At 38.9% G+C, this 140,656-nt stretch overlaps 1 protein-coding gene and 1 pseudogene across 3 annotated transcripts; one reads left to right on the forward strand and one right to left on the reverse strand.

The window, feature by feature from the left end:
• Nucleotides 1-668: 668 nt before the first annotated feature.
• Nucleotides 669-79,465, reverse strand: SEC63 (SEC63 homolog, protein translocation regulator). 3 transcript variants are annotated; one of them, XM_010600917.3, is made up of 21 exons: nt 79,271-79,463; nt 61,832-61,931; nt 57,836-57,950; nt 56,310-56,422; nt 44,203-44,264; nt 43,521-43,579; nt 38,738-38,788; nt 37,372-37,480; nt 34,330-34,424; nt 34,099-34,231; nt 29,501-29,593; nt 28,586-28,740; nt 23,671-23,818; nt 20,831-20,913; nt 17,559-17,618; nt 17,182-17,352; nt 11,173-11,331; nt 9,371-9,472; nt 5,493-5,591; nt 2,345-2,449; nt 669-1,765 (listed from the first exon to the last, which is right to left on the reverse strand). In XM_010600917.3, the coding sequence occupies exons 1-21, from the start codon at nt 79,392-79,394 to the stop codon at nt 1,622-1,624; spliced, it is 2,280 nt and encodes a 759-aa protein (XP_010599219.2). In that variant the 5' UTR covers nt 79,395-79,463; the 3' UTR covers nt 669-1,621. The 3 variants fall into 3 exon arrangements, with proteins under 3 accessions (XP_010599219.2, XP_064145571.1, XP_064145569.1); XM_064289501.1 differs by lacking the exon at nt 79,271-79,463 and adding an exon at nt 62,347-62,377; XM_064289499.1 differs by lacking the exon at nt 2,345-2,449 and having other exon boundaries at nt 79,271-79,465.
• Nucleotides 48,441-50,354, forward strand: LOC104845693 (TBC1 domain family member 19-like; annotated as a pseudogene).
• Nucleotides 79,466-140,656: the final 61,191 nt, after the last annotated feature.

Consider the following 140,656-nt stretch of genomic DNA (forward strand, 5'->3'; position numbering starts at 1 on the left):
CACACTGACTGGAGCTTCACAGCAAAAACTTGACTCAAACATTAAACCTACCATCTCCTTGTAAAATGAAGCAGATGGAACAGCCTCCTGCTTGCCAAGAAAGGGTTTCACTCACAACTTGAAAAAGAAAAGCAGGTGATCACAAGTTTCCAATGAAAGAACTGCTTTGACCATTTGATAGGAATTATCGCATCCTAAATTTAGAACCCAAAAAAACCACTCATGTTTTGATTTTTTTTTTTTTCAGAGGATTTCTCATGTTTTGGTAATTTTGAATGTAAATTAGCAACCTTTTACTTAAACAAGGTCACAAATTAGTATCCCAATAGTACTATGACCTATGGAGATTTTGATAGGGGTAGATTGTCACGATCAGTCCTATAATATGACATATTTATGCTTCCTTGCTATCTAGTAATAAAAATATTCACCTTGCCTCAATGATTCATCATGTACACATTTCTACTCTTTAGAAACACTATCCTTCCAGGTTGCACTGCAGTTAGGGACTCCCTCCCAATCGCGTGTTTTTCTACGCTATACTGAAATAGCAGTCACCCCAGTGGTAACGTATAATGTTACTAAATTTTTACTTGAAAAATAAAAGAGTGAATTGCCCTATTTATGTCCTTTCTCTGGGAGTAAAAAGACACACACCATTACAAACATAAAATGAATCAAACTTCTATTTTATTGACAGGAGTCCAAAATGAATACAAAAAACACCTCCTTTGCATGTTTTGTTTCATTTCCCTTAAAAGGCTTCTGATAGAGTCAAGTAGATTAAAAGCTAAGAATGTATTTCAGCTTTTATAGTGAATCTTTTTAAAAAGGTTTAATAACATAAGTCACCAACATCAGAGAACATATGGTCCCACGATCACTTTTAGACCAACAGCCTATCAAAAGAATAAAACCTTGCACTGGTCTGCTAAAATAGAGGATTAAAAATGTTTTAAACCATTAAAAAGCCATTTTTATAACCTGTGTGATAACTCTGGCCAATTAAGAAAAGGAAAATACCAAAATGTAGCCCTCTATATTATGTGGAATGTGAGAGAATGCCAACTTATGACCAAGGCAGGTAAAAATAAAAGGTTTAAAGCCATGGATGGAGCTGTTATAAATATTCTTATATCACCACAAAATGTCAATAAATGAATAATAGAGTTTATCAAGAGGTTGAAAACTTGAGCAGATGTTACTTAAAACACAATTTGTGGTGTTTTATCATACCTTACTGTTTGCCAAAACTAAAGCTGAATGAAGAAAAGTTGCTTCTTTGTAAGTTGTTTTTCATGTACCTTTACTTTTACTGGGACCATAAATTGATCAGATGATACATAGCCCACACTTCTGGACAGTTATAACAAAGGATTTATTATCGTTTGCAGAAGAAATAAATGCACCATCCCATACTTGAAAGGCTTTAACAAGCCTTAAGCATTTTTCAGGTTGTACCAAGGCACCGCCACTGCCTAGTTATATTATGCATCCATTTCTAATTTCTAGGAAAGAAACTAATACCTTCCTCAACATCAGTTCTGCACTGCTTCTGGTTTATTACACACTTCCAAAACAGCAAAAATTTGCAAATATTGTGGTCCATTCATAGTACTGCTTAGTCATCATCTTCCTCTTCCTCTTCTTCTTCCTCAAAGCTATCTTCGAAGCCCTCGCTGTCCTCCTGGTCTTCATCCCCCTCTATTGCTGTATCCCACTGTGGATGATTCTCTGGCACAGGCTTGGCCTCATGAACTTCCAACTATAAAGAAGAATTAAATGTAGACATCAGAAGTTTGGGGAGGAATAATGGAAGAAATACCTGGTAAATAAAAGATTTTCTTTGACCACAGCAATTACAAAGACATAGATTTCATGGGTGCAACTCTAATTTAATACATTCATTTGCATCCCAGAAATGTAACAGGTAAATCTACTAACATGTAAATGTAGTTTAATTTCTAACATAGTTTGATATTTTGATTTTACAGAAGTTATGCTATTTAAGACTTTAAGTTTATTATTAAGAGTAGCCCATCAAGTGTGTCATTTATAAACTATTAAATGATCTCTTTTTCCTTCTATTACTCTACGTTTCAAAGCCAGAGATGCTTCCCTACTATAAAATCAAACCAAACCCATTGCCATCGAGTCAATTTTGACTCATATCGACCCTAGAGGACAGAGTAGAACTGACCCATAGAGTTTCTGAGGAGCGGCTGGTGGATTCAAACTACTGACCTTTTGTTTAGGAGTCAAGCTCTTAACTACTGCCCGCCAGGGTATAGTAGGCAGTTATTCAAATAGACAACCATACTTATTCAAGAGTCTCTATTCCTACCTTCAATGGCTTAATCTGATCCAAACCCATATAGGAGTCTGATCTCAGAAACACTGTATACTGGTAATTTCCAGGCTTGCCTGGTGCAGGGAACTTCAATTCTACCTAGAAGATAAAATCAACACTTGATCTGTATTTAAGGAAACCAAAGGAGAAAACAATAGCTCACTCCTAAAATTCTGAGACCAAATTATTTAATAGCTAGGTGTTTACTCAGATGATATAGGGAGTCCTAACAAATGTTACAAAAGTCATAATCACTTCCCCTCCCCCCAAAAATGAAGGTATATAAAAATCTAAATAAATGAAATTATATAATTAATAAAACAGGAGACTTCACAAGGCAGAAGATAATTCTTGCTAAATTTTCTTATTTCCAGGATAAGCCTAATGGCTTAAAAGGTCAAGAAGGTATTTTTATCTCCCATCAAATCACAAACTTCAAATAAAAACAACAACAAACTCTTAGGAGATTTCTCTTGATATAATCCCACTTAGACAAAGGAAGAAAAATGACATTTGGATGGTTCTGGTGATCTGCCTCCAATCTCCAAATTCAGATTTTTTAGCAAAGATTATACATTAATACATGACACTAGAAGAAATCATGGGAAATCTTTTTCTTTTTTTTAACTATAACACAAAACCTAGATGCCATAAAATAAAAGATTATACTAAACTACACTACATAAAATAGACGAGCAAATATTTATATTTATGACTGGTAAAAGCCACCATAATAATAGTAAAATAAATTGGAGAAAAATATATGCAACTTGCATCACAACGGGTTGATTTCCTAACACAAGAAAATTTGTCCCCAAACCAACAAAAATTAACAATGGTTAAGAACAGACAGAAAAGGAAACATGACTCAAACACACGGAAAGATGTTCAGTTTTACTTTTAAGAGAAATGCAAAATTAAAACTCCAGTGAATACAACTAGCACAGTAAAAACTGATTCAGGTAAGGACATATGCTAAAATGAATAGTCAGACTGCTGGAGAATATGATATTCACACAATGCTCAAATATCATCCCACAGACTAGAGAAGAAAAAATATCTTCACAATAGATAAAAAGCCTTAACTAAATGGTCAACCTTAATATCACCAGTGTGGGGCAAACTGATAACATGTAACCCTGATGTGATACACTAAGGAAGACACATCACCTATGCAGTATTATTGCCCATAATATTTAATTAATCATGAGTAACCATTGAGACAAATACAAACTGAAGGATATTCTATAAAACATTTTGCCTGGACTCTTCAAAAATGTCAATGACATGAAAGATTAGAAAAGAAAAAGGCCAAGGATATGTTCTAGACTAAAGAGGCATGACAACCAATTCCAATGTATGACCCTTGACTGGATCCTGAATTAAAAAAAAAAAAAATTAAAACATACAGGGTGGAATATTTGGGGAAATTTGAAGATGGACTACACATTAGATAATAATACACCATTGCTCAATTTTCTGAGTACAATAATTATATTGTGCTTAGGTAGGAGAAGGCCCTTGGATAAGAGATACACGCTCAAGTATTTAGAGGTATAATGTCACAATGTCTACAAGACCTCAAACAGTTCAGGGGGAAAAAAACGTGTGTGTGTGTGTGTACACATACAGAGAGAAAGAGAGATAAAACAAACACGGCAAAATGGTAACAACGGTGAATCTAGGTGAAAGGTATATATGGGTTCATGGTACTGTGCTTCTACGGATTTGAAAAATTTTTAAATAAAAGCTTACACTGAGGAAGCATTTTCCACCTTCCTGATCAGCAATGACATTCAAATGTCTGACAACACACTGAAAGGCTACAGCATACTTAGACATTCATTCCCTCTATGGAGAAACACCTAGCAATATCTATTCAGAACTACAAATGTACATAGCCTCTGACCTACCAATTCTACCTCTGTGAATTTATCCTACAGGTTATGTTTGCACATGCACAAATGACAAGCATGGTTACTCCCTGCAGCAAAAGACCAGGAACAACTTGCCAGTCCACTAAATAGGGGAGCGCTAAATAAACAATAGTACACCCAAACAAGAGAATAACACGCAGCTGTAAAAGCAAATACGGAAGTTTTTTACATACTAACATGGAACAAATTCTGAGTTATATTATTGAGATAAAAAGTTAAGGTGCAGAACAGAGTATATGCTATGTTTTGTGTAAAACTGGGAAAAATACACATATGTAGTTGCTTGCTATCTGTATATAATATAATATGTAGAATACATAAAAGTTTGACAACATTTATGGTCTCCAGGAAGGGGAATGGGTGACTGGGAGACAATGTACAAGATTTCTCACTGTATGCACTTTTCCATCTTCTGAAATGTTAAACAAGGTGAATGTATTACCTATTCAAAAATATCTGACTTTTAAATAAAATGAAATTACTCTGTCAAAGAAATATTCTTAAGTGTCAAATAAATAAACAACACTAAACTTCTTCACATTTACCACTTGATTATAAAGGAAAAAAGCATACACAACAACTTCTGTGATTAAAAATAAACATCACATAGCTATCTTGAAATTCAAAAGCCTTGGTTTTGTCCAGAGTGCAAGCAGACAGAACCATCTCCGTAGAAATGATTACACATTAAAAAAAAAAAAAATCAAGAAGAAAAACAAAAAACAGAGAGCAATTCCCAAGGGTGAAATACATTCATCACAATGCTACATTAATGATGTCAATAGTGGACAATGCTGTGCAACCAAAAATTCCACTGAAAAGAATCTGAATCACCAGGTCTTAGATCTTTTTCTAAGACAAACAGTATAAAACCTAGCACTAATCCAATGAGGAGAAAAATCAACTGTTTGCAAATTATCATTAAATTCTACAGAAGAAAAAGTACATGTTCGTAGGCACTAACAAGTGAAAACTCCCCCAAATACATGGAGAAGAAGTTTTTTAAAAGCTGACCAAGTCGCCTACCTTTGACAAATCAATACTTTATAAATTTCCAATGAACACCCCCTCACAACTCAGAGAACAGTTACAAAATATCCTAACAAATAAAATGCAAAAAACCAAATATGGGAAAGATTTTACGAAGCATCATGATGGTGAAATGTACATGTTTAAAAACAGAAATAATATTGTTGAATAATTACCTCTTCAGTATCTTTTAGTGTACACACATGATATGGCATAGATATCAATGTCTGTTCCTTCCTGTCTGCGATATAAAGCCACCACCATTCTTGTTTTTCCTGGGAAGAAAAAAAAAAAAGCATAAATAATCAGAACTGTGAAGCACAGTTCTGGCTTACCTAACTCTAAGGATACTACAAGCATTGCTTAGTGCTATACGCCTAGCACTGACCTGATACAAAACAGGTGTTCAAAAAATACTCACAGAATGAATAAATCATTCTTAACTATCTGTAGATCTGCTCCTCAAAAGAACTCTGTATAAACAATTTTAGGGGTTTCGATGGCCCCTTAAAGCCTATCGATGGGCTTCCATATTAAAAACCCCTGATTTACCTTAATTAAGTGGTAACATAGTCTAAAAAGGAAAAACACATAAACTATTAAAATATCATCCAGTAAATCTTAGTAATGTTACCTAGTAATATGCAAAGCCAGAAAATAGGTGTGGAAGAAACCTGAGCAGACAAATCAGAAACCAATACATTAAAACATTTTACTCATAAAAGAACATCTTAGATTCTAACAGCCTATTCATACCTTTCATGGCACATGATATTAATAACCTTGGCATTTCCAGTTTTAGTTCACAAAAAATTAGAAACAGAAAAGGAATTGAGCACAAGAACTGCCACCAGAATAGAGAATGACAACAGGGAGGAAAGAGAACAAAGAAAAAAATTACAGAAATAAAATAATAGATTTTAAAAAATATTTAGAAGGCCAAGCCATCTGGAAGCACCAAACCTCAGTGTGCTCACAGTCCACTGCTGGATTACAGCATGTGCCAGTAACCATTCAGTCATTCTCTGTTTAAGAATGAGGTGGGCAAGGTATCTTTCCAAAATGGCTTAAAGAAAAATATTTTGGAGCTAAAAATAAAATGTATTCTAAATACTCATTTAACTAAACAATACTATTCTAAATTCTCAATTATCTAAAGTAAGGTTAAATTTTTTTTTTAACTGAAAACAGTTCCATAGGGACAATACGTTTTAAACCGAAATCACTGTAGTTTCTATTTTATTTTAACCATCAGAGGTTAAAATTTCGTTTATTATCTAATAATGCTACACCAAATGCAACCAAAAGCTCTTCTGTTTAAACACCTTACACTACAAAGCACTGCGACATCAATAAGCCTTATAAATAAATCATAAGTGTGGGATGATATGAATGTGAGCAGCACCGAACAAGAAAATTAAATTCTGTTTAAGTCTTAGATTTACCCAAGAGTTAAGACTATCATAGTGGGTATATTTGTATATATATGTTTGTTTATGTGTGTATTTGAGCACACACACAAGTGTGTAAAAACATACTGGACTCAGAATGGAGTATTAATACCTGGGCTTTAGAGCAATAGTTGGCAAACTTTTTCTGTAAAGGGCCGGAGAATAGTTTTAGTCTTTGCAGGTCATAGAGTCTCTGTATCAACTAGTCAACTCTGTCATCACAGCACAAAAAATAGTAAGTGTTCTGCCAACACCTGTTTAAGAGTCACACAGACCTGGGTTATTTAGTCTCTCTAAGCGTCGGTGGTTCCCTCCTCCGTTAAATAATGAATGCCTACTTCAGGCTGTGTTGTGAAAATGAAATAATACAGGTAAAATACACATTAGAATGCCTAACACATATAAGTACAATAAATGATAGCTGTGATTATTAGTGAAATGAGAGACATTATTATTAAAGTGATTCTGACATTTCATTGTCAAAAACATCATTACCAAAACACGTATGTAATAATATAAACATCACAGGGATATGTTCAAGAATGCACATTTTTTCTTTCCCTCCCAATTGGAGAATGCCTTTCTCCCCCAAGCAGTTTGAGTAAAATGAGATTCATTCAAGAAACACTTGCTAAGATCCTAGTGAATACCAACAATGGCACTGCACTTGTGCCTAGGCTCTCTGACGCACGTGTTGAGAGACAAAGAGATGTTCTACCATGAGTTATATGCACTTTAAAACAATGTTTTATAACATTCCCAACAATTCTTCACATACTAAATATAATAAATGATTTTTAATAACATGTAAGTTAATTATTAATATAAAACTTTAATTTAGGTGGGTAGCTCGGTAGTTAGGTAGGTACATGGAAAGTGTTATGGACTGAATTGTGTCCCCAAAACATATGCTGAAGTCCTAACTTCAAGTACCTGTGAATGTGACACCATTTGGAAATAAGGTTTTTCTTGTTATGTTAAGGAGGTCATGAATGGGTCTGAAACCTAATTCACTCTAAGTAGTAGTGTCTTATAAAAGGGGAAAACAGACATGGAAAGACACACACAAGGAAGACACCATGTGAAGATGCAGGCAGATGAACCTATGAACCCAGGAACACCAAGAACTGCCAGTAGCTACCAGAAGCTAAAAGACACAAGGACTTCCCCTGCAGCCAACACCCTGAATTCAGACTTCTAGTCACTTGAGCTATGAGAAAATAAATTTCTGTTCTTTAAAGTCACCACGTGCGGTATTTTATTATGGTGGCCCTAGGAAATTAAGAAAGGAAGACAGAGCGGTCACGTTAGGAAGTGCCTAAATAAATTTTGTCTGAGAGAGAGTACTTTGAGATGTTCACCAAACCATGCAGATGTAGATTACATTAGAAAAAGGCAATTTCACTTTCAAAATATTCTAAGGGAGTGAATACGTCCTTCACTTAGGAACTAAGCATGGTCCCAAATGAAACTGTTACATGGATACAAATTATGCAGCTTATAGTATTGCGTGTCACTTTTTAAACCAATCTCTCAGTAGAATTTATTCACTTGATTTCAGGAGGCTTAATGTTGGCAGACTACCTCTGCAACAGGCAGAACGCCCCTTAACAAGCGGGCTGAAGTTCAGAACGCCCCAGCCTTAAGCTGGGATCCTGGGCAGATTTCTCTCCATGTCAAAATTGTCTGTGCAGAGATTTATTTATTTATCATTTATTATTAGGAAAGCCAAATTATTTAGCAATTTGCCATAAGCAGTCCCCAGCAACTCTGGATTGACATTCTAGAATAGAAAGCAAACTTATACATGAAATCATCTGCCAAACATGAGTGGTGTGCAGAAGGTCTATGACAAAGCCGTGAAGCAGTCTGGAAGCAGTTTCCCTAAATAAAGGTAACCAGCTCTTCGCCTATGCTCCACAGACTCATCCTCAAAAGCGAAATGTCAAGGGAACCCCAAACTAGTCTGAAAGACAAACAACACAGTCTATCAAAAGATCAAAAGTTGGGCAGGCCATGACCACAAAGTAAACAAAGATAAGGGAACAAATGGCACTGTAATGATCTGTCCTGAGCTTGGAGATCAGCCACGCTCTTCATTCTTACTGAATGTTGTTCAGGCTGAGAACACAGCTGGTTCCACAGCCATGTGCTCACCCGTTTCCATGGACTGGGTCAATTACCAGAGTCAGAGCAGGCCTACTGGCTCCAGGTGCCAGTATAGGACCCTTTGAGAAAACTCATGGAGAAAATTTAAGAATTTCTTTCATCGTATTTAAAAATTGGTAGGGGAGAGAGATTCACAGGTCAAGCAGGCAAAGACAAAATATGCATTTGTCTGATGACGACTGCCTGAACTTGTAATGGGAAGTCATCATTAAGTACAACCCCCAGTAATCTGGGCACAGAAGATACAAACACAGGAAGCCACAGAAATACTTAAAAATTAACAATCCCACATTGTAATGTATCTTTTAAAAATGAGACCTGTCAAGAATAGACCACATTTAGTGTACTTAAGCTAGTTCACACCACAGAGAGCTAGAGGGCAAACAGAAATATCCAAGAACATGAACGGAAGAAGGATAGCACTAGGAACTCACCTCAGGAAAGTAAAGACTATAAACAGGATGCGTTATCTTTGATTTGGTTTCCAGCAGAGCTCTCTCCTTTCGCTGAATACTCTGTTGTAATTCTTGCCATTCCTAGTAAAGAAAAAATTAAAATATCTGAAATCAAGTATGTTTACTGTCACTCTGAGGAGTTCTCATCTTCCTCTAGGTATTACTCCTGACAATGCCAGTTAAGGTTAGAATGAGTTCAGTCCCACAAATCTGACCATTTCCCTGCTCAAAACTTATAATCACTGTTTTTATAAATCAGTCTAGCCCCTTTAGCATGAACTACTCAGCCATTTATGATCTGACCCTGGCCTGCTTCCCCAGTCTTTTGTTACTGCTTTCCTCCTTGCACCTTTTATCCTAGTCATTTCAAACTACTTACACTTCTCTGAACTCACCAAGTTGTTTCACTTCTAAACCCTGTTTGGAAATTCTGTTTTTCCGCCTGGCAAATTCCTACTCATTATTCTTTCAGGAATAACGTCTGAACATGTGTACAGCCTGCTATAAATGTCACTCTACCTGAGGACTGAGGTGATCACTCTCTACTCTGTGCTATCACTGTACCTTGTGTAAATGTAGACAATCTATTACGTACTATAATGTTTATCTGTAAGTCTGTCTTCCCCACCAGCCTACAAATCATTCCGGGGCAGGAACTGTTTCACGGTGCTTGCCATGTGACAGATAATGAATAAATTATTTGCTGTATTATTGGTCACCTGTTAAACCTCTTAAACCCTATGAGTCACCCTCTACTAATCCTAATATACACAAACAAGAATATGTTAACATGTTCCCAAATGTGAGGCTGTGGAAGTAATTTCTCCACAGGTTTTAATTTCCTGGCAATCAATTTAATGCCTGAAGTAAAAAAAAAAAAAAAAAGCCAAGTCCTAGCAACTGCTAAAAACAAAGCCTTATTTATTTATTAATTACCACTGCCAAGGATGGGTGCAATATTTCTTTACACTTTATTTCTTCTATCCTTTGCCCTTTACGTTTTCTTTTTGGCCTCTCCTTTCGCCTCAGAGGTTATTCAGGGGACCCCTCTTTCTCTCCCAAACCACAGGGGTTACTTTTAGATCAATGGCCCAATCAAAAAGAATAATACTGTCAAAGAAATTGCTGATCAGTTTACAGTTCCTTTGCAGTTTAAGCTTCCCTAAGGATCATTATTTGTCTACCAAACACATTCTTCTCCACAGCCCTTCCATAAATCATGTGAAACTTAATGCCATGCAATGAGATTTTTTTTTCTATACTCTATACCCTCTTTTTTTATACCCTCACTCACTATCCTAATAAATTCCTTAGAGACATCCTCTGTCCTTAATATCTTATATATTTCTTGAAACAAAGTGGCATTCTGTAAATATTTGCTTTTCCCTTAACCAACTTGACATAGCATAAACAGTAATGTTTCTTTACCCTAAATGTCACCTGGAACTTGCTACCTATTTCACAACCCACCTTCCCTTATTCATGTTTTCAGAAATATCTCTACATCTTAAAAATCCCTTAGAGATCAAACTGACTACCTCAGATCCAGGTCCTACTCTTTCTATCAATTTAAGATTTAAGAAAATCAGGATTTCTAATCTTTGTTAGAAACAATTTTAATTTATAGCTTTGACTATTATCTCTGAAAAAATTCTTTACAAAGTAATATATTAAGAACTATTGTAAAATACGCTAGTATTGTTTAAGATAAGCCAACAAACAACAAAACCTAGAACAATCATCAGAGTTATAATTCAATTATTTAAACCCTTAAGTCTTACTGCTTCATCATCTTTGTTTTGCTTTTCATCTTGCTCTCTATCAGAGTCTCTGTCACTACCATCATCTTTTTCACTTTGGGAATCTCTATTGGTTTCTTCTTCTTCAGAATCACTGCCTTTGTCGGATACTTCTTCTTCATCTTCCTTTACTACAGCTTCCTAAAAGGAAAAACCAACCATAAAAAGTTCTAAATATCTCAATGCGTACATATCATTCTGAGTCCCTGAAGCTAAGTTACCGTGATTATAACTATACTGGTCCAGGTTACAATTTCACTATTCATACAGAATTTCTTTTAATGATAGGAATTCTCATTTATAAAGATGTGGGAGTCCGACTGAAGACGTTAACATTTGCTTTTTGTCTACTATGATTTTATTCATTCTTCACAGTTTCTAAAACAAAAATATTTTATTTCTATCTGCAAAGCACGCTACCACAATGGCTAAAATGGCTCATCTTTCAAAAACGTCAATTATACAGTACATTTTATCTGTGGAGGGAAAATGAGAAGTTTATTAAAAAAAAATACTGCTTTAAGAGTTTAGTATCATTTTCTAATAACTGACAGGGTATAATACAATAAGGAAATCCAGTGTCTCAGGCAAAATATTCTCCTATCTCAAGAGGAAAAAGAACAGCAAATTAAATGCCAAGGAAGTAAATAATAAACACCAAAAATCAATGACAAAGTAAGTAGATACACAAAAAGGAAGCTGAAACAAAACCAAAAGTTGGTTCTCTGAAAAGATCAAAAAAAAACCTTGGCAAGACTGTTCAAGAGAAAAAGAAAACACAAATTACCAATATTAGGAATAAAAAAGAAGTCATCAATATAGATCTAACATATTAAAAATAAAAGATGTTATGAAAAATTTGATAGAAGAAATGAACAAATTCTCTGAAAACATACGTAAAAATGGTGTGGGGATGGTGTTTGACCTCCTTGAACGTCATAAGGGGGAAGGTGAACCAAGATCAACAGCCCAAGGCTGATTCCCATGAGGCGGAGGTAAGACATGCCTTCTCTCTCTGCCATCTTTACCACTTCAGACACCAACGGTCCCTCCCACAGCACTCTCTACTTCTCTGCTGGGTTCCATTACTCATTATAATGGCCACACAGAACTCACACACCACACTCGCGATTACAGGATTTATTAGGGCTCAAGGCAGATCTTTTTACTAGTTTGGTTTAAACTTTTTAAATCCAACAATATAATTCACCACATTTACAGACACAAGAAAAATAACATGATCAACTTAATAGATGCAGAAAAAGCATTTAATAAAACGCAACACTTGCTCATAAAAAAAATTATCAGCAAAATAAGAATAGAAGGGAAACTTCCTTAATCTGGTAAAATGTTTGCTTTCTCCTTGAGGTCGAAAAGAAGATAAAGATGTCTGGTATCATTACTTACAATCAGCATTATACTGAAGGTTCTAGCCAGTACAGTAAGAAAGAACGGGAGAACAAAAGAACAATTGAATGAACAAAAGAAAGAACATAAAAATTGAGAAGAAAAAAGTAAAGCTGCCTTTATTCACAGAGGGTATGACTGTGTAGGTAGAGAGTATTTTTATAAATATCTACAAATACATAATTAAAATTATAGTATCAATTTATCAGGACTCCTTGTTACAAAGACAATATTTAGAAAGCAACTATAGTTCTATATACCACTAACAAACACTAAAGAATAATTTTTTTTTTTAATTTCTTTTACAATAGCACCAGAAAGCATCAAATACCTAGGAGTAGATTTAATGAAAGCTGTGCCATACAGCTATCACTGGAAATTAAAAAACTCTGCTGAGAAAAATTAAGGAAGATCCAATTAATGAAGATAAGCCTTGATTACGAGTAAAAAGACTCAATACTGTTAACAAGTCAATGTCCCCATATCAAACCATAGATTCAATGCAATACCAATACAAATTCTAGCAGTTTTTGGTGGAAACTGTCAAACTTATTCTAAAATGTGTCTGGAAATACAAACGAACTAAAATAGTAGAGACACTTTTGAAGACATAAAATAAGAGTTGGAGGACTGTTCAACATCAGAAAATCAATCAACAGAATACATCACAGCAACAGAACTAAGGAGAAGAACCACATGATCCTCTCCAAGGATACAGGAAATAATAAAATCCAACACCCTTTCTTGATGAAAACCCAAAAGAAGATTGGAATAGAAGGGAAATTCAGTATGATTTGGGGCATATATGAAAAGCTAACAGCCAACATTACACTTAATGGACAAAGACTGAGAGCTTTCCCCTTGAAATCAGGAACAAGACAACAGGTACCCGCTCTGACCACTTCTATTCAATACTGTATTAGAAGTCCTAGCCAGAGCAATAAGACAAAAAAAAAAGAAATAAAAGGTATCCAGATTGGAAAAGAAGTAGTAAAACTATTTCTATTTGTGGATGATATGATCCTATACATAGAAAATCCCAAAGAGTCCACAAGAAAACTTCCAGAGCTAATAGAGGAATTTAGCGAAGTACAGGACACTAGGTCAACAAACAAAAACCAGTTGGGTTTCTACACACCAGAAATGAGAAATCTGAATGGGAAATTAGGGAAACAATTCCATTAACTTCATCTAAGAGAATAAAATACTCAGGAATATATCTAATCAGGGATGTGAAGGACTTATACAATGAAAACTATAAAGCACTGCTGAAAGAGAGTAAAGGGGACTTAAATAAATGGAAAGATGTTCCATGTTCATGGATTGGAACACTTACTATTGTTAGCATACCAATATTACCCAAAGTGATCTATAGAGTCAACGCAATTCCAATCAAAATTCCAACAGCCTTCTTTACAGAAATAGAAAAACTAAACCTCAACTTTACAGGGAATAGCTAAAGCAATGTTGAAAGAGAGGAACAAACTAGGAGAACTCGCACTTCCTGATTTTAAAACATACAATACAGCTATGGAGCCCTGGCGGTGCAGTGGTTAAGAGCTATGGCTACTAACCAAGAACTGCCTATGGGGCAGTTCTACTCTGTCCTACAGGGTCACTGAGTCGGAACTGACACAATGGCAATGGTTTTTGTTGTTGTTTTTTGGTATATAGCTACAGTAATCAAAACAGGCCATCACTGGTATAACAACAGACACACAGACCAATGGAATAGAACTGAGAGTCCAGAAATAAACTGACACATCTATGGCCAACTGATTTTTGACAAGGGTGTTAAATCCATTCGATGGAGAAAGAAGAGTCTCTTCAATAAATGGTGCTGGGAAAAATGGATTTCCACACACAGAAAGATGATACAGGATTCATGCCTCATACCATATACAATAACAAAATTCAAAATGGATTAAGGAATTAAATGTGAAAACTAAAACCATAAAATTTTTAGAAGAAAAAGCAGGTGCAACTCTTGTCAGGCCTCGCTTTTAATGATGGATTATCTATTATAATAACAGAAGCACAAACAGCAAAAGACAAAATAAATAAATGGAACCTCATAAAAATTAAAAACTTCTGTTCATCAAGATTTCAGAAAAAAAGAAACCATATTATCTGACAAGAATCTAACAACCAATACACATATAAAACTTTGACAACAGCAAAAACACAAATAACCCAATCATAAAATAGGCAAAGAGCTTGAATAGACATTTCATCAAAGAGGATATTCAAATGGCCACCAAACACTTGAAAAGATGCTCTCAGCATCATTAGCCATTAAAAAACCAAAAAAAAAAAAAACCCACCAGGGTTTCCCACCATTAGCCACTAGAGAGATGCAAATCAAAACCACAATGAGATATATTTTACTCCCACTAGGATGGCTAAGACTAAAATAATAATAACAACAAAATAGCAAATGTTGAGGATGTGGGGAAACTGGAACCCTTACCTATTGCTGGTGGGAATGCAAAATGGTACAGCTGTTGTGGAAAACAGTGTGGTGGTTCCTCAAAAAACTAAAAATAGAACTACCATATGATCCAGCAATTCCACTCCTAGGTATATACCCAAAAGAAAGCAGAATCTCAGAGACTTGTAGGTCAATGTTCATTGTGCACTATTCACAATAGCCAAAAGGTAGAAACAACCTAAACGTCCATCAGCAGATGAATGGATAAAATGTGGTACATACATACAATGGAATACTACTCTGCCAGTAGGAGAAATGAAGTCTTGATACACGCTTCATTTATGGATGGAGCTTGAAGATACTATGCTGACTGAAATAAATTAATCACAAAAGGGCAAATATTGTATAATCTCACTTATATAAAAAGATAAGAACAGGCAAATGTATACAGAACAAAGTTTATTAGTGGTTACCAGGAACAGAAAGGGGGGAAAAAGGGGGGCTAACAGTGATGGAAAATTTGCATTAAGGGAGGGTTGCACAGCCCACAGAAGCTGACTGGCAAAAGTTCTGTGACAGATGTATTTACAACAATGACAAAAAAAAAAAAGAATAGCTGTTGAGGCTGCTTATGTACATTCAAATACTTCATGGGATTTGGTTCCTTGGTCTGGAGGTTCAGGGTCACGGTTTCATGGGATACCCCAGGAAATTGTCCTAATAACAAGTTTAGAGATTCTGTTCTACCTCCTAGTTTGTTGCATAGTGCCTGGGGGTCTTAAAAGCTTTCAAGTGGCCATCCAAGGCACAACAATTGATCTCTACTCACCTAGAGCAATAGAGGAAGGAGTATCAGGAATAGGAGGAGAAAATGGAATGTGTGGACAACTGCCTTCATGAACAACTGGCTCCTTTACCAGGAGACCAGAAGAACTGGATGGTGCCTGGCTACCATTATTGAACATCTTGATCAAAGACTCTATAGAAGAATTCTAATCAAAAGTGGGAAAACACAGAACAGAATTTCAAACTCTCAGGGACTCCAGACTTCCTGGAGCCATGAACCCCTGAAACTATTGGCCTGAGATAATCTTTAAAACTTAAACCAAAAATATCCGTGAAGTCATCTTAAAACCAAACAATAGTTTACCTTAATTAGTAAAAAATGTCTGCCTTGAGCATATGCTCTTTTAACAACTATCTATATGGAATCAAACTGATAACAACAACTGGAAAGATTAGATAGGAACCTTAGGGAGTGCTTAATTTATGTTAATGAGGGAGGAACAACTAAGAAAAGGAGACTGAGAATGGTTGCACAACTGGAAAAATGTAAGAAATGTCTCTAAGTGATATATATGGAAGCTGTTGCAATGGTACATGTTTTGCTGTGTATATCCAACAACAAAATTAAAAAAAAAAAGTGTTGGAGGACTTGCTCTAACATATTTCAGTACTTAACATAAAACTAAGTAAGTAACACAGTGTGGCATCCAGGACAATGGCTAAAATAAAAAAGACTGTAAAACCAAGTGTTGGTGAGAATGTGGAGCAAATGGACTCAAACTTTGCTAGCAGGAGCATAAAATGGTACAGTTTTGGAAAACTGGCTCGTTCAATGAAGTTAGCTATCTACCTATCTTATGACCCAGCAATTTCACTGCTAGATATATATCCAAGAAAAATTAATGCATATGTTCACAAAATAACATGTACAAGAGTAATCAAAGCTCCTTTGTTCATAACAGGCAAAAACTAGAAACACAAATGTCTGCCAATCACAAAACAAATAAATTGTGGTATGTTCATAAAATACAATACTACACACATAAAAAAAGGACTACTGCTACACAAAATACAGGTGAATGTGGCAGACATAATGTTCAGCAAAAGCAGGCAGGCATAAAATGATTCCATTTATATTCAGTTTAAGAACAGGCAAAACTAATCTATGGTGATTAGTCAGAATAGCAGTTGAGGGTGGGAAAGGTAGATGGAGTGGTTACGGACTGGGAAGGGACACAATGCAGCAGGGTTTCGTGGGTAAAGCAGACATATGTAAAACTTCAGGAGCTATACACATTAAGACTCGAGTATTTTAGTATATGTATGTTATACCTCAATAAAAATAATAATGATAATAATAAACTTACACTTCCAACGACTCCATTTGCCTGCTTTTGTTTCTGTTGCTTTGACTGTGGTAATGGCACAGGTGTAGGTTTTTTTTTTAAAGGCTTCTTTTTTTTTGATTTAGCAGCTTTCTTCGGTCCTTTACTCTTCTGTTGCCATCCTCCTTTTGCCCTGTTCTTGTTAGCATCACCCTGATGTGAATCACAACAACCATACACACTTACAAGTAATATAAACAGGTTCATCTGGAAGTCATGAATAGTTTTTAGATGGAAATTGTTAAACTGAATGTTTTCATAAACTTAATTACTCCCCTACAGCAACATAAGACAATCAGAGATGTTAATAAAACATTTCTTTCACCAGGAAACACAGGTAAGAAAACTTGAGTTTTTACCCCTTCTTCTGCTGGCTGTTCCTCTGCTGCACAGATGGACTGCTCCTTTTCAAATACTTCCTAAGGGTAGCAAGAAGAAAAACATAAAGTCTGCCTACCTATATTCATCTTTCAGGTAGACAAAGTAGTCTTTCAAAATGTATTACCACTAACTTTTTTTAACAGGCTACAAATGGGAAGAAGGGAAAAAAATGACTTTAAGCAATGACTAACTGATGAATGTGTACAAATCCAGGTAGTTACTATTGGAAGTATCTCACAACTGTCTTGAAATATTTTGAAAAGCAGTCTAATTTACAAATGCAATGATTTCAGATATGTAATTCATTATAAGGTCAAAAATACTTCATGGATTAAAATTTCACGTTTCTTCTCATAGTAATCAGACATGAATATTTTAATATTATGAGAATTACAAATGAACTATATTGTTTCCTAACATTAAAACCTTCATGAGACTAATTACTAGCAGTTTATTCACTACTGTCCATGATACTAATCACTGGATCTGTGGCTAAGTGGAATACCAAGAATGCCCACATATCCTAAAGATACATTCACCCACCATATATAATCAAATTAGAACCAGTAGAAAACCTGGAAATTTAGTATTTAAATCCCAGTGAAGAACCCTAACCATCTGTACTGGAAGATGACACGGGTTCAGTATAATGAACTCCCTGGAATTATTAAAGTTCACAAGTAAAAACAACTATAATTATCAGCCTCTAAACGATGAAAATACTCTAATTCAGATATCAGCAAGCAATGGCCCACCACCTGTATTTAATTGTGGTAAAATACATACTACAAAAAATTTGCCATTTTAACCATTTTTAAGTATACAATTCAGTGACATTAATTACACCCACCATGTTATGTAACCATTATCTCTATTTCCAAAAGTTTTTCATCACCCCAAATGAAAACTCAGTATCCCTTAACAATAACTCCTCATTTCCCCCTCCCCTCAGGTCCTGGTAAACACTAATAAACTTTGGTCTCTGTGCATTTGCCCGTTCTAGATATTTTATATAAGTGGGGTCATACAATATTTGTCCTTTTATTTCTGACTTATTTCACCCAACATAACATTTTCAAGGTTCATCCATGTCATAGCATTTATCAGAACTTCATTTCTCCTTATGGCTGAATAATATTCCATTGTATGGATATACCACATTTTGTTTATCCATTCATCCTTTGATGGACACTTGGGTTGTTTCTGCCTTTTGGCTGTTCTGAATAATGCTGCAATGAACACTGATGTACAAGAATCTGTTTGAGTCCCTGCTTTCAAGTCCTTTGGGTATATACCCAGGAGTGGAACTGATGGGCTATATGTCTACAATTAATTTTATGTTTATGTTTAACTTTTTGAGGAAGTGCCAAACTGCCTTCCACAGCCCACTGCCTGCATTTCAAACAAAGCTTTATAGGAACACAACGATGCCCATTTGCGAGTTGAGTAGTTCCTACAGAACCATATGGCCTGCAAAATTGAAAATATTTACTATCTGAACTTTTACAGAAAAAGTTTGCCAACCCCTCTTCTAATTTTACACTCCTTCTTCATTTATTAGCTGGGAATGTTCTACAAAAATGTTCTAATACTTGGTTACTCTGAGGTACAGTTCATACAAGAATGGCAGGATAAATACTTGATTTTTTCCCTTTCTCCAGGATGGTTTTGCTTTTTCTTTTGCTAAGCACCCAGAAGGGTCAACAGCCCAAAACCTATTTTTATGCTTGGTTCTCAGGCTGGGAATTCCTACAGTACGCTGGAGTATAAACCTGGATTCTAAATCCAATCCTGGCACTGGCTTAGAGTCACCTCTTCTCCCAGGAGGCACTCTTATCCAGTGTCCATGACACAACCGCGTCCTTACCACTTGCTAAAATCAAGTAGGCTTGACATATCCTACTACAAAACGTGCTTTTCCTACTAGAGATTTTAGATACCGTGTTTAAATGCAGCATGTATTTCCTGCAGGTGCTCAGAGACTCCCAAGAGCAGAACAGGCTGAAATTTACCACTAGCTAAATAAACTGAGTTAAAGTACTATATAGTCAATTAATGAGTTGCCATTATACCAGCTGATTTGAGAGGTAATATAAATACGTTAAAACATAAGTAGACAGAAAACATTCATTATCAAACTTGAAAAAAGAGAATGAGAAAAGTACCAGTATATATGAATATATATAGTCAGTAAATATAAGCATGAGAAAGGTATGAAAGGATACACACAAGACTGCAAATTCTGGTCATCTGAGGCTGATGAATGGTTTACTGAGGGAGATGAGCGAGAGAAGTGGTCCATGATAAAAACACTATATGACTCTATGGGTATACATGCATTAAGGTATATAAAAGGATGAGCTTTAAAATATTATCTCAGAGTGGTAGGATTTTAGTTTCTTCCTATACTTTTCTACAAGGAGCCCTGGTGGCACAGTGGTTAAAGTGCTCAGCTGCCAACCAAAAGGTCAGCAGTTTAAACCTACCAGCTGCTCCATGGGAGAAAAATATGAGAGTCTACTTCCATAAAGATTAAAGCCTTGGAAACCCTATGGGCAGTTCTACTCTGTCCTATAGGGTTACTATGAGTCAAAATCAACTCAATGGCAGTGGGTTTTATGCTTTTCTGCATTGCTTGAGTTTTTTTCTAGACAGCATGAATTTTTCCTATAATCAGAAAAAAAGCTATTTTTGTCATAATTCTTAAATTTTTTAAATAAAAAATAAAAGGGATAAATTCTGTAAAAAATTAAAGGGTGACAAAATTCTCAATAATAATAATCATTAATTATATGTGAGGAGCCCTGGTGGCACACTGGTTAACAGCTCAGCTGCTAACCAAAATGTCGGCAGTTTGAATCTATCAGCTGCTCCTTGGAAGCCCTGTGAGGCTGTTCTACTCTGTCCTACAGGGTTGCTATGAGTCGGAATCAACTCGAAGGCAACAAGTTTTGGTTTTGATACAGCAACATACAGTTTAAGAACTAAATCCACATTACCTTCTTATTATTATAATTTTTATAGGAAATTAGCAAACCTTCACATAAAGAATCTATTTTCTAGGTTGTGTGTGTATGCATAAACTATGCTTCATAAAAATTAATTTAAATTTCAAAACGGCTAGCAAAATTAGACACTATGTTCTTGCAACAGTTTTGACTTTGAGAAACTACTACTTAAAATGAAAAAATAAATATAAAAACTTGACACATAACTCTTAAAAGCATAAAAATACAAATGTACTACTTACTGCCATTGTTTGCCTTGTCAATTTAACCAACACTGTAACTAGGGATCCTACTGTGATATTGTTGCTATCTTCATCATCCAATACTATAAGATGAAAGGAGAAAAGAACAGAGTAGAAAATAAAAATCAAGTTCTATGTCAATGTATATAGCAAAACTTAATTTACCCAGATCAGTGTGGTGCTTCAGTATCTTAAACATACTATACTATAAACCTACTCAATAAAAAATAATATATCGACTGTCTTCATAAGACTCAGTACATGCTTTTAACAACTGATTTGTTTACTCCTTAAAATAGCTCCACAAAGTATTATTATTTCCACTTTAAAGAAGAAACTGAAGTTTAGAAATGAAGTAAAACATCCAAGGTCACATAACCACTACATTGGCACTACTTTCAAAATAATGGTCTTTTCAAACAAAGTATAATGTGAGTACCACTGTGCCATAGCTCTCTCACAGTGATACAAAACAGGGTTCTGTCACTCTACTATATTGTACAAAGCTTATGTTCACGAGGTTTTGACTTACTTGATTAGTGCCTGACTGTCAGAATAAAGGCTGGCATAGTGGTTAAGAGCTCAGCTGCTAACCAAAAGGTCAGCAGTTTGAATCCTTCAGTTCCTCCTTGGAAACCCTATAGGGTTGCTATGAGTTGGAATTGACTCGACAGCAACCGGTTTAGATTTTCTTTTTGGGTGGGGTCAGAATAATGAAAACTAGTATTCTAAACCACATTAAAGAGACTTTTTTTAGAAAAATAAGAACTTCAATATATTGTCTTTACATTTAAAAAAATTTATTGCAATAAATGGTGCCAAAAACAGTTTTGCAACTATTTCATTTTCTAAAACTACATTTGCCACATACACCCCAAAAAAGGTCTAATAAAAAAGTAATACGTTTTCAAACATATCTCCTATACAAGTGTAGATATTAATTCATATTTTTCCTTAAGATTTTATCCGTAAGAGTTTTTCTCCACTTTGCATACTTGCCTACAGGCTTTTCTAAGTTTATGATGTTTATTTTACACAGGTTTAGACTAGTGTACTCTGTCCTGGACTTCACTAGCGTATCACCATTCGGAAGAGAATGAACTCCAACAACCTGTAACTGTCATCTCTGTTACTGGCTATGAAATGCAGCAGCTGGTCATTAACACAGGGTATGGCATCCCTTCTTCACCTGAAAGTCCCCACTACCTCAAATCAAATCTGGGTTACATATTCATCAACACTGCAAAGCTGTATATGAATAAGCACTTCATGTGAAATAATAGCTATATCACTGTTTACCCACTGTCTAACACTTAAAAGTCAAGAAAAAGTCTACATGAGATTCTCTACAGCCTCTAGCAATGTGGGCAAGGACACCCCCATCTCCAGCACTGTATCATGCAGATGTCCCTTTCCTGATTCTACTAATTCTTCTGCTCCCTCCGTTAACTACACCACTCATGCTACACATTTGGACAGCACTGTAAAAAATGGCAATGTTTCCCAGTTAGACTGAATACTCTTACCAGTACTTCTTATAAGAAAATGTCTTTTGACATTCATTTTTCTAGAGAACACGTACTTTTTACAATCTTTGATTATATCAAAGACTATCTCAAGTCTGAAACCAGGTTTTTATTTGAACAGGTAACTTGTGATTAAATCAGTATAGTCTTAAATGCAACTTTCAGATTGGCATTTATAAAGTTTAAAAACCCATGGACTCAAAAGGAAATCCCATCTCTCCTGCAAGGAAGCCCATGTCTTTCCTGCATGTATCCTACACTCTAACCGCAGCCTAATCGAAACCAGAATCTACTGTTTGCCTTCCTTTCCCAAACACTGCCGTCTTTGAGAATCATTTACCTCTTTTCAATTCCCATTAGAATGCAAGCTCAGGAAGGCAGAGGCTTTGTCCTACTCACTACTGCTTCCTCAGCACCCAGAACACTGCATGCCACAACATCAGTATTTATTAGATGAATAAATAGCACAACGTCTGTGTAATTCATTTAAAGCTTAGCATATGTTCCCTAGTTTATAATCCAATGTTCATGGCCTATTTCCTCAACTGTAAGCCCTTTAAAGACAGAAACCATTCCTAAGGTGTCTCTCTATTCTTGGTATAGAATGTTCTCACAACAGTAATCAAGCAAGTGTATTAGCAGCTCACAACAATGCCAGAATGAACGAATGGAGATGATCACTGATTCTGTCACCATTTTAAGAAACTATCATTCAGCTATCAAAATGGGAACTCACAGAGCAATTATGTAGGGAGAAAAATAATTTCTATTTTTTCTTTCTTTTCTCTATTCCTTATCTCTCAAAGCAGATATAAAGACAGAGATAAGGCAAGAAAAACACATGAAATATATGGCAGGCAACTGAGTAATTTTCAAGGCTTAAATAACATAAATGAGTTGGAGATTTTAGAATCAATCTTAGAACTATGTAATATGTTAAATGCTATTACTTAGAAATTAGTATTTAGTATTCCTAAAGTATTTCATACGAAAAACAGATCTATTTCAAACATCTCATTCTTTCATTACACCTAGAAATCTCTTTCATTCTTTGAAATGTTATAAAATTTCTATAAGTTGTACTACAGAACAAACTTAAGCCCCTGGAAAATAAAAGCAGAATGATATCAGTGTTCTCATAACTATTAAGTACATCATTTTCCATCACAATAAATCTGATAAGTAAAAATCTACTGATTTACAAAGTCTAATTACAAGTTTTGTTATGAAATGTTTTGAGAATCTTGAGGCAAATAAACAAAAATCAATCTATCAAAAGGGAAGCAATGTTCAACAGCGAAATTTCCCACCTACCCTGTGATTTTATGTCCATAGTCACATATGGGAAACTCCCAAGTACAGCCATAACCTCTTCATATTTTTCATCTTCAAGGAAGTGCAGCAGATTGTGACGATCTGATTCTTTTAAACTCACCAAATCCTGGATAGTTTTAATTTTGTACTGAGTTAAAAAAAAAAAAAAAGGAGAAGGAAAATAAACTTCTAATTCATAAAAGGAAAATTATTAGCATGTCGACTAAAACAAAATTTAGCAACTTTTAGAAAAATGTTAAGCTCATATACATTCAAAAGCCAAAAATACAACTGTTGTTGTTGCTGTTAGGTGCCATCAAGTCAGTTCCAAATCGTAGGGACCCTACGTACAACAGAACAAAACACTGCCTGGTCCTGTGCCATCCTCACAATCGCTGCCGTGCTTAAGCCCACTGTTACAGCCACCGAGTCAACCCAGCTCACTGACGGTCTTCCTCTCCTTTGTTGACCCTCTACTTTACCAACCATGATGTCCTTCTCCAGGGACTGATCCCTCCTGACAACATGTCCAAAGTATGTAAGATGCAGTCTCGCCATCCTTGCTTCTAAGGAGCATTCTGGTTGTACTTCTTCCAGGACAGATTTGTTCATTCTTTTGGCAGTCCATGGTATATTCGATATTCTTCGCCAACACCACAATTCAAAAGCATCAATTCTTCTTCGGTCTTCCTTATTCATTGTCCGCTTTCACATGTATATGATGCAATTGAAAATACCATGGCTTGGGTCAGGCACACCTTAGTCTTCAAGGTGACATCCTTGCTCCTCAACACTTTAAAAAGGTCCTTTGCAACAGATTTACCCAAGGCAATGCATCTTTTGATTTCTTGACTGCAGCTTCCATGGCTGTTGATTACGGATCCAAGTGAAATGAAATCCTTGACAACCTCAATCTTTTCCCTGTTTACCACAATGTTGCTTACTGGTCTAGTTGTTAGGATTTTTACTTTCTTTACGTTGTTTTTTTTTTTTTTTAAGCTGAGGTGTAGTCCTTATTGAAGGCTGTAGTCTTGGTCTTCATCAGTAAGTGCTTCAAGTCCTCTTCATTTTCAGCAAGCAAGGTTGTGTCATCTGCATAATGCAGGTTGTTAGTGAGTCTTCCTCCAATCCTGAAGTCCTCTTCTTCTTCATATAGTCTAGCTTCTCAGATTATTTGCTCAGCATACAGATTGAAGGAAACCCTGGTGCCATAGCGGTTAAGTGCTATGGCTGCTAACCAAAAGGTCAGCAGTTTGAATCCACCAGGCGCTCCTTGGAAACTCTATGGGGCAGTTCTACTCTGTCCTATAGGGTCGCTATGACTCAGAATCCACTCGACCGCAGTGGGTTTGGTTTGATTTTGTTTGGTTTTTATACATACTGAATAGGTATGGTGAAAGGATACAACCCTGATGCATACCTTTCCTGACTTTAAACCACACAGTATCCCCTTGTTCTGTGTGAACAACTTGGTCTTGATCTGTGTACAGGTTCCTCATTAACACAATTAAGTGTTCTGGAATTCCCGTTCTTTTATCCTTAATTTCTTATGGTCCACAGAGTTGAATGCTTTTGTATAGTCGGTAAAACACAGGTAAACATCTTTCTGGTATTCTCTGCTTTCAGCCAGGATCCATTTGACATCAGCAATGATATCCCTGGTTCTACGTCCTCTTATGAATCTGGCTTGAATTTCTGGCAGCTCCCTGTCAATATATTGCTGTAGCCACTTTTGATTGATTTTCAGCAAAATTTTGCTTGCACGTGGTATTATTGATATTGTTCAATAATTTCCACATTCAGCAGGATCACCTTACTTGTGAACAGGCATAAATATAGAATATACAACTAGATAGCATTTAACGCCTTTTTCTCCAAACTTAAATACTTTTTTTATTGCAAAGCTAATAAAGACTTATTTTTAAATATTTAAAAAAAATCAGGTTAGAGAAAAAACAACATTCACATAGAATTTTGACCCAAGCAAAAACTACTGTCATTCTGGTATTTATTTCTTTCAATTCTTCTTTAAATATACATAGATTTCCTTGCAATTTCACTACATAACCAAAACCTGTGGCCACTAAATCAATTCCGACTCGTGACCCTATATGACATAGTAAAACTGCCCCATAGGGTTTCCAAGGAGCACCTGGTGGTTTTGAACTGCCGACCTTCAGGTTAGCAGTCGTAGCTCTTCACCATTACGCCATCAGGGTTTCCAATTTTCACTACATAAGCAATTTTTATACTACTTTTCCCATTTATCATTTTCTGTGAAGACATTTTTAGTGACTGCATAGTAGTCAACGGGGTAAAAACATCGTAGTTTAAACATTCCTCCATGGTTCCGCATTTGGTTTCTTTCCAAAGTTACCTTTATGCTGCAGCCACATGAACACCTTTGTACGTACATCTTTTTTTTTTTTTAAGAGTTATTTTCTTAGGATAAATTCCCACAAGAGCTGAGTTAAAGGGTTTGAACACTTATTTACCTCTTGAGAAACAATGCTAACTTGTTTTCCGAAAAACAATCAATCATCAAAACTTTCAACTTCTTACTCCCAGAACTACGTATTTTTACCTAGATCTGCACACTCCTATCCTTTTACTTTCTTACTCCCAAGACAAAATCCAAGGGTCTCGTAGATGGTATATAAGACCCTTCACTGCCTGGACCCTGCCTAGTTGCCCCCCCACCCTATCTCTTCTTAGACTTTATGCTGCAGCCACATGGAACTATCTGCAGTTCCCCAAATATGCTACGTCCTCCTCTCTCCCAAGTGTTAGTTTGGTCCTGTGTGTCAAGAAGGCACATTCTTCTCCTTTGTTGTTCATGCTACTGACTCTCATTTCAAATTTTAAGTACCACTCATTCTGCAAAGATTGAGTTAGTGTTCCATCATTCTTTACTTTGTTTTACTTGGTTTTCTTTTTTGCTTGAACATTTTTTAAGGGTTTTTATTTAGAATAGTGGATAAATTTTAATCAAATGCTTGTGACACTAATAAGATAGTCATATAATTTCCCTTATCTAATCTTTAACACTCTTTATTAACAGTTTTGTTTAAAAACGGAACCATTTTTGCATTCCTGAAGTAAGCCCCAGAGTAGAATTTTCTTCTTAAAACTTACTCCAGTGCTTAATGTTTATATAGCATTTTAGCAACTATATAAAATGTCTTGGCCTAGAGACTGTTTTCTCCATGGTGTTGCCAAAGTTTGAGATATGATTATTTTTGCTTCAAAAAGTAAAGAAATGAAGCCTTTTCTTTTTTTGTGTGTTCTACACTAATTCATGTGTCATAAAAGGAACATGTGAGGGATTCTGTTCTTGATAATTTTTTCATTATCTTCTTGAGTTAGAAATTCTGCCAGTTTTTTAATTCATCATATTGTCATTTGAATACTAATTTTTCTTTTCCTGATCTGTCATTGAGTTTTCCACGATTACAATTGTTTTTTAAATCTCCTACTTCTATTATAATTTTCTAATTGCATTATTTCCTTTCTTGATTACATTTGCCAAACGTTTATCTACTTTAGGTTTTTAAATCTCTTAAGCTAATTAATTCATCTATTTATATCCTAATTCAAATTAATTTCTGCTCTTTATCCTCTAAAAAGTCTATCTTCTATATTTCCTTAGTACTTTTTTTGCTTTACAAAAAACTAGAGTTGAATGCTGAGTTGTTAACCTTCATTTTCAATAATAAAAATCTTTACCTTCATTTTCAATTTTAATAATAAAAATCTTTAAGTATGAATTTACCTCCAAGTACAGTTGCACCCTCAAGGTTTTACTATATAATATTCTCATTGTTATCTTCTAAATATACAATTGTCTATTACTGCAGTTATGTCTACTTTGCCTGAATGGTTACTCAGGAAAATGTTCTTTAATTTCTAGGTGTTTGGTACTAGTTGCTGTATTTTTACACAAATAACACACAGCTTCTATGTTTGTTTGCCAACCATGCCTTCACTCTGCAAGATATTTTTGTAAGTGCGCTAAGCTAATTTAATTGTACAGCAACGTGTAAAAAAAAAAAAAATTGGCATATCAGCACTTACAAAAATACCTGGCAGGAAGAGTGCATGGCTGACAAACGTAGAAGGTGTACATTATTTGTGCAAAATGCATTTAATTTTTAACTTTCACTGGGATTATATAATGAGGCGTGTGAAATTTCTACTTTTGGATTCTGAGATTTTTAATTATGGCCCAACATATGATCAGACTTATAAGGGTACCACCATTACATGAAAGGACAGAAAACACTGATAAAAATTTCTAATTTACATTAATTCTACCTTATCATAATATCAAACCTAATGTCTATCTTCTGTTCACATGGTCTACTGGACATGTTTAAGATCTCCTATTAGAATTACATTTTTATTCAATTTCTTCTTGTATTTCCTCAAGTTTCTCATTTATATACATTTTTGCTACACCTTAAGGTTCATTATCATATCTTCATTATTATTGTATTTTATAAGTTAGAATTATCTGAATCTATTTCTTTATTGAATGCTTCATATTTTTTTTGTTCATACTCAACCAATAAACCTTTACCCTATCTTTAAGCTGAAAATGAAATGACTAGAAATTACAGTTCATTTTTACTTAGTCCATTTATTTTTGGTAATAACATGTAAGGATCAAAGCATTAATTGCTTAAATGCACTGACTCTCAAAATAGTAAAAACACTTACAGTAGTAAAATATTAACAAAACAGCTACATAATCAAGAAAATACTAATGAAAACCACCTGAGAGAGTTTTAAAATGTTTAAGACATTCTAAATCTAAGAAATGCATAGTAACCATTTCTAAAAAAAACTCATTCATGTTATCTTTAAGTAATGTGACAAGCTGCTAAAAATTAACTTTAAAGTAGAAAAAAGATACCTTTTTATGATTAGAAACCCGCCTAAGATTGTCCTCTTCAATGTGAGGGAGCTGCAGAAGGGGAGACTTAAACTGCTGAAGGCCTTGAACGGCCATCTGAGAAAGCTTCATGCAGTTTTCTAGCGATGTCAAAGTTGGAGCACGAAACTCCCTTTCTTAGAAAGAATAGAAAAAAAAGAAAAAACAGGGATGGACTTTTTACATGTTCAAGAGAACAGAATTCACCACAAAAACAAGATTCATACTAACATTCTTAACATCTTGCATTTTAAAATAATGGTGTTGATTTTCCTTTAAAAGTTACTGGATAAGATACTAGAAATACACGAACTTGGCAAAATGCACGTTATCCAGTGCACACTGATTTAATGGAAAAATTATTTGCATCACCTCAATAACAGTAAATTATCAGGCATTATTAGTTTAGAGAATATACTAACACCATGCCGGAACCAACACCATCCATAACAATGAACCACAACTACTACCTCCTTTTTATAAGAGTCTCCTTTTCCATCACTGACAACAAATTCCATTGTTCTTTTTCTTTCACGAAAAAAGCACTATGTGTCAGGTGAATCATCATTACATCAGTAAAAGAATTATTTCAAATTCACTGTTATAAAACAGAATAACCTAACTCCAAAAATATTCAGAGGAAGAAAAAGTGTATTTAAAATCTCTGCTAAGGACATAACAAAAAACATAATTCAAAAACACAGTGAACAGTGGTAAAGACTTTATATAACAGAAAGTACAGCAAAGAAAATAAGTAAAACCATAGGCAATACCAGGAGCTGATAGGATCGATAGGGGGGATTACAGTAAGTACCCAAAAATCTTAAAACTATGAAGTATAATCTGTATGTTCTTACAAGGAGAAGTACAACATAATTAATTACATTTCCTCCTCACCTTCACGGCTCCGAGCCATTATTATTAGTTGGCAGATTACATTCACCATTTCTTGAAGTAGGGCAGGGCACTTTTTAAGCATAAATTGCTGATCTGCAAAACAATCAAAAACCTGAAACAAATCATTCTGCTTTTATACTTAAAGTATCTTTATCAGCTTAACCCAAGACTATAAAATTTACAGATTGAACAGAAGAATTTCTCCTCAGCATCATTATCTCAAAAACCAGCCAGAAAACCCTAGATTAAATTTGAGGTTTCAAAGGCAAATTTTTAATATTATAGTTTTGGGCTTAATAGTTCAATTTCTTATCTTTCTTTGTAAAAGTCTTAGTCTTGCTATATTTGAGAATTTAAGAATTTTCTTCTTGGAAATGCAGAATAGAATTCAAATTCCCATAGAACCCCGAATTCCTGGGGCCATGAAGGCTAATTGAACCCCTGAAACTACTGTCCTGAGATAAACTTTAAACCTTAAGCCAAATATAACTCCCAAAGTTTCCTTAAAACTACACAATAGTTAAGCTTAACTAGTAAAGAATGTCTGCCTTGAGAATCAGGAAAACAATACCATTTATAATAGCCCCTAAAAAAGTAAAATACTTAGGAATAAATCTAACCAGGGATGTTAAAAGACTTATACAAAGAAATCTACAAAACACCACTGCAAGAAACCAAGAGAGACCTACATAAATGGAAAAACATACCATGCTCACAGATAGGTAGACTCAACATCATGAACAAGTCAGTTCTACCTAAAGCCATCTACAAATACGATGCAATCCCAATCCAAATACCAACAGCATTCTTCAAAGAGATGGAAAAACTACTCGTTAACTTTATATGAAAAACAAAGAGGCCCCGGATAAGTAAGGCACTAATGAAGAAGAATAAAGTAGGAGGACTCGCACTACCTGGCCTCGGAACCTACTACACAGCTATGGTAGTCAAAATACCCTGTACTGGTACAATGGAACAAAATTGAGAACCTTGATGTAAATCCATCCACCTATGGTCACCTGATCTTCAAAGAAGACCCAAAGTCCAACAAATGAAGAAAAGACAGTCCTTTTAGCAAGTGGTGCTGGCAAAACTGGATGTCCATTTGTAAAAACATGAAACAGGACCCATACCTCACACCATACACAAAAACTAATTCAAAATGGATCAAAGACGTAAATATAAAACCAAAAACTATAAAGATCATAGAAGAAAAAATAGGGTCAACTCTAGAGGCTCTAACACACGGCATTAACAGGATACATATCATAACTAACAATACACAAACACAAGAAGATAAGCTAGATAACTGGGCTCTTCTAAAAATTAAACAGTTATGCTTATCAAAAGACTTCACCAAAACAGTAAAAAGAGAACCTACAGGCTGGGGAAAAAATTCTGGCTGTGAGAAATCTGAATAAGGCTAATTTCTTAAATCTACAGGAAAATCCAACACCTCTACAACAAAAAGACAATCCAATTAAAACACAGGCAAAAGACCATAAAACAAAACAAGACTCAAGGGGCATACCACCCTAGGGGCAAGAACTTGAAGGCAGGAGGGGACAGGAAAGCGGGTAATAGGGAACCCAAGGTAGAGAAAGGAGAGTGTTGACATGTCATTGGGCTGTTAGCCAATGTCATAAAACAGTATGTGTACTGTTTAATGAGAAACTCGTTTGTTCTGTAAACCTTCATCTGAAGCACGGTTTAAAAAAAAAAAGGACAAAGGGTAAGAACAGACACTTCACCAAAGAAAACATTCAAGTGGCCAACAGATACATGAGGAAATGCTCATGATCACTAGCCATTAGAGAAATGCAAATCAAAACCACAAGATACTATCTCATCGCAACATTACTGGCATGAATCAAAAAAAACAGAGAATAACAAATGTTGGAGAGGCTATGGGGAAACTGAACTCTTATGCACTGTTGGTGGGAATGCAAAATGGTACAACCACTTTGGAAAACGATACGGCGCTTCCTTAGAAAGCTAGAAATAGAAATACCGTATGATCCAGAAATCCCACTTGTAGGAATATATTCTAGAGAAATAAGAGTCGTCATACCAATAGACATATCCACACCCATGTTCACTGCAGCATTGTTCACAATAGCAAAAAGATGGAAACAACCATCAACAGATGAATGGATAAACAAACTGTGGTACAGACACACAATGGAGTATTACGCAATGATAAAAAACAATGATGAATCTGTGAAGCACCTGCTAACATGGGCGAATCTGGAGGGCATTATGCTGAGTGAAATAAGTCAATCACAAAAGGACAAATACCATATAAATCCACTACTATAAAAACTCTCACCAAAAGGTTTATGCACAAAAAGGAACAATCTTTGATGGTTACGAGGGAGAGGAGGGATGGGAGGGAAAAATATTAAATAGACAATAGATAAGTCGTAACTTTGGTGAAGGGTAAGGCAGTACACAATACTGGAGAAGCCAGGACAACCTGTCTAAGGCAAGGTCATAGAAGCTCCAAAGACACATCCAAACTCCCTGAAGGACTGAATTACTGGGCTGAGGACTGTGGGGACCATGGTCTCAGGGAACATCTAGCTCAGCTGGCATAACATATTTATAAAGAAAATGTTCTACATTCTCTTTGGTGAGTAACTTCTGGGGTCTTAAAAGCTTGTGAGCGGCCATCTAAGATATTCCACTGCTCTCATCCCATCTAGAGCGAGGACGAATGAAAAAAACTAAAGGTGGAAGGGAAAGATTAGTCCAAAGGACTAATGGACCACAACTATCACAGCTTCCACAAGACTGAGTCCAGCACAACTAGCTGGTGCCTGGCTACCACCACTGACTGCTCTGACAGGGGTCACAATAGAGCATCCCGGACAGAGCTGGAGAAAAATATAGAAAAAAATTCTAATTCACACACACAAAAAAAACAGACTTACTGGTCTGACTTTGGAGAAATCCCAAGAGTATGGCCCCTGGACAATCTTACAGCTCAGTAATACAATCATTCCTGAGGTTCACCCTTCAGCCAAAGATTATTCAGGCCCATAAAACAAAGCAAGACTAAATGGGCACATAAACCCAGGGACAAGGACAAGAAGGCAGAAAGGGACAGGAAAGCTGGTAATGGGGAACCTAAGCTCAAGAAGGGGAGAGTGTTGACATGTCGTGGGGTTGGCAACCCAATATCACAGAACAATACGTGCATTAACTGTTTAATGAGAAACTAGTTTGCTCTGTAAACCTTCATCTCAAGTACAATAAAAAAAAATAAATTTGGAGGAAAAGAAAAAAAAAAGAATGTTTGCCTTGAGCATTGTGCTCTTTTAAGAATTATCTATATGGGATCAATCTGACAACAATAATTTGAAAGATTTCATAGGAAACTTAGGGGGCAGTTGAGTTTATGTTAGTGGGGGAGGAATAATTTGGAAAAGGAGGGTGAGAATGGTTGCACAACTTGAAGAATGGAATCAATGTCACTGAACTATACAAGTAGAAATTGTTGAATTGGTGTATGTTCTGCTGTACATATTCTCAACAACAACATTTTTTTCTCTTCTTCGGCAGTTATGTTTCTGTAATTATAATGAAGAACAGGTTCAAAGACTAAGATTGAGAATAAGTGTCAATTAAATGCAAAGAGCGAGGGAATAAGAGGGAGAAAAGATTCTTTCATTTATACTGTACAAAAGAGTTAACTATTTTAACAATGTTCACCATACACTGGGTTTGATATCCAACCTAAGAAAATTTATTCCCTGTTTCTACTACAGATTATTGGTAAAAATGGAGATGGTTCCATATCTAAACAAAACATTAGCAACAAAATTACTAGTTAACTTTATAATTCAAAGCAACCTCAACAACAATGCCTAAATAACGCTCCTTCATTCTAACATAAGCATCCTATCCTAGCACCAATTACTGAGCATCACATTGCCTTGCTTTCATAGGCATTTGATTGCATTGTTGGCTTACAAGGGGCTAGGTGGGGTGGGAGATTTCATTCACAAAGAACATTTACTCCTTAAGGATAATAATGTTCTTTTAAAACTATTAAAATAATGCAGGTAAAGAAGAGATGACATTCAAATTGATGACATCCCAGGAAACACTGCTGTCCTACTTCACTGCTTTTCTTTTAGGCAGAATGCATGGCTTCAAATACGTACAAAGCTTTAAATAAAGATTAAACAGATGCTTTGTTGTTAACCACTGTTGGAAGGGGATGGCGGCAGGAGAGGATTGCGGTAACTGTTGTGAAATCATTTTTTTCCCTACTCCAAAAAGCTTACAAAGTCTTTTGAAGAGTCATTAGGAATTCCTGCATAATCTGCAATTAACTAAACATTTCCCACACAGAGCATTCTCTCACCTTGAAAAACTAAATTTTAACATTTGCCAAAACATCTGACTCACTTAGACCTTCAAACTGTGAAGTAATTACGAAGCATATAGATTTCTTTTAAAAAGGTCCTTGAGCAATTAACTACTTGATTGAGAAAAAAAAAAAAAGCGACAAAAACACCGTACCATGAGGTCTAATTAAATCCATTGCTTTGGTCCCATTAAAACCCTGTATACATTAGAATCACAAATACCTTCTTCAAGTGTCTCAGGAATTTTCATTCTAGCAAGATGAGACAGTAAAAGAACTCTGGCCTTCAAGCTGTATGGGCAGGTAAGTGGAGGCTCATTCTTCTTTAAATTAATGCTGCCAATTTCTCTGATTAGCTAGAGTAAATAAAATAATTATTCAAAAATATATACTTCAAAGAGCATTAGCTTTAGTATTTAAATGCTCACCATGGAATTTGGGAGACTGGCCTAACCTGTGGTATTAGAATATTGTCCGTCGGTCTGCTTGTGGCATCTTTATTATACTGAGGATCAAATTCAGAGGCTCCAGCCAAAACCATGAGAAGACCTAAGAAAAAAAGAAATATGGAGGTAAATAAATTTGCTCATCTATTAGTTTCCCCTCCAAAGGTACTTCATTAACCCTAAAGTAAGGCACTTCCCCAATCATGCACAATACTAAAAATCATCTGAATTCCACCACTGACAAGTATTAACTTCTCACATAGAAAACAAATGCCTTACTTTTTAAAATGTGCACAGTATTACCTCAACAGAAAACTGAAGAGAAACATACATCAATTTTAGAGCTCCAAAATAGCTGGATACGTTAAAATAACTTAAACTAGCACCTATTTCTAGACCCAAGTATGTGCTCCACAAAAACTTTCTACAGAACATTAGTATTCTGCGTGATATTAATAAATGAGTTAATATATGCAAAACTTATATGTGATATTAAAAAAAAGAGGCACTGTGGTTAAATAACGCTCCTTGGAGCTCTGGTGGCACAGTGGTTAACAGCTCAGCTGCTAACCAAAAGGTCAGCAGTTCGAATCCACCGGCCACTCCTTGAAAACCCTGTAAGACATTTCTACTCTGTCCTATAGGGTCACAATGAGTCGGGAACTGACCGAACAGCAACAGTTTTTTTTTGGGGGGGTGGGTGGCACAAATAGTTTGTGCTCGACTACAAACCTAAAGGTTGGTGGTTCAATGCACCCAGTGGTGCCACAGAAGAAAGTCCTGGTGATCTGTTTCTGTGAAGACTGCAGCCAAGAAAACCCTACAAGGCAGTTCTACTCTGTGACACCTGGGGTCACCGTGAGTCGGAACCGATGACAATGGGTTTTTCTCTTTAAATGGTTAAATAAGGTTGGGAAACACTGGGTTAACAAATGTTACAGGCTTATGGTCAAACTTTGACTTCTCAGAGCCTTCTGTAAACTAAAACACACCGTAATTTCTAGAAATTTTTTTATCATGGAACCCTGGGGGGTTCTGGAGGAACAACAAAAAAAGGAAACCCAAACCCATTCCCACTGAGTCGGTTCCAACTCGTAGCAACCCTACAAGACAGAGCAGAACTGCCCCACAGGGTTCCCAAGGGGCAGCTGGTGGATCTGCACTGCCAACCTTTTGGTTAACACTATGCCACCAGGGCCCATTATTTGGAGGAATAGTGTTCCTAAAAATACACCACATTTGCAGCCACGTACATTAGCATTACTCTCATTAGCTTTAAGGATCGGCACTATAGTCATCACTCTCACCTTACCGCAGGACAACACATGCAATGGACTCGCTAAAGTCAGGACACCAAAGAGGTTAACGCATTGACCCTGGGGCTTTGTCACTTCCTAGCTAAGTAACCTCTCTCTGTGCCTCAGTTTCTTCTTATGTTCCTACCTCATAGGGTTTTTGTGGGGAATAAATAAGTTAATATATGTAAAAATTTTTAAAAGGTGCCTGACACGTAGAAAGCACAGTGTATGTGTTAGCTATTACTATTAACTGCCAGAAGAACAAACAGCTCTGTCTTGGAAGAATTACAGCCAAAGTGCTCCTGGGAGGCGAGGAGGGCAAGACTTCATCTCATGTACTTTGGACATGTTTATCAGAAGAGACCAGTCCCTGGAGAATAATATCATGCTTGGTAGAGGGTCAGCGAAAAATAAGACCCTCCACAAGATGGACTGATACAGTGGATGCAACAATGAGCTTTAAGCATAATAAGGACGGCACAGTGTTTCGTTCTGTTGTACACAGGGTCGCTTTGAGTCAGAACCAACTCAACAGCACCTAACAACACCACAAACAATTACTATTAATTACCCTCAAACGTTTTCATGTAAACATTTTTTCCTATGCTAGCTACAGAACTGGTGGCAACACTAAAATAACCACAGATATGTAACTAAACCCAACAGCTAAATAATGCTCTTCTGACAAAACTAATTTTGTGAGACCAAGTGCCACCCTCAGAAATCAACCAGAACTCAAATTCACTTTGTAAACAACATGTTAAAAAAGATTATGAACACAAAATATTTTCATAAGGGAATAAGTTTCTATATCGATACTTGAATCCAGCACCATCCTAAAACACGTTATGTATAATAGAGAAAAATATTTGTTTATTCCTCAGAAATATAAGTCTGTTCACACACAGTCATATGATCCTGAGGAAATCTCTTTCTCATTACCAAGAAAATTAGTAAAACTGGTAATAAACAGTATTAAACACCTATTCTTTTTAAGAAGGGAAGGGGGGATGGCCTATGATTTTTGAAAAGCAGTCATTCTGAAAGGTGACACTATACATTCAAAGAGTAAACTAAAATTTTGTTTTACAGGATCAAAGAAAGTATTTAGGAAATTTCTTTTTTATAAGAAATTTTGAAGTAAGACTCTGGGAATGAAATATTCTGATGATTTTCTTTCAACACACCCAATGCTTCTATTTATTTTTACCAAAGTGAAGACAGGATAATGTAGTGGTTTAGTGTTTGGGAGCTAGATTGCTTGGGTTTAACACTGGCTCTGCTACTTATTATGTGCCACTGGGCATGTTACTTAACTTTTCTGTGCCTCAGCTTCCTCATCTATAAAATGTACAGAAAAACAGCACTTACTCATGGGCGCATAGAGAAGATTTTTAAATGAGTTAATATATATGCAATCCCTAGAAGTGTCTGGTACACAAAAAAAATTTTTTTTAAATACAACACATAATAAATATTAGGATTATTACAAAATCAGCAAATATGAAGCTTTACCAAAATTTGATGGTATATAACTGATAATATATAATCGAGTAAATGTTGATAATCAGAAATACAGATCAAGAAATGTGATAAAAGGTTCCAGCACTTTCCTCCAGCTTTAGTTATAAGAACAAAATATCTACAAAACTGTAAAATGAAATTTCCCTGTACAGTTAAGGAATATATATCAACTGCATATAAACGACTCAAATAATCTCACTAAAGTCACAGTTACTTAAGTTTACTTACGTTTCATATCCATATTCCGGGTTTTATAAACAAAGTACGTATAAATCTGCGTTGTGCGTATTAGAATCTGATCTCCACTATAACGTATTGAGCGATACCACCAAGAGCCCTAAACACAAAATAAACAAGAAGTGACAAATGAAAACTAAAATACATTTTAAGTTTGATTCAGAATATGTTTATGGTCAAATTTTCCAATTATTCATAAACCAATAAAACATCTGAGCTTTAAAACAAATGCCACATTGTTACATATTTCAAATGATTTCTTTAGTAAATATTTACATACTGTCTCGAGCCTAAACACCAAAGTTTCAGCTAGAAATTGTCTGAAGACAAAACGAGAATAAGCAACAAGTTGAATCCTGACATATGGCATGTATTCAATAAGTATTTAATAAATAAGTTTAGTAGCAATTTTACAGTTGGCATGATATTTTCATTCACATTATTTCATTCAGTTGGGTCCTCACACAACAATCATATGAAGAAAGCAAGACTGGTTAATTATCAGCCTTGCTATCGGACTCAGAGGAACTAAAGGATCAGAAAGGATACCAGAAGTAAAAGTAATAAATGGTTAAAATCAAGAGATAAACCTCATGGTATCTCCATATTATGGTACCATGCAGCTGTTTAAAAAATGAGGTTGCTCTATATGTAGTACTCCTATTGTTGTTATTAGGTGCCGTCGAGTCGGTTCCAACTCATAGTGACCCTATGCAAAACAGAACAAAACACTGCCCAGTCTGAGCCATCCTTACAATCGTTACGCTTGAGCCCTATATACTAAGCAAAACAAAGTCACAGAACAATATATATAGTATGGTCACCTTAAAGTTAAAAAAAAAAAAAAAGTCATGTGAGGAGAGTAGACATAAATGCATAGAAAAAAAGATCTGAAAGAGAAACAGAAACTTAGTAATTATTTCCGAGAGAGAAACAGAACTGAATAAGGTGGTAAAGGAAGACTTTCTTTTTAAATTCTAAGTACATCTGTATTATCTCAATTATGTGAAAACATATGGATTGGAAGGAGATAACATTTTAACAGATTCAAGTGACTGATATCACACGCAAACAATGGATTATGTTGTTGTGTGCTACAGAGCTCATTCTCATAGCCTCTCTACAGGACAGAGTAGAACTTCTCCATAGGGTTTTGTAGGCTGTAATCTTTACAGAAGCAGATAGCCAAGTCTTTTCTCCATGGAGCAGCGGATGGGTTTGAACCACCAACATGTTGGTCAGTGGCCAAGCACTTTAACATGAATTATATTCTAGTGCAAATTACAATCTTACAGGGAGACTCCAAAACATACCAATTCCCTTTCCAAAACTGTTAATAAAAAGAGCTAGAACTTACCACAACAACTGGAAGGATAACCATAAATGCCAACCCATAAACAAGTAATACCTAGAATTGAAAAGAAGATAAAAAAGGCATGACCTTCGTCAGGTAAATTATAACAACATTCATGAACACTTATTTGCAGGCTAACAATGCAGGAGGCAGTATTAAAAGCATTCCTCATGTATTACCTTGTTTAATCCTTATTCTCATATTCTATGAGGAAGGTACTATCATTATTCACCTTTTGCAGACAGGGAATACATGCAGCTGTTTAAAAAAAGAGGTTGCTCTATATGTAGTACCCCTATTGTTGTTGTTAGGTGCCATCGAGTTGGTTCCAACTCATAGTGACCCTACATACAGATTACACAGCTTGTCCCAGGTCACAAAACTACTAAGTAGTGGAGCCAGGGTTTGAACCCAGGCAGTCCATCCCTAAAATCCATGCTCTTATCCACTACAATAAATTACCTTTTAATTTGTTACTGACACTCTTCTCAAAAACCACAGCAAAACATAGTTTTATAAATTATGTTTTCCTTCCAGTCAGGTCCATATCCATACTGTGCAAGTAGTCAGTACCTTGGAAAAAAATGAGCAGCAGCACTCTTGGCTAAAATGGTTTCTTTGCCTAAATATCAAGGGGCCACTTTATAAGATTCTGTTTGCTAGTCTTATCTGTCTGTTGATTTCAGGGTTTTCTCCTACTACTTGATCCCAACTCTGGTAGCTTACTAACTTTCTCTGTTACTCCCACAGAATAATCCTAAGCATGACAAATATGCTTACGTGCAGCAACGATATACCCCTGAAGATAATAAATTTTAAGCTGCCATAAAATAGGATTGAATAGCCATTTTTAAAACCAACTACAATCTGATTGTGTGGATTTTTTTTTAATTGCCTCAAATATAGCTCCTAGATAATTATTTCCAAGAAAGATGAAGTAGGGAATCATCTATTCTTAAACAACAGGTTAAGATAATTCCTGATGCTTTGGAGCTGCAGCACCTATCCCTGACTGAAGTCTGATATCTGACTGCCTCCTCAAGTACCGTATGGAATATATACCATTTAATTTAGTGTGTATTAAAATTAATTTAGCCTGGGTAAAGATGGAAGCCCCCACGTGTCTATCAGTTTGCCATACTGTGGGGGCTTGGGTGTTGCTGTGATGCTGGAAGCTAAGACTGACTAGGAGGAAGGACCCAGCAGTCTGCTTCTGAAAAGCATTACCAGTGAAAACCTTATGAATAGCAGTGGGACACTGTCTGATACAATGCTGGAAGATGAGCCCCCCAGGTTGGAAGGCACTCAAAAGATGACTGGGGAAGAACTGCTTCCTTAAAGTATAGTCAACCTTAATGACGTGGATGGAGTAAAGCTTTCATGATCTTCATTTGCTGATATGGCACAACTCAAAATGAGAAGAAACACCTGCAAACATCCATGAATAATTGGAACCTGGAATATATATTATTTTTTTTTTTTTATGAATCTAGGAAAATCGGAAATCGTCAAAAATGAAATGGAACGCATAAACATCGATATCCTAGGCATTAGTGAGCTGAAATGGACTGGTATTGGCCATTTGAATTGGAAAATCATATAGTCTACTATGCTGGGAATGACAACTCGAAGAGGAATGGTATTGCATTCCTCGTCAAAAAGAACGTTTCAAGATCTATCCTGAAGTACGATGCTGTCAGTGATAGGAAAATATCCATACGCCCACAAGGAAGACAAGTTAATACGACTATTATTCAAATTTACGCACCAACCACTAGGGCCAAAGATGAAAAAATATAAGATTTTTATCAGCTGCTGCTTTCTGAAATAGATCGAACATGCAATCGAGATGCACTGATAATTACTGGTGATTGGAATGCGAAAGTTGGAAACAAAGAAGAAGGATCAGTAGTTGGAAAATATGGCCTTGGTGATAGAAACAATGCCAGAGATCGAATGATAGAATTTTGCAAGACCAACAACTTCTTCATTGCAAATACATTCTTTCACCAACATAAATGGCAATTATACACATGGACCTCACCAGAGGGAATACACAGAAATCAAACTGACTACATCTGTGGAAAGAGACGATGGAAAAGCTCAATTTCATCAGTCAGAACAAGGCCAGGGGCCAACTGTGGAACAGACCATCAATTGCTCATATACAAGTTCAAGCTGAAACCAAAGAAAATCACAGCAAGCCCACGAGAGCCAAAATATGACCTTCAGTATATCCCACCTGAATTTAGAGACCATTTCAAGAACAGATTTGACGCACTGAACACTGCTGACCGAAGACCAGACGAGTTGTGGAATGACATCAAGGACATCATCCATGAAGAAAGCAAGAGGTCATTGAAAAGACAGGAAAGAAAGAAAAGACCAAGATGGATGTCAAAGGACATTCTGAAACTTGCTCTTGAGCGTTGAGCAGCTAAAGCAAGAGGAAGAATTCATGAAGTAAAAGAACTGAACAGAAGATTTCAAAGGGCCTCTTGAGAAGGCAAAGTAAAGTATTATAATGACATGTGCAAAGAGCTGGAGATGGAAAACCAAAAGGGAAGAACATGCTCGGCGTTTCTCAAGCTGAAAGAACTAAAGAAAAAATTCAAGCCTCGAGTTGCAATAGTGAAGGATTCTATGGGGAAAATATTAAATGACGCAGGAAGCATCAAAAGAAGATGGAAGGAATACACACATTATACCAAAAAGAATTTGTCGATGTTCAACTATTTCAAGAGGTGGCATATGATCAGGAACCAATGGTACTGAAGAAAGAAGTCCAAGCTGCTCTGACGGCATTGGCGAAAAACAAGGCTCCAGGAATTGATGGAATATCAATTGAGATGTTTCAACAAACAGATACAGCGCTGAAGGTGCTCACTCGCCTATGTCAAGAAATATGGAAGACAGCTTCCCAGCCAACTGACTGGAAGAGATCCATATTTATGCCTATTCCCAAGAAAGGTGATCCAACTGAATATGGAAATTATAGAACAATATCATTAATACCACACGCAAGCAAAATTTTGCTGAAGATCATTCAAAAATGACTGCAGCAGTATATTGACAGGGAACTGCCAGAAATTCAAGCTGGTTTCAGAAGAGGACAAGGAACTAGGGATATCACTGCTGATGTCCGATGGATCCTGGCTTAAAGCAGAGAATACCAGAGGATATTTACCTGTGTTTTACTGACTATTCAAAGGCATTCGACTGTGTGGATCATAACAAACTATGGATAACACTGCGAGGAACGGGAATTCCAGAATGCTTAATCGTGCTCACGAGGAACCTGTATGTAGACCAAGAGGCAGTCGTTCAAACACAACAAGGGGATACTGATTGGTTTAAAGTCAGGAAAGGTGTGCGTCAGGGTTGTATTCTTTCACCATACCTATTCAATCTGTATGCCAAGCAAATAACACAAGAAGCTGGACTATATGAAGAAGAACACGGCATCAGGATTGGAGGAAGACTCATTACCAACCTGCATTATGCAGATGACACAGCCTTGCTTGCTGAAAATGAAGAGGACTTGAAGCACTTACTAATGAAGATCAAAGGCCACAGCCTTCAGTATGGACTGCACCTCAACATAAAGAAAACAAAAATCCTCACAACTGGACCAATGAGCACCGTTATGATAAACGGAGAAAAGACTGAAGTTGTCAAGGATTTCATTTTACTTGGATCTACAATCAACAGCCATGGAAGCAGTGGTCAAGAAATCAAAAGATGCATTGCATTGGGTAAATCTATTGCAAAGGACCTTTTTAAAGTGTTGAAGAGCAAGGATGTCACCTTGAAGACTAAGGTGCACCTGACCCACGTCATGGTATTTTCAATCACATCATATGCATGTGAAAGCTGGAAAATGAATAAGGAAGACTGAAGAAGAATTGATGCCTTTGAATTGTGGTGTTGGCGAAGAATATTGAATATACCATGGACTGCCAAAAGAATGAACAAATCTGTCCTGGAAGAAGTACAACCAGAATGCTCCTTAGAAGCAAGGATGGCGAGACTGTATCTTACATACTTTGGACATATTGTCAGGAGCATCAGTCCCTGGAGAAGGACATCATGCTTGGCAGAGTACAGGGTCAGTGGAAAAGAGGAAGACCCTCAATGAGGCAGACTGACACAGTGGCTGCAACAATGAGCCCAAGCATAACAACGATTTTAAGGATGGCTCAGGACCTGGCAGTGTTTCGTTCTGTTGTGCATGGGGTCGCTATGAGTCGGAACCGACTCGACGGCTCCTAACAACAGCAAAAGATGGAAGAAAAGATAATTTGAACTTTCCAAAAAAGCAGTCCTTAGGATAAATGTGGATACTGTTGAAAACCAGTAGTTTCCCAAACCAAGGGAAGGACCAAATTCTGAAGCTACTTCCAAAAGAGAAGAAATCACCACAATTTTAATGCTTTAAAACTACTTTTAGAACATCCTGTCCCAAACCAGCCGCCTAATAATGGGAACCAATTCCTTTCTCCGTTATGTAAAAACTATCTTCAAAGTTCAAGCTAGAAAATAAAACCTTAAAGGCCACTACATTTTCTGAGAAAGCAAGGCAGAATGCAGGTGATTCTTTTTTTTTTTTTTTAATACTCTCATTTATTTTTCAAATTTTCTTCAACTAAACTAGCATGTATTATATTTTAAATACACAGTTAAATTTTAAAACATACCAGTATTTTTTTTGTAATACCAACACATACCATATATAACAAAAATTATATCAGATACATTATAATGTTTCATATTTAAATGCACTCACCAAAATTGAATTTTTCTGGTCAACAATCCAAGCTGGCAAGGCAATTCCAAAGCTTGTGGCTGAAATAGGAGGAAAGTGATAGTTTCTAAAGAAACAGACTTCCAGTTTTACTTATTTATATCCCCAAAATTTGCCCCCCACAAAAAACTTTGAGAAAGATTATCTTAGTATGTGTATCTCCATAAAACAAAAGTTAAGAAACATGACTTATTATCTGAAACTTCAAATTTTTCAAGGTAAAAATAAATCTTAAAAAACCTGAAATTCTTTTGTGTTCTGTTCATATAAACATGATGAATACATGCAAAAATGTTTGAAGTCACAAAAAAAAAAAATAGATTTTTCTCACTCAGTTTTTATCAACTCCTCCTTGGAAACTCTATGGGGCAGTTCTACTCTGTCCTACAGGTCGCTATGAGTCGGAAATTTATCAACTACAAACTAGAAATGACTAATAACGTGGCTACTCTCCTCCCTGAGTCAGCCTTAGTTCTATCTTCCAAACCTGTATATAGGAGGAAATACAAAAATAAAGGCAACTCAATTTACATATCTATTTAACTCCTCATGGTAATAATTTTCCTATTCATAAACTAAGAAAATCAAAATATTCCTTTTAATCTAGTTAACATTTTCATTAACACATATCATATCAACAATATTTAATCATTATTTAACACACCTTGAGGCCCATCTGGATTTCCAAATTCTTCCCAATTTTTTCGAGACTCTTCATCAGTTAAACTAGCATCAAAAGAACAAAGTTTCAAAATTAGAAAGATATATCTGAAAAGAGGGTACTCATACATACAAATTCAACTAACCAAGCAACTCGTTTCTTAAAAGATGTTAATTTCAGGGAACCAAGGAAAGCCTCTCTGATACCACGGAAAAAACAGGGAGGGCGAGGAGGAGAGAGCAGGAAATTCTGCATTACAGAAAATGTTACCTATTGAATCTTAACATAATTTCCCGGTTGGGCCATGGGTTCTCAAGTTTAGCCAGTTCAAGTCAGAAGATGAAACTTTAAAGGCCACTACATTTTCTGAGAAGGCAAGGAGTAGTACAGGTGATTTTAATTTTTTTCTTTATACCCTCATATATTTTACAAATTTTCTTCAATAAGTATGTATTACACTTCAATATTGATAAATATATACATATTTAAATATTAACCTAATAAATAATGGCGGCTTTATCCAAAACACTGACACCACATTCTCAAAGAACAAATGAACACCTGTAAAAAACCACTGCTATGGAACAGGTCATTTGCCTTGTGCTGAGGTCATAATTTCCCCTAAGCAACCATTAACCCAAAAAAAAAAACCTGCTAAAACAACAGCTTCCTAATCCTGGCAATATGAAAGTGACAGTGATTTTTAAACACCTAAGTGTAAACGTAACCCCGGACCTGAGCAATGGTTCAAGGCACAGAATCAGAGTGGTTTTATTTCAGGTCTCAATGTAGATGTTAAAACACATTAGAAGAAAAATTCAATTCCTTCAAAAACTTTACAATGTAGCTAAGGAGACAGGGCAGACATATGTCCTAATCTAATTTTAGCCATTATTTCTATTTCCCAGAACTTAAGCACTTAATATGCAACATATTTTCTATTCAACAAAGCCCCAAGTTGACAAAGGCAATGCAAGAATACCACCTTTATAAAATAGCAAAAAGTACACTGATTAGTTTTCAATGATTTGAAAATATTATTAAACTTATCAATTTAATCATTCATGAGAACAGGTACCTTGACATCTTTAGTCCTTGTTTAGATATTTCACATACACCATTTGACCCAAGGCCACAGTAAAATATAGAAGCCAGTGAGAATAGACAGGTCAACTAAAAACTGGAAATGATGAATAATTACAGTGACTACTTGTCATGGGTTGAATTATGTCCCCCCAAAAATGTACGTATCAATTGGGCTGGGCCACGATTCCCAGTACTGTGTGATTTTCCCGTATGTTGTAAATCCTGCCTCTGTTAATGCGGGAGGGTAGGCAGCAGCTGTGAGGCAGGACTCAATCTACAAGACCGGATTGTGTCTTGAGGCAATCGCTCAAGATATAAAAGGAAAGAAGAAAGCAGAGAGACAGGGAACCTCATACCACCAAGAAAGCAGTGCCAGGAGCAGAGCATGTCCTCTGGACCCAGGGTTCCTGAGCAAAGAAGCTCCTAGTTTGGGGCAAGATTGATGAGAAGGCCGGCAGAGAGAGAAAGCCTTCCCCTGGAACTGACACCTTGAATTTGGACTTTTGACCTACTTTACTGAGGAAATAAATTTCTCTTTGTTAAAGCCATCTACTTGTGCTATTTCTGTTATGGTAGCACTAGATGACTGACACTACTCTTCTAAGTTAAGAGAAGTTAGTAAGAGCTGGTGCTGAGACTTCTTTTTTGGCTAACGGGCTATTTCTCAAAAATTATGCCCTGGTTTCCCGTACAATTGCCTACCCAACCCAAAGCTTTAGCTATTATTTCTATCAATATTCTGTTTTCTAATCTAATTCTTTTTCCCAAAATAATCCTCTGTCCCCTTCTGCCCTTCTGATGATGACAACACAACGAACTGTTCTTTATTCTCTATATAATGGCCTCAGATTTTGTAAAATGAAGCACAGCTCACATCAGAGAAGCAGTATTGATTCTGCAGCATACACATACACATGCCTGCTTACAATCCCATAACTCATTCATTAAATCAGCTTGTACAACTGCTGTGTAACAGGCACCATGCTGGGCACTTAAACGAATCATCAACTTTTTAAAACCCAGTATAAGATGAACAACTGCCTCCTTTGCCATGAAACCAAAAGAACTGGATGGTGCCTGGCTACCATTACTGAACATTTTGATCAAAGATTCAATAAAAGAATCCTGATCAAAACGGGGAAAATGCAGAGCAGAATTTCAAATTCCCAAGGAATCCAGAATTTCTAGAACCATGGAGGCTGGATAATCCCCTGAAACCACGAGATAATCTTTAAACTTTAAGCCAAAAATATCCCTGGATTTCTAAAAAAAACTAGCTTAATTAGTAAAGAATGTCTGCCTTGCACATTATGTCTGACAATAGCAACTCGAAGATTAGATAGGAACCTTAGGAGCAGTGAGTTTATATGAACAGAGGAGGAACAACTCAGAAAAGGAGGGGGAAATATTTGCAGAACTTGAAAAATGTAATCAGTGTCACTGAAATGTATGTGTAGAAACCTGAATTGGTATATCTTTTTACAGTGTATATTCTCAATAAACCCTGGTGGCGTCAGAATTGACTCAACAGCAATGGGTTTAAATGGGTGTATTCTCAATAATAAAAAATAGTGTTTTAAAATTATTTGAAATTAAAAAAAATGTATGTGACTATAGCAAAAAGCATAAAGATGGGATGCAGAGGACTGAAGGTAGAGATATATTATGTTAGAGCATTTTGGTCAATAAGAGCTGATCAACCACATAGTCTATTATGTTCTTCTTGGGATTAGTTGGGTTAGAGTGAGAACCATCTGACTCCTGATTCTCTCACCGGAAAGTATGAGGAAAAGGACCCTACATCTAGTAAGCACTTACTGTATGCACTGACTCTTCAGAATAACCCAATGAGGTGAGTTGATTACTAACCTCATTTTACAGTAATCTCTATCCAAGAGACAGAGAAATAAAGTATTTTATTCAAATAGTCCATCTAGTAACTGGCAGAATTGGGATTCAAACCAGGCCTATTAGATCCCAAAGCCATGTTCTTGTCCACTGGTCCATACTGTTTCTCACAAAACAAGGACTACAGGTCACCTTCAGAAAGTTTGGATCTCAGAGGCCACTGTACTTGGGTCTAGAGATTATATAGGAATACCCTCAAGTGCACTCCCCACCTACAAACATTCCCCTGAATGGAAAGGAAATCTCCCAGTTAAACTCATCCCAGGCCTGCATTTTTCAAGGAAAGACAGCATATCTCACAGCCATTCAATCCCTGACACTCCGCTTTCCTTCACATTTCCACGGTGCCTCTCCTTGAATATTTCCAAGGATCACCCAATAACATTAGAAAACTAAATCACAGGGACAAATTCAGCATCAGGAAAATATATAACACATTCCATTTAAATATTTAAAACATATATAGGGTCGCTATGAGTTGGAATCAACTCAACGGCACTGGGTTTTTTTTTATCCAGTGTTACATTAGGTACTGAAAAGAGAAAGCAAAGACGTACAAAATATGACCTCTGCCAACAAGACTGTACAGTGGCAGTCAAGAGGGCCTTCAGGACCCCTTCAGCTCCAACACTATGGATTTCCAACTACCTGAACTCCTTTGATAAATTTAAAGATTTATTTACAAATTATTAACTTTATGGCGGAGATCTTGAGACTACCAAAGGGTTAAGGGCCCCAGTCAAATGAAAACAGCACATCTCTAAAATTATACTTCCAGAAGATATATAAATAAATGTAATTGACAAAAAAAAAAAGTCAGTATAAGAAAGCAACTGATTTTTTGCTACTTATCAGTGCTTCAGCATAATAACATTCCTAAGACTTAAAGTACCTAAAAGCTATGTGGTTTCATTATAACACATATGTAACAAGCCTGAACAAGATCAATGACACAAAGGTAATTTTTAGAAGTTCAATTACTGCGAAGTTTCTAAATATACTTATATCCCTTAACTTTTGGGGAGTCATACACTTGGCTGCTAACTGAAAGGATGGCAGTTTAAGTCTACTACCCAGAGGCATTTCAGAAGAAAGGCCTAGCAAACTACTTCCAAAAAATCAGTGAGAGTTGCCAGGTAACACCCGCCAGAGAAATCCCAACGTAATAAGGTCCCACAGAAGTGTCACTGGCCCAGAGTGGGACCCAGTAGCCCGTTCTCTCTCTGCTGGAGGCCTGTCCCCACACTTTGGCAGCTAGGGCAAGGGAAATGTTACAGGAAGGTCGGCTCTGTCTCTCATTATTGCTCATATAGTCCAAAAGCCCAAAGACACCAATTTGTACACTCAGCTGCAGTGGCAAGCCTGGCTGTTCTGAGTGGGGGTGCTGATCAGCTACCAGCTACTCCATTCCACTCGGAAATTTAAGTCCCATTTTGTGAGGATTGACTAATACGCCTGGTACATAGTAAGTATTCACACTTGGCACATAGAAAGTATTCAATTAATGACTGAAAGAAGAATGCAAATGATATGGTATGAATATGCCAAGGGAAAACAACTGAGCATTGGAGAAGGCATGAATGGCACTCAAGATCAGTCTTCAGAGACCTGAGATTAAACTTGAATCACTAAAACAAGATCTTAAGGAGTTCTTTAAAATATCAGGTTGGGACAAGAAACTTCAATATGCTGTTTATAGTGAATTGAGTACGTTTCCTTTACCTAGTCATCCTGTTGCCCCTCTCGAACATCTTAAAGAACCTTCGGTATACAGGAGGAAAGCACAGGGAAGTTGGGAAAAAAGAATTCTGAAAAGTTGAAATAGTATGTTCATTGAACTCAGTATTCTACTGGCACAAAAGAGGCCTGTTGGGGAACAGAAAGAACTTTTGAACAAATGGAATGAAATGGAAACTGATAAACCAGATTTAAGCCTTTTCAGACCTGTTTATGCACCTAAGGATTTTCTTGAGGTATTAATTAATCTTTGCAACCCAAATTATGAAAACAGTGATTCTCTTAGTTTCAGGACGCATCTGCATTTAATCCAAGTTCTTCTGAAAGTAAAAGACATTCCTGAATTGAAAGAATTCTTTGTAGAACTCAGCTTAAATACAGGACAACTGGGTCCAGATGATTCTACACAAGTGCCTCCTGAACTTTTTGAAAATGAGCATGTACATATAGGGCAGAAGTTTTAGCAGAACAAGATAGTGCTGCTGCTCAGCAGTGTATCAGACAAGGAAGTCCCATAGCACTGGGAGATGAACTGTGGACTCTCATTTCAAATACTTTCAGTCAGCCTGTGGATATCTTGTACCATGAGCAGCTGAAGACCAATGTGATACAACATGACCTTTTGGTGGACGGTCTAACAAGCAATGATGATTATTATTTTGTATTTGAAGATTACTTATATCAGGTATTACTCTGGTTTTCCTGAGATACATCCATGCTGGATCACTCTGCATACAACAGTGCTTCATCACCGAAATCATACATAAGTGGAAATCTAGGACTAGAAGAATATGCCATCTTTTATCTACCAAATGGTGTAATCCCTTTTCATGGATTTTCAACATGTATTGTGCCACTGTTTTCTATACACGAGCCTTCCGAATTGTATCACATATTCCGTGAGATGTATGCACTTTTTTTTTTCAAACTCCATTCCATCTCTTCTCAGCCTTCTGCTATTGTGTCACTGTGTTTGCTATTTGAAACTCTTCTTCAAACATATCTTCCTCAACTCTTTTATCATCTACGTGGAATTGGGGCTCAACCGCTTCGCGTACCATTTAAATAGATGGTTCGAGCTTTATCTGGGTACTTAGCTACTGATCAACTCTTGTTTCTGCAGGATAGAAATCTTAGGATACAACTCTTTAGAAATTCTTGCTGTCCTGGCAACGGCTGCCTTCCGAGCAGTGAACCTGAGGGAGGTGACATTACTGGCTGCAGCTCAAGCAGTTCTTGCTGACCTTTCTACTTCAAAAGTTATGCCTCTTCTTCAAATTTTTCTGTTTGCTACTGTCACCCCAATCTTCTTCAAGGTCACTGACAACACATCTAGTTTTTCACTAGAAACTAATCATGAGCTATGCAAACTCTGCATAAAACCAAAATTAAACTTGGCATATAAGCCAATAAAGACCAGTTAAAAACAAAAAGAAAAGAAAAACCAACCACTGAAAACCCTACGGAGCGCAGCTCTACTGACACACATGAAGTTGCCGTGAGCCAGAATTCACTCAATGGCTACTGGTTGTGTGTGTGTGTAGTTTTTACATCCTATTAAGAATGTAATGAAATCTACAGACCTTCTATCCTAGAAAAAATGCACATGTACAAACACATATTAATTCTCTATACAATCCCAGAGACCTTAGATTGTAAATCCTGACCTAGAGAATACTTCCCCTAAATTTTATGAGTGACCATGTATACAGTTTGTGTAGAATTAAGTTACATAATCATGTGCAGAAATGCATGAAAACACATGGCTTCTTAAAAACTAAAATACCTTAAATATAATAACTATGCTGCCCACTGGGTATAAAGTAGCCTAAAGATAGGTTTTTACACTGGAAAACCAAGTTCCAATTGTATCCGGAAGAATGAATCAGAGAATTCAACAGTTGGTCTAATCCCTCAAAAATAACCAGACCTCATCTCCCTTATGTTAGAACCTGGTATGAAGAAATAAGAATAACCCAGCTGGTATGCGATCAAACACAAGAAGAGAAAATTTCCTGAATAACCAAAGCCAAATCCTAAAAAACTTTGCAGATCAACACCTACAACCGCATTCCATAAGCTGCTTGAGTTATACTTAGGCTGCTATAGTTATACATAAGATAGCAGTTTCAATTCAATCACTCAAAACTTTTTTTCAGTAATAGACACACCTTTTGATCTAATCTATACTTGTGCAAGTTAGAAGATCTCAAAGCTCTGGATCCCACAATCATTTTAATTCTTCATTTGACTGACAGACCATCATCAACTGTTCAAGATATTTAACATACAAAATATTCTGTATCTTCATCATGTAACTGAGTTTAAAAATCAAAGGTCTTACATTATTCTTCTGCACTTTTTAAAATAGTGACCATACATCATCAAGAATCAGATTCCTAATGTTAGAAAATCATGTATGGGTAAAAGATTCAAAGTACAAGATAGACCAAAGGATTTTAATGTAGCAGAGTAAGGTAAGTTCATTGACACTGCAACTAACCTTTAAGAAACTACCCTTTATTGGAGTTTTGGCACAGGACCAAAGAAGGGTATCCACACCTGTCTGAGGAAGAAAAAAAAATTTTTTTTTTTTTTTTAAATACTCTCCCTTTTCCAGCTACGTGAGGTCAGGTTTTCTCTATATACTTTAATCAAAACAATAAATCACAATGCATTGAACACAGACATTGAAGAGATTTATAAAAATGTAAAACAATGCCACTCTTCTCACTATTTTTTGAAAGTTTATTTCTCATTGAAATATCGTATTTATATTAACATAGAAAAAAAAAATCAGATTCCCAGCAATCTGAGAACAAAACCATGAACTTGAAAATGTTACAATGGTTGAAGACTGAAGGAAAAAGTCTACACCAAAAACACTAAAAGTAAAGCTACTAATTTAATAACTTTGGCTATATGATTTCTAGAAATCTTCAGTTCTTCTTAAACTACCTGAAGGCAGCAATTAAAGCAATGCAATATTCGTATAAAGTCAATAATTGAAGTAGACACACTGAAAAAGGGATGAAAGGAGATACCAACTCAAAGACATCAATCAGCAGGAATCTGCTGTGCAGAAAAAGTAGTACACATTTAAGAAGCACCTGAGAGCATTGCTTTACTACAGAATCATACAGCAATTGATATAGATAACCATCAATCCATAAAAAGGGGGGTAGAAGGGGAGTCCAGTCAATACACTTTACTAAACACAAAAATGAGTAAGACAGGGGAAAAGTTAAAATTCCACTTCTCTGACACCAAACTGTAAAAAAAAAAAAAAAAAAAAAACTGTAAGGATCAATTAAATCCAATCTCAATCTATTATCAATTCTGTTCACTTGTGTTCTGACATCAGCTGTGCATGCAACACCTCTTCCTCTGACCCTAACACCCCAGAGCTAGGTCAGACCTTACAAATTAAACGGCACAGTACTCCAGACTGCCAAGTCTGCCCAAGACCTCAAATGTCAGCCACAAGCTCAGAGTTCCCATAACACCATAACTTCTAACCTGTTGGCTACAAATTTGGGATTTTCTCACTACCCCTTCAGGATGCCAGCCATAAGCTCAGGGGTCCCCAGGCCTCTCACTTCCTAACTGACACAGGTTCAATAATTCACTAGAACAACTCACAGAACTCGAGCATGATACCTATGATTACAGCTTTATTATAAAATTTAGGAAACGAATGAAGACATGAATAGGGCGAGGTCTAGGGAGCATGAGGTTCCAAAAGAGAAACAAGCTACCACCCATGTACATCGCTATCTATCACCAATCCACAGCTTCTGTATCCACAGCCTTTACTGGGGGTGTCATTACATAATTCAAACTCTAGCCCTTCTCCCCAGAGGTTGGTCCATATCAGTAGGCTGATATTATTCAGTGAGTCTTTCTGGCCTGACCAGCCCCCATCTAAGAGTCACTTCATTAACATAAACTGTTAGGTTAGGTGTGATCCGGAGGAAGCCTCATCAGGTACTTGATTACTGGAAAAGTTTCAAGGTTTTAGAGGTTATCTCTCAGGAACTAAGGACAAAGATCAAATTCTTTGGGTAAAGTTAATTTTAAATTCCACAAACAGTATTTCCCAAAGGACTGTCAGTCACATGTCACCTTCACAGTTTGCTACTATTATCTGAGTACCCTACTATTTACTTAATATTTTTAATATTAAGGCGCTTTGGTGGTGCAGTGGTTAAGCACTTGGCTACTAACTCAAAGGTCAGCAGTTCAAACCCACCAGCCACTTCTCAGGAGAAAGATGTGACAGTCTTCTTCTGTAAAGATAACAACCTTGAAAACCCTATGAAGCAGTTCTGCTCTGTCCTACAGGGTCACAATGAATAGGAATTGATTTGACGGCAATGGGTTATTGAGTCATATTTTTTATTGAATTGATATATCTAAATTTAGGTGTTGGCAAAGAATATTGAATATACCACGGACTGCCAGAAGAACAAAACTGTCTCGGAAGAAGTACAGCCAGAATGCTCCTTAGAAGTGAGGATTGCGAGACTTCACCTCACACACTCTGGACGTGTTATGAGGAGGGACCAGTCCCTGGGGAGGCACATCGTGCTTGGTAAAGTAGAGGGTCGGCCAAAAAGAGAAAGACCCTCAACAAGATAGACTGATACAGTGGCTGCCAACAATGGGCTCAAACATAGCAAGAATGGTGAGGATGGCACAAAACCAGGCAGCGTTTCGTTTTGTCATATATAGGGTCGCTATGAGTTGGGACTGCCTTAATGGCACCTAACAGCTACAACATTTTATTCTTTAAATTAGTGTAAGAGCTGTGTGGGAATGTAACTACCATAAGTTCTCTTGTAATATTAACACCCAAGGAATAACTACTTCTTTTAATTTTATATATATGCAATTCCAGAACACTTAATTGTACTCATGAGGAACCTTTACATAGATCAAGAGGCAGTTGTTCGGACAGAACAAGGGGATACCGATTGGTTTAAAGTCAGGAAAGGTGTGCGTCAGGGTTGTATTCTTTCACCATACCTATTCAATCTGTATGCTGAACAAATAATCTGAGACGCTGGACTATATGAAGAACAACAGGGCATCAGGATTGGAGGAAGACTCATTAACAACCTGCATTACGCAGATGACACAACCTTGCTTGCTGCAAGTGAAGAGGACTTGAAGCACTTACTAATGAATACCAAAGGCCACAGCCTTCAGTATGGATTACACCTCAACCTAAAGAAAACAAAAATCCTCACAACTGGACCAATGAGCAACATCATGATAAATGGAGAAAAGATTGATGGTGTCAAGGATTTCATTTTACTTGGATCCACAATCAACAGCCATGGAAGCAACAGTCAAGAAATCAAAAGACACACTGCACCGGGCAAATATGCTGCAAAGGACCTCTTCAAAGTGTTGAAGAACAAAGATGTCACCCTGAAGACTAAGGTGCACCTGACCCAAGCCATGGTATTTTCAATTGCATCATATGCATGTGAAAGCTGGAAAATGAATAAGGAAGACGGAAGAAGAGTTGATGCCTTTGAATTGTGGTATTGGCGAAGAATATTGAATATACCATGGACTGCCAAAAGAACGAACAAATCTGTCTTAGAAGTACAACCAGAATGCTCCTTAAAAGCAAGGATGGCAAGACTGTGTCTTACATACTTTGGACTTGTTGTCAGGAAGGATCAGTCTCTGGAGAAGGACATCATGCTTGGCAGAGTACAGGGTCAGCGGAAAAGAGGAAGACCCTCAACGAGGTGGACTGACACAGTGGCTGCAACAATGAGCTCAAGCATAACAACAATTTTAAGGATGGTGCAGGACCGGGCAGTGTTTCTTTCTGTTGTGCTCAGGGTCGCTATGAGTCGGAACCGACTCGACGGCACCTAACAACAACAACAACGATCACTGACTTACGTTGGGGTTCCATTCTGATGGCTCGGTTCTAAACTTTGTTTTTTTTTTTTAGTTTTCATTATTATTGCCTTTTATTATCAGTATCTTTATAAATCCAATTTATAAAGGGGATCAGCATTAGAACAGTATCAGCAAATTACATGCTGCAACACTGTATGTAGTACATATTACTATCAATAAGATGTACAAAAAAAGAAAAGGATGGTCACGGGTGTGATTCGTCACAACTCAAATACAGCCGGCCTGCTGTATCCGTGGGTTCTGCATCCACAGATTCAACCAACCAGAAATCTAAAATATTCACAAAAAAAAAAGTTCCAAAAAGCAAAGCTTGCCCACCAAGCACACTGAATCCAAGCAAATGGAATGTAGGCATACTCTGCTGTCACCACCCACCATTCCACAGATCCGCAGTTTCTCTCCAGCACTCATTTGTCTGAATGTTGTTCGTCTTGCATCTTGCCACCACTTCCTAAATAATACGGTACTGTATAATGGCTACTTATATAGCATTTACATTGTATTAGGTATTACAAGCAACCTAGAGACGATTTAAAGAATATGGGAGGATGTACATAGGTTTACTAGGTTTACACAAACACTACGCCATTTTTATAAAGGGATTCGCGCATCCTCGGGTTTTAGTATCCATGGGGGTCCTGGAACCAATCCCCCGCGGATACTGAGGGACAACTGTATGTCATAAGTTGGGGACTACCTGTACTCTATTGTTTCCCAAAGTGTGCACAAAATGTTCATTGAAGTTTATAAATGCACAGGTAAATGTCTACGCATATAATGCATGTGTAAAAAATATATGTATCTTGACAATGACACACTGTCTGCATTCTAAGCCCACCTCACCTATGTCTACATTCTAAGCCAATAAGGAAAATATGATTAGCAAGTTCTGAAAAGATTCCTGAAGAAAAAGTTTCTGAGCACTTAAATAGGAGGCCTTAAAAATTCACAGCATCTCAACTAGTAATTAGCAAGTAACCAGGAATAATCCAGCATAAAGAAACTCTAAAAAGAAAAAGACGCCAAAAATGAAATTTATCTTTAAAGAATTTAAATGCGACAAGCTACAGTGCAAAACAAGAGAGATGGACCTAGTCTAACAAAAAGCCTAGAAAAAGGAAAATAAGGTATAAGTATACCCCCTTCTTTCAGGATGCTTAGAAAATGGTTCAATTAACATATCACTTACTACTTAACTGAGTTCACATGGCAAAAGCACTTCCATGAGTGCCAACTCTCTACGTTACTTAAAATTAAGGTTTAACTAAATTATCACTGCAGGGCTGCCAGGTAGTTCCGTTAATGATAGACTCAACGTATGAAGTCAGTATTTAATTAAAGTGTGTAACAACTACTTTGGTTATTATTTTATTTAAAACAGAAAATTATCTTCACCACCCATAGAGATATGTAATGGCTTCTATCATACTTACGCTGCATAAGCTTTTGCTATCCTCATGAACATGACTTCATCGCCTCCTTTATCTGGATGATATTTAAGTGACAACAAACGATACTGTTTCTTAATTTCTGCTACTGTTGCCCCCTAAAAGGAAAAGCTTTGTGTTAATAAAAATAAGCACAATGCTATAAAGAAATAACACATTTTATTCTGAAATGAAAACATGAACTACTCGAAAAATATTTTAAGAAATGAAAAGTTCCATCTCATACATTTTGTCTCATAAATTTCATCCCTCATATTTTAAATACATTTTTAAGTAAAAATATATTTTGTCCAGTTTATCTGTTTTATTGAGCACTTACTATGTGCCATACAGCATGCTAGGCACTGAGGATTTGCCAGTGAAGCCACATAATGCCACATTTACATATAAAAGGATACTGGCATTTAATATCAAGATGATCAGAGTAAATTCAGTGCGACTAAAACAATCCTCAAATCAAAGGTAAACTGCTTCCTTTATAATATGAGAAATACGTGGTTTGGTTTCATCTGCTTGTCATTATTTCAATATTAAGTAAACATTTAATAAGTTTACCTTAATTGTTCCCTAATTAGTTAGCTGGATTCTCCAAGACTCATGAATTTTTATGTTGCTTTCTTATAGCATTAAACTGCCTTGAAACCTTTTAATCTTAGAAAACCTCTTTTGATGGCTAGGATCATCACAATAAGAAAAATTAATGATATACAAACTTCTCTTCTACAAAGCAAAAAATTATAAGATAAATATACTCCTTACTTTGTATTATATTAATCTTTGAATCAAGCCATCTACTTAGCAGAGACTAGATGTAAAAGGAAGGGATTCGGGGGAAAAATGGAAAAAGCATTAAATTCAGCTTGTCCACTAAGAAGCTATGGGATCCCAGAAAAGTCAAAAATTTCCCAGGCCTCCTTTTCTCTGTCTAAAAAAGGCTAAATGATCTCCACCATTCACTTCAGTTCTAATATTCTCTGACAGACCTACAAGACTACTTTTCTACGGGGTCCCATCACTCAAACGCAATCAAAAGATCACCTGAGGGGCGCACCCAGCATTAACCTGAATTTCTGTAACACTGACCACCACACTGGTTCTTTAGAAGATTCCAATCATGACTTAACACACTACCCAAGTGTCAACAAACACAAGGCCCTAAGATTTTTATTATTCAACTAATAATGTAAACAATGTTCCTGGTTTTATTTTGCATCAAATCAATCTTACAGAGTGCTTTTTAAAAATATGCTAACTTCTCATCTCATCTTCAAATAGTCTTACATTTTAGCAATTACAAGTCAATCTCTAAAAGCATAGCAATCAACTTGTGGTGCTTGAAAAATATATACACATTGGAAAAATAATGGGTTAGATACTTTATTTTAAGAAAAAAATGTTACCTGATCAGTCTGATTTCTTTAGGCATGACCTAATTTCTTTTACGATGTGGGCCTAGAGCATTTTCATGAAATCATTAAATGAATGTGCATTACATAAAAAATACTACTTACGGGATCCAAATTTAATACTTCATAAGGATTGTATTCTTGATATTCTCGGTCTGTTTTGGAAACTTTGTATGTAAGGAATAAAAGCAATGCCCATCCTGCAAGCAGAACTATTTTCCTGTTGAGGAAAAAGATAAGTGAATTACAAATAAATACATCTGTACAACTTCCCTTTGAGTCTAAAGGCATTATGGCACGATCAAGGCATAAAACAATCTAAGGCAGGTCCTTATCACTATGTTATTGATTCACAGACGCAAATTCTACCATCACTGGGTTGCAAACTGTTACAGCAGGGACGGTCTTTTCTCCTTTGAATTCTCCAAAATCTTGTACTGTGCCTTGCATATAATAGAGCCTCTCAGTTACAATTTACAGGATGTTAAATAAAGAAGTTAATTCAACCTACTAACTTATTGGATCCATTAAATTAGATCAAAAGTACAAATACGAAGTTTTCAATAAACCATTTAAAGTAAAAAATAATTGCTCTTGACCTACCAAGTCTACCTTTAGTAAGACAGCCTAAGAAAAATAATTGGTCTTAGCCTTGTTTATAATAGTAAAACTTTGGAAACAACTTAAATGTCTATTTTTTTTAATTAAATAAACCACAATACATCCATAATACAAACCAAAACCAAACCCAGTGCCGTCAAGTCGATTCCGACTAATAGTGACCCTATAGGACAGAGTAGAACTGCCCCACAGAGTTTCCAAGGAGCACCTGGTGGATTCAAGCTGCCGACCCTTTGGTTAGCATACGTAGCACTTAACCACTATGCCACCAGGGTTTCCACATCCATAATAACCCCCCCAAAAATAAAAAGGACACAAAACAACACATAATTTGAAAAAATTTCTTCTCCCTCCAATGTTTTGTTTAGTAAAACTATTCAAAAGATTGATATTACCAGTGTTGCAGAGGCTAAAGAAAAAGGAACTCTCATAAAATCTACATTCTGAAGAAATATCTGGCAATAATGTATCAAAAGCCCTAAAGAAGTACATACACTTTTATCTATCAATCCATCCCTCTTCAAGGAATTTCAAAGGAAATCAGCTAGAACTAAGTGCATAAAGTGTAAAAGGATGGTTACAGATGTATATAACAGCAAAAAAAAAGGGGAGGGAGGGACTCTCTTAATGTCTACCAATACATTAATAGAGTACTGGACAAATAATAAATTAATGGGACATCAGTACAGTGAAATATAATACTGCCATTAAAAGTAGTATTTTCTGTGAAAGACTGTCCACCTTGCATAGTTAAATGAAATAAGAAAACCATTTTCAAAGCTGTATATATAATATAATCCTATTTTTGTAAATAAAAAAGTATTAATATAAATAAAAGTTTAATAGATAATTATCTTATTAACACTATTAGTGACTATCTTTAGGTGATGAAATTGAGTAATTTTTTTAACTCTTTGTATCATTAAAGTTTGTTACAATGAGCAGGAACTGTTAAGAGACATAAAATGCATCATAGGAGGCCTAATCAAACAAAATAACAGAATGAAAACTCTCCATGTGTTTAAAGCTCTTTTGGTAGGAACCCAGCTTAAACTTACTTATTTGAAATGAACCTCCCAAGATCCAGTTCCAACCTGCCTCTTACCTTTATCACCCCAATTTTTCACACAAAACAACTCTTCATCTCCCAGCGTTCCCTCAGCTTTTTCCACCATCATGTTTTTGCTCTCTTGGATCTCTCCTGGATGGCCCTTCCCCATTTCTGCCTATCCAAACTCCACTCATTCTTCAAGATTCAACTCCATCCATCCTCCAAAAAGCAGCCTTTACCCATTGTCAAGCTAATTAACTGGGATGTGGTTATAGCAACAAAGAAGCACAAACAATGACTTTCATCATCTAACTCAATGAAAGCTCCTTGAGAGCACAGACTCTTATTCCATTTGACTAACCCCAGATTAACTTTAACACAGTTGGCACTCAGGTGAAAATTTTCTTCCATCTGCTCAAAATAATACCCTAATCTAAGTGCACGTAAAATGGGTTTTAACTTCAACCTACTTTCCATATACTACTATATATTGTCCAAGGAAGAGAGAACCCTACCCAGACGGAACACTCCCCTACTTTTACTTTGTTATCTAAGGAGAGATACTAAGAACACAGACTCTGAAACGAAAATATCTGGGTTCAACTCCCAGCTTCACCCCTTATTAACTGAGTAGCCCTGACAAATCACTTACCCTTTTCCATCTCAGTTTCCAATTTCTAGGGTAAGTGTGAGAATTAAAATGAGATTAGGTATATAGAGCACTTAGAAGGTGCCTCACAAGTAGTAAATGATCAATTCATGTTAGCTACTGGTTGTTATTAGTAACTCTTACTCAAATTTCAGATTTCAGCTTGGACCTTCCTAACTCAGGGAAGCCTTCTTTGTCCCAAATCACAGTTGGAAGTCCTTCCTTCTGCCCTTTCATGGCACCCTCCTCACAGTCCTTATTAAACTATTATCATTATCTGTTTACTTGCTAATATCCCTCAAGACTAAGTTGCTGAACTGTATCTATCTTGCTAATCACCGTACATCCAGCATTCAGTATAATACCTAACACACAGGAGGCACACAGTAACTACTTGATGAATAAATAATAAATTGAAAATTTAAGGTCTTGCACTTTTTAAGCATACTTTAAATGTCATTTTGGAAGCAACTTCCAGAAATTACATACACGTTTCAGTGATGCTGTCAGAAGAGGAGCATTACACAATGATTACTTGATTTTGAAAGGACGCTTCAGAGATAAACCCCAGAAAGGTTTTGATGGTTTCTGACTTTAACTAAATAATTGTAATCAGTGTCTACTTAATTCTTTTTGACCTATGCAACCCTTAAACTGTACTTTCATTTAGGTAAATCAGTTACTAATCATGAAGAGAATCTCAGGTTTTTTTAACCTTGAAAAATGAGGTTCAGATACCTACAAGTACTGACCAAAACCCAAAAAGAGAAGAAACTTGAAAGAAAAAAATATCTACCTTGCAGCCTCATAAAAGTTTAATTTAAAATGAGTGCCAATGGCAAAGAATGAACAATGAGTATAAAATTACTCCTTGTAAAGACTAGTTTTGCCTTTGGTTTCACATCACTGAAGAACTCCTAACACCTAACACCCCCTACAATGAAACTAAATTAAGCAGTCAAACCTCACAAAGAGTAAGAAAAACTATTAAAACTCCCTGAAGTTACATAGATAAATTGGAAGGCATCATTTAAACCAAGATTAAAAAATAACTGGTTCTAATTTCCTCTGCTAGATACGTGTAGGTAATTCACAAGATACAGTTCTCCAATAATAGCAACTCTTTCACCTCCTGTCAGTTTCATCTACTACCTCTGAACTGATGACCTGGAATGAAGGTCTGAAGCCTAGGCTCTAAACCCAGCACACCTCAGAGTCTCACAGAATCAAGTAGGTCAGCTCTAATTTACCTTGCTAACGGCCTATTTTAACAGATGAGACTGCCAAAATACAAAGTCATTAAATCCATACTCCATCACTCCTAGCTGACCTCCGTCAAGTTACCTCATCTTTTCTCTCATGTGAGAAAAATCAGCCAAAACATCTGCCCTGAAGTTAACACAGAATTAAATGAGATAATACATAAAAATCCTAGCATAGCATCTGGCATACAGTATGTGCTCAATAAATCTTAATTATCACCATGAAATACAAACTTGACCATGTCACTTTTCTGCTTTTAAAATCTTTTAAAATTCCCCCATATAGCCTTTAAGATAAAATTCGAATCCTGACACACGGTGTTCCTCTGCTCCCAAGTCAGATGTACAGTCTCCCTCCTTTGATCTTCTAAGCCACTCTGTTGAGACACAATTCTCAAACTTACTAATCACCTGGATTGGCTACAAGTTTTCACAGGTACAGTGTCTTATTCATCATACCCCTATTTCATATATCTAGCAAAGAGTAAGCATCGTGTTTATTTAAATCCATTACTTACTTCACTGTAGGAATAATATTTGGCTGAGGTTTTAATAACCGTAAGCGATACCACATACATCTTCCATACACTTTTCTGATATTCTTTAATCGAATTTGCTCTGTCAAAAAAGAAAAATAAGTAAACCATTTTTCACAGTGAAGGCAACACCACCATGTTAACTTTTATGAATTACTTTATTAGAACATGAAAATACTGCGTATTTAAAAAAAGTTCAAAAAATGTACAAAGTAGGTTAAATTTTCAGCCATTTAGAACTATCAATCCATCTGGAAAACTTTATTAAAGTACCAGGCAACCATTTTTCATGTAAAGCTTAAGGAAATAATTTCTCATTGAAAAACGCAAAAAAATGACCACAAAATATCTAGTCATAAAATTCGGTAATTTCTAAGAAATTTTCTTTTCTTCTTTTGCTACACAATAAACAAAAAGCATAAAATAGTTAAATCATGTGGCTTAATAAGGAAGCTAAGCAGAAATGATACTTTTCAAATAAGAAAATAATTGCTTGCCAGAATATTCCCTCATCAGCAAAGTTCAGATTTCATCTATTTAAAATATAAAACCAGTAGGATTTGCAGCTTTATGATAAAATTACCTTTCAGTCAAAACAAAGATGGAGTAAGTTCAATGTCTCAAATTCTAATTTTTCTAAAGTTTTAAAATAAAAATTTATAAAATTGCAGTCCTAAAATGAGTTATAAGTAAATGAACTCTGTATACAATAGAATGCTTCAATCAAGCGGCCAGGTAAGAGGTCTAATTCCTTATACCACTATTCTTTGAGGAAGGCATCCACCTGGGAGAGCTACCTAGCAGGAGGTATCAGAACCATGTGTGGTAAAGAGGGATTTGTGTGGGGGGGGGTATGGAGTGGTGGCAGAAAAGGAGACTGGTTATATACAGGGGAGACTGACCAAATAAATTAATATATTAAGGATAACTGGAGTTAGTTTTTTTACAATCAGAGAAGGGAATTACAAATACGAAAAATAGAGAAGAATAAACTCTGTGCTATTGGACCGGAATTGAAGGTAGCAGTGTGAACTAATGTCTTTTAATACAGAAATATAGATGTAAATGTATGTACATACATATATATTCTCTAGCTCTTAGTTCTAACTAAGCAGGCCTAAGAGCAGTGATATGCCAATAGCAGGAAGCACATCTACTCTCCTTATCTTGGCTTCTAACAAGAACCAGGGATCCTTGGAGAAATGCCTGATTCCTCTACTTGGTTAGGAAAAGTCCAGGATGAACCTGAAATATCTTGTGCCAGAAAGCAAGGAAGTGCTTAAAGAATGATTGGACATATCAAAAGGATACTGAAACCACCATGACGGGGCTCCTCTGGCCAAACAGAGGACAATCTGAGCATCAAAATAACGATAATAACAGATTAAACTCACTGAATAAAATAGGAAACCATTAGATATAAAATGAATAAGTAAAAAGTTTGATGATGATCAGGATATTTACATAGTTTCCAAGTATCACTCCAAAAAATATTAATTACAAAGAAAGAAAGAAAGAACTTCACAATGGAGAAATCTATTAGACTAAATAACTGTTCCCCTAAGATGCACAGTCTTATGCCCTGGAATTTACATGACAAAAGGGATTTTGCAGATGTGACTAAATTAAGGATCTTGAGATGGGAAGGTTATCCTGGATTATCCAGGTGGGCCCAGTGTAATCACAAGGATCCTCCTTATAAGAGGGAGGCAGAAGGGTCAAAGACAGAGAAGGCAGAAGTTGGAGGGATGTGCTCTGAAGATGGAGAAGGAGCCACAAACCAAAGAAGGCAGGCTCTCTCTGTTGTTGTTGCGGTCAGGTGCCATCGAGAGTCAGTTCTCTCTCATGGCAACCCCATGTACAACAGAACAAAAAAAAGGCTCTTCTCTAGAAGCTAGAAAAGGCAAGAAAACATATTCCCCCCAGATCCTCCAGAAGGAACCAGCCTTTCTGACACCACTGAAACTGGCAACAGACTTCTGTTGTGTTTGTGTTGTTTTTAGCCTCTAAGTTTGTGGTAACTTGTTATAGCAGCAATAGGAAACAAATACAAAAGCGTGGCAGACACCACCTCAGCCAAGTAATCAATGAACAACATGTGCCGTGGGAGAAGCTGAAATCGTACACTGCCTGGCAGAATGCAATGAGAATATAGAATCGGTTTGGGGAAATTCCTGCCTAACATACAAAATTTGAATCTAATCATGAGAAAACATCAGACGACCCAAATTAAGGTTCATTCTACAAAATGATGGCCTTTAATCTTTAAAGCTGAAGAAAGGATGAGGAACTGTTCCAAACTGAAGGAGGCTAAAGACACATGTCAGCAAATGTGATATGTGATTCTGACCTGGACCTTTTGCTCAAAGGACATTATTCAGACACGCGACAAAATTTGAAAGATGTTTGAATAACATAGTAGTAAAGTTAATTTTCTGATTTTCAAGGTTAAATTATGGACACTTTTGAAAACATCACTTTTTTGTGTGTGTTTAAATCTCCATTTCACTCATTAAAGGCCTCTTTAAAGTGATAAAAAGCAAAGATGTCACTTTGAGGACTAAGGTGCAACTGATCCAATCCATGTATTTTCAAACACCTCGCATGCATGTGAAAGCTGGACAACGAATAAGGAAAACCAAAGAAGAATTGGTGCCTTTGAATTATGGTGTTGGCAAAGAATATTGAATATACCATGGACTGCCAGGAGAATGAATAAATCCCTCTTGGAAGAAGTACTGCCAGAATGCCCCTTAAAAGAAAGGATGGTAAGACTTCATCCCACATACTCTGGACTTGTTATCAGGAGGGACGAGTCCCTATAAAAAGACATCATGCTTGGTAAAGTAGAGGGTCAGCAAAAAAAAGGAAGACCCTCAATGAAATATACTGACACAATGGCTGCAACAATGGGCTCAAATAGCAAAGATTGTGAGGATAGTGCAGGACCGCACAGCATTTAGTTCTGTTATGTATAGGGTCTCTATGACTTAAAACTGACTTGATGGCACCTAACAACAGCAGCAACATATGTCACTAAATCAAGCATCCATCAGTGTAAGAAATCCTTACAACAGTCTCCCATTTTCAAGTACAAAATCAAGGAAATGTATAAGGCTGTAAGAACAATCCTGAAGTCTCTTTATGAATAAGACAGCTTGATCTATTTAAAAGAATGATGTTCTAATGCCCCTTCCCAAGAGAAAATACATACAGTTTTCAGCCCCTCCATAGACTTGCACAATGTGTGCACACATCTTGTATGCCCCATTCTTCCAATCTAAAAATTAAATTTTAACCTTTGAGGAGAATACTTAAATCAATAAATACTACTGGGTATGGTTTAAACATTAACATAGTGGCATTTAGATTTCCAGCACAGCTAAATATTCATGGTACACAATCCATGTATGAATGAATGACATTAAGTCAAGTAACTATAACAAGTAAAGTCCTTTCAGTCAGTTTTTCTAAAAGACACTTCGAAGAATAAAAAGAAGTTCATTTAAAACTTCTAGTCTACAAAATTACTAGTTTCATGGCTACTAAAAATTGTTAGGACTATCCTTAACCTACAGTATTTTAAGAAATTACAATTATTATTCAAATTTATACACCAATCATTAATGAAAAACTTGAAAATCTTTACCAGCTTCTGCAGTCTGATCAAATATGCCATCAAGATGCATTGATAATTACTGCTGACTGGAATGCAAAAGTTGGAAACAAAGAAGGATCTGTAGTTGAGAAATATGGCCTTGGTGACTGAAACAATGTCAGAGATCAGTGACAGAATTTTGCAAGACCAACAACTTATTCATTGCAATTATCTTTCTTCAACAACATAAATGGCGGCTATACATGTGAACTTCACCAGACGAAACACACAGGAATCCAACCTACCTGCGTGGAAAGAGACGATGGAAAAGTTCAATATCATCAGTAAGAACAAGGCCAGGGCCAACTGCAGAAGAGACCGTCAATTGCTCATATGCAACTCAATTTGAAGCTGAAGAAAATTAAAAGAAGTCCACAAGTGCCAAAGTAAGACCTTGAGGATGTCCCACCTGAATTTAGAGACCATCTCAAGAACAGATTTGATGTGCTGAACACTAATGACCGAAAACTAGACAAGCTGTGGAATGATATCGAGGACACTATACATGGAGAAATCAAAAGGTCATTGAAAAGACAAAAAAGAATGAAAAGATCAAAATGGATGTGAGAAGAGACTCTGAAACTTACTCCTGAATATACAGTAGCTAAAACAAATGGAAGAAATGAAGTAAAAGAGCGGAACAGAAGATTTCAAAGAGCTGGTCGAGAAGACAAAGTGAAATATTATAATAAAATGTACAAAGACTCAGAGTTAGAAAACCAAAGGGGAAAGACATGCTCAGCATTTCTCAAGCTGAAATAAATGAAGAAAAAATTCAAGCCTCGAGTTGCAATACTCAAGGATTCTATGGGCAAAATATCAAATGACACGGGAAGCATCAAAAGAAGATAGAAGGAATACAGAGTCACTGTACCAAAAAGAACTGATTGAGGGGGCAGCATATGATCAAGAACCAATGGTACTGAAGGGAAGAAGTGCAAGCTGAACTAAAGGCATCAGTGAAAAACAAGGCTCCAGGAACTGAAAGAATGCCAACTGCGATGTTTCAACGAATGGATGCAAAGCTGGAAGTGCTCACCTGTCTTATGTCAAGAAATTTGGAAGACAGCCACCTGGCCAACCAACTGGAAGAGATCCATATTTGTGCCCATTCCAAAGAAAGGTGATCCAACAGAATGCAGAAATTATTGAACAATATCACTAATAACACACACAAGTAAAGTTTTGAAGATCATTCAAAAACGACTACAGCAGTACATTGACAGGGAACTGCCAGAAACTCAAGAAACATTCAGAAGAGGACATGGAATGAGAGAGAAATCGTTGCTGACATTAAATGGATCTTGGATGAAAGCGGAGAACACCAGAGATGTTTACCTGTGTTTTATTGACTATGCAAAGGCATTCAGCTGTGTGGATTATAACAAATTATAGATAACTCTGAGAAGAATGGAATTCCAAAACACTTAACTATACTCATGGAGAAGAACCTGTACATAGACCAAGAGGCAGTCATGTGAATAGAACAAGGAGATACTGCAGGGTTTTAAATCAGGAAAGATTTGCATCAGGGTTGTATCCTTTCACCATACTCATCCAATCTGTATGCTGAGCAAATAACCCAAGAAGCTGGACTAAATGAAGAACTTGGCATCAGAACTGGAGGAAGACTCATTAACAACCTGCAATACGCAGATGACACAACCTTGCTTGCTAAAAGTGAAGAGGGCTTGAAGCACTTACCGATGATGGTCAAAGACCACAGCCTTCATTATGGATTACATCTCAACATAAAGAAACAAAAATGCTCACGACTGAACCAATAAACAACACCATGATAAAGACAGAAAAGACTGAAGTTGTCAAGGATTTCATTTTACTTGGATCCACAATCAATGCCCACGGACCAGCAGTCAAGAAATCAACGTATGTATTGCATTGGGCAAATCTACTGCAAAAGACTTCTTTAAAGTGGTAAAAATCAAAGAGGTCACTTTGAGGACTACAGTGCACCTGACCAAAGTCATGGTATTTTCAATAGCCTCATATGCATGCAAAAGCAGGACAATGAACAAAGAAGACCAAAGAATTGATGCCTTTTAATTACAGTGTTGTCGAAGAATATTGAATATACCATGGACTGCCAGAAAAATGAACAAATCTCTCTTGGAAGAAGTACAGCCAGAATGCTCCCTGCAAGTTAGGATGCCGAGACTTCGTCTCAGGAAGTCTGGACATGCTCTCAGCAGGCACCAGTCCCTGGAGAAGGACATCATGCTTGATTAAGTAGAGGGTCAGCAAAAAAAAGAGGAAGACCCTCAACCAGATGGATTGACACAGTGGCTGCAACAATGGACTCAAACAGTAACAACTGTGAGGGTGGAGCAGGACCGGGCAGTGTCTCGTTCTGTCGTACACCGGGTCGCTATACTTCGGAACTGACTGGATAGCATCTAACAACAACATCATCTACATTTATAGAAAACGGGAATTCCAAGGTCACTAAATTATCCTGTGATTTAAAAAAACAACATACCATGATAGCTGTCAGCGGAGGAACACAAAGCTATTATATCTGCTAAGGTAGTTCAGGTTTGGGGCAGGTAACTATGGTTGTGAGGTGCCCTAACCAAAAGGTTGGCAGTTTGAATCCACCAGCTGATCCACAGGAGGAAGATGTGGCAGTGTGCTCCTGCAAAGATTACAGCCTTGGAAACCCTACAGGGCGGTTCTACTCTATCACATGCGTCTCTACGAGTTGGAAACGACTCGATATCCAACAGGTTTGGTTTTATTATGGTTGTGCTTCTTAAACTATACAATGCCTGTATTAGTTTTCTAAGTCTGCCATAAGAAATTACTACAAACTCAGTGACTTAAAACAACAAATTCGTTCTCTCATAGTTTTAGAAGCCAGAAGTCCAAAGTTTCTGCAGGGCCATGCTCTCTCTGAAGCCTTTAGGGAAGGAATGCTTCTTTGCCCCTTCTAGCTTCTGGTGTTCCCAAGTGTTCCCTGGCTTGAAGCAGCGTAACTCTAATCTCTGTCCGTATCTCCACCACAAGGCCATCTTCCCTCTATGTCTGTGTCTCCTCTTCTTAAAAGGACACCCATCATAAACCTCATCTTAACTGAGTACATCTGCAAGGACCGACAACGATAATAATCAGCATAAATCCCTACTTTTCACTTTTCTGTTCTGTTCTAACACCCGCCATCCATTCAACACTTCTGTCTCTGATCCTAGCCACCTTTAGCTAGGTCAGATCTCACAAATTAAAAGGATGCCATCCTCGGAAACTGCCAAATAGGCAGACGCCAGCCACAAGTTTGGTAGTCTCCCCTGGGCTCCCTCACTTCTGACCTGCTGACTTTCACTACTCCCTCAGGTTCAATAATTTACTAGAACAGCAATAATCCACAAAACTCATGGAAAGCTTTATACTTTAAATTATAGCTTTACTGTAAAGGATACAAAAGCAGGATTTGCATAAGGAAGAGATGCAAAGGGTGGGATCTAGGAGAGTTCCCAACACAGAGCTTTCATGTCCCGAAAAGTGATGCGCTACCCTCCCATGCGCAACGTTATCTTTCACCAACCAGGAAACCCACAGAGCTTCAGTGTACAGAACTTTTACTACGAGTCTCATTACATAATGCAAACTTCACCCTTCTTCCCTTAGGTCAGTTGATATCTTGAGGTGATCATGAGGCAGGTCTTTCTGGCCTGGCCAGCCCCCACTCCAGGGTCACCTAATCACCTCACCTAACCTGTTAATTATGTGTGGTTTGGAATCCTTACAAGAGACACTTAAATTCCAAGGTTTTTATTGAAGATTATGTCTCAGGAACCCAGGTCAAAGTCCAAAATCTTTGGGTAAAGTTAATGTAAACCCCACAGGACCTTATTTCCAAATAAGGTCACATTCCGAGATTCCAGGGTAGACTTCTTTTTGAGGGACACAATTTCTTGGGGGGACACAATTCACTCCATAACAGTGCCTTTGCTAAAACAGTCACATCCATCTGTGCATGACAATATGATCTTCCAGTTTATACCGTAACTGGGTGAGCTCTTTACGGCATATTCACAGAATGTCAAAAGAGTTGACCTTAAATGTCAATCAACCCTAAGGTCTTCAAGCCTGTCTGCCTGCTTACCACAAAATAATTTTGAAAAATTATGTACCGTCTTTAATAGTTTTTAATTTTTCATCATAAGTTTGGAGGACAAAGGATGTTACTTCTGACATAAAGTTGGCATTTTAAAATAAAATAGCCCTGTCACTTTTAAATGTATCAAATGAAATTTAAAAACCATAGCAATTTCATACTCACCATCATCCATTTATAAAAATTCATGAACAAGACTTTCAATCTACTTTTCCTACATAATTTTATCCAAATATAATATATTTTTATCCTAGTAAGTTATTTCTTATAATACTGAAACATACTTCTTAAAATTATTTCCTGTGACCATAAAGTTTTTCCCAAATTTTTATTTTGAAAATTTTCAAGCTTTCAAAAAAGTTGAAGAAACATTACAATGAACAGTACCGTTTACATAAATCCACCAACTGTTAAAATGTTCCTCTTGGCTTTCTATTTCCCTCTCCCCGCCACCTTTTTTTTAATCTGAACCATTTTAGAGTAAGTTGCAGACATCAAGACACTTCGCCCCAAATGCTCTGGCACACATCACCAAAGAGCATCAATAAGTTTACCATACTGAAGAAGCTGAATAACCATAAGGTTTTATGTGTTAAAAATTCTAATATTGCATTGTTTTTGGTATAGTATCAAACCAAAAAAAAAAAAAAAAACCCATTGCCGTCGAGTCGATTCCAACTCATAGCAACCCGATAGGACAGAGCAGAACCTCTTCATAGTGTTTCCAAGGCACACCTGGTGGATTTGAACTGTCAACCTTTTAGTTAGCAGCCGTAGCTCTTAACCACTATACTACCAGGGTTCCCACAGATCAAAGTAACATGAATATTACAAACTGATAAATTATTAAATATAAAGAATAAAATACCTGTTATGCTTTCACTTTTACATAACTTGTAGATATTCCATAATTCAAAACAGGTTAAAAACTCTAAATACTAAAATTTATAGTTTTATCTTCTACTTTAGATATATTTTGCAAAAGCTTAAGTTGCAAATTAGCTCTTTCAACTTACAGAATATATTTGCTATGTAACTTAATTGGCAAAGACAGTCCACATGTTAAACCAATCAGCCAAATCAAACTTTCTGTCGAAAGGCATCTAACTTCATTTTTCAATCCAAATAAATATACCAATATACATTTTTATATTTTAGGAATATTATGAAAAATACTAAGAAATAAATTTCAGACCACACCCTGTAATATAGATTACTAAAACTAATAAAGTCAAATGATATACAGGTAACATTTATTTCATTATAAACTATTAAAAGAAATAGATGTACCACTTCTTTTCTTTCCAAAATTCAGTGATTCATAAGACTACTCCTAAATCCCTAAGGGGTTCAAGAAAATAGTAACAAGAATCAGAAGAGTATATATTCAATATTCCAAAAAGCCTAAACGACATCATACATCAGTTTTCTGGTTACCCAAAATCTCTACGTATCTAGTCAAGAATACATTAACCCATAGTGGTGGCACTGGCTCACTCATTATTACTCAGTTTGGACAGACAATTTTGTTCTTTTACTAATTCAAAAAAGGAAAATATATTTGACTATAATAGTGCAGTTTGGTTCCTGGAATGTTTCAGAATAGGAAAGGCATGAGGATGATAATTTGAAAGTGAAAAATTAGGAGTCACTGCTCTAGACCACCAAAAATATAGCTCACTCAAGTCATCCTAATCTCAGAGCAGATTAAGAGAAGCTAAATGATGAAGAGGGAAGACAGAACTGACACCTTTGAATTATGGTGTTGGTGAAGAATATTGAATATACCATGGACTGCCAAAAGAACAAACAAATCTGTCTTGGAAGAAGTACAACCAGAATGCTCCTTAGAAGCAAGGATGGCGAGACTGCATCTCACATACTCTGGACATGTTGTCAGGAGGGATCAGTTCCTGGAGAAGGACATCATGCTTGGTAAACTAGAGGGCCAACAAAAAGAAGAATGCCCTCAACGAGACGGACTGACACAGTGGCTGTAACAATGGGCTCAAGCATAACAATGTTTGTGAGGATGGCTCAGGACCGGGCAGTGTTCCGTTCTGTTGTACACAGGGTCACTTTGAATCGGAACTGACTCGGCAGCACCTAACAGCAACAGCAACAGCAACAGCAAAGCTTCTATTATGCTCTCTAACCTGAATCTGAATAGTTAGCCATGTACTCAAGGCCAGTTCAGAATCATCTGGATTTTGGACAGAGGCTTGACTAAACACTACTCACTGTCACTATCCAGCATATACAACCAGAGAATATCTACATTGGACGGATTACAGGAAGTTGGATTCATCTGCCACTCATTCCCATATATACTCTGGCAATTGAGAAGGGATCTCATGAGTGGAACTGAAAACATACCTGAACAAAAGATACAAAAACCACATCAGAGCAGCACCAGCCCACCATCGCCCAAGTCCACAATCCTCAGGAATGGCCGGACCATATAACTGCAAACCATTATAAACCAAACAACTCAAACAGATCTCAAGATCTGGGAAGTGGTTGTCCTGATAGAAGAACTGTATCCTGAGTGTTACTACACCTGAATTGTAACCAGTTACTTCCCTAATAAACCTCATAATCGTGTATTGTCTGTGAGTTCTGTGTGGTCATTGCAATGAATTATTGAACCCAGCAGAGAGGTAGAGAGTGCTGTAAGAGGGATGATTGGTGTCAGAACTGGTAAAGATGACAGGGAGAGGAGGCATGTCTGACCTCTACCTCACAGGAATCACCCTTGGGTTGTTGATCTTGATTCTCCTTCCCCCTTGTAAAGTCAGAGGAGGTCAGAGCTATGTTGTATTCCTAAGTCTGTTAACTTGGCTAGACAGTAGCATACAACTATATCATATGTTCACCTACCTCAATATTCTTTTCTCTGTAATACTGAAACAAGTACTTAGAGCAGGGTTTCTCAACCTTGGCACTACTGACATTTTGGACCAGATAATTCTCTATTGTGGGAGGGCTGTCCTGTGCATTAAAGGAATTTAACAGCATCCGTAGTCTCTGCCTACTACATGCCAGTAGCACCTTCCCAGTAGAGACATAAAAAGCACATCCAGACACTGCCAAATGTCCCCGGGGACAAAATCATCCCTGGTTTAGAAATATTGCTACAGAAGATTCCTCAAAACAAGTTCAATGATATGGCCTGTAGATAAAAGACACAGGGAAAAGGAAGAAAGAAATACTGGGAGAACAGAGATGAAAATGCAACAATCATCTTTTTCTATTCTCCCAAAAGTATCCTTCAGAAAAAAGAGGATCACTATATATTTGAGTACTTACGGAACACCTGGAGGTAAATAAATCTATTAGATATCCAAGTGGGAATGTGGATTAGGCAATTATATATACATGTATACAAACATACAAGCCTAGAGTTCAAAGAAAGAGGTCTAGACTAGAAATATAAATTTGGGAGTTTTCACCACACAGATGATATTTAAAGCCACGAGACTGGATGAGCTCTCAAAGAGTATGGACAGAAGTGAAGTTCAAGGTCTCAGCTCTGGGGTAGTCTGATGTTCAGCAGTCCTCCAGCTAAGCTATGTTCAATAAGTCACCCCATAAAAATACATTCTACCTCAGCAATATTTCAAGTATGTCCCTTCCATTCCTATTGCTAGCACCACTGTTCAGGCACACATTATTCTCTGTCTGCTTCTAATTGCCTGTTCTTTCTAATTCTGTAAAATGCTGTTCAATAACTTGCCTATGGAAATCCTGGTGGTATAATGGTTAAGAGCTATCTATGGCTGCTAACCAAAAAGTCGGCAGTTTGAATCCACCAGGCACTCCTTGGAAACCCTGTGGGGCAGTTCTACTCTGTCCTATAGGGCCACTATGAGTCGGAATCGACTCGACGGCAGCTGGTTTGGTTTTTGGTATATGCCCTAAGCAGCCTTGGTGGCACAGTGGTTAAGAGCTACAGCTGCTAACCAAAAGGTCAGTGGTTCAAATCCACCAGCCACTCCTTGGAAACCCTATGGGGCAGTTCTACTCTGTCCTACAGGGTTGCTATAAGTCGGAACTGACCCAATGGCAACAGGTTTTTTATATACCCTAAATTAAATATGAACATTCATGTAATATGCTCCTTTGAACACAAAGCTGATACCAGCCAGTTTTTTTCTAATGTTAAAAAAAATCCACCTCAACAAAAGACTGAGATAACCAACCCTGCCATAATTACAAATCATCAAGACAAATTAAATCAATAAAGCCAATATTTCGTTTTAAATAGAAATGTTCATCTCCATCCTTTTCCCTGCACTCAATCCCACAAGTGATTAGGGCTAGCAGGTTATGACTAGGCCAGTCATCAAATAGCTTTCTAAAAGGTGAGAAATAAGTAGATAGGAATGAAAGAAAAATCAAAAGCTAAACTCCACTCTCTCATTCCCTTCATAGTGCTTACATCCATAAATACCCGAGCTATTTTAGAATTATCTTTCTAATCTGGCCATTCCTCCACATTCCTACCTACTGCAACAGCCTCTGAAATGGATTCCCCACTCCTTAGTCCATGAGTCAGCTGCAACTAGACCACAACTAACAACAACTCCCCCTAGTTTTTCCTCACTCAGCCTGCCACCACTTTTCACTCCACACTTCTCCACAAAAACACCCTCCACAGAATGTTCCACAAAAGCAAAACTGACCATTACCCTACTTAAAAGCCTCTATTGTTTACCCAAAAAAACAAACCAAACCTGTTGCCATGGAGTTACTTCTGACTCATAGCAACCCTACAGGACAGAACAGAACTGCCCCATAGGGTTTCCAAGGAGCAGCTGATAGAGTTGATCTGCGACCTCTTGGTTAGCAGTTGTAGCTTTTAACCACTGTGCCATCAGAGAATAAAGTATACCTTTCTTAAGATGGCTAATGTGATCTTAAGTGACCAAAACCAAAAACCAAACCAGTTGCTGCTGAATCAATTTGAACTCACGGCAACCCCCGTACGTGTCAGAGTAGAACTGCGTGCTCCACAGTGTTTTCAGAGGCTGATTTTTCAGAAGTAAGTTGCCAGGCCTTTCTTCTGAAGTGCCTCTGGGTGGACTCAAACCACCAATCTTTTGGTTAGCAGCCCAGGACCACATTAACCGCTTGCACCATCCAAGGACTCCTCCTAAGTGAGGATCATATCCAAATCTTTACCATTTACTGAACACTCCCACGTTTTTGCATATGCTTGGAATGCTCTTTTCCCACAGACAAATTAAATCAGAATGTCTAGGGACGGAGTCCTAGCATAAGTGTATTTAAAAGTAACCCAAATGATTCTAATGTGTAGTCAGGATGGAGAACCACTGTTCTAAGGAAATTTAAACCCTCCTGTTTTTATTACATCATACAGAGCTTGATCCTTTTGTCTGTAATTGCCTGAAAAAGTATTCGGACATCTCATTCAGCCAATTTATAAACAACTCAGAGAGTAAGACAAATAGGGTCCTTCAACTACTAAAAGTGGTATCAATATAAGTGCATTTAGCACAACAGATCAGACAAAAATTAAGACATAGGGATTCCATTAAAAACGTTTTGGATAAGAGGGCAAGTTCAGTTAACATATCAAATGCGCCAATGACCAGGCTATTTCTGTTTTTCAACTCCTAGATTTTGCAACCTATGAAATGGGGAAATGCTTTCTAATGCACTAACCAAAAAACCCGTTCCCATCAGGTCGATTCCGACTCACAGAGATCCTATAGGACAGAAAAGAACTGCGCCATATGGTTTCCAAGGAGCAGCTGGTGGATTCTAACCAGACTTCCACCTTCATTTTTGTATTTGGCTACGTAAAGTTTCACAGAAAAACTACGTAAGTTTCAAAATCAAATATTAGAATATCCCATGTGCCATTCAAAATTACTACTGTGGGTCCATATTCTTTATTCAAAATCCTTTAGGACAAGTTCATCCTCCTAGTTCAACAAGTAGCACCTGGTGTCTTAAAAGCTTGCAAGCGGCCACCCAATGTACAATAATTGGTATCTACTCACCTGGATCAGTAGAAGAAAGAGACCCAGGAAATGAAGAAGAAAATGGATTGCAGGTCTAAACGCCTTTGTGTACTACTATCTCCTCTGCCATGAGACGAGAAGAAATGGATGGTGCCCAGTTACCATTACTAAATGTTTCTATCAAAGACCCAATAGATGGATCCTGATAAAAAAGACGGAAAATGAGGAACAGAATGTCAAATTCTTACGGAAACCACACTTACTGGATCCACTGAGAATGGGGGAACCCCAAATTTATTGTCCTGAAATAATCTTTAAACCTTGAACCAAACCAATCCCATGAAGTCATCTTTAAACCAAACGACAGTTTAGCTCAATTAATAATGTCAGCCTTGAACATTGTACCTTCCTAGAATTAGCTATTTGTGATCAAACTGACAAGAGTAACTCAAAAGCACAAATGAGAACTTCCAAGGGTAAAGAGGATAAAAGTAAATGGTGGTGAAACAATGACTAGAGACAGTGAGAATGGTGACACAATGTGAAGAATGTAACCAATGGCACTGATCTGTACACACAGAAATTGCTGGATGCGTGTCTGTTTTGTTGTGTATATTTTCATCAAAAATGAAATAAAACACCCTTTAGGACAGATTTATTTCAGAATTTTTCAGATTTAGAAAAACAGTACTGTGTTTATACCCTGACACGTCCTGCAGGGACTAGAACCGCACCAATAATCAAATATATTACATTCCAACAGCAAAAAGTGTGACTGTTTTCTAAGTGAGGTAAAAGTTATAAGTAGCCTCATGTCAATACAAGTCAACAAATTATTTTGCTGCAAACGCCTGAAAAATTTTTGTTTTTCAGAGCTCTAGGTAAACCTGTAATTCAAGATTTCTCTTTGAAAATTCAATATATTGCAACTGAACTGTGGAAAAGAAATCACTACTATGAAAATATCTTTTTAATAACGCTGTAATTCTAAAGAAACAAATCACGTTATTATGGTCATTGTTGTTGTGTGCCATGAAGTCACTTCTGACTCACAGCGACCTCACACGACAGGGTAGAGCTCCCCCCACGTGGTTTTCTATGCTGTGTTCCTTATTGGAGCAGATCACCAGATCTTTCTCCCATGGACCCACTGGATGGGTTCAAACCATCAACTTTTCAGTTAACAACCGAGGACTTAACCAGTGTGCCACTACAACTCTGTAGTTATTATGGTACAACTACAAAAAAAAGCCCAAGTGGTGCCCACCAACTGTCATAATGATTAGAATCCCATTTCAGTGACCACCTTAATTTTCATAATGCAATTTTGGGCAAGATCAAATAAATACATCAACATGAGCACACTTACTAAGCGCTAAGGTACTAAGGCAAGTCTAAAGCAGAGATGGGAATGGAAAGAAGGGGCCAATGAACACCCATAGTTCACCTAACTTTCTAGAAACAACAACAGAGGGCTCTGAAACTATGCGGCATGTCTATGTTTTAATCCAGGCACCACTACACAGGAAAATTACTTAAACTTTCTAAGCTTTAGTTCTTTGTCTGTAAAATAAGGATAACAACAGTACCTACCTCACTGTGTTTTTAAAATTAAATAAAGTAACATTTGAAGTTCATGATTTGCAAAGGGTCAATATTAATTTCCTCCCCCTAAAAACTGGTGGCATAGTGGTTAAGTGCTATGACTGCTAACCAAAAGGGCGGCAGTTCAAATGCACCAGGTGTTCCTTGGAACTCTTTGGGACAGTTCTACTCTGTCCTATAGGGTCGCTATGAGTCAGAGTCAACTCAAGGGCAACGGGTTTTCTTTTAAAAAAAGAAAAAACTACAACTTTTCCTAACATCACCTATAGGTCTGAAACAGCTCAAGTATGGCTTGCCTTCGATATGAGTTATCAGGCTAGTTTTCTAACAATACAAAACCCACTATGAGAATATTACTTGCAAATTTCAAAACTCCAGTGTAGATTAAGATGACTAATTTCTGAAATCAGAGCAGCTTCTCGAAACATTCTAACCAAACCCACCTCCTTTGTTAATACTCTACACAGCCAATTGCACAAACAAATGGGTGATAAGTGAAAATAAACTACTATACTGAAAGTGCACCCTTTTTAACTCTAAAGTAAAATCACCAGACAAACGGCCTAGGTTTTCCAGATAGAGAAACCTTCAAGGTAATAAGTGTAATTCATCACTTACACACAACCAATGCCCGAAGAACCCAGACAATTTAAATACACTTAGCAAAAGGCGGCACAACAGTCCAATTACCAATTTTAATAAACTATTCACTAAATAAGAAAACCATTAAGACTGATAACTCTGGTCAGATTTTTACATCTAACGGATATTTAAATTTATTGTTAAATGTACAAAAAGATGAATCCTTTGTTACTACTTTTCTAAATTCCATTTATTTTGGATCCATTATGTAACTCAAGAGTTTCACAGGGCATGGAATTGGTCTTACAGCACACATAACAAGTTCTGAGTTGATTCAATGCTTCACTGTTAACAATTTCCCCAAAGTACAGCATATAACGGGGACAACCTAGAACTCCACAACACCCAGCTTAAGAAGATTTTTACACAAGTTTAAGCAAGTTCAGTTGGCATAACTTTTGGTGGAATAGAAAGCTTTCTCTAAAATGTTAATACTTAAAACCTAAGAGTCACTGTGTAACACTTTGGGTCCTTGCAGTTCCATCGCTTTAAGAATAACAATCACCTGCCATATGTCCTAGTAAAGTTCAACAAACGGAATCCAAACATTATCCAAACATAAAATGCCCTGAAAATAATCTCTATAATCCTTCTTTAATCCGATGTTGTTTAATGCGAAAAGATTCAAAAATAAAAGCAATTGAACAAGCTATCTCACCACTACCTACTATACGAATTAAAAGAGCCCTAATCCTTCATACTTGCACTTTTCCGTCATAAACAGGAAACTCCAGAGGAGGAAACAGAAAAATCCTATTTCTGCTAAAGGGAATAATGGCATTGCTTCCAACCCCCAGAGTTTGAGTGAACAAATGAAAATGCAACGGGGAGGAGAGGCAAGGGGGCGGTTGGTGAGCTCGGTTGGAATCCTAAACATGCCACCCAGCTCAGAGGGTGCCCAAAGCATCTGTAGCCACACCTGCAACAGGGAAACGGGGGCGTGGGGGAAGGAGGACCGTGGTTTAGGGGCTCAGAGTTTGTGCTTGCACATTCGGCTTCTCCTTTGCCAACTCTTCTCTCACCTCCCAATTTCCATCCTCCCATCCCGCCCCGCTTCTTCCATAAAGAAAAATACCCAATCAACCAGAGACACAGAAGACAAAGAGGCAAGAGGCTGCAGGGAGCGTCCAGAACAATGGGGCAGAAGGTGTGAAGCCAAACTCCTGAGAAGGACAATGAAGGGGAGTGGAGAGGTGCCCAGGAAGGTAACGAGGGAAAGAAAGACCCCCGAGCCCGGGCCCCGCCAGCGGTGGATGCCTGGACGCGAGGCCCGGCGGCGCGGGTGGTGTCACCCCAGTCGCGGCAGGATAAGCTTGGCCGGGGCGGGAGCCGCGGGGCCCGGAGGAGCCGGCAGGGCCTGCGCGGGTCCTCGAGCGGCCGTCGACGGGACTCACCGGCATTCTGGTCTCGGGGCCAGAGGTAGTATGTGGCCGGAATCACAATAAGCCCCACGAAGGAGGTGAGGAAATAGAAGAAGGTGTTCCCGCTGTCATCGTACTGGAACTGCTGCCCCGCCATGACACCCCCTCCTCCTCCTCCCTCTTCTCACCGCCGCCGCCACGACCCCGCTCTACGCTCTATCTCCCAGCTCCCGGCCCCGTGTGGCGTAGCTCGGACGCCGCCGCCGCCTCTCTCCCCCGCCCCCACGCTACTTCCACGGACACGCCGCCGACACTGCCGCTGCCGTCGCCAGCTCTCGCGAGAAGAAATAGTTCCCGCCCCTCTTGGCCTTTCCCTCCCCTCGTCTTTCCTCCACACTCTCGCTAAGGGAGACGTGGCGCGCGCAGCCGTGGAACTCCGCGAGGCCCCGCCTCCAGCCCGCCTGTAGTTCCGCCCCTAAGCTACAGCCCGCCCCCGAGCCCTTGTGGGCCCGCCCCTAGGGCCCCGCCTTTAACCCTCAGAGCCCCTCCTCCTTCCTTCTTAGCTTCCTTTCCCAGAGCCCCGAGCAAGGCTCTTCAGGTCCGGCTCTGGGGTTGGGAGGAGGCTTCCGGGCATCGCAGTAGGTGCGGGAGGTTCTCCTTCGCAGTAGGTGCGGGAGGTTCTCCTGGCTACGACTAGAGTCGGAGCTGTTCGGAGCAGACCTGAGACTTCCTCGCCTTCCCCTCTCTCCAGTCCCCACCCCACCCTGTCCTGCCCTCTCGGTTTCTGATTTCCTTGGTGGATAATATTATTCCCTTAGATTCCGGATCCGCTCCTCCAGCTTCCGTATTGTGGACACAAGTGTCATTCAGGACAAGGCGGCGGTGGATTGGAGGAGGACAGTGGGGTTTTTTTGTTTTCTTGGAAAAGTAATGTTTGCTAATGAAAGACTGCGGCCTACTCCGCGCTCTTTTTGCAGATGGAGATTCCCCAAGCCCGTGGTCGTGACTTAACGCGTCCCAGAGCTAATATTTATAGCCATCAGGTCGCCTAGGCAATAGGCTAAGACCTTTATTGCCCTATGTCATTTAATCGTCAGTAAACCCCATGGGATAAAGCAAAGCATGCCCACCCTACAGATGAGGAAGCTGAGGCTCAGAAAGATTGCCCACAGTCCCATACAGTAAGAGGTCTAGAGATTCAAACCCAGATCACTCTGACGCCATAAAGCCGGTGCCCTGCACCACCACCTCGACGTGGACCTTAATGTTTCCCTTTTCCTAAGAGCAACTGGCCCTCTTTCCTACAGGGTATGGGAAGAAATTTGCACTTCGGGGAAGCACTCTTAGGGAAGGTTGCTCTTGGAGGCCTCTGCCTTCCCCGCTCTGAGATCGCAGAGGCCGGTGTCAGCTGAGTCTGGGAGTAGTGAGAGGTGGTACCCTCAGCTTTGGCCTCCAAATGACCCTAGAGTCAGGCAGCAGCCCTGCTTGGGACCTGTCACAGCGCCTCCAGCGCACCTCTGTGGGTTGAAAAGAATGCCTACCCGACCCATTTCGCAGGGTGATTGTGAAGATCAAAGGGAATACTTGTGAGAATGCTTTTCAAAGAAAAACAGTGTAATATGCAACTACTAAATATTATCTTTCTAAAAACTAATTTTGAGACTTTATGTTCTTTTATCTAAATGCCCTATAATATTCTATTGTTTAAAGAAATCTGGTAGCATATCTTCTTTTATTGCACGTCTTCAAAGCTAGTGTTTATCATAATCAGTAATGCTTTCCTGATTATGTTCACATAATAGATTATGTTCACATATATTCTCCCTTCCCATTCAAATTTCCTACATACATAGGAAAATTCTGAAAAGTAATTTCAGAAAATCATTTACTCTGCATTTTCCTCCTCACTTTTTTCTGTACAAAGTTTTCAGGAGCTTTATTAGAAGGGAAAAGCTGAAGGATGGAAAGAGGATTGGACTATGAAGTCAACATAGCATTGTGATCATCTAACCCTGATATGCCCAGAATGAACAAATTTGCCTTGGTTCAGAAACAAAAAAAAAAGTCATAAGCTTGGCTCAATCATAGTGGGTAGGATTCTGAAGTTCCTTTTTTTTTTTTTTTTTATCAGTTTTATTCATTATTAAGTCTTCCTAGCCTTTAATAATGTTGACCTGGTTGTTTTCCATTACTCCAATAATCTTTTAATCAGCACTTGTGTAGAGATAATACATCAATTTTATAACCTTGTGGCAATATAAATTATAAATACCCCCCTTCTGACTTTTTTCCTGCACGAGTAATCTTTCATTGCAGTTTGGGTCATGCCTAAGAAGGACTTGAACCAAACTGAACCGTGAAACTACAATTTTAACAAATTATATTAGTTTGCTAAACACCAAACCAATCTAAAATATGAATTTATTTTGCCAAAGCAGATTAAAGATTTGAAAATGTGTCCACTATTCTCAAAGGTATAAATACATTTTATTCTAGAACATGACACTACTGGACAAAGATAAACTCAGACCACGCAGATAGTCTCCAAAGAAAATCTCGGTCATGCCTTTAATTAGTTTTCTCAAAATTGCTGACTCAGTGATTTTTTTAAACTAACACACGTTTCTTTCAAAAGATGATTTTAATGAGATATTTAATGATAGTAAATGAATGTGGTAGAATCAAAGCTACAAACACATATTTCTGTCCTTAGTCTAATAGCACATGTTAAAACGCATTTTAGTATTGTCTTTTTATGTGCCTATAAATGAATATTTTAATCAGTTTTGTTTTAATTGCTGAGTAGATATTCCTTCTCTTCTTCAGTGTAGAAAGCCTGACTCCTTATAGGTTCCTCTTAATAATTTCTTTTTCCGACCAGACTTAATGGTCTGGCTGAGACTGGAGGGACCCTGGAGGTCATGGTCCCCGGACCTTCTGTTAGGTCAAGACTGGAACCATTCCGAAAGCCAACTCTTCAGACAAGGACTGGACTGGGCTATAAGACAGAAAATGATACTGGTGAGGAGTGAGCTTCTTGGCTGAAGTAGACACATGAGACTATGTGGGCAGTTCCTGTCTAGAGGTAAGATGAGAAGGCCGAGGGGGATAGGAGCTGGCTGAATGCACACAGGGAATACAGGGTGGAGAGAAGGAATGTGCTTTCTCGTTAGGGGGAGAGCAACTAGGAGTACATAGCAAGGTGTAGATAAGTTTTTGTATGAGAGACTGAGTTGTATTTGTTAACTTTCGCTTAAAGTACGATAAAAATAAATAAAAAGAGGAAGGGAGAAAACATAGTACTTTCTTTTTCCTTAGAGTGAATTCTTTCTTCATTGTAAATCATCCTTGCACTACTGGTTGACTTACATTTATACATACCAAAGTACATTTGTATAGCCATAATCACTTTATTTAATTTTCTGCATAATGTAGTTAGATGCAAGCAGACTGGAAGGAACCAAATTATTAAGTAGGTGCATGCAATTATTTCCAGTCTTTCTCTTCCTCCACCTTACAATAGACCATAGCCTTCACTGCCCAGCAAATCATCTTTAATGTTAAATCTCGTTACCTTGTTTCAGAGTCAGGATTCTCTTCCATTAGGTGTCTAACTGTCACCATAGTCTTGGAGCACATCCAGTTCAATTGGCATAACATAGTTTATAAAGAAAATGTTCCACATCCTACTTTGGTGCGTGGCATCTGGGGTTTTAAAAGCTTGCAAGCAGCCATCTAAGATATATCTACTGGCCCACCCTGTTTGTAGCAAGGAAAAATGAAGAAAACCGAAGACACGAGGAAAGATTAGTCCAAAAAACTAATGGACCACATGAACCACAGCCTCCACCAGACTGAGTCCAGCACAACTAGATGATGCCTGGCTACCACCAACAAGTGCTCTGACAGGGATCACAATAGAGGATCCCAGGTAGCGCTGGAAGGAAATGTAGAACAAAACTCACACTTACCAGAAAAGACCAGACTTACTGTTCTGACAGAGACTAGAGAAATCCTGAGAGTATGGCCCCCCAGACACCCTTTTAACTCCGTACTGAAGTCATTCCTAAAGTTCACCCTTCAGCCAAAGATTAAACGGGCCCATAACACAAATAGTAACAGACGTAAACTTCAACCATGTATATGAGACTAAATTGAGCACACCAGCCCAAAAGCAAAGACAAGAAGGCAGGAAGGGACAGGAAAACTTGGACATATGGAAATAACGAACCCAAGAAAGAGTATTGACACATTGTGGGGTGGCAATCAGTGTCACAAAACAATATGTGTATTAATTGCTTAATGAGAAACTAATTTGCTCTGTAACTTTTCACCTAAAGCACAATTAAAAAAAAAAAAAAACTTCTGATACAAATTAACCAATTCTTTTTTTTTTTATTTGTACTTGGTAGACATGAAAAGTTGCCCCCAATCATAATGACAACAGTAACACTATATAACACTTCAAAAAGCTTCCACAACTTTTTTCCAGTTGATCTTTCAAATCATGATACTAAATGTTGAAACTTTGATGAAGTAAAAGGTAGTAGATCATTGCAATCTTTCATTCACTAAATGCCTAAGGTCCTTAAAAACCAAAATCAAACCCTTTGCTGTCGAGTCAATTACAACTCACAGCCACCCTGCAGGACAGAGTAGAACTACCTGATAGGGTTCCCAAGGAGCAGGTTGTGGATTCCAACTGCCGAAATTTTGGTTAGCAGCTGAGCTCTTAACCACTGTGCTGCCAGGGCTCCCCTAAAAAAAAAAAAAAAAAAAAAAGGTCCTTAGGACCCAACAAAACCACAAACTCACATCTAGAGAGAACGTAAAGGGAGGTGTGGGCTGGAAGGACAGTAGTACCAGATTATGCTCAACTCTGAAACCATGAAAAGTTTCAAAAGAGGACTTGAGGGCTGTTGTTTCCCTTTAGTATTGACAACAGGTTTGTATTTTGGCTCCTGTCCTGTCAGGAGCGTGTTGGCCTTGTTAATATTGTTTTTGTTCTATCCTTTTGTGATTAGAAAGCTGAGAATTTGTGGTACTAAAGCCAGTTTTCAAGGCTACATCAATAAACTCAGGTCACTCCTTTATGAGTTAATTTTATGTGTTACTAGCATACCAAAATTGCTTAATGAAAAAATAATGATTGACATCGCACACATCAAGCCATAAAATAGCACTTAATGAAATTTCCCACCCAGATCAAAATATAACTTGGGAGAATGGCCATAAATAAACAGAAGGGTTCACTATGGACAATTTCAAAAGCGTATATTTGAGTAGGAAGAAAAAAATACTCTCAGTAGAGATTAATTCTCAGGAAAATCATAAATCATCTTGCTTAAAAGCAAGTATTTGCGAGTCCCGAAGCTTATAAAATTGGGGGAGGGGGCCTCATTAAGAAAAAGAATATAAAATAATGATTATAAAATTAGGTACCAAAATTAATATTTACTTAGAATATATTGTAACTACTATAGGTTTGTGTTCTACAAACAAAAGAATTCTGATAAATTCCATTTTGTATGGTTTCCATAAGAAAAAAATGTTTTAAATATTGTACATTTCTAATTGTATATACTGCATATTACTACTGAGAAATTTTCATTTTGGACCAGCCTAAATGAGAACCAAATGCTCTACTTAGAATTTTAACATTTGATGAGTAGAAGAATTTTCCACACAGTAGTTTCTGACTCTGTACACTTTGATGTTTCTCTTCCACTACCCACATGTATCAGGTACCAGGCCCAATGGGACATATTCATATTATGAATCAAGGTGTATAACTCATTCATGTGACACTGCTCAGTGAATTTTCCCAGCGGTTGGAAGAAGTATTCCTGGAAGCAGTATTTTCACTATATATGGAAATAACTTTAAACCACATAATTCTAAACTGAATGTGCCACCTAACCTTTAAATATAAGGACCATTATAAAGAAATTTAGTCAGTCAATATTCAACATTTGTTGATCCCACACACTCTATTAGCCAGTGTGGGGAATGTAAGGATGTTTAAGACAGAGTACCTGACCTCAAGAAACTCTCCTACAGTCCAATGGGAGAACATAATATTTCATTAAATAACTAAAACCCAAAGTTTGATAAACGCTACAACAATGGACTCAAATATACCAAAGATCATGAAGATGGCACAAGACCAGGCAATGTTTCATTTTGTTATACGTAAGGTTGCCATGTGTTGGAGCCAACTTGATGGCTACTAAGAGACAAAGTTCTTCTTAAGTTCATAAGAGTAATTTCTTTTGGCAGAGGGAGTCAGGAGACTTGAAGGGGAGACAAGTGAGCTAGGCCTCAAAGCCTAAATAGAATTTAAAGAAAAAAGTCAGCTGAGAGCACATCTGGAGAATTGCATGAAGTCAAATCTGGCTGTGAGTGAGAGTACCAGAGGTGGGAAAATACTTTTAAATCTGGCTTGTGGGTTACAGACTAAATAGTAGCAATATGACCTTTAAAATGACCTTTGTTAAAGAATTGCATAAGTGGGAGATGCAGGAATCTCCTTTGAATGTCTTTAAAAAAAGAAAGAAAGAAAAATGATTTTTAACTAGCATGGTCCTGCAGGAAGCAAGAGAAGGGACTAAGTCTCCATTTCTGCTATTTGTTTTATTGCTACTTTACCCAGAATATACTTTAACTCTTTGACATCAATCAAATACTCTTAAAATAAAACACAAAAATTACATCTCTGACGTAGCTCACCCCACTTTTCTGGCACCTGTATGTGCTCCACTTGCCATTTCCGCTCTTCTGCCCTTCCACCTCCATCCTGCCTCACATCTGTTCTCCACAAGGCAGCCAGGGGGTCCCCTCCTTTTTTTCTTTTAACTTTTCATTTTGAAATAATTATAAGTTATAATATATATAATTATAATATCCAAACACCTACAAGAAAGACCAGTTAATACTATTATACAAATTTACACACCAACCACTAATGCCAAAGATGAAGAAATTGAAGACTTTTACCAATTTGTGCAGTCTGAAATTGATCAAACATGCAATCAAGATGCATTGATAATCACCAGTAATTGGAATGTGAAAGTTGGAAACAAGGAAGAATAAATAGTTGGAAAAATACAGCCTTGGTGATAGAAATGACACAGGAGATTGCATGATAGAGTTTTGCAAGACCATTTACTTCTTCGCTGCAAACACCTTTTTTCAACAACATAAATGGCAACTATACATGTGGACCTCACTGGATGGAAAAACTCAAGAATCAAATCGACTTTATCTGTGGAAAAAGGCAATGGAAAAGCTCAATATCATCAGTCAGAAAAAGGCCAGGGGTTGACTATAGAACAGACCATCAATTGCTTATATGCAAGTTCAAGTTGAAGCTAAGAGGAAAATTAAAACAAGTCTATGAGAGCCAAAGTATGACCTTAAGTGTATCCTATCTGAATTTAGAGACCATCTCAAGAACAGATTTGACCCACTGAAAGCTAATGATGGAATACCAGGTCAGTTGTGGGATGACATCAATGATATCATACATGAAGAAAGCAATAGGTTACTAAAAAGATGATAAAGAAAGAAAAGACCAAAATGGATGTCAGAAGAGGCTCTGAAACTTGCTCTTGAACACGGAGTAGCTAAAGCAAATGGAAGAATAGAGCTGAACATAAGATTTCAAAGGGTGTCACGAGAAGACAAAGTACCGTAATGAATTATGCAAAGACCTGGAATTAGAAAACCAAAATGGGAGAACATTTCTCAAGCTGAAAGAACTGAAGAAAATGTTCAAGCCTCAAATTGCCATTTTGAAGGATTCTATGGGCAAATATATACAGGGTGGCTATGAGTCAGAATCGACTTGGCAACAATACATTTGGTTTTTGGTTTTTTTTAATGGGCAAAATATTGAACGATGCGGGAAGCACCAGAAGAAGGTGGAAGGAATATACAGAATCACAGTACCAAAAAGGATTGGTCGACGTTCAACCATTTCAGGAGGTAGCATGTGATCAAAACTGATGGAACGTAAGGAAGAAGTCCAAGTGGCACTAAAGGCATTGATGAAAAACAAGGCAGGAATTGATAGAATATCAACTGAGATGTTTCAACAAACAGATGCAGTGCTGGAGATGCTCACCTCGTCTATGCCAAGAAATTTGGAAGACAGCTACCTGGACAATTGACTGGAAGAGATATATATTTGTGCGCATTCCACAGACAGGTGATCCAACAGAACGTGGAGGTTATCAGACAATATCATTATTATGACACACAAGTAAAATTTTGCTGAAAATCATTCAAAAATGGTTGCAGGAGTACATTAACAGGGAACTACCAGAAATTCAAGCTGGATTCAGAATAGGACGTGAAACAAGGGATATCATTGCTGGTGTCAGATGAATCTTGGCTGAGAGCAGAGAATACCAGAAAGAGTTCACCTGTATTTATTGACTATGGAAAGGCATTCAACTCTGTGGATCATAACAAATAATGGATAACAATGCAAAGAATTAAAATTCCAGAACACTTAATTGTGCTCACATGGAACCTGTACACAGAGAAGAGACAGTTATTAGAACAGAACAAGGGGATACTGCATGGTTCCAAATCAGGAAAGGTTTTCATCAGGGTTGTATCCTTTCACCATACTTATTTAATCTGTACATTGAGCAAAAAATCTGAGAAGCTGGACTATATGAAAAAGAATGTAGCATCAGGATTAGAGAAAGACTTATTAACAACCTATGATATATATAGATGACACAGCCTTGCTTGCTGAAAGTGAAGAGGGCTTGAAACACTTACTGATGAAGATCAAAGACCACAGCCTACAGTATGGATTACACCTCAACATAAAGAAAACAAAAACCCTCACAACTGGACCAATAAGCAACATCATGATAAACGGAGAAATGTTAAAGTTGTAAAGGATTTCATTTTACTTGGATCCACACTCAACACTCATGGAAGCAGCAATCAAGAAATCAAGCGAAATATTGCATTAGGCAAATCTGCTGCAAAAGATCCTTTTAAAGTGTTAAAAATCAAAGATGTCACTTTGAGGACTAAGGTGGACTTGACCCAAACCATGATACTTTCAATTGCCTCATACGTATGCGAAACCTGGACAACGAATAAGAAAGACCAAAGAAGAATCATTGTCTTTGAATTATGGTGTTGGCAAAGAATATTGAATACACTGTGGACTGCCAAAAGAACAAATGTGTCTTGGAAGAATTACAGCCAGAGAGCTCCTTGCAAGCGAGGATGGCCAGGCTTCATCTCACATACTCTGGACATGTTATTAGGAGGGACCAGTCCATGGCAAAGGACATCATGCTTGGTAAAGTAGAGGGCCAACAGAAAAGAGGAAGATCCTCAACAAGAAGGACTGACACAGTGGCTGTGAAAATGGGCTCAAACATAGTAAGGATTGTGAAGATATCCAAAAACCAGCACGGTTTCATTCTCTTGTACATAGGGTTGCTATGAGTCGGAACCGGCTGGACAGCACCTAGCAACACAGGTTGTTGCCTTGCTTCAACATGCAGTGAGAGACTGAACATACAGACAACGGCCAAACCACATAAGACAACAGAACTCTGACTCACAACCGTTAGAGCAACCAGCCTGGAAGCTGAACCACAACCTCTTCATGAGCCAGTCCAGAAAGTCAAAACACAACCTCTGCAGCAATTGGCCCAAAGCAGTCAGGACTTGGTCAGTGACTACCAGCTTTCCAAAATTTTGTGCCTGCTTCCAACTCAGGATACACCAGCCAAATATGCTCCCTAAACAAATCTCGTAGGACACCCTGCTAATAAGTAGCCCATCTCCAACTTCTCTGTGAAACACTTCAATCAGAGCACACCTGAAGTCTTCCCTCCTCTGCCTGCCTTTAAGTCTTTACCAAACGGAAGAGATGATGGCTGACTCCCTTGCTATGTAGCAAGCTCTGAATAAATAGCCCCTGTTTTCATTTGGGTGGTCTTTATTTATTTCCACAAGAGGTAAGCACTAAATGTGTTTCTTTTAGCAGTTGTTGGGTATGGTATTACACATGTACTAGGATTCTAGCATAGGTATCTTAATGATCTGCCAAGCACCATCTTCTCACTAAAACGAAGGCACTCTGGGGGAAAAGCATACACCTGCCAACCTGAAAATCAGGTTCGCTGGCTGAATCTGGGAGCCCTGGTGGCACAGTGGTCAAGAGCTCTGCTGGTAACCAAAAGGTCAGCAGTTCAAACTCACCAGCCTCTCCTTGGAAACCATACGGGGCAGTTCTACTTTGTCCTAGAGGATCACTGTAGACTCAATAGCAATGGGGTCGGGTTTTTTTTTTTTTTTTTTGGCTGAATCTGAGACAGGACCCCAGAAATAAGCATTTTAGCAGGATCACTGATTTGACCCTTATAATTAGTCCCTCTTTACAGACATTTACCTCTCATTCTCTGTTTGCCTGGATGAGAATTCACTACTAAACATAATATCATATGCAGCTGTACCTTTCAAACTTTTTGACTATTATTCATAGTAAGAAATATATTAGTGAAAAAAAAATTTATAAGCAGTGCTTAACTCTCAATATGTGCGATGTACTGTGATATTTTTCTGTCATGTTCTATACGCTTATTTATATTAAATACTTTATAAAAATGCTCTATAAAAAATACTCAACTACAGTATGGAAGTTTCGTGAAGATGTGTAGGAGTACTCCGTGATAGAACACAGGTAAGTTCACTTTAGATCGTAAGTATGTTCTTGAACATTCTTTTTCAGATGAGAAGCATCCTGTTTAAAGAACTTCTCTGGTGCAGTAGTCCTCCAACTTTAGCTGCATCAGAATCACCTGAAAGGCTTGTTAAAAGGTGGATTGTTGAGCCCCATCCCCAGTAGGCCTGGGTCAGCCTGACAATTTGCATTTCTAACAAATTCCAACGTGATACCGCTGCTGCTGCTGGTCTGGGAACCACAACTCTGTTGTTGTCAGGGGCCCTTGAGTCAGTTCCAGCTCATAGCAACCCTATGTAAAACAGAACGAAGTGCTGCCCAGTCCTGTGCCACCCTCACAATCATTATTACACTTGAGCCCATTGCTACAGCCGTTGTGTCAATCCATCTCGTTGAGGTTTTTCCCCTTTTTCACTGACCCTCTAGTCTACCAACTGTGATGTCCTTCTCCAGGGACTGGTCTCTCCTGATGACATGTCCAAAGTATGTGAGGCAGAGTCTCACTATCCTAGCTTCTAATGAGCATTCTGGCTGTGTTTCTTCCAAGATAGATTTGTTCATTCTTCTGGCAGTACGTGGTGTATCCAATGTTTTTTGCCAACACGATAATTCAAAGGCATTGATTCTTCTTTCGTCTTCCTTTTTCATCGTCCAGCTTTCACATGCATATGAGGCGATTGAAAACACCATGGCTTGGGTCAGGCACACCACAGTCCTTAAAGTGACATCTTTGCTTTTCAACAAATTAAAGAGATCTTTGGCAGCAGATTTGCCCAATGCAATGCGCCTTTTGATTTCTTGACTGCTGCTTCCATGGGTGTAGATTATGGATCCAAGTAAAATTAAATCCTTTACAACTTCAATATTGTCTCTGTCTATCATGATGTTGCTTATTGGTCCACTTGTGAGGGTTTTTGTTTTCTTTATGTTGAGGTATAATCCATACTAAAGGCTGTGTGGTCTTCGCTCTTCATCAGTAAGTCTTCAAGTCCTCTTCACTTTCAGCAAGCAAGGTTGTGTCATCTGTATATCGCAGGTTGTTAATGAGTCCTCCTTCAACCCTGATGCCCCATTCTTCTTCATATAGTCCAGCTTCTCAGATTATTTGCTCAGTGTACAGACTGAATAAGTGTGGTGAGAGGGTACAATCCTGATACACACCTTTCCTGACTTTAAACCACACAGTATCCCCTTGTTTTATTCAAAAAACCACTTCTTGATCTATGTACAGGCTCCTCATGAGCACAATAAATTCTTCTGGAATTCCCATTCTTCACAATGTTATCCATAATTTGTATGATCCACATAGCCAAATACTTTTCAATAGTCAATAAAATACAGGTAAATATCTTTCTGGCATTCTCTGCTGACAGCCAAGATCCATCTGACATCGGCAATATTTCCCCTTCCACATCCTCTTCTGAATCTGGCTGAATTTCTGGCAGTTCCCGGTTGATGTACTGCTGCAACCGTTTTTGAATGATCTTCAGCAAAATTTTACTTGTGTGTCACATTAATGATATTTTTCAATAATTTCCCATTCTGTTGGATAACCTTTCTTTGGAATTGACACAGGTATGAATCTCTTCCAGTTGGTAGACCGGGTAGCTGTCTTCCAAATTTCTGGGCACAGATAAGTAAGCACCTCCAGCACTGCATCTGTTCATTGAAATATCTCAGTCAGTATTCCATCAATTCCTGAAGCCTTATTTTTCACCAATATCTCCAGTGCAGCTTGAACTTCTTTCAATACCATCAGTTTTAAATCACATGCTATCTCCTAAAATAATTGAATGTCAACCTGTTCTTTTTGGTACAGTGACTCTGTATTCTTTCCATCTTCTTTTGATGCTTCCTATGTCACTCAATATTTTATCCATAAAAAAATAGAATCCTTCAATGTTGCAACTCGAGGCTTAAATATTTTCTTCAGTTGTTTCGGCTTGAGAAATGCTGAGTGTGTGCTCCCCTTCTGGTTTTCTAACTCCAAGTCTTTGTACATTTCATTACAATACTTCACTTTGTCTTCTCAAGCCAACCTTTAAAATCTTCTGTTTAGTGCTTTTACTTATTCATCTCTTCCCTTCACTTTAGCTACTATATGTTCAAGAGCAAGTTTCAGAGTCTCTTCTGACATCCATTTTGGTCTTTTTTCCCCCTGGTGGGGTAGTGATTAAGAGCTTGGCTTCTAATCAAAAGGTCAGCAGCTTGAATCCACCAGCCACTCCTTCTATCACTAAGGCCATATTTTCCAACTATCAATCCTTCTTCATTTTCACCTTTCGCATTCCAATCACTGGTGATTATCAATATATTTAGATTGCATGTTTAATCAATTTCAGATTGCAGAAGTTGGTAAAAATAATCAATTTCTTCATCTTTGGCATTAGCAGTTGGTGTATAAAATAGCTACCATAGGGTATCACATATACCCTAAACCTAACCGCAACCCTAAACCCACCACAACCTGCAGGTGTCAGATGAAGAGGCTAAATCTGAACCAGGCAGAGAGAGAGAAGAAGGAGGAGAGAGGGGATTGGAGTAGCCCAAAATCTTACTATGTTAATGGGCATGTAAAACCTCAAGATGAGGATATAAGATGTGAGGTTTCCCAAGTTATTTGATTACCCCCTTTTTAAAAAAATGGGCATAACGAAGGTCTAGTGTTCTGCACAAAAGCATGTTGGAAAATGCCAATGCAGTATTTTTGGCAAAATGGATGTCGCTGATGACATTATCAAGATTAGTTTCGATAGAGTAGTTGGGATGGGGAAAAGTCCGTTTCCAGGAACTGGAAGGACCAGGAAAGATGGAGCAAGTGAAGGTGCTCAGCATCTGGACTGTTCTGCCAGTAAGGGAAGGATCAGGAATGAGAGCTGGAAAAGGGTACAAAATGGGGGAGGGAGGATGGGTCAAGGGAGAATTGATTGCTTTTTTTCCCCCCCAATATGGATTACTTTAGCATGTTTACGTTACATGCTCTTAGCCCCTCTGTTTTCTGTCCTTCAAGAGATGTCTCTAGCTGCCTTCCTAGGCAGATCATTATGGAACTCACCCTTGCTGCCCCGCTGACCACCCATGACATGCCCAATTTGACCAGTGGGGGGAAAAGGGGCCTGGTCCCTTTTACATAGAGCCTTACTTCCAAACTCTATGGGAGGTTTGTTGTTAGCTGCCATTGAGTCAGCCCCCAACTCATAGTGTCCCCATGTGTTACAGAGTAGAACTGCTCTGTTCTACCTGGCTATAATCTTTATGGAAGCAGTTTGCCAGAATTTTTCTTCCGCAGAGCTGCTCAGCCAGCTCTAACTGCCAACCTTTGGGTTAGCAACCAATCCCAAACCAGTTGTACCACCCAGGCTCCTTATGGGAGGTTTAAAAAGCAATTTAGGAAAATGTCCAGGAAAGAAGTCTAGAATTACTGGGGATGAGATCTGGGCGTAAGTTAAGGATCTTCAGGCCACTAACCAGCCATTTCGCCCCCAGTGCCCACCAAATGCCCACTGTCAAGGTTTTCAGAAATTTTGCACATCTCACAACTAGTGAGGGGCTGGAGCTCTGGTCCCATTGATGAAGGGAAGAATAAATGCCACCATTTTTAATAGGTCCTACATTTTCGAGAAGTCCATGGGTGAGGCAAAAGGTTAGAGTTCGCCCAAAGGTGCCTGAGAAGAAGGCCCAGGAATATACTTCCAAAAGATCAGCCACTGAAATCCCTGTGGAGCTCAGTTCCACTCTGATACACATGAGGTCACAATGAGTCAGAGTCGACTCTACAGCAACGGGTCCTGGACGTTTGGGGATGTTGCTAGTTCCCTCTGACCTACAGCATCTAAAATCAAACACATTTAATCACCTCAAGAGCAATTTCTTTTCAAACTCCATGTGGTCACCTTAAGAAATCCCCCTAGTGACTGCATTAAGACTCCATGTCTTGAGAACTAATGATCTGATCTCATTCTGCTAAGAGGACATCTGCCTCTTGCCTCTGTTAACTAAAAGGAATGTGAACCTGGACGGCTCCTCTCTAATTCTTGCAGTGTGCATGTGAGTGTGTGTAAGAGGTTGTGTGAATGTGTGTGACAGAGCTAGGGAGTAGGGGAAGGACAGGGAGGAGAAGGAAGGAGCCCGTGCTGAGTTAGTGGAATAGAAGATACAGAAGAAGGGATACTTTGAAAAATTATTTATAAACTCAACTGTTTTTTAAAACTAATAATTAATGTAGTTATAATAAGCTTGACAAGAAAAATATTTAGAATTTATCACCCCAAGAGATAAACAAATGTATAAAACTTTAAAATAGTGCTCTTTAAAAGCTGGTACTACTTTCCAATATGCCATTAACTAACTTTGTGACCTTGGGCAAGTCCCTTTGCTTTGAACTTGACAATTGTGTGTTGTTTGTTTTTGTCTACAAACTGGTATAATATTACACACCTTATATTCGCAGGGATGCCATGAAGGTCAAATCAGATCATATTAAAATAGTTATAATTACTTACATTTGCATAGTGCTTTATCATGACAAAGCACTTCTTGCATATATTATGTTCTATTTGCATAAAAGAGCTTTGAAAAGTTATGAAGTGCTATAAAAGGACAACGCCTTGGTTTGAATACCAGCTCCATCTCTCTCTACCTCAATTTTCTAATCAGTAAAATAGGGATAATAGTAATATCTACCTCATAGCTTGTTGAGAGGATTAAATAATGTTATATATGAAGCTCTCAGTGCCTGAATGAGGCATAACTTGATTTTGTGAATTTTCCAGACCCCTCTATCTAAAATAGTGCCCTCTCATTCATCACTTTCAAGTTCCCTACCCAGCTTTATTTTTCTGAGAAACATTTAATATTGTATTGACTTCTTGCCTTACCCTCTGTCTCCCGCATTAGAATACAATTTCCATGAACGCTTTTTCTGTCTTGTTTATCTCTGTATCACCAGCATCTACACCCGTAGGTATTCAGTAAATATTTTTTGAGTGAATAAATGAAGGTAGCTGTTACAATAATTATTATTATCATTATCTAAAGTCTCTCCTTCACTTTGCCTGTTCTGAGGTAGCTCCAGCCATAAGGACAATTCTGCTTCAAGAGTGAGTTCCTTTTTTTTTTTTTTCCCAATTGTGCTTTAGATGAAGGTTTACAGAGCAAACTAGCTTCTCATTAAATAATTAATATACATATTGTTTTATGACATTGGTTGCCAACCTCACGACATGTCAACACTCTCCCCATCTCAATATTAGGTTCCCCATTACCAGCTTTCCTGCCCCCTCTTACCTTCTTATCATTACTCCAGGGCTGGTATGCCCATTTAGTCTTGTTTTGTTTTATGAGCTTGTCTAATCTTTGGCTGAAGGGTGAACCTTAGGAGTGACCTCATTACTGAGCTAAAAGGGTGTCCAGGGGCCATACTCTTGGGGTTTCTCCAGTCTGTCAAACCAGTAAGTCTGGTCTTTTTTTTTTTTTTTTTTGAGCTAGAATTTTGTTCTATGTTTTTTTTCTGGCTCTGTCTGGGACCCTCTACTGTGATCCCTGTCAGAGCAAGCAGTGATGGTAGCCAGGCACCATCTAGTTGTGCTAGACTCGGTCTGGTGGAGGCTGTGGTACTTGTGGTCCGTTAGTCCTTTGGACTAATCATTCCTTTGTGTCTTTGGTTTCTTCATTCTGCCTTGCTCCAGACAGGGTGAGACCAGTGGAGTATCTTAGGTGGCTGCTCACAAGCTTTTTTAAGACCCCAGACATTACTCACCAAGTTAGAATGTAGAACATCTTCTTTATAAACTACGTTATGCCAGTTGAGCTAGATATTCCCCAAGACCATGGTCCCCACAGCCCTCAGCCCAGTAATTTGGATCTTCAGGGAGTTTGGATGTGTCTATGGAGCTTCCATGACCTTGCCTTGGACAAGTTGTGCTGGCTGCCCAGGATTGTGTACTGTCTTATCATAACCAAAATTTACCAATTATCTATTGTCTATTTAGTATATTTTTAAAATAATTTTTATTGTGCTTTAAGTGAAAGTTACAAATCAAGTCAGTCTGTCACATATAAGCTTATATACACCTTACTACACACTCCCATTTACTCTCCCCCTAATGAGTCAGCCTGCTCCATTCTTCCAGTCTCTCCTTTCGTGACCATTTTGCCAGTTTCTAACCCTCTCTACCCTCCCATCTCCCCTCCAGATAGGAGATGCCAATATAGTCTCAAGTGTCCACCTGATACAAGTAGCTCACTCTTCATCAGCATCTCTCTCCAACCCATTGTCCAGTCCCGTCCATGTCTGATGAGTTGTCTTCGGGAATGGTTCCTGTCCTGGGCCAACAGAAGGTTTGGGGACCATGACCGCTGGGATTCTTCTAGTCTCAGTCAGACCATTAAGTCTGGTCTTTTTGTGAGAATTTGGGGTCTGCATGCCACTGTTCTCCTGCTCCCTCAGGAGTTCTCTGTTGTGCTCCCTGTCAGGGCAGTCATCAGTTGTGGGCGGGCACCATCTAGTTCTTCTGGTCTCAGGATGATGTAAGTCTCTAGTTCATGTGGCCCTTTCTGTCTCGGGCTCATAGTTATCGTGTGACCTTGGTGTTCTTCATTCTCCTTTGATCCAGGTGGGTTGAGACCAATTGATAAAGATTGTTTCTTTTTGTGTATAAACCTTTTCATGAGTTTTTATAGTAGCAGTCTCATGCCTTTTGTGATTGACTTATTTCACTGAGCATAATGCCCTCCAGATTCACCCATCTTGTGAGTTGCTTCGCAGATTCATCACTGTTCTTTATCGTTGTGTAATATTCCAGTGTGTGTATGTACATAGTTTGTTTATCCATTCATTTGTTGATGGGCACCTAGGTTGTTTCCATCTTTTTGCTATTGTGAACAATACTGCAATGAACACAGGTGTGCATATGTCTATTCATGTAATAGCTCCTATTTCTCTAGGATATATTCTTAGGATTGGGATCTCCAGACCACATGGTATTTCTATTTTTAGCTTTTTAAGGAAGCGCCATATTGTTTTCCAAAATGGTTGTACCATTTTGCATTCCCACCAGCAGTGCATAAGAGTTCCAATCTCCCCATAGCCTCTCCAACATTTCTTATTTTCTTTTTTTTTTTTTTTATTAGCACCAGTAATCCCAGGATAAGATGGTATCTCATTGTGGTTTTGATTTGCATTTCTCTAATGGCTAGCGATCACGAACATTTCCTTATGTGTCTGTTAGCCCATCGAATGTCTACTTTGGTGAAGCGTGTGTTCATATCCTTTGCCAGTTTTTAAATTGGATTATTTGTCTTTTTGTCATAGAGGTGTTGGATTTTCCTATAGATTTTAGAGATTAGATCTTTGTCAGATTTGTCATAGCCAAATTTTTTTTTCCCAGTTATAGGTTCTCTTTTTACAAAAGAGTGGAAGTCTTTTGGTGAAGTCTTTTGATGATAAGTGTTTTAGAAGATCCCAGTTATCTAGCTTATCTTCTGGTGTTTGTGTATTGTTAGTTACGGTTTGTATCCTGTTAGTGCCATGTATTAGGGCCTCTAGCATTGACCCTATTTTTTCTTCTAGGGTCTTTATAGTTTTTGGTTTTATATTTAGGTCTTTGATCTATTTTGAATTAGTTTTTGTGTATGGTGTGAGGTATGGGTCCTGTTTCATTTTTTTGCAGATGGACATCCAGTTTTGCCAGCACCATTTGTTAAGAAGACTGTCTTTTCCCCTGTTTGATGGGCTTCAGGTCTTTGTTGAAGATCAGGTGACCATAGGTGGATCGATTTACATTTGGGCTCTCAATTCTGTTCCATTGGTCAATGTATCTGTCATTGTACCAGTACCAGTCTTTTTTGACTACCGTAGCCGGATCGTAAGTTCTGAGGTCAGGTAGTGCGAGTCCTCCTGCTTTCTTCTTCTTTTTCAATGGTGCTTTACTTATCTGGGAAATTCTAGTGGTATAGTGGTTAAGAGCTATGGCTGCTAACCAAAAGGTCGGTTAAAATCTACCAGGCGCACCTTGGAAACCCCATGGGGCAGTTATACTCTGTCCAATAGGGTCACTATGAGTCAAAATTGACTCGACAGCAATGGGGTTTGGGTTACTTATCCACAGCCTCTTCCCTTCCCATATGTCATGGATTGAATTGTGTTCCCCCAAAATATATGTCAACTTGATTAGGCCGTGATTCCCAGTATTGTGTGGTTGGCTTCCATTTTGTGATTGATATAATTTTCCTATATGTTATGAATCCTAATCTCTGCCTGTGGTTAATGGGCAAGGTTTGATTATGTTGAAGAGGACTAGGGTGGGCTGGGCTGTAACACCATTGCTCAGGTCACATCCCTGATCACACTATACACAACTAATTCAAAATAATCAAAGACCTAAATATAAAACCACCTTTTGTCTTACAAGACATAAAAGGAAAGGTCAGCGAGCAGAGTTCTGGGGCCTCATACCACTGAGAAATAAGAGCTAGGAGAGTAGCCTGTCCTTTAGAATTGGGGTCCCTACACTGAGAAGCTCTTTGGGTAGGGAAGATCAGTGACCTTTCTCCAGAGCCAGCAGAGAGAGAAAGACTTCCCCTGGAGCTGATGCCCTGAATTTGGACTTGTAGCCTACCAGACCATGAGAGAATGAATTTTTCTTTGTTAAAGCTATCCACTTGTGGTACTTACGTTATAGCAGCACTAGATAACTAATACACCATATAAAGTTAATGATCAGTTTTCCCATCTCGTTAAAGAATGCCATTGGTATTTGGATAGGGATTGCCTTATATTTGTAGGTTGCTTTGGGTTCTTTTTTTTTTGGGGGGGGGTAGAATTGACATTTTCTCAATGTTAAGTCTACCTATCTATGAGCATGGTATGTTTTTCCATTTACGTAGGTCTCTTTTGGATTCTTGCAGAAGTGTTTTGCAGTTTTCTTTGTATAGGTCTTTTATATCTGTGGTTAGTTTTGTTCCTAAGTATTTTATTTTTTTAGGGGGTATTATAAATTGTATTGTTTTGCTCATTTCCTTTTTGTCCTTCTCTTTATTGGTGTACAGGAATCCAAATGATTTTTGTATGTGTATCTTGCGTCCTGCTACCCTGCTGAATCTATTAGTTCCAGTAGTTTTCTCGCGGAGTCTTTTGGGTTTTCTATATATAGTATCATATCATCCACAAATAGGGTCAGTGTTACTTCTTCCTTACCTATTGTTAGAGTTGTGTAACAAATGTTTTGATTTTGTCCCCTCCTTCTTTTTTGATTTGTGCATCTATTGCTATAAATTGACCTCTGAGGACTGCCTTTGCTGTGTCCCAACGGTTCTAGTGTGATGTGTTTTCATTCTCATTTGATTCCAGGAATTTTTCGATTCCATCTTTGATTTCTTCTACTACCCAGTGATTTTTAAGCAGGGTGTTATTTAGTTTCATGTATTTGATTTTTTTCCCTTGCTCTTCATGTTATTAATTTCTATTTTTATGACCTTGTGATCTGAGAAGATACTTTATATAATCTCAATGTTCTGGATTTTGTTGAGGGTTGCTTTGTGGCCTAAGATATGGTCTATTTTGGAGAACATTCCCTGTGCATTGGAAAAGAATGTGTACTTTGCTGCTGTTGGGTGGAATGTTCTATATATGCCTATGAGGTCAAGTTTGTTGATTGTGCCCTTTAGGCCTTCTGTATCTTTGTTGAGTTTCTTTCTAGATATCCAGTGCTTTATCGAGAGTTACATGTTGAAGTCTCCTACTATTATTTTGGTAATGTCGATTTCTCCTTCCAGTGCTGTTAGAGTTTGTTTTATGTATACTGGAGCCCTGTTATTGGGTGCATAGATATTTATTATGGTTATGTCTTCGTGACAGATTGTCCCTTTAATCATTATATAATGCCCTTCTTTGTCTTTTATGGTGGGTTTTGTTTTAAAGTCTATTTGAGATTAGAATTGCCACTCCTGCTCTTTCTTGGTAACTGTTTGCTTGATATATTTTTTTTTACAACCTTTGATTTTTAATAAATTTATGTCTTTCTAAGCTGTGGCTCTTGTAGACAGCAAATTGATGCATCCTGTTTTTTAATCCATTCTGTCACTCCCTGTCTCTTTACAGGTGCATTTAGGCCATTTACATTTAGTGTGATTATTGACAGGTGTGAGTTTATTGCTGCCATTTTGTAGTGTTTTTGTGTGTGTGTGTGTGTGTTTGGTGCTGACGTTTTCTTTGTTCCTCTTGCTCTCCTGTGTTCAATTCCTTTTATTGGTTTTTTTTGTTTGTTTGTTTCTTTCTTTCATTTTTGTACATTTCGTGTTTACTGAGACTTTATGTTTTCCTTCTTTATTTTGATGAGTAGGTTTGTTAACTTTTTTATGGTTACCTTGAAATTTAGCCCTATCTTCCTAAGTTTAAACCAGTCTTTTATTACTTGTATCACCTTGCCTTCCTCTCCATTTGAGAGTTCAATACCTACACCATTTATTCCCTTTTTCATTGTTCTGACATTGTTGTCATTTACAGATTAACCTCTCTGGTTCCTTCCCTGTTGCAAATCTTTCACCTTTGTTTTATCCTTGAGAGTTCATTACATAGTTTAGTATCCAGGTGATGCAGTCTTGCATCATAGATTCAGGCTGTTGTCTGATGTTGGTTCTCTAACCAAAAAAAAAAAAAAACCAAAGGACTCCCTTTAATAGTTCTTGTAAGTTTTGTTTGGTTTTTACATATTACCTTAATTTCTGTTTATCTGAAAATGTCCTAACTTTGCCATCATATTTGAGCAACAGTTTTACAGGATATATTATTCTCAGTTGGCATTTTTTTCTTTCAAGGTTTTATACGTGCCATCCCATTGCCTTCTTGCCTGCATGGTTTCTGCCAAGTACTCAGAGCTTAGTCTTATTGTTTACCCTCTGTATGTGACTTTACATTTTTCTTGAGCTGCTCTCAGGATTCTTTTTTTGTTTTTTGTTTTAGCTAGTGTGATTATGATGTCTTCATGATTTTCTTTTGTGGTCTATCCTATTAGGGTTCGTCAAGCTTCTTGAATGGTCAGCTTTTAATTTCTCGTGATATTAGGAAAGTTTTCTGTCAGCAATTTTTCAATGATCCTCTCTGTATTTTCTGTTTTCTCCCCCTGTTCTAGAACTCCAATCATTTGCAAATTTTTGTTTTTGATTGTATCCCATGTCGTTCTCGGGGTTTCTTCATTTTTCTTCAGTCTTTTCTCTGATTTTTCTCAAAATGGTATCCAAGAATTTGTCTTCAGTTTCACTGAGCCTGTCTTCCATTGTTTCAAACTTACTCCTCAAACCTTCCATGACATTGTCCCTTTCTGAAATCTTGTTGTTTATCTTTCGGATTTCTAATTTTTGTTTTGTATGATTTCTAGTTGTGTGTTTATTTTGACAATTTGTTCCTGTATTATTTTCCTGAATTTTTCTATTGTTTTGTCTGTCTTTTCCATGATTTTTGTTTGTTTCCTTATTTTTGTTTGCTTTTTCCATCATCTCTTGGATAGGCCTGAATATTAGAATTTTGAATTCCCTATCATGTAGTTCAGTGCCTTATCTTCTACCGGAAGGTCATCTGGTATTTTATTTTGGACACCTATTGGAACCATCCTGTCCTTTTTTTTTCCTCCATTTGTTTTGATATTTTCTGCTGTCTTCAGAACATTCAGTCATTATTTTCTTTATTTATTGGTTGTAACTTTGCTTGTTTCATCCCGCTTTTTTGTTTTATTTGGTTATGTCTGGGCAGGCGGGCTGAGTGTTCTTTGTTTTTGCTCATCTTTGGGCACAATACTTCTCACCAGCTTGGCCAATGGGCAGGGCCAATCACTCAGCCATGGTGCAGCAGGGCAGGTCCAGAGGAGGGGGAGGAGCGGGGGGCCATTTTCAGCACTTACTGGGGCTGACAAGGTGGGGCCAGAGGGCAGTGTTAGGCCAGGTCTGGTGGTCCGTGCCTGTGCTTCTCAGGGTTGCAGTGCTCCACATGAGGTGCAGATAGGCAGGAGGGAGTGGGAGAGTGTGATATGTAGAGGTAAGCTGGTGTGGAGGAAAAGACAAAGAGGAGAGAGAAACAGCAGCCAAAACAAAAAAACAACAAAAGGTGCTGTGGGATCCTGCCATTGGAGTGGCACACACCCAGGGAAGCAGTGTGCTGGTGGCTTTCTAGCTAGGCAGTGTGGCACAGCCTGTCAAGAAAGGCAGAGTCAGCACATGCAGCTAGGTGGGTGGGAGAAAGGAAAGAAAGGGAGAGAGAGAGATGAAACTGGAAAAAAAAAAAAAAAAGGAGAGAAGGCACACGTGGCCAGGTGGTTGGGAGAATGGAAAGCAAGGTAGAGAGAGACAAGAAACTTGAGAAAAAGAAAGAAAGAAGAAAAGAAAAGACAAAAAATGCCCCAAGGGAGCCCACTGGAAGCAGCTTCCCAGCTGAGTGCCACCTGCACAGCTCGTCAGTATGGAGCAGAGGTGGCACATGGCGCCAGTTGTTCAGGAGAATGGAAAGAAAGGAAGATAGAGAGAGACAAGAAACTGAGAAAAGAGAAAAAAAAATGCCCCAAGGGAGCTCACCGGCATGGCTGTGCAGACCAAGAAGCAGCTCCCTAGCTGAGCGGCACTGCACAGCCTATCAAGAAGGAGGGGAGGTGGCACCTGGCTCCAGGTGTTCGAGAGAAAAGAAAGGAAGGGAGGTAAACAGAGACAAGAAACTGAGGAAAGAAAAATATGCCCCCAGGGAGCCCACTTATGTGGTGACACAGACTGGGGATATGGCTCCCCAGCCAAGTAGCACAGCAAAGCCTGTCAAGACAGAGTGGTGATGTCACACAGGTGCTAGGTGTTCAGGAGAATGGAAAAAAAAAAAAAAAGAAGGTAGAGAGAGACAAGAAACCAAGAAAAACAACCAAAAAAAAAGCCCTGAGGGAGCCCACCGGCTTGGTGGTGTGGATCAGGGAAGTGGTTCCCTGGCCCAGGGGTGCCGCTCAGCTTATCAAGAAGGAGTGGAGATGGCAAGTGTTGCCAGGTGTTCATAAGAAAGGAAAGGAAGGAGATGAGAGAGAAGAAACCAAAAGAAGCCAAAAAAGCAACAACGGCAACAAAAAAAAAAATGGCACTGAGGGAGCCAGCCAGTAGATGCAGACAAATCCAAGAGGCAAGGAACCAGCATCTCTCTGGCAGAGGGACTGCAGAGGGAGGAAGGGTGGGAAGTGGCAAAGCATGTATCCCTAGTTACTTGTTGCTCTGTTCCCTGCGGGGAGCTCCATAAAACTGCCTTCCCATGCTCCCTATCTGCCATTCTTGGTAACTAAGGGGTCCAAGATGATGAATCCATGCTTCATTAGCTGATAGGGGACCTCCACTCTATAGCACTCCTTGCTCTCTGTCAGTTTCTTATTCCATTCAGGGCTTGGATGAGTTCTTTATCCCTTCATTTGATGCTTAGGGTTCCAGAATTGACCTTTGTATCTGTTTTACTTAGTTTTTCAGGTCTTTGCTGTGGAGGGGCAGCATGGTGCTTCTGTCTATAGCACCATGTTAGCTTCGCCCCCCCTTTTTTCTTTTTTTTTAACACAAGCTGTGTTGAGATATAATTCACATTCTGTAAAACCCAAACTTAAAAGTGTACAGTTTCATGGTTTTGGTATATTCACAGAGTTCTGCGACCATCACCACTGTCTATTTTCAGAACATTTTCATCACCCCAAAAGAAAATCCTGTGCCCAATAGCAGTCAGACTCTACTCTTTCTTCTCTCCCCTCAATCCTTGGCAACTACCAATCTACTATCTGTCTGTGGATTTGCCTTTTCTGGACATTTTATATGTGAATGAAATCATACAAGTCATATAAATGATTTTTGTGGCTGGCTTCTTTCACTTAGCATGATGTTTTCAAGGCTCACCAAGTCGAAGGATGTATCAGTACTTGATTCCTTTTTATGGCTGTATAATATTTCATCATGTGGATATACCATATTTGTTTATTCATTCATCAGTTGATGGACATTTGGGTTGTTTTTACTATTTGGCTAAATAAATGCTGTTATAAACATTCAAGTACACATTTTTGTGTGAATATATGTTTTCTTTCGGGTATATACCTAGGAGTAGAATTGCTGCGTTGTATGGTAACTCTATGTTTAACATTTCAAGAAACTGCCAAACTGATTTCTACAGCATCTGTACCATCTTGCACTCCCAACAAAAATTTTTGAGGGTTCTAATTCTCCACATCCTTGCTAACACTTGTTATTGTCTATCTTTTTTAATTTTAGCCATCCTAGTTGGTATAAATGGGTCCTTTGTGGTGCAAACAGTTAAGTCCTCTACTACTAGCCAAAAGGTTGACAGTTCGAACCCACCCAGACACTCCTCAGAAGACACGCTTGGTTTTCCACTTCCAAAAGGTCACATCCTTGAAGAGTCTATGGAGCACAGTTCTACTCTGACACACATGGATTCACCATGTTTCGGAATTGACTCAACGGCAGCTGAGAACACTACCAGCACTTGGTGTGAAGTGGTATCTCATTGTGGTTTTGGCTTGCATTTTTCTAATGAATAATGACATTAATGATCTTTTCATGGATATACTGGCCATTTGTATGTCTCCTTTGGAGAAACCTCTATCCAAATCTTTTGCCCATTTTTTAATTGGGTTATTTGTCTTTTAATTGGAAGTTGTAAAAGTTCCTTGTGTATTCTGGATTCAAGTCCCTTGGCAAGTATTTTCTCCCATTTTATTGGCTGTCTTTTTAGTTTCTTGATGGTGTTCTTTAAAGCACAAAAGTTCATAGTTTTGATAAAATTCAATTTATCTATTTTGAATTCACTTTTGCAATTTCTTCTTTCTAAGACCAGAGATGATGGTTGGTCTTTGTCCTGTTACCCCAAGAACTGATAAGGATTCATTCTTCCCAAGAATCATAGCACCAGCTCTGGAACTTTGAGTCAGCCTCTTTCTCATGTCCTGTGTCTTTGCATGTGATGTTCTCTCATTTGGAATTTCTGCCCCCATCCCTGTCTCCATCTTCTCTGCCAAGGAAGGTCCTCGTTGTCCCTCAAGACTTAGCTCAAGAATTTCCTCCTCCTCTCTTGGGATTCTTGGGTCTCCCCTCCAGCAGGGGGTGCCAGGGCCAAATTTCTCACTGGAGATGGTGTACAGTTCTGTCTTCCCCCCGAACTGTAAGCCATTGAATGCAGGACTTGCCTTAATGTCTTTGTAATTGGAGAGTGAAGTCTGAGAGGTCTACATCTGGATTTCAGCCCCATGATTAGCTGTATGAAGTTGGGCAGCATAATATCTCTAATCCATTTTTATAAAATGGGAAATAACTTCTAACCAGAGGGTTATTATAAGATTAGAAATGCACTAAAAAAGTTAAACTGTTTAGCTAGTGGAGTCTCAGTAACCAAAACCCAAACTGGTTGCCCACGAGTCAATTCTGACTTAGCAACCCTATAGGACAGAGTAGAACTGTCCCATAGGTTTCCAAAGAGTACCTGGTGGATTCGAACTGCTGACCTTTTGGTTAGCAGCTATAGCTCTTAACCACTACGCCACCAGGGTTTCCAGATTCTCAGTAGGTTCCGGCGATTGTTTTTAGCATTATATAAAAAATCATGTGGGTGCTGTCTGGAAGTGTCTGGCACATGTTAAGTTCTCAAGGATTGCTAGTTTTCTTATTTTCTAATTCTAACTCCTGCTGCAAAGAGAACTACTGCAGGCCTATTATACCTCCTGTGTGGGCACCTCAACTACCCTCTTTTCAAAGTTTCCAGAGAGCAGTGTTTCTGGAGTCATAGTCATCTTTGAGCATATGATAAAAGCAATGAACCAACCTCCAAGAAAATACACATTCCAAAACAGTTTGCACATGATTTTAGGTGATTTCTGAACCTCTGAGCCCCATTATAGTCCTGGGACCAGAAGTTAAATATTCTTGCTATGGATGCTCATGGCCAGCGCTGCCCACCTAACTAAAAGCCAAACCAAACCCGTTGCCATGGAGTCGATTCTGACTCATAGCAACCCTACAGGACAAAGTAGAACTGCCCCATACGGTTTCCAAGGAGTGGCTGGTGGATTCAAACTGGCAACCTTTTGACTAGCAGCCAGACTCTTAACAACTGCACCACCTGGGCTCCACTGCCCACCTAGTCCTCTTAAAAATGAACAACTGGCCCTGCAGAGTGATATCTAATAGCTGTACAACCATCTTCCCAGGAAATAACTATGCAAGGTATGTTTCCGAGGGGCATGTTTTCCTGAAACTTAGGCATGACTCGTTTGTATCATCATAGGCATTAAAAATATTGTTCTCTCTGGAGTTGTTATTAGCTGCCATGGAGTTAACTGCTACTCATGGGGACCCCATGCACAGGATCAGACTGTTGTGATCTATAGGGATCTCATGGGCTGATTTTTCAGAAGTAGATCACCAGGCCTTTCTTCCTAGTCTGCATTAGCCTGGAAGGTCCACTGAAACTTGTTCAGGATCATAGCAACATGCATACCTCCACTGACAGACAGGTGATGGCTACACACAAGGTGCATTGGCCAGGGGTCTAATCTGGGACTCCAGAATAGAAAGCAAGAATTCTGCCACTGAACCACCACTGCCCCCACAAAAACCAGTTGCTGTAGAGTCATTTCTGATTCATAGCAACCCCATGCGTGTCAGAGTAGACCTGTGTTCCATAGGGTTTGGGAAGTACTGTAGATTGCTAGAACTTTCCTCTGCGGCACCTCTGGGTGGACTCAAATTGCCAGCCTTTCTGTTAGCAGCCAAGTGCGTTAACCGTTTACACCACCCAGGAACATGGAGTTGTGAGAGCTACTTAAAACAAGCAATAACCAGGTCATTGCAGACTTCCTGGGAATTTTTATTTTCTAGTATGGAGGACCACCAGCAGATGGCAATCAAAGAATACAAAATCTGAGCTTATCCTATTCAAGAAGATTTTGGTAACTAGATTTAAGAATGATCAAAAAAAGAAAAAGAAAAAAAAAACCCATTGCCCTTGAGTTGATTCCAATTCATGGTGACCCTATAGGACAGAGTAGAACTGCCTCATCGGGTTTCCAAGGAGCAGCTGGTGGATTCAAACTGCCAACCTTTTGGTTAGCAGCCAAACACTTAACCACTGTACCACCAGGGCTCCTGAAGAATGATAAGATGATAAATTTAAGATAAGCAGACAACTGCGTTATACTATTAAATACTAGTTTCTCACAGTCACAACTTCTTATGCTCCATACAAACACAAGTCTTTTTCCACCAGAACTGAAATAAATGTCTAACTTCAAAAGAGACAAGTTGTTGGATTCTTTAGGTAATCAAATGGGAATTTTTGTTACTTTATGTGAAAATGAGTTAGCAGAGTTTGTCAGTTTTTGTTTTTTTTTTTTAGGCATTGCGTTGCCTTTAAATTTTCTGTTTACACCATGAGCTAGTGTAAAAGTTCTTAAAAAAAAAAAAAAGGACACTTGGGTAAATCCTTTTCCAGTGGTAGAAACCATACAGTTGTGGTACGGTAGAACTGTAAAATCACCAGGAGAGGGAAGAAATCTCCGTTGCTCCAAATAATTCAGTGTGTATATGTAGGGGGGTAGGGAGGTGATAGGGGAGGCTCATAACAAACATAGGATTTATAACTGTTTTTACAAAAATTCCTTCTTTCCTCCTTTTTGCTGTTTGCTTTTGGAGATGCACTGGTGGGTAGATTCTCAATTAAATCCTACACTCTCAATAGTGTGAATATTAAGCACACAGAGTGAAGGACGATTTTGTCCTTTGTTGGTGAATTCTGGTATTTATGCTTTCCATTTGCTAAAATTTGCCTGAGTCCACAGAGAGAGTTGCAGTGTGGTAGAGCCTGCAGAAAACTTATCTTGCTAATTTTTCTGTTAGGTTCAGATGAAGAGAATTCTAGTTTATAGTTTACAGCTCAGGCATATTTGATGGGTTGGTGGGTCATGGTAGAAAATAATTAACCTGTGTTTTTGGTTTTTGACAATATCTTTCTGGAGTTCTCATAAAGCACTCAAAAAAAAAAAATAAGGGATGAAAGAAAGAAGAAAACAATTGGACCTGGAGAGTTGGAATATTTGGCATTTAAGAAGTGCGATGAACAGGAAATAATATTTCTTAGACTCTTACTATGAACTAAGTGGTTAGATAGTTTTATAATCTTATCGCTAGACAGATAAATTATTAGGTCCATATTTATAGATGAGGAAACTAAGAATCAGAGAGATTCACAATTACCAAAGTTACATAGCTAGCAAGGAGCCCTGGAAGTGCAAATAGCTATGAGCTTGGCTGCTAACTGAAAGGCTGGCTGTTGGAACCCATCCAGCCACTCCCTAGGAGAAAGACGTGCTGATCTGCTTGCATAAAGATTACCATCAAGAAAATCCTATGCAGCGGTTCTACTTTGTCACATGAGGTCGCTATAAATCAGAATCAACTCAATGGCACCAAACAACAACATAGCTAGCAAGTAGCTGAGCTGGGATTGGAACCTAGGCCTATTTTGGGTAAATGTGAGAACTCCTCTACACTAAAATTATTGATCTTATTCTAACAGGTGGTGTTAAACATTTGAAATCTCCTAGACAATTCAGAAATTTAACCAAATCTCCTGGAGAATTTGTTAAAAATTCAGAGTCCCAGGCTGTCTTAGTCATCTAGTGCTGCTATAACAGAAATACCACAAGTGAATGGCTTTAACAAGGAGAAATTTACTTTCTCACAGCCTGCTAGGCTAGAAGTCTGAATTCAGGGCGTCAGCTCCAGGGGAAGGTTTTTTCTCCCTGTCAGCTCTGGAGGAAGGTCCTTCTCATCAATTTTACCCTGGGCTAGGAGCTTCTACACATAGGAACCCCAGGTCCAAAGGACACACTCTGCTCCCAGTGCTGCTTTCTTGGTGTATGAGGTCCCCTTCTCTCTGCCCACTTCCCTTTCCTTGTCTCTTGAAAGACAAAATGTGGTGAAGGCCACAACCCAGGGAAACTCCCTTTACATTGGGTCAGGGATGTGACCTCAGTAAGGGTGTTACAATCCCACACTAATCATCTTTTACATAAACTTACAATCACAAAATAGAGGACAACCACACAATAGTGGGAATCAGGGCCTAACCAAGTTGATGCATATTTTGGAGGACACAATTCAATCCATGACAGAGGCCATGCCCCAAGAGATCTTAATTCAGTAGATCTTGGGTTGGGCCCTGGAATCTGAGTATTTGAGAAGCTAATTCAGTGATTCTGGCTCATGGTAATCTTCTCGCTTCACTTGGAAAGAATACAGACCCAGCCCAGGGGACCTTACCATTCATGAGCACAGAGATCGTTGAGAACCAAAGCTACAAAGCTATAGACATTTCTTTTCCAGAAAAATGCACATTTTACACTCCAGATTTTGGACACATTTTTAAGGGATTCACAGACACTCTGAAGCCAAGAATGCTTGGTCTCCTTCCTGTCCCTGTCAAAGCTGGCCTGATAAGGAGCCCCTTTTGGGTTTTCATTCCTCTACCAAGAGATGTCACTCTTCAACCTCACACAGCCCAAAAGACCAGATTTTTCTTTTTTTCCTTTCTCGTAAACTACAACTGGCGTAGTGGTTAAGTGCTACAGCTGCTAGCCAAAAAAGGGTCAGCAGTTTGAATCCACCAGGCGCTCCTTGGAAACTCTATGGGGCAGTTCTACTCTGTCCTATAGGGTCACTATGAGTCAGAATCAACTTGACGGCACTGGGTTTTTGGGTTCTTAAACTACAAAGGAAATAGTTTCCTTTTTTAAAAAAACTACAAAGGAAATAGTTTCCTAGGAAAATGAGTTTCTGTTTGAAAAGGAGCTCCACCTTGTAAACAGAGCAGACTCTGATGCAGTGCTTCAAAAAATTAAGCCGAGACAGAATAATAGCATTGTCTTCAATAACGATGAGAGCTCATCTGGAAATAAAGGTGTTGTGATTAAAACCAACAGTAGGGACCAAAGACCAGTATGGGCACAATCAGAATGAAGAATCACTTAATTTATTTTCTCAGAAGTCTCTTTTCTAATCTCTCGTTTCAATTCCCCAGGTTTTCTCCATTTTAAAGCTAGGCTTTGCATTTTTAAATAATTCAAGACTTAATAGCACATATTTGAAAATGTACATAAATAATATTAGCAGAATCCTCAAAAATTTACTTTTAATAGGTTCCGGGTTCTGTAAATTAGGAAAAGCCTAAAGAGAACATGTTGTTCTCTCTATAGCCAGAGACTCTAGGTAAGCCAGTAAATGCACTTAAGAGGCTAAGTGTCTATGAACACTCAGCTACTGTACATAAATTTCATGTGTTTAAGTATTTTTCTGGGGAGATACACCATGAATTTCATCAAATTCTATGATGCTATGACTTTCATCAAAGGAATCTTTGACTAAAATAAAAAAGGTCATCATTTAGAAGAAGAGTTTTGTCTAACAAAGTCTAGACAAACAAGCCGGGTCAGTAGAGTCTTTGGTACAGACATGGTGACCATTGCCAAACCACACGCACTAATTTTGGTTTAGATTTAGAGCACTCTGCCAGAAGGTCCCCTTGTCCAGAGACATGTCTTCCCGGTGTGAGAATAAGATCATGTTCTTTGGAACCAGAAAGACCTGTATCAGTGAAGAGGGCAGGTTATCTAGCCTTTCTGACTCCCAATGTGCTTGTAAATCAGGAATGATACTTCCTAATTCATCACATTGCTTTGAGGCTTAAATGAAATAATATATGTAAAGCTCCCAGGCACACAAGAAATATTTGCTTCTGTTCCTCTTCCTTACCCCTACCATAAGATCCCCCATAATGGGAATGCTGGGAACAAACTATCTACTGCTCGGCTGGGGCTGGGTCTAGCCAGGCTGACTGGATGTCTGGTCTGGGAAACCTGAAGAAAAACAAGTCTCCTTTAGGAATTTCCATATTCAGGTCTCCCATCCATCTCTGTTGGAAAGGCAAGCAAGGGCCTCAGGCATAGAACATGCCTGAGAATCACAGGGAGTCACAGGGCTGAAAAGATACCATCCCTGTCCTTGGGGTGGCTGGACCATAACAGGACTGACAGTACAAAAAAAAGGCAGCAGAAGCCACAAAACACAGGACCCTAGTGACTCACATATGAATACAATATTCTACACATCTGAAAACAGGTTATAACAGAAAGGACAAGGCCACATGAAGTTGATTTAGGAAGCATTCATAAAGGAAATTACTATTGAGCAATATTTTTAAAGTGGGAGAAGGAATATATGATTTAGGAGAAAGAAAGAGGAGGGGAGAATGCCGAAAAAGGAGCAGGAAGTACACAGAGGCAGGCTTAGGAGGGAGGTGGATGTCAGCAGGTTTGCAGGGCTGCAGAGGAAGCCGTGCATGAGGGCCTGTGAAAAGATGACAGCAGTTAGGTGTGGGGGAAGGGAGGCAGCTAATTGGTAGAGACCCTTGAAGCCTGTGATTAGGAGTTTTAATTTAATTCAAGAGGCAATTGGAGCTATTGTAGGCTTCTAAGAAGGGAAGTGATATGATCAAAATGATGCTTGAAGACAATAGTTCTTGCTGCTGTGAGCAGGGTGGATTAGATAGATGAAGGAGACCCTCAGGCAGAGAGGCAGATCTGAGGCTGTTTCAGGAATCCAGGGGTGAAAGGGCATGGCCTAGAACAAGGCTCTGGGGATGGGATGGAAGGAGGGAGCTGGAATATATTATGGAGAATAAGTACTCATTCTTTTTAGAATTAGGTGCTGGGTTAGGTGCCCAGATATCACAGAAATCAGGCACAGAGGTTGGGTCTGGGAGAAACTGAGAATCAAGCAAAAATAATTCAATGAGATTGTGCTGTGAGCGTGGAGTCAGAGAAACACGACAGCACATAGCTGGAGAACCACCTAACTGAGACATGAAAAGGGACACAAGTGGTCAGGGAAGTCTTCCCTGAGGAAGTGGTGTATAAACTGGCACTTATTTTTAATGATGAATTAGAATTAACTGAGTGGAAAGCATTAAGGAAAATGTTCCAGGCAGCAAGCTTCAAGAGGAGAGGGCAGGAGTGGAGCCATGAGCGGAAGGAAAGAATGGTTCCTGCTCAAGGGTGGAAGTAGGGTGGAACCAGACCAAGAAGGGCCTTTAGTCTACAATATGGCCTAGAGAGTGGATGGTCTTAAAGAGAGGCATGATTTTATTTTCCCTCTTAGAAAAATCTCTCTGGTTATGGTGTGGGGAAGATGAATTAGGTAGGAGAGGTAGAGGCGGGTTAAGCAGTAAGCAAGGTACGCACCAGCTTACTTTATGCAAGGTACGCACGGACTTACTTGTGTTTACTTACTAATCTGTAGTGAATAGTTTCACATGGGTTTCACCACAGCTGTGAAATCCATGTGAAATTGTTCACTACAGATTAGTAAATACACACAAGTAAGCCCATGTGTATCTTGTATATTGGGTAATCTGGCCCTGACTGGAGAGGGGTTAATAAGGGAATCTGGGAAAACTGTTGCCATAGTCTAGGGGAGGTGAAGAGGGAGTATAAATGGAGACATGTGGATGGGTTTAAGTGATATTTAAGACTTAGAATTCATGGGATAAGAAAGAGATTGACAGAAGAGAGGGAAAGAAGGAGTATCAGAGGGAATGTCATCAGTCCAGAGAGAAGAGGAGTCTTATCTAAGGTAACACAGGCATCCTATAGAGGCATCAATGCTAGGATCCTAGCCTCTGAACTCCTGGACCTGTGGTAAGGAGAAGGGCCTGCCAGGCCTTCATTCTATTCATTGATATTCTTCCCCTCTGGGTGAAAGGACTTAACTTCAAAATGTTGCTGATTGTAGACAGGGCTCCAAGCCTCCTGTCCATTCTGAAGCACCCAATTTACAAGTAAGGGTTTTCAAAAGATTTTACAGGATAATTGTTTTATCATTGATTTTTGAAAATTTGATTATAATGTGCCTGGATATAATTTTCTTCATGTCTTTTTCTGCTTGGGTTTCATTGACCCTCTTGGATCTCAGTTTTTGGCCAATATTTCTTCATTTTTTTTTCCCCCCCTATTTTCCCCTCTTCTTCTTCTGGGACTCCAATCACACATTAGATCACTTGCTATTGTTCCACGGGCCACTGATGGTTTAATATTTTTCAGTCTTTTCTCTCTGTGTTTCATTTTGGATAGTATCTACAGCTATGTCTTCAAGTTCACTGATCTTTTCTTTGCAGTGTCCAATCTGCTGCTAATCATGGCATGTCCTGCATCTAATCAAAGATTACAGACATATCAAGAACCAAGAAAATATACCCCATTATAGGAGAAAAATTAATCCATTGAAACCAATTCAGAACTGACATAGATGTGAGAATTAACAGACAAGGATATTAAAATAATCATTTCATATGTTCAAAAAGTTAAATAGAGGCATCGAAGATATAAAAAATACCCCAAATATAGAGATGAATGCTACAATATCTGAGATTTTAAAAAATACACTGGATGAGATTAATGGTAGATTAGACATTGCAGAAAAGATTAGTCAGCTTGAAGAAATTATCCAAAATGAAAGACAGAGAGAAAAAAATTATAATGAACAGAGAGCATCGGTGAATTCTGGGACAGCTTCCAGCAGCTCGCTATATGCAAATTAGAAAATGGTGCTACTTCCTTAAGAGACCTTTTGAATATCTATTGGAAAGTTATACGACTCTGAGTTTGTTAGAACAAGAAATTGTATTGTCATCTGTCAGAAAATTATCACAATATATATTTAACTCTACAATGTAAATAAGTATCCCTCAAATGTACTTAGGAACTCTGGGTCAATGAAAGCTCAAACAGTAAGAAAAACAAGGGTACAGATATATAAATTACTAAATTGTAAAAAATTAATGCGAACTTATAACATAAAAAGGAAATATCTTCCCAGCTGTCACTGAAAATGACTCAGCTGCTGCACTTCTTTTGCCTTCACCAACAATCTGATGTACCACCTGCCCTCAGAATTTTTTCTCTGACAATACTCCCCAGTAAGAGGGATCAGGATGTTTTAGAAGATGGCTGATTCTATAAAAGAACCCCAGATCAGTCTGGGACACCCTATTCTTTTAACAAAGTAAGGATGCTCTCAAGAATATTGTCTTAGTTATCTAGTGCTGCTATAACAAATGACTGGCTTTAACAAAGAGAAATTTATTTTCTCACAGTCCAGTAGGCTAGAAGTCCAAATTCAGGGGATCCGCTCCAGTGGAAGGCTTTCTATGTCTGTCATCTCTGGAGGAAGGTCCTTGCCATTAGTCTTTCCCTGGACTAGGAGATTCTCCACCCAAGAACCCCGGCTCCAAAGGATGAGCTCCGCTCCTCCCTCTCTGCTAGCTTCCCTTTCCTTTTATCTCTTGATAGATAAAAGGGAAACTCCCCTTACATTGGATCAGGGAGGTGACCTGGTAAGTGTGTTGCAATCCCACCCTAATCCTCTTTAACATAGAATTAGAATTGCAAAATGGAGGACAACCACAGAATACTGGGAATCATGGCCTAGCCAAATTGATATACACATTTTTGGGGGAACATAATTCAATCCATGACAGATGTCAAAAGCAATATTGAAAGGAAAAGAAGACAAATTAAAGGGACTCCATAGGCGAGGCTGTGACAATGCAAACATCATAAAATAACAACGCTCATTTTAGTTGGCAGAAGTAGTAGTAGTTGCAGCAGCAGCAGCAGCAGCAGCAAGGAGATTAAACTATAAGAGGGACCCAGTTTAAAGACCTTCACACAGTCTGGTGTGGATATCTTTGGAATATACAACCAAGTTCCAGACCTCAGATCATGGCCAATAATCTATCAGTGAACAACTCAGATCCTGTCCTTGGCTGTTCTGAGCTGTATTTGTTTTTGCTTTTGCTTGCTTATTTATTTTTTTCTTCCTTTCAGTCCTACTAAGATTACTGCAAGTCTAAGAAAGTGTGAGTATACCAAAAAAACCAACCCATTGCCGTTGAGTTGATTCCGACTCATAGTGACCTCAGAGGACAGAGTAGAACTGCCCCATAGGGTTTCCAAGGAGTGACTGGTGGATTTGAACTGCCACCCTTTGGTTAGCAGCCATAGCTCTTAACCACTGTGATGCCAGGGCTCCAATGTGAATATATAGCATTTAGTAATATTTCTGCAAGCCCACTGTCATTGTTCAGGTTCCCTAGGAAACAGCCTCTGAGACTGTACACTTGAGGTTTATTGGGAAGTACTCTTGGGATCAACATCTATGAGGGGCGAGGGAAGCAGAATTTGGGCAGTGAGAGAAGTTGGGCTGCAACGCTGTTAGGAGAAAGGCCTCAACTGATCTTGCAGATTGCTGTGAAGCTGGGATGACCCTTCAGAGATATCTTAACTCAAAGCAAAGGGGCCAAGTCTTTGTTCCTTCAGTCGCTGGACGCAGGATGCCTCTTGGGGAAGGCATAAACTGGGAGCTCCCTTTGGCAAAGGGCAATTCCCAGAGAGGAGCTCAGCTATGATGAGATGTTAGCTACTAACACTCTCGCCATCTGGGGAAATAAGTGTTAGGGTCCTGAAGAAGGATCTAGGTGGCACACTACAACATTCACTATACCCACACACACACACAAAAATGTAATTCTAGGGAAGTGTAAAAGTGAAACTAAGACAAGCATAAAGAAACAAATTTTTAGCCTTCTCTAACTAGTTTTTGTGTAAATATAATAAGCAGTTTTGTAATTATTGTGATATTCTGTGTACATTTTGTTCACATTTTAAAGTGTTTAAAGCATCTAGGAGACTGATAGATTGGACTGGGATTTTATTAAATGTTTGGGGAAATTTAATTTGTTTAAATCTGTTAAGTTTGAATTGATTAATTTTATAAGTAGTATATGAATATTTAAAGGAATATTGATTAAGGAAATGTTAATAATTTAACGAATTCATAAGATGAATAAATTTGGCATCTAGCGAAGCACAGAGAATAGTGAGAATTTCTCTCCATGCCCAGAGGCCTCTCAGACATTAAACAAGCTGTCAATAAATTCCAGGATGGCAGGGGCTTCATCTTATGTGTCAACTTCAATCACTGGTGGTGGTTGCTGTGTTGAGCTCTGTAAGGCTTCATTCAGGGTCAGAGGGAAAGTATGTCATATCAACTAGTAATGTTTGCCATAGGTGTGAAAGCTTAGAGTATCAGCACATATGCAATTTATGTATCAACCTTGGGTTATTAGATAATCAGAAAAGAATGTATTCAGACTATATTTTCTTGGCTTCCCTTAGGAAAGCCTTCACTAAATTAAAATTCAATATTACTCCGTAGGTATTTGTGTAAACGTGATATAAGAAATGTTCATATGAATAATCCTTCTCACATGGGGTCACCATGAGTCCGAGACCAACTTGACAACAGCTAACAGCAACAACAACAACATATTTTGCAGAAATAAGATTGAGAACATTGTCATGTTAACCAGTGTCCCTACATAAGTTTCCCTGGAGTAGATTTCTCCCAGAATTCAGTTGCTGGAAAAATATTTCCTCTGAATGAAAATTTCATTCGGCAACAAAAATTTCATAAGGTAATTGTTATGGATTGAATTGTATCCCCCCAAAATGTGCGTCAACTTGGCTAGGCCATGATTCTCAGTATTGTGTGGTTGCCCACCATTTCGTGATCTGATATAATTATCTTATGCATTGTAAATCCTAATCTCTATGATGTTAATGAGGCAGAACACAATCCACAGGATTAGAGTGTATGTTGAGAAAGTCTCTTTAGAGGTATAAAAGAGAGAAGCGTGCAGGGAGGACAGAGACCTCGTTACCACCAAGCAAGAATAACCAGGAGTGGAGCTCATCGTTTGGACTGGGGGTCCCTGCACCTAAGAAGCTCCTGGACCAGGGAAAGATTGATGACGAGAACCTTCCCCCAGAGCCAACAAAGATAGAAAGCCTTCCCCTGGAGTTAGTGTCCTGAATTCAGACTTCTAGCCCCCTAAACTGTGAGAGAATAAACTTCTATTTGTTAAAGCCATCCACTTGCTATATTTCTGTTATAGCAGCACTAGATAACTAAGACAGAATTTGGTACCAGGAGTGGGGTACTGCTCTAACAGGTACCTAAAATGTGGAAGCAGTTTTGAAATTGAATGGTAGAAGCTGAAACATTTTCAAGTGCCTAATAGTAAAAATAGAAACCCTGGTGGCGTAGTGGTTAAATGCTACAGCTGCTAACCAAAGAGTCGGCAGTTCAAACCCTCCAGGCGCTCCTTGGAAACTCTATGGGGGCAGCTCTACTCTGTCCTACAGGGTTGCTATGAGTCGGAATCGACTCGACGGCACTGGGTTGGGTGTAATAGTAAAAGCCTAGATTGCCTTGAAGAGACTGTTGGTGGAATTACGGATGTCAAAAGCAATTCTGGTGAGGGCTCAGAAGGAAGTGAGGACAGCTGTAACACGAGAGATGGCACAGACAGTGAGAAGCAACAGCAGAGAAATAACAGCAGCAGAACCAGAAGACTACTATGAGAAAGCATTGGAGCTGACCCACATATTAAGAGTTGAGTGCATTCAGTCAGGAGGCTTGCTGGAAGAGTGGGGTACCTTTGGACACTTATCAGTGGAGCTATGCTTGCTAACCCATGCAGCAAGAGGGCTGAGTGCCTTCAGGCTGAGAGGCCAAGGAACCAGGAAGTGGAAGATGAAGAGACAAGGAGCACAGGAACCAGAGCTGCCTCAGTCTTCAATGGTGAGACCATGACCTCTGGGGTCTCAAAGGGTGGAATCACAGCCTGCTGTGTCTCAAAGGATGGTGCCACAGCTTCCTAGGTTTCAAACAGTCAGATCTTCACCAACTCAGTTCCAGAGTGTGGGACCGTTGTTCATGAGTGCCAGTGAGATGATGCCAAATCTGCTGCCCAAAGCTGAGGGGATGGGCTTCCATACCCAAGGGGGAGAAGAGAGGGGCCTGCTGCAATTGAAAAGGTAGGGTAGCCACTTAGAGGGACTAGGAGAATGTGGCCACCTAAAGCTGAGAGAGCAGAGTTGCTGCCCCAGTGGGCCTGGAAGGCAAAGCTGAAACCCAGGGCTGAGGGGCCTCCATCTAGAATCTGAAGAGTGTGGCCAACACCCAGAGTCTTGAGGGCAGGGCCATTCCCTAAATGGTCTGTTATGGATTGAATTGTGTCCCCTAAAAATGTGAGTCAACTAGGCTAGACGAAGTTTTCCAGTATCATGTGATTGTCCATCATTTTGTCATCTGATGTGATTATCCTATGTGTTGTAAACCCTAACCTCTATGATGTTAATGAGACAGGGTTAGAGGCAATTATGTTAATAAGCAGGATACGATCTACAGGATTAGGTTGTATTTTGAGTCAGTCACTTTTGAGATACAAAAGAAAGAAGCAAGCAGAGAAAGAAGCAAGAGCCAGGAGCAGAACTCACCCTTTAGACTCAGGGTCCCTGCTCTGAGAAGCTCCTACACCCAGGGGAAGATTGATAACAAGGACCTTTCCCCAGAGTGGACAGAGACAAATCCTTCCCCTAGAGCTGGCACCCTGAATTTAGACTTCTAGCCTCCTAAACTGAGAGAAAAACTTGTTTGTTAAAGCCATCCACTTGTGGTATTTGTTACAGCAGCACTAGATAACTAAGACAGTAATTCAACATGATTCTTCCCCTTCTACCCCCTCCCCCTGTTTTAGTCATTTACTGCCACTGTAACAGAAATACCACAAGTGGATGGCTTTAACAAAGAGAAATTTATTCTCTCAAAGTCTAGAAGGCTAGAAGTCCAAATTCAGGACACCAGCTCCAGGGAAAGCCTTTCTCTTTCTGTTGACTCTGGAGGAAGATCCTTGTCATCAATCTTCCCTTGGACTAGGAAATTCTCCACCCAAGAACCCCGGGTCCAAAGGACACACTCTGCTCCCAGCACTGCTTTCTTGGTGGTATGAGGTCCCCATTTCTCTCTGTTTGCTTCTACCTTTTATATCTCAAAAGAGATTGGCTTAAGACACAATCTAATCTTGTAGATCTCATCAACATAACTGCTGCTAATCCATCTCATTGACATCAATAGTGATAGGATTTACAACACATAGGAAAATCACATCAGATGACAAAATGGTAGACAATCACACAATACTGGGAATCATGGCCCAGCCAAATTGATACACACATTTTTGGAGGACACAATTGAATCCATGACACCACCCCCGCCCCCACTTCTTTTTGCTCTGGTAGGAAGTTTTCAGTAACTGTGATGCTTAATATATCTACCTATTTTTATCTTTCTACTTATTTTTATTTTTTATCTTTCTACTTATTACTTTTTTTACTATTCTTATTCATTTAAAAATGTTTTAAATATCTTATTTTATGTGTTTTAGTATTATAAGCCACTTTATATAGTTGGTTGTAGGCAGACCATAACAGAAGAAAACAATCTGTTAAAATAGCATGACTCATCTTGCCAACTACAGATAATCATCATTCCTTGTGTCTCAATTGTTCTCAGACCTAGCATCTCCCCACTCAAGAAAGAAACTTAGGACTCATATAAAAGTCCCTGAACTTCAGGAATTTTCCCATCACCACACTTTCTGCTCTGTTTTGTTCTGATGCTTCCTACTTGGTTTCAGGCTTCCTGCCAGCCTTCAGATCAGCTCTTCTTTTGGGCATGTGGCTTGTTGTCTCACTATCTTGACTTTACCCCAGGCCATCTCGTGGTCTTTCCTGGCTCCCTGACCAGTTCCTCCCTCCTTTGTCCACATCATGGGTTCCAGAAATCCCCCTCAGTCATCTGATATCCCACACACTGGACCCCTACTTGTCTGAGAGTTTGAGCAGCTGGGTTAGAAAACTTCCCATTGCTATAGCTAGGACTAGAAACCTATCTGCTGTTTTATGGCCAAAACATATATGTCTCCATAATATAGCAAAACAAACCTCTGAGAGCCAGGACTCGACAGGACTGTCTTGTTTTTCCAGGTCTCGCAAGTTTTCTGCCTTTGACAGGGTGCAGTCTTACCACTTTTCTATCACTCCTTTTAGTGGAAAATATTTGCAATTTCTTTCTCTAACAGGTTTTCACCTTACAGAGGTCCAGCTTTCACAGGTTTTATGGTATATACCTAGCTGTAGTGTAACAATGGGGGCAGTGATAATTCCATGGTAGAATTCTCACCTTCCATGTGGGAAGACCCAGGTTCATTTCTCAGCCAGTGTACCTCAAACACAGCCATCACCTGTCTGTCATTGGAGGCTTGTATGTTGTTATGATGCTGAACAGATTTCAGCTGAGCTTCTAGACTAAGATAGACTAGGAAGAAAGGCCTGGTGATCTGCTTTCAAAAAATCACAACAGTCCAATCCCATTGTACAGACAGTCAATATGAGTCAGGGGCTGACTGGACAGTCGCTAACAAGAAGAGTGTAGCAACAGCTCATCTTCCTGGTTATCTGAATTCCACTAACTCTTGTAATAGTTGGCTTTCTAAAACTTTCACAGGCTTATCCTTGTATATAACATTTTTCCACACATTCAATCAGATTCTATCATTGGTGTCTTTCTTAGCTTCTGATTTCCCAGATGCAGGAAGACGCTCCTTGTTAAAGGAAAGAACTGAGCACCAGATTTCATGTCAGCAATGTTGATATCACATGGCTGAAATATAAACTATGTATAGTAGGTAGGGATCTTACTAGCCTGATAGTAATCCCAACACACCTTACATGTCCCATCCTGAATTTTGGGGATTAGATGCAGAGGACGAGAACTAAAGGCAAGCATTCTTCAGCTGTATTCTGAGACATTCTTTGTGAATACCATCTTGGTGATTCAGAGGTAACAGGAGAAAACAGTGTTTTACTTATGGGCCACCACAGCTTAAAGTGTCCTATTAACTGAGAGGCCCTTTGTTTGCTCTGTTATGCTTAATAAAAGGAAGAATTTGAAAAGCTGGGCTGGAGGGAGTTCTTGGGATGGGAGACAAGAGCTAAGTGCATGGAAGGAAGAGAAAAAGTTGTGGCTGAGAGGAAACACGGGAGAAGTTGATTGTTAAATGTGGACATTTAAGTTGTTTGTTGTGGGGTATACAATATATTTCCTATTTTTCTATAACTCACATAAAATCTTCAGTAAAATATGCATTGCTCTTCAATAAAATCTGCATTTTTCACTAGTGCGTTAGGATGAGTGGATTCTTTAGGGGACCTCAAAGGGGTCCTGATTTCTACATTGCAGTAGAATATGAGACAGCTTTCAGGGATAGAGCTGGTGGGAGAGGGGTCAGCTGAAATCAAAGTTACACATGTCAGCTGCTTTGTAGGAATCCATTCCTTCAACAACAGAATATTTCAGGATGCCAGAGACTGCTAGGCATGGGGTATGAGAAATGAATAAAACACAGCTCCTGCCCTCATGGAGCTAACAATTCTGGTAGAGAAGATGACTAGGAGAATAAATAATTATAAAGCTACAAGCTAAGTGCTGTAATAGAGTTGTCAACCACATTACAATGGGAGCACAGAAGAGAGAGCAAACCTTTCCAGAGAAAAGTTTTGTACAAGTGCACAGGCCCAAAGGATAAGAAGTTGCAAGGGATTGAAAGTCATTCCAAGAAAAGAGAACATCACAGGTAATGGTGTGACTAGGTCACAGACAGAGAAGGCAAAAGGCAATAGAAGGAGATGAGACTAGATAGGGAGCCAGGGCCATACAAGTGATGCTAAGAGGTTTGGACTTTATCCCGTGTGTGATGTAGACACAGTGGCATCACTAGGGGGATGTGGGTGGTGAGGACTACATCAGGTGACACTGTCAGAGGGGGTGACACCAAAATGGCTGTCTATGAAATTTTTGTGGAGTGTTTTAGCAGAAATTTATTATTTTTTACAAAAATATGCCTATAGTCACTTACAACAAAAAAAATTTTTCATAAGCCCAGCTTAATGTATCAACATACCTACAAGGATAAAACTCTATGCTAATTTACTTTTTGAACCATAGGTACAGGGGTTAGGACTTCATTTCTTATTTTGGGGGGTGCAGAGGAGGGGGCACAATTCAATCCATAACAAAGGGAAAGTATAATCGTTTAAAAGTTGGTTCCTCGGAGCCCTTTCCTTTGTTGGGGAAAGAAGAAATTTTGGGGGACGATGAAAATGTTCTATCCGGATTTTGGTGGTGTTTATATGGGTACAAACATTTGTCAAAAACCACTGAGTTACACACCTAAAATGGGTGCATTTTATTGTGCACAAAACATACCTCAAAATATATTCACACAATGAAATACTAAACCAAAAAAACCAAACTCAGTGCCATCGAGTCGATTTCAGCTCATAGTGACCCTATAGGTCAGAGTAGAGCTGCCCCAAAGAGTTTCCAAGGAGTGCCTGGTCGATTCAAACTGCCGACCCTTTGGTTAGCAGCAGTAGCACTTAAGCACTATGCCACCAGGGTTTCCAATGAAATACTACACACTGACACATTGATAAAGAACAACGATGAATCTGTGAAACATTTCATAACATGGAGGAACCTGAAAGGCATTATGCTGAGTGATATTAGTCAGTTGCGAAAGGACAAATATTGCATGAGACCACTATTATAAGAACTCAAGAAATAGTTTAAACGAGAAGAAAATATTCCTTGATGGTTATGAGAGTGGGGAGGGAGGAAGGGAGAGGGTTTTTCACTAATTAGATAGTAAAACTAAAAAAAAAAAAAAAAAAATTAGATAGTAGACAAGAACTATTTAGCAGAAGCGAAAGACAACGCATAATATAGGAGAGGTCAGCACAACTAGATTAAACCAAAAGCAAAGAAGTTTCCTGAATAAACCTAATGTTTCGAAGGCCTGAGTAGCAGGGACAGGGATTTGGGGACCATGGTTTCAGGAAACATCTAGGTCAACTGGCATAATAAAATCTGTTAAGAAAACATTCTGCATCCCACTCTGGTAAGCAGCGTCGGAGCTCTTAAACGCTAGCAAGTGGCCATCTAAGATGCCTCAATTGGTCTCAACCCACCTGGAGCAAAGGAGAATGAAGAACACCAAAGACACAAAGTAATTATGAGCCCAAGAGACAGAAAGAGCCCCACAAATCAGAGAGTACATCAGCCTTAGACCAGAAGAACTAGGTGGTGCCCACTTACAACTGATGACTGCCCTGACAGGGAACACAACAGAGAATCCCTAAAGGAGCAGGAGAACAGTGGGATGCAGACCTCAAATTCTCACAAAAAAGACCAAACTTAATGGTCTGACTGAGACTGGAAGGACCCCAGAGGTTATGGTCCCCAGACCTTCTGTTAGCCCAAGATTGTAACCATTCCCAAAGCCAACTCTTCAGACAGGGCCTGGACTGTAAGACAGAAAATGATACTTGGCTCAAGTAGAAACATGAGACTATGTGGGCAGCTCCTGTCTGGAGAGGAGATGAGAAGGCAGAGGGGGACAGAAGCTGGCTGAATGGACATAGGAAAACAGGGTGGAGAGAAGAAGTGTGCTGTCTCAGGGGGAGAGCAAGTAGGAGAACACAGCAAGGTGTGTATAAGATTTTGTATGATAGGCTGACTTGTAAACTTTCACTTGAAGCACAATAAAAATTAAAAAAAAAAAATTTAATACCTCAAAAAGTTTATTTTGAAAAAGCAATTTGCAAATTTGAAAAAGCAATAAAAAATACCTGAGCGAATCTAAAAAATTATAATAGCTTCCCTGGACTTCCTTTCCTTCAGCTGAGCAGTACCATTAAAGGATGGAACAACAGTAGTGTTACTTATAGACAAAAAGAAATGGAAAATTCAAGTCATAAAACACAGCTTATGCCACCTCTAGGCTGATAGTTATGCCATACCTAAATCAGCCACCTTCTAGTGATCTCAATATGGTCCTATATGGCCTTATGTATGCTCTGCTCCAGAATCGCAGATAAAGCCATAGCTGTCCAGAAAACTAATCGGCAAGCTATAGCTGTGGGCAGGCATTCTTGCTTCCTGTGTCTTTCCCATAAAGTAAGCATGGGGTGGCTCCAGGCACCTTCTTTCCATTGGCCCTGGCGCATATTGTCCAACCTCAACTCTGATCCTGACCACCACACCACAGGGAAAGCCAAAGTGATAGGTAGGAATATAGTCTTCCTTCCACTCTGCTTGCCCCCTATCCTAAGGGTGTTAACCTACGGCATTTATCTACTTCTGCTTCCCATTGTGTTTTAAATTGGTTCAATAAATCATGTGATTTGGACAATTTAATTTGGTCTGTGAGCCTGTAAAAATAGTGTGGTGGAGGCGAGGCGTCTGACCTCCTCTAACTTCACAAAAAAAAAAAAAAAAAAAAAAACTACTGTTGAGTTAATTCCTACTCATAGTGACCCCATATGGTTTCCAAGGCTGCAATTCTCTGTGGAAGCAGACTGCCACATCTTTTTCCTATGCAGCTGCTGGTGGTTTCGAACCACTGACATTTTGTTTAGCAGTTGATCACTTTAATCACTGGATGCCATCAGGGCTCCTTTCTAATTTCACAAACCACTGCCGACCACACCCACTGTTGAGTGGATTCCAACTCATAGAGACCTTATAGGACAGAGTAGAACAGCCCCCACAGGGTTTCCAAGGGGTGCCTGATGGATTTGAACATGCCGACCTTTTGGTTAGCAGCCGAATTCTTAACCGTTATGCCACCAGGGTTTCCTCTAACTTCATAAACCAAAAACCCAAACCTGTTGAGTGAATTCCAACTCATAGTGACCCTATAGGACAGAGTAGAACTGCCCCATAGAGTTTCAAAGGAACCCCTGGTGGGTTTGAACTGTTGACCTTTTAAGTTATGCAGCTGTAGCTCTTAACCACTATGCCACCAGGGTTTCCTAAATAAGGAGGGAGGAAATCAAGATCAACAGCCCAAGACTGAGTCTTATGAGGCAGAGGTCAGACATGCCTCCTCTCTCCGTCATCTTTACCAATTCTGATACCAACCATCCCACCCATGGCACTCTCTACTCCTCTGCTGGGTTTGATAATTCATTGCAATAGCCACACAACACTCACAAACAATACTCAGGATTATGAGGTTTCTTAGAGAAGTAACAGGTTACAATTCAGGTTCAGGAACACTCAGGATGCAGTTCTTCCATCAGGACAACCTCTTCTCAGCATGCTCACAGCCATGCCTCCGTATGGCCCCAAGACCTCTTTTACCCCTTCTGATAAGTGCCCCGAGGCACCCCACCCCACCAGTAAGCCTCAGCCCAAAGGTGCTTTGCTCTAGCTCCATGGGTTGGCAAACCTAGTTTCACCAAGTGCCCAGAGGAACCCTACTTCGGGCAAGCCTCCTCACCGAAGGGACTTACCTTTCTTACTACATGGGCTCCGGGCCTACCACACCATATCCTGCCAATCTCCTGTAGTCACCTGCCTCTGCTGCTGCCATTTCTCTGCCACTGCTTCTCATTAAAGCATTACAGCTCTCTCTCTCTGGGTCTCCTGGTTCCAGGAGCTTCTCAGCACAGGGGTCCTGGGTCCAAAGGATGCCCTCTGTTCTAGGCTCTTCTTCCTTGGTGGTGATGAGATCCTCCCCACCCACCTCTGGGGTGGCTCATTTTAAGCCTAGTGGAATGCATTAGGGTTCCATATGCCTTATTTACACTCTCCCACTCAATCATTGTGTAAGTCACAAAGACCATGGCTAGAAGGACCATATTAAGTAATTCATTGCACAGAAAAGCCTTTCTGTTCCATGACCTCTGAGAAAACTTTCCTAGTAATGAACTTAGAGGCTAACCATTCTTCACACCACAGCCTGATTTGGGGATAGTTAGAGCAATCTTAAATCCATTTGATACCTTTTAACATATTTAATGTGCAAATAAAATTCTATTCATGAGTTTCCAAACCAAGTCAGTATTTATCCAATCAAGTCCTTTTATTACATGCCACTTCAGGTAATATGAGTGCTTACGTGGTTGCAGAGAGAGGGAAAAGATGAAAACTCTTTTGTGAGGGGAGGAAGGATTTGTCAGGAAAGGCACATTCCTCCATAATTCCCACTCAATTCATTGATTCAGTAAACACTTCCTGAGCTCCCACTATGCTCCACTTATTGTGGTAGGCTCACAGTGGGAGGCAGTGGTAGGCAGTCACACCCTCAGGGAGCACACCTTCTCAGAGAGGTCCTAGATGCATGACATCTGAACAATAGGTGAGATAAGTGCAGGTGAGGTGTTTATAAAGGGCCATGGGGAAGAGAGATGGGTCACCTGTGTGTGTGTGTGTGTGTGTGTGTGTGTGTGTGTGAGAGAGAGAGAGAGAGACAGAGACAGAGAGAGAGTGTAAGAGAGAGCAGGCTTCACAGAGGGTGTGTCATTTCAGAAGTCTTGAGGAAGAAATCCATTTTCCTGATTTACAAACGCCCACATTTTTTCCATTCCAGTAGGAGGGAGTATTATGAGCAAAGGCCAGGGCATGTGAAAGTATCTGAGTGTGGAATGTGGAGGAGCTGGGTGTGAATGGAGCATAGACCATAGAAAGGGAGAGCCAGGTGACAACACTGGAGAGGTGGTCCAGACAGAGTCCTAGAATGAAAGCCGGTAGACGTTATCTGGAAGAACCTTTCTGGTTGCTCAAAATAAATATATAATAGTATTTAAAATTTTACAGTCACGTTCAACTTCAGCGTCTTTCTCTTTCTCTCACCTCCCTCTCCCCATACACCTTATATCCATCCCAATAGCAAATCCTGTTAGCTCTACCTTCAAAAAATATCAGGTTGAACCACTTCTCACCCCCTGTACTTCTCATCACCTGCACACTGCACCTTGGTCCAGGTGACCATCATCTCTCTGTTGGATTGCTACAATAGCCTCTGATCAGGTCTCCCTACTTCTATCCTCACCTACTCTCCCAACATTCTACTGTCAATACAGTAGCCAGAGTGATCTGCTAAAAACTGAAGTTAGATCAAAACACTCTTCTGCTGAATATCCTTCAAAACTCCCTACTCCATTCAGAGTGAAATCCAAAGCCTTATAATGCCCCTAAAGTCCTACAAGAACTCCCTCCACCCCCACTTCCTACCTCTTGCGCCATTTTGTTCCAGCTGCTCTGGCCTCCTTGCTGCTCCTTGAACACTCCAGACCTGCTGCCACTGTGCAGCCTTTTTTACACAGTTGTTTCCTCTTTCTGTGAGTGAGCTCTCCCCTCTGATTTCCACTTGCTTCTCTCCCTCACTTCTCCCAGTCCCTGCGCAGTGTTGCCTTAGTACAGTGGCCTCTCCTAACCAATCTGTTTAAAATAGCAGGGGCCTTCCCTTTCCTTGCTCTCAATCTCCCCAATTGTTTTCTTTGTCCCACAGCACTCATCACTATCTGACATACTATAAACTTACTTGTTTATTGTTCGTCTCCCCCTCATTGGAATGTCAACTCTATAAGCAGAGGGATTTCTGAGTGTTTTGTTTACTGCTGAATTCTCAGCACCCAGTACAGTGCCTGGCACACAGTAAGTACTCTAAATATTCAAGGAATAAATGAATGAAAAACTGTGAATGGGTTTTAAGCAGAGGAATCCCATGACCATATTTACATTTTGCAAGGATACTTTTCAAGGGGGCTGTCTTAGGCTGGGTTCTCTAGAGAAGCAAAACCAGTGAAGTATCTATCTATATTTATGTATGAATGTATGTATGGGGGGGAGGCCCTCGTGATGTAGTGGTAAAAAGGTTGGCTGCTAACCAAAAGGTCAGCAGTTCAAATCCACCAGATGCTCCTTGGAAACTCTATGGGGCAGTTCTACCCTGTCCTATAGGGTTGCTATGAGTCAGAATCAACTCAATGGCAATGGGTATAGGGAGAGAAAGAGAGAGAGATTTATATTAAGGAAATGGCTGAAACAGTTGTAGAGGCTGGAAAGTCCCACCAAGTCTGTAGGTCAGGCTGGAGGCTTCTCCTGACTTCACATAGTTGTAGAGCCCAAAAAATCCCAAGATCAGCAGGTAAGTTGTTAGCTCAAGTCCCCCAAGACCTGGAGGTCAGATGAACAGGAGCCAGCTGCAGAATCCAGAGTGAGTAAAAGCCCACAACCCTTGCCAGAAAGTCCACCTATGTTGAATGTCCCCAAGGAAACTCCCTTTCAACTGACTGGCTACTCACAGCAGAGCCAGTCATGGAGATGTAATTGCTTTATATCAGATCTCATCATGGTGGTGATTACATGATTAAATGACTGCCAAACTACATCATAACTGCCAAACCACTGAGAATCATGGCCCAGCCAAGATGACACACAACTTTAATGATCACAGAGGCTTCAGACTGAAGCAAGAAGATGGTTAAGAGGTAATGACGTTCCAGCTACAGACAAGGCCTGAATTCTAGAGATATTTATAAACAGAATAGTGATCGCAAGAGTGTTTAGAGATTGACTGAAACTAGAGCCACTGAGATGATTAAGGTTATATGTAAACTTGGCTAGGCCATGATTCTCAGTGGTTTGGCAGATATTACATAATCATCCTCCATTTTATGATCCTATGCGAGCAGCCAATCAGTTGAGAGGGGAATTTCCATGGGAGTGTGGCCTGCATCCAATATATATGCATATTCTGGCAAAGCTACCACGCTCTTGATCTTCCATCCAACTCATCATCCTCTGACCTCCAGTTCTTGGAATCAGTGTTGTGTCTCCTGGTGGGAGCATTCCTGTCTTTGGAACTAAAACCTCTAGGCACATAGGCCATAAGGTCACAGGGATAGGAAGCAAAAATTTTTGTGAGTGGGCACTAGGGGTTATAGTGGGTGGTGCCACTCCTATTTACAAGGCTCTTCCCCCAGAGTCAACAGAGACAAAGAGAAAGTAAGCCTTCCCCTAGAGCTGGCACCCTGAATTTGGACTTCTAACCTCCTAAACTGTAAGGAAATTAATTTCTCTTTGTTAAAGCCATCCACTTATGATATTTCTATTATAGCAGTACTAGAAAACTGAGACAGAATTTGGTACCTGAAGAGTGTGGTGCTGCTCTAATAAATACCTACAAAGTGGAAGTGGCTTTGGAATTGGGTAATGACTGGAGGCTGGAAAAGCTTTAAGGTTCCTAATAGTAAAGGCCTGGATTGCCTTGAAGAGGCTGTTGGTAGAATTATGGACATCAAAGGCAATTCTGGTGAGGACTCAGAAGGAAGTGGGGAGAGCTATAGAGAAAGTCTCTATTGTCTTAGAGAATATGTATGGCACCAGCAATAGAATGTTGCTAGAAATGTTGGTGTTAAATGTGCTTCTAAACCTATTGCCGTTGAGTCTGACTCATAGTGACCCTATAGGACAGAAGAGAACTGCCCCATAGTTTCCAAGGAACACCAGGTGGATTCAAACTCCTGACCTTTTGGATAGCAGCTGTAGCACTTAACCACTACACCACCAGTGTTTCCATAGTGAGGCTTTAAAAGAACATGATGAACAATGTGATTGAACAATGGAGGAAGGGTTATGCTTTTCATGCAGTGGCAAAGAATTTGTCTGAATTGTGTTCAAATGTTTGGTGGACGGTACAACTTCTAAGTGATGAACTTGGATATTTGGCTGAAAAGACTTCTAAGTAAGATCTTAGAGGGGCCATGTGGTTTCTCCTTGACACAGTAAAATGCGAGAGGAAAGAGACGGGCTTAAAAATTAACTATGCAAAATAAAAGCAAAATTTAAATATTTGGAAAATTCTGTCGTACAAACTAAGGACACATGTCCTAAAAGGTTCACCAAGGATGTGGCTACACAATCGTTTGTTAAAGAGATTAAGCCTGTGGCTGATGAATCTAACCAACTACCACAGCAGAAAACTCATCATCTTAGACTGAAGGAGGAGAAAGAATGAAAGGAAAGAATGCTGTCTGCTTCTTGGAATTCTACAGACAGGAAACAGGACAAAGGAGCTACACCTGCTGTCCTCCAAGAAAAGAAAAGTACCCTCTCTGGAGCAGCTCGGAGATCAGCAGAACTGTTGGAAGTTGCAAAAGAAGCAGGGCTGCATTGGTTTCAAAGGGTGAAGTCACAGCAACCTATGTTTAAGAGTCAAATCTTCGCCAACTTGGTTCCAAAGTGTGGGGCTGCTGTTTATGAGTGCCAGGGGGATGGGGCCAGTACCCAAAGCTGAGAGAGCAGGGCTGCCATGCCTGGGGGCAAAAGAATGGGGCCTACCCAGACAAAGGGTTGGAGTCGCCACTCAGATGAACTAGGAGAATGAGGCTACCCAAAGCCAAGGGAGCAAAACTGCCCTCCCAGAGGGCCTGAAAGGTGGAGCTGAAGGCTAGGGCCAAGGGTCCTCCACCCAGAATCCAGAGGGCATGGCCAACACCCAGAGTCTAGAGGCAGGGGCCCTTGCCTAGATGGCCCCAAAGAACAGAGGATTATTTCCATGCCTTGAGAGCTAATATAAATTGTTCTACTGGGTTTTGGACTTGCTTGGTGCTTGTTAATCCCTTCTTTCCCTCCAATTTCTCCCATCTGTTATGGAAATACCTACCATGTGCCTGTTCCACAACTGTGCTTTGGAAACAGATAACTTGGAGTCTAGATTTCACAGGTTCACAAATGAAAACAAATTCTGCCTCAGGATGGAATATGCTTACAGTCTCACCCATGTTTAATTTAGATGATTCAGAAGATGAGATTTTGGACTCGGAGTTGATTTAAAACTTCTGGGATGATGTGATGGGGTGAATGTCTTTTGCATGTGGCAAGGACATGAATCTTGGGGGGCCAAAGCCTGGAATGTTATGGGTTAAATTGTGTGCCCCCCCCCCCCCCCCCGCCATGTGTTGTAAATCCTAACCTCTATCCCTGTGGTTATAATCACACTTAGGAATGGCTTGTCTTTTTTATGTTAATGAGGCAGGATTAAGGTAGGGTGTGTCTTGAGTCGATCTGTTTTGAGATATAAAAGAGATCAAATGGGCAAGCAAAGGTGGGGGAAGACAGATGCCAAGTCCTAGGAAGATCTCCAAGGAACCAGGAAACAGAGGCAAAAGATACAAGGATCTTCCCCCAGAGCTGACAAAGAAAGAGTAAGCCTTTCTCTGGAGCCGGCACCCTGAGCTTGGACTTCTACCCTCCTAAACTGTGAGAAAATAAATTTCTGTTTGTATTTCTGTTATAGCAGTAATAGGTACCTAAGACAGCTAGTGATAAATTTAATTTACTTAATTTAATGAGAATTTTCTATAGGCAAGGGATCATGGGATGTGTGCCACCAATGATTATGATCAGGAGAGTAGAGGCACAAGTGAAGTTTGATGCATGTGCAGGGGGACTAGGAAAGAAAAATATTTGATTTCCACCAGTGAAGGAAAATTAGAGGAGGTCTCATGGAGGGGAGTGTTTCTTTCAGCTGGGTTTTGAAAAGTAGGTAGAATTTCAAAGGTAAAGTGTTAACATGATAGATTTTCAATCACTGCCATCACCCACCCAACTTTTCATTGATCTGCTAATGACTTGAGAATCGGTTCTTCCTGTACCCTATAAGTGGAAACCCTGGTGGCAGCGTAGTGGTTAAGTGCTATGGCTGCTAACCAAAAGGTCAACAGTTCAAATCCACCAGGTGCTCCTTGGAAACTCCATGGGGCAGTTCTCTTTTGCCCTATAGGGTCGCTATGAGTTGGAATGGGCTTGATGGCAACGAATTTTTTTTATACCCTGTAAGTAGATCCCTAGGTGGCACAGTTTGTACTCAACTACTAATCGAAAGATTGGCAGTTCAAATCCACCCAGCAGCTGCAGAAGAAAGGCCTGGCGATCAGTTTCCCTAAAGATTACCACCAAGAAAACCCTATGGAACAATTCTACTCTGTAACACAACAGAATCACTATGAGTCAGAATTGACTCTATGGCAATGGGTTTTTGTTGTTGTTACAACCTATAAAATAAAATGAAATAACAAAAAATAAGAGGATCAGAGACACAGATAAGCAGAAAGGAAGATCAGGGTGATCCACCACCTGGATAATTTGCTCTGGAACAATTGAACCATGCTACTACTATTTTAAGAAAAAACGAAAAAAATCACTTCCTTATTCAGATGCAATCACAAGGGGGGTGGAGGTGGGGGAAGTAAACCTCCAAGTGAATAACTCTGCTGACTCCTGGACTTCAACCTGGGGGAACAATTTTCTGTCAGAGTGATATTCTTCTACAACCAAGTCAAGAGCCTTGGTAAGCAGGATTCTTCCTACAGGCTGACAGCCACACCGACTTGCAGAGCTTGCCCACATTTTTAATAAAACTGTCAGATTAAGCAATGCCTGGCTGCAGTGTATTATTAATACAAATTCTTAACTGTCAATTAGTTAACTGGCTAGTAAAAAGAACCTGGCTTATAAGATTGTTGCTAATGAATACAGTGCTTTGTTCTTCAGCAAAACATATGCTTTGGATATGTAATTAGAAGAAGGATCCCCTCTCTCCCTCCCCATAGGGAGAACATGCGCAGCTGAATGAAAGAGCTTATTATACCTGTGAGAGGTCAAAGTCTGTGGATCTGTGGCTTATGGTATTATGACAGATTACAAAATCACTTCATTATGTTTGTAAATCTGTTTCCAAGCACCTAGCAGGGAGCTAGCTGGGCACTAGAAGCTCTGAAACAAGATTCTCATTGGTTTTCCTCCTGAAGTCTTAGGAGGTTCAGCTGTTGTTGACATCACAGGGCAGCTCACGTGTCAGAGCCTTTCTGTCTGACTCCTGCCTCTGTTCCTGCCAAGCTCTCCTCTGAGAGTCAGCCTGTGCCTGAGGCCACAACCAGCTCTCAAGAAGAGCTCTAAAAAATTTGTAATCAAAGGGCAGCCTCATCATTTGTGCCAATGAAAGGGAAACAAAAGCAGAACACTTAAACCTCATTTGTCTTTTGTTTCTGACTCTCCCTTCTGTCCTTGACCATAGCCCCTCTTTTCTCTTCCACTTTTTCCCTGGTTCCTCAGCCCTCTCCTTCCCCCATGGTCTTCCACATAAAACCAAACCAAACTCATTGCCACTGAGTAGATTCCAACTCAGTGATCCTATAGGACAGAGTAGAACTGCCCCACAGGGTTTCCAAGGCTGTAATCTTTACAGAAGCAGACTGCCACATCTTTTCTCCCATGGAACGGCTGGGGGGTTGAAACCACCGGCCTTTAGGTTAGCAGCTGAGCACTTAACCACTGTACCACCAGGGCTCCTTTTGTCTTCCATAGACCCTCTTGTATGCCTTCCATGTACCCTCTTATAAAGTGTATTCAGAGAGGAGAGGCAACTACTAGATACCTGTCTCCTCCAAAAGCCTTTGTTTTTGTTTTGTTTTTATTGTGGTAAATATATATGTAACAAAACACTTGCCACTTCAACCCTTTTCACATGTACAATTCAGTGACATTAATTGCGTTCATCATGTTCTTCAACCATCACCACTATCCATTTCCAAACTTTTCCATCACCCTTAACAACAGCTCAGCATCTCCTAAGCAATGATTCTCCCTTTCCCCCTCCCTCTCACCCCGCTCTGGTCACCGCTAATAAACTTGTTCTCTATACTATTGCCTATTCTAGCTATTTCATGTAAGTGGGATCATACAATATTTATCCTTTTGTGATGACTTATTTCACTCAGTGTAATGTTTTCAAGGTTCATCCATGTTGTAGCATATATCAAGACTTCATTTCTCTTGATGATCCGAAGACCCTTAACGAGATGGATTGATATGGTGCAACAATGGGCTCAAACAGCAACAATCATGAGGATGGCACAGGACCAGGAAGTGTTTTGTTCTGTTGTACATAGAGTGGCTATGAGTCAGAGCTGACTTGTTGGCACCTAACAACAACAACGATACCAAAAACCTTTAAAGTCAATTGTCACATGTACCTTCAAAACCATTTCAAACTCAAGAGCTTGAAAGATATTTGATATTTACCTGATACTTCGAAGAAGTGGATTTAAAGAAAGTCAATTTTATTCTCTCAGCAAAGTAATAATTATTCTTAGAAGTTTTCCTCCTCAAACTTCTTCTTTCCCAGTGGTGCCCCTTTTCTCAGGCAGTCATCCCTGCTATTGGATGGTGTATGTGTGTGGCAAAGGGGAAGGTTGTCTTTATTACTGCTGTCTCCGGCCCCCCGCCTAGTTTCTGCAACTGTCCAGAGAATTTACGAAGTGAAAATTCATTGATGGATGTGACATGTCATATCATTAATATTTATAGTGCTTAATAAGTAGGAATAAAATTTTCTAGGTAATATGCCAAAGAATAAACTATGAAAACCATGTATGCAAGGGCTGGGAAGAGTCAGTTGTTTCCCTGAAATGGAAGAAGAGTCTGGTTCCAGCGGGAAACCAGAGCTCACTGCTGCCCATTCAATGGCGAGGCCACACCACTTGGAAGACCAGCCACTTTTCATCAATAAGTACTGTTTAGGTGGCCACTAGGGACTGAAAATACCTATGCTAAGGCAGGAGATGAGAGGATCCTGGATTGATGTCACCCAGAAGAGGTCTGTATTTATAAATAGGAAAAAAGAAGCTCTCGTTAAGGGCCTTGTGTCAGTCACATCTGTATTATTTAGTGTTACTTTTCCCCACATCTTCCATGTATCAGTTTGGCTCCTAAAACCTTATTTGATGGTTCTATCAAAACAACATGCCATTATACTACGCTTCTTGTTAAGAAGCCTGCTTGGCTCTATAATGCTTTTACCTGCTGTGTATAAGATGGTCTCTGATGGGAGCAGAGGAGGCAAGTTGGGAAAAGATCCATTGTAGGCGAAAATGGCGGAACTGAGTCCTGGCCTATTTGAAACAGGATCCTGTGGCATAGTGCAAAGAGCATGGGCTTTGGCATTAAAAAGATGTGGATTTAATTCATGGCTTTCAGTTACTAGTTGTGTAACCTTGAACATGTTACTGAACTTTCCTGACCCCCAGTTTCATCTTATGTAAAAACGAATGTAATCGGCACTACCTTGTGAGAAAACCAACGTAAAAAACGCCCGAGGCAGAGTCTGGCACGTAGCAGGAGCTTAGTCATAGGTAGCTTTTCTCATTATTTGTTTTCAAACAACTGCCATGGGCAAATCACTTCATTTCTCTGAGCCTCAGTTTCCCCTTCAGGAGCTATTAACCCAGATACTGGAACATCTCCAGGGTCCCTTACAGCTCAGAATCTGTGATTCTGAAAAGCAAGGAGATATCTGAGGAAGGATGAAGAAACTATAATGAAAGACAGATCCAAAAAGCAGAATCTAAGAAAAACAAAGTAAGGTTTGGAGAGCAAAAGACTTCTAAATGTTATAACGTAAAGTGAATCTGCTACCTGTTAAACATCTTCAGAAATGGTAAATTGACTTTTTTGGGTTATTAATCCTTTCTCTTCTGTGCACCTGGGAGTAGAAGTGCAAACGAGCACTAAATTGGAGGAAAGGCAGAGAGCTGGGGAAACAAGGATGAGAAATGATCATTTAGATACTGCAGAGTCAAGAGTAAGTCATCTAAATATGAAGGTAGCATTTCTCCTCACCTGACAGTTTGGCCCTGAAGTCTACAAGGTTAAAATGGATCTTTTTTTTTTTTTTAATGTGGGCTGCTCCCAATGACCTTAATTCAAAAGTATCCCAGTTGTTTAATTTATCCAGAATCTTCTCTTACACCTTTTGCAGCAGGCCTCACCAGGGGATTTCAACAACATAACAAAAAAGCCCTGAAGATTCTTTGATAGGTAGAGGTTAGAACAGTTTCCTGGTTCTAAATCAAGTCTTATCTTTTACTGTCTAAACTGATTAGGATTCATTTCAGGCCAAGTCATCCTTAGAAACTTATCTGTGGTTTTTGTTACTGTCCAGAGGTCAGGCTTAGGGAAAGAATATTTTTGTTGAGCATATTAAGTAAAATTAACAACTTCCTTGCCTCCAGCAGTGGCTTAGAAAATAGCATTACTCAGGTTCATTTATTCATTCAACAAACCAGGTTTATTATCTATAAAAACAAATAATCTAGACGGACATCATCATGATTGTATAGTCAATTTTGCTTTTTTTTAAAAAAGGTAAAACTTTTTATTCACACACTACTTGATTATGCACATAGCAAATTCTAAGGAATCTACAAAGAAGCTATTACAATGAATAATTAATTTAGTAAAGTCTTAGGATATAAGATCAATCTACAAAAATCTACTGTATTTGTATGCACAAGCAACTAAAATTCCAATTCCAAAAACATGACATAATTAAGGATTATTTTAAATATGACCAAGACTTGTACACTGGCAACTTCAAAACACTGCAAAGAAGAATGGAAGTGGTCCTGAAAATACGAAGTTATACCATTGTTTATACATCAGAAGTCTGACGTGTTTTTACATGTCAAATATCCTCAAAATGATTTATAGATTCAACATAAGCACAATCATCAATTTTGCTTTTCACATAAAATTAGATTTATTAAAAAGGCCAAAGAAACAATAACTACTCTTTTAGAAAGGATACGCAATTTAAATTTTTAAATAAAACATAATTGCCTACTTAGGATTAAGCTCCATCTGGCTGATCTTTAATGGTTTAGTAATCTATGGTTTTCTCACTTCCAGACCTGCCTGGTTCCTGTCCTGGGCACTCTGTGAGGTCAGGTCAAGTTTGTTTGGGTCACTCCTGGAGCCCCAGTGCCTAGCACACGACCTGCTTTACGTTGTTGTTGTTGTTAGGTGTTGCTGAGTCCTCATAGTGACCCTACATACCATCCTCATGCTCATTGTTATGCTTGAGCCCATTGTTGCAGCCACTATGTTAATACATCTTGTTGAGGATCTTCCTCTTTTTCCCTGACCCTCTACTTTACCAAGCATGATGTCCTTCTTCAGGGACTGGTCCCTCCTGATAACATGGCCAAAGTATTGCCCAGCTTTCCCATGCATATGACACGACTGAAAATACCACAGCTTGGGTCAGGTACACCTTAGTCCTTACAGTGACATCTTTGCTTTTTAACACTTTAAAGAGATCTTTTGCAGCAAATTTGCCCAATGCAATATGTCATTTGATTTCTTCGCTGCTGCTTCCATGGCTGTTGACAGTGGATCCAAGTAAAATGAAATCCTTGGCAACTTCAATCTTTTCTCCATTAATCATGATATTTCTTATTGGTCCACTTGTGAGGGTTTTTGTTTTCTTTATGTTGAAGTGTAATCCATACTGTAGTCTTTGATCTTCATTCATCAGGAAGTGCTTCAAGTCTTCACTTTCAGCAAGCAAGGTTGTGTCATCTATATAATGCCAGTTGTTAATGAGTCTTCTTTCAATCCTGATGCCCCATTCTTCTTCATACACTCCAGCTTCTCATATTATTTGCTCAGCATACAGATTGAATAGGTTTGGTGAAAGGATACAACCCTGACACACACCTTTCCTGCAGGGAAACTATACAGTATTCCCTTGTCCTGTTCCAACTATTGCTGCCTCTTGATCTATTCACAGGTTTCACACAAGCACAATTAAGTATTCTGGAATTCCTATTCTTCACAATGTTATCCATAATTTGTTATGATCCACACAGTCAAAAGCCATTTGCATAGTTAATAAAACACAGGTAAACATCTTTCTGGTATTCTCTGCTTTCAGCCAGGATCCATCTGACATCAGCAATGATATCGCTGGTTCCATGTCCTATTCTGAATCCAGCCTGAATTTCTGGCAGTTCCCTGTTGATGTACTTCTGCAGTCACTTTTGAATGATCTTCACCAAAATTTTACTTTGGTGTGATATTAATAACATTGTTCAATAATTTCCACATTCTGTTGTATCACCTTTCTTTGGAATAGGCATAAATATGGATCTCTTCCAACAGGTCGGCCAGGTAGCTGTCTTCCAAATTTCTTGGCATAGACTAGTGAGCACTTCCAGTTCTGGATTCTTTTGTTGAAATATCTCAATTGGTACTCCTTCAATTTTTGTAGCCTTGTTTTTTGCCATTCCCTTCAGTGCAGCTTGGACTTCTTCCTTCAGTACCATCGGTTCTTGATCATATGCTACCTCTTGAAATGGCTGAATGTTGACCAATAGCTTTTGGTACAGTGGCTCCATATATTCCTTCCATCTTCTTTTGATGCTTCCCGCGTCATTCAATATTTTCCCCATAGAATCCTTCTCTATTGCAACTTGAGGCTTGAATTTTTTCTTTAGTTTTTTCAGCTTACGAAATGCCAAGCGTGTTCTTCCCTTTTGGTTTTCTAACTCCAGGTCTTTGCACATTTCATTATGATACTTTGTCTTCTCAAGCTGCCCTTTGAAATCTTCTTTTCAGGTCTTTTACTTCATCACTTCTTCCATTCATTTTAGCTACTGTATGTTCAAAAGGAAGTTTTAGAGTCTCTTCAGACATCCATTTTGGTCTTTCCTTTATTTCCTGTCTTCTTAGTGACTTTTACTTTCTTCATGTATGATGTCCTTGATGTCATTCTACAGCTCCTCTGATTTTAGGTAAATCCTAATCTCCACCTGTGGTTAATGAGGTAAGATTAGATTATGTTAGAGGATTAAGGTGGGATGCAACACCCTTATTCAGGTCACTTCCCTAATCCCATGTATAGGGAGTTTCCTTGGGGTGTGGCCTGCATCCTCTCTTATAAGAGATGAAAGGAGAGAAAACCACAGAGAGATAGGGCCCTTATACCACCAAGAAAGATGTGCTGGGAGTGAAGCATGTCCTTTGGACCTGGAGTCCCTATGCTGAGAAGCTCCTAGATGAGGGGAAGACTGATGACATGGACCTTCCTCAGAGCCAACACAGAGAGAAAGCCTTCCCCTGAGTGGCGCCAACAGTGAAGCACTAGACTACTAGGCAAAAGCTTGGCAGTTCACACCCCGCCAGAGGCGCCACTGAAGACAGGCCTGGTGATCGGCTTCTGAAAGGTCAGTCTTGAAAACCCTGTGGTACAGTTCTATTCTGCACAAACATGGTCACCATAAGTTGTAATCGACTCAAAGGCAACTAATAACAACAAGGTCCCTCTCAGTCCTAACAGTCTATTATTCTAAGGAACCCCTATTTCTAGCAGGTAAATAAAGTAAACAAGGGAGCAGGGCGCATCACTATTGGATTCACACCTGTCAAGAGGTTGACCTGAGGTTTTCTAAGAGGTCCAGCTCAGGTGCTAACTATCATTCTATGGGCAACCAAGGCTCTGGCTTTTCCCTGGAGGGTTCAAGGCATGAATAATGAGTAGAAGTCAGTATTGTGGGAGATCCAAGGCAGGGCTCCTTGTTTTGCTAAGTAATTAATCTAAACTCGCAACGTAAACATGGCAGAACCAACATAATGTCCCCTTTCCTTCCTCACTCTCCTCCCACCCAATGAAGGAATCCTGACCTAAACTAAGTCCCATCCAGAGGAGCAAACCTGGAATGACCCAACCTAACAAGGGCAGCCTGTCCAGTGGAGACCTGGACAAACTCGTTTCACACGGCAAAATTCAATAGCCTGCTATTATCACAGCCAGGGAGGCAGGGGAGGAGCAGTCCCATCTATCACAGTGACTTAAGTGGGAGGAGAAGTGAGAACAGGAAGAAGTGGTAAGTAATCACTTGGGGAAAGGTAGCTCTACAGAAGTTTGCTTCTGCTCAAAAGTAGGAGTTGAAAGGTAGTATATGAAAAGAAAGGACTTTTCTTCTAGATCTTTTAAACTGTTTCCCTCATTTCTGCCAAAACGATTATGGAGGACTGTCTTAGTTCTCAGAGTCCCGAGATGCAAGACCTGGCACATGGTAGGTGCTTAACAAATATTTATTGAATGAATGAATGGACAAATCTGCTGGTCACTTTGTTGACCCTCTTTGTGGTACTAGATGTCAGCAACCACGACATGGACAAAGTTCCACAGAGGAGAAAGTGTGGTAAGTATGGGGGCAGCCAAGGAGCTCCTGTAGGCTCAGCTGGTGTAGCTTCCCCAGTCCAAGTCAGAATGTGCCACAGTACACAGAGTCTTTCCTTCAGTCAAAGGGCAACTACTGGGCCCTTCGTATGGGTCCAGGACCACGCAAATGTTAGTCCCTGACTTCTGAGAGCTTGCAGTCTAACTGACTAGGCAGCATTGGCTCATATGAGTCAAACAAACCAATAAATAATCAGCCTTAAGTAATGTAGGCAGAACTATAATTGCAATTAGAGTTCAAGGAAAAAAGAGACAAGTGGGGCTGGAACAGTCCAGAATCTAGCTCCATTGAAGAAGTGGGATTTGACCCTGAGGCAGACAGCAGGCACATATTTATTCACTTGGGCTAATTTTCTGAACTCTGGTCCCTCCTGTGGCATCACAGGGCTATTTTCTAGATGCATGCCTAAGCTCCCTTTCAATTTTCCTTCCACAATCTCCATGGCAGGTGAGATTTCCATAATCATCTGAGCAGAGGGGGGCTTCACAAAGAGCAGTGCAATTCGAGTGCTGATGAGGCCAACAGATTCAACTCTGAAAGTTGTTATTGCTGCCAGGCTGTAACCTAGACATATAAATTGCTGCTTCAAATGTTCCATCAGGAGAATCAGCTGGAGAGCACTAATCCTACGTGAAACCACCTTGATTACAAAGAAAGGAACGACAACACAACACGTATCGTTTAACTGCTGAACCTTACAATGAAACACAAAGCGGCACTAAAGTTCTCCGCCTT

Source organism: Loxodonta africana, chromosome 1 (assembly GCF_030014295.1).
Source record: "Loxodonta africana isolate mLoxAfr1 chromosome 1, mLoxAfr1.hap2, whole genome shotgun sequence".
NCBI lineage: Eukaryota > Metazoa > Chordata > Mammalia > Proboscidea > Elephantidae > Loxodonta > Loxodonta africana.

Coding starts and splice junctions, on each gene's coding strand:
- SEC63 (XM_010600917.3), bottom strand. CDS start 79,394: ATGGCGGGGCAGCAGTTCCAGTACGATGACAGCGGGAACACCTTCTTC. Junction 37,481..38,737: donor TTATCCTTCCAGTTGTTGTG/GTAAGTTCTAGC, acceptor TTTTGTGTTTAG/GGCTCTTGGTGGTATCGCTC. Junction 9,473..11,172: donor AAAACAAAGATGATGAAGCA/GTAAGACTTAAG, acceptor TTTCTTTACTAG/GAATGGCAAGAATTACAACA.